We start from the raw sequence: 136,244 nt of genomic DNA on the forward strand, positions 1-136,244 counted from the left end.
GTGTTAGGGAGGAAAAAGCAAAGCACAGAAGGTTGTGTACATTTATGCTAACATTTGTGCAAAGTAGGACACATATCTGCATATGCATGGAGGGATTTCCTGGTACATGCCATACGTTTCTGGAAGGAGATTGCGGGAAACTTGTAGAGAAACTTGTACCAGGGGTCGCCTCCAGGGAGGGGGGGGTGGGGGAGGGAGGGGGGTTGATTTTGCAATTTATCCCCTTTGGAATCTTTTACATTTTGTTCCATGGGTTTGGGTTACCTGCTTAAATACTAAGAGTCAGTGATAGAATAAGGTAGAGAGACAGAGACAGAGACAGAGACAAAGGTACAGGGAGGAGAGGGAGTGCGGAAGAAAGGGAGAGATTCAAACTTTGCTGAACCCGGGGGCCCCAAACTTCTGTGATGCGTCTGACGTTCTAGGGACAGGCCGCGAGCTGTCCCCACCTCCCCAAACCACAGACCTGGACCCTGTTTGCTGTCCAGAGTCACTCCCAGCCCCAACACCTCTCGGCCCTAAGGCTTCTTGAGCAACCATCTCTCCCCTGAGCCTTTTTGGGGCCTGGCCCTAGTCCAGTTGACTGGCCACCCCCAGCCCCCCCGGGAGACAGACGGTGACAATCTCCAACTGGGTCCTGTGGCCCCTCAGGCGCAGTAGTGAAGGGAGCCCTGCCCAGTCCAGGAGGCTGTGACAGGGCAGTGATGTGCAGAGAATCCCAGACCGCGTGCTTAGGTTCGAATCCCGCCTCTCGCACCTTCTGGCTGTGTGACCTCAGGTTGGTGACTTCCTGGGAGGCTGGTATTAGCTTCCAGAGTGCCGTAAGGGAATTGCCGCAGACTTGGTGGCTTAAACCAGCAGAAAGGTGCTGTCTCACAGCCCTGGAGGCCGAAGTCCAAAATCAAGGCGTCAGCAGGGTCTTGCCCCCTCTGAGGCTCTCAGGGGAGAATCTTCTTGGCAGCTGGGAGCCGCCAGTGCTGTTCACACTGCAGGCCTCCCGTGTCCGCCTCGTCTTCACGTGCCTTCTCTCGGCATCGCAAACCTCCCTCCGCTTCCCCTTCTAAGGACAGGACGTTGTCACTGAATGCAGGGCCCAGCCCGATGAACCAGGGTGATCTCATCTCAAAACCCTTAATCGCATCCGCAAGGGCCCTTTTTCCACAGAAGGGATTTGGAGGCTCCGCGTGGACGAATCTCCGGGAGGCCGCAAGGGGCGCCTTTCAACACCCTGTAGGGTTAAACTAGATAAACTCGGAGCTCAGCAAAGCCCTGGACACGGACTATTTTGACGAATGTTAGTTATGACCTTGATTTTGCTTGGGCCACACGATACTGTTCAACGTGCCAGATCGGTTGCCTACCTTGAAGACTGAAGAGCTCTCACGTGAAAATGGGGATTTCTCAAGGAAAAGCCTCCCCGGGGCTCGGAGGCTGAGCCTCTTGGACCATGTCTGTCGTGCTCAATGCTGCAGCCCCACCGTCTGGGCCACCCAGGGCCTGGCACAGAAACCAACGAGGGACCTGAGACTTTAGGCCTGGCCCTCCTAGGCCACGGGACCCGGGGCAGGGCCTTACCCTCTGTGGACATGATTCCACATCTGTGAAATGGGGGAAGGCATGAGATGCTTCCCTGGGCTTTTTTTTTTTTTTTTTTTTTCCTGGGCCCCTCTTCATAAGCTGTGGGGTGTTGGCAGGAGGCAGGCACGAGGTTTGAGCCCAGCAGTGACACTGTGGTGGACAAAGTGCTGGGCGGCCCCCACACCATGTTCCTGTTCTCAATCCTGGCTGCGCATTAGAATCACCTGCACAGGGGTGCCTGGGTGGCTTAGTCGATTGAGCGTCCAACTTTGGCTCAGGTCATCTCACAGTTCATGGGTTCGAGCCCTGCCTCAAGCTCTGTGCTGTCAGTGTGGAGCCTGCTTCAGATCCTCTGTCCCCCCTCCCCCACTTTCTGTGTGTGTGTGTGTGTGTGTGTGTGTGTGTGTATAATCACCTGGATAATTTTCATTTAAATACCCGTGACTAGGTCCCAAGCCATACCAAAGAGGGTTGCCCTTTGTTCATAGGACAGACCATCAGCATAACCTTGAAGGTCTTTATTCCTCCCCAAACCCCTCACTTGTTCATTTATTCTTCCTCTTTGTTCCCTCTCCCTCCCCCTTCCTCCCCACTGGGAGCCATACCATTATGTAAATGAGTCTTTCTTGTTTTTAATCCTGAAAAATGAATATTATTGTTTTATGCCCATAATTTGTAATCGACACACGTAGCCTGGTACTATAGATCTTGATTTTACTTTTTTCTGTTGCTGGGTTGGCTCCCCCTACCCATGGGCGCACTTGGTCCCTGGGTCCTAAGCACGGCACGAGCTGGTGTGCAGCCCGTGTTTACCACGCACTGCCCTAGGATGGACACCCAGGCCGCCTCCTGCTCCTGCCCCATAAACACTGCTGCAGCGAACATCCTCGTGCTCGCTCCCTCCCGGTCCCATGGTTTCTTTGGGAAGTCACCCAGAGGCAGAATTATTGGGAGATACATATGTGCAATACTTACTTCATCAGACTAAACCACACTCTAATTTTAGCAGACTTGTGACAACTTGTTGAAAGTTGTCTTCCTCTAATTACCATTGAGTTTGTGCTCTTGTACACACCCTGATTGGTCTTTTGTGTTTTTTTAATTTTTTTTCTTCTATAAGTTGCCTGTTTATACCACTTGCCCATTTTCCTATTTGGGTCACTCTTTTTCTCATTAAAAAAAATCTTCTCAGGGCACCTGGGTGGCTCAGTCAGTTGAGTGTCTCTTGATTTCAGCTCAGGTCATGATCCCAGGGTTTTGGGTGGAGACGCAAGTTGGGCTCCACACTCAGCATGGAGCCTGCTTGGGATTCTCGCTCTCTCCCTCTGCCCTGCTCGCTCACATGCTCTTCTCTCTCTCTCTCTCTCTCACACACACACACACACACACACACACACACACAAATCTCCATGTTAGACTTTGCAAATATTCCTTCCCATTCTGAAACCTGTTACATTTGCCCATGATGTCCTTCCTTGAACAAAAGCTTTAAATTTTAACATAGTCAAATTAAATTTTTTTTTTTTTTTTTACTTTACAATTTGTTCCAGTGGAGTTTTAAGTTCTTCTCTGCTCCTGGTCACCAAGTATTTTCCTCTGTCACCTTTATAGTTTTTCAGAGGATGCTGAATCCATCAGAGAAACCTTGTCCAATAGAACTCAGATAATGGAAAGCTTTCATATCTATACCATCAAATTAGTAGCACTGGTTAAAAGTGGCAATTGAGGATGTCAAATGTGGCTACCGCAGCCACAGCACGGAATGCTTCATTTTGCTTCATTAATTAAAAGAATTAAATAGCCATATGTGGTTAGCGGCTACTGCCCCGGACAGCACAGATCTAGAGTTTTGTTGTGGTGTTAGGTACGGAGTTCAGTTTTCTTTTATCTCCAGAAAATGAACCAATTTCCCCAACACTATTATTAAACTATTTTTCCCTCGTTGCTTTGTGGGGCCATCCTTATTGTATATTAAGCTCCTGAATACACGTGGGTCGGCCTCTGGGTTCTCCGGAGAAGCCCAGTGAGTCTAGTGAACAGCAGAGGTGGAGAATCACAATTCTACACTAATAGACTTTTTAGCCAGACACACAGCTGCCCAGAATAAAGACTACATTTCCCAGCCTCCCTTGCCACTGGAGGAAACCATGTGACTAAACTCTGGCCAATGAGGCAATGGTGCAACCTCTGGTCATGTCCTTAAAGGGGAGTGCCCACCTCTTCCAGTCCTCTGGACCACTGATTCAGCCAGGGCGGGGAGGGGGCTGGGAATTTGCATTCCCAGCAAGTTCCCAGGGATGCTGCTGGTCTGGGAACCACACTTGGGACAACCATTGGTCTGACTTGTTTCACTCACTCATCTTGGGTTTTTGTTAAACATGCCTTTGACCTACAGGCTAATACATCCTGACTTCCCCCTCCCAGGCCTTTGCAGTTTACAGCACAGCACCCCCTGCTGGAGCTGAGCGAGGTAACCCTCGCTGCTTGCGTGGCACCAGGTCGACTCAGAGGCTGGCTGCGACTGTGCCACACTTGCCCTTGAGTGCTCCCCTGTCCTGCCGAGGCTGGAAGCCTGAAGAACTAACTTGCACGGACCCCCTTGCGAGCTGGGGTCAGTAGGGTTCTGCCTGCAGGAGGCACAGGTGCTGGGGGCGGGAAGCTGGAAGAACCCCTGTTCCCCCAGCAGCAGAGGCACGAGGGGACTTCCGGGATTCTGGTGGTGCCACTGAGCCCTTCTGTTCCTCCAGCCCCACGCATGGCCGGGTTACTGGCCCTGTCGGCTCCCACAGACTTCCCAATACTTTTGTAACTAACCCCCTGTATTAAATCTCTTGTTTGAGACAACTAGAGGCCTTTGATGTCACAGGAGCCCCTTCTGCGGAGGCAGGACAGCAGGACGGGGGCACAGGGCCTGCAGAGACATCCTCAAGGCCACCCAAAACCATTCTTTAAACTGCAGTGATGGTGACTGAAGGGGACAATCACAGCTGGGTCGCCTCCACCATGTAATGGCCCTACAAGGGACTTCCCGTCCTTCACCTGCAGTGGCCTGTCCTGGAGAGGCCCCGGAGGCCCCAGGGAAACAAGGCACTCAGGCTGTGAGCACGGCGGCTCTGTTCTTCACCGTCCTTCGCTGGTTTTAGAATCACAGGCTTACCAGCCTCCTAAAATGAGTGGGGGTTTCTATCTTTTTTCTGTTTCCTGGAACAAACTGTACCAGGTAGGAATTACTGGGATCCAAGTCTGGTAGAACTCATTTGTAAAAGCATTTAAGCTCCAAGCTTTTTCGTTAGTGTGTGTTTGGCGGGGGACGGGGGTGTGTGTTACTTTGGACTTTTCCTGTTTTCCATTCCTCCTTATACCAATTTTGGCTCTTCCCAGGGACCTAACAGCTCCACCCAGACTCCAACACATTCACACATTCGGCAACAGCTGTCGCCCTTGGCAGGTTTCGACCCGATTCCCCATCTAGCTTTAGTGCGTGTTCCTGGCCGGCCCGGATCACAGACACGGTGCCCCATCCTTGGGGAGCTCAGGGCCTGAGGAGAGGGATGCTGGGGGCGGAGGAGGGGGTGTCATGTGACCGTGGGGAACAGGAGGTGTGGCCCGAGCTGGAATCTCTACATACTTCATGCCTACAAACCAGGCTGAGGTCCCGGGTGCCAATGGTGATGCGACTGGCTCCCCCCGCTGCTGCCGCCCCCACCACTTCCTGGGTTCCTGGGAAGATGCGCGCAGGCAAGCCCAGGACCAGCCCGGGGCGGTCAGTGACCAGGATTCAGAGGCAGCGTGGTTATCGTGACGTCAGCCAATTGCTTTCGCCCCTTGTGGAGACCCAGGCTCAGCCCCCACCGGGACCCTGATGTGGAGGGAAGTCTTTGGCCAATGGAGTATCTTCCAGCTGGCCACTCTGGATCCATCTGCCTCCGCCGATTCCTCAAAAGCCCACCTGCCCGCTGACCGATTTTCTGAATGGCCAATTTACTCGAACGTCAACTCATCAAGGATCATTTCCATCCACTGGACATGCTCAAGACAACCTTTGAAACAAGTTTCCAGCAAATCTCAGATTTGGCAAACTGGTGGTCGTGGCACATGGGCTCTGGGAACCTGGCTGTTGGCAGGCCGGCGGGGGAGCGAATCCGGGCCCCTGGTCAGGGGGGTGCTACTGGCTTCTTTGACCCGAACTCCCGCAGAGGCTGCCCTCTCTCCACCCCAACCCCTCCCAATTCCACACCAAGCCGGCCCGGATGGGGGTGGGGGTGGGGCTCCACACACACACACACACACACACACACACACACACACACACACAAAACAAGAAAACATTTTAATTGTAAAACTAACTCGAGGGAGGGGAGGGTGGGGCGGCTCCAAGGGGACAGGAACCTGATTCTTCAAGTGGTGGTTCTGTCCCTGATGCTGCCCCGCAAGACAGGGGCCATCCGTCCCCAAGTCGGGACAGGGGCTAGAGTGTTATAAAATGACAATATAAATAGACTTCTAGAAAAGAGGAGGCTGTCCAGGCGCAGTAGTCGTCTTCTGCAGAGGCTGGGGACGGGCAGGAAGCCCTGGCCCCCGTCTCCCCATCCAGCCACAGAAAGGGGGTGCAGGACTTGGGGAAAAGGCCACTCTTCAGACATTCATGACCGCCCCCACAATGGCTCAGGCAGGGACAGGGGGCTGCGCTGTATGCTAGGTAAGGTCTCAGCGATACCCACTCGCAGGCTGGAGGACAGAGCGGATGGACCTTCCGCACATGCACACGCGCGCACACATGCACACCCGTGAGCACACGCACGCAGACAGACACACACCTTTCGTAGTGTTCTCTCCACCCACAGCAGCCCCCACTGCAGATGACTTCCAGTGATGGGGGGCTGCCCATCCTTCCTGGAGACAGGAAGACACAGGGAGGGCCTGTCCCCCAGGGTGGGGGTCCTGGGATCCTCACGTGCTCCCACGAGTCCCTGTGTTTTTTCAAAAGTCACAAAATCAAAACTGGAGTTCAGTAGCAGGGTCCTGCACACCCCCCCCCCCCCAGCAAGAAGGGCGGTGCCACATGGAGTGTCTCCCAGGCTGAGGAGTGGGGGCCGGCCCCCTACTGGCCTGCGGCAGGGCAGGGGTGACCCCAGGGGCTCTTTGGTTCAGGGACAGGGCACTGGGCCTCATCTGGTGCGGTTCTGGCGCATGAGGGGCACGATGCTGGAGGGCGGGCCCGCTTTGGCCAGGAACGGGTGCTTCAGCAGTTCAGCCGCCGTGGCCCGCTGTGCCGGGTCACGCACCAGCAGGCGGTCCAGGAAGCCCTTCAGGGACGGGGACACCTGTGGGGAAGAGAGGGAGACAGTCGGGGGATCTGAGTGCCAGCTCCACCGCTCACTTGCCATTGGGCCTCCGTGCTCCTCTGTCAAATGGGATGACAATACCCACTGCCCAGGGAGGGGGCCAGGAGGTCCCATGTGTACTAGGGTCGGGCCCCGGGGGGAGCAACAAATCCAACCAGGGGCTCATTTCTTCTGCATTTTCAAGGTTTGTAAGGAGGTGACCGCAGCTGAGCCCTGGGGGCACCTCTCCCTTACCAGAAGGCTCCTCTCCTGCACCTGGCTATACTGTGTGTGTTCAGCCAGGCCAGCCTAAGCACAACCACTGTGGGACGGTCGGTGAGGGCTCAGGGGACCCGCGGGGGTAGGGGGTGGGGAGCTCAGCACAGAGCGTCCTCTCCCCTACACTACCTGCCTGCCGGGCGGGGCCCACCTTGTGCAGGTTTTTCAGTCGAGGAGGCAGGTTGTCCCGAATCATCTTCATGGCTTTGAGGGGTGGCTCGTTGAAGTAGGGGGGCTCCCCATCCACCATCTCGATCACCATCACCCCCAGAGACCAGATGTCCACCTGTAGTGGGGAAGGACAGTAGGGCTGAGCTGTGCAGGGACCGGCTGGTGCTGGGGGAAGCCGCCGAGGTGGGGAGGGGCCCTGCTTCTGCCTCTTTGTGACTGGGGTCCTTGGGCCCTGAACACCCGCTCTGGCACCCACCTTGCCAGACCCACACACTCTTCCCGCAGGGAGCCCTCGAAGGGTTCTGCGCACGCAGCACCCCTCACTTTTCTGCTAACCACGCCCAGGTCTCCTCGGGGGAGCAACCCACCCTCCCTCCCTCTGCAGAGCATCCTGGGGTCCCGGACCAGGGGGCCCAATTGGCACAGGTGGGACATAGTAATTGGTTCAGGAATAGGCACGTGACCCAAGCAGAGCCAATCAGAGTCAATCCTAAGATTAATATCCGGGAAAACAGTGACGCTCGTGGGGTGGGGACGTGGCCATGTACCGAGGGGCTGGGCCAGCTCTGCTCCAACAGGGGCGGTGCCCGCCTGACTGAGGACCACGCTGAAGCAGTCGGGGCTGGGGACGGACAGAGCTCATGGATGGCCGGGCCCGAAGCCGGTCACCATGCCCAACTTCACAGTTCTTGGGACCCAGACCCAGCTAACCATCTGAGCTGGTTTTGTCACTCACAGCCCTGGGCGTGGCTCCGAACTAACACCCAATCAGGGACGAATGCGCGGAGCACATGCGTGCCTACGTCCTCTCCCACAAGCCCATCCCTGGTGACCCACTTCCCAGACTGAGCCCCACCCCGGCCCCAGCACTCCAGCTGTTTCGGACCGTCACGCTGTACGCCAGGGCCGACAGCCGGACAACCGGGCCACCTCCGGGTTACCTCTGGCCCATAGGGGAGGCGAGAGATGAGCTCTGGGGCCATCCAGTAGGGCGTGCCGACCAGTGACTTCCTCCGCGGTACCTCCTTGCTCACCTGGGCACAGAACCCAAAGTCCGACAGCTTCACCTGCAACAGGGCACAGGCAGCGGGGGTCAGAGGTGCTGGAGGTGGGAGTGAGCGGTGTCCACCTGCAGCCTGGAGGTTAGAGCCAGACCACTGAGTGGCTCCACCATCTGCCAGCAGGGGGCCCTCAGGTGTGTCACTTCCCCAGGATCACACCTTCTGCCTCCCTGACAGGGTCTGCCCTGGGACTCCTGCAGGAAGTGGCCCAAGCCTTACAGGTTACAGATGCTTCATGGGGGCGGAGATCACGGCTGGCTCCAGAGGCCCATGCCCTGGGCCCCGGGTGTCCCTGGAGGGAGCACATCTTTAGGTGAGAGGGGCACAGCCCTGCCCACGAGGGCAGGAGGGGTGTGGCCCACGCGGCAACAGCCACGTTCCCAGAACCACGGATTTTCACCTGTTTTGGAGCCACGAGCCCCCTTCAGATTCTTGAGGGTATGTGTGGATCTTCTCACCCCCAGGAAATACACGCACACGGCGTGCACACAATTTCAGGCTCCCAGATGTCCCCCAAACACGTCTGCAGACGGCTTTAGGGGTTGGTGGATTTCAATTGAGACTCCCAGTGAAACAGGGCCCGCTCCCACCCCTACCTCTACTGGAATGGCTTAACCTTCCTGGGGGAGGACAGGAGAATCACCAACAAGATTTTGGTGAAAGTCAAGGACCCCCTCCCGCTGAAAATCACATCTACTCTTAAAAATATAAATGCAGGTTCTGGGCCCCGGGAGGCTCATCCGTGGACCTCAAATTTGGAGCGTCGGTCCAGAAGATGGGAGGCGGGATGGCGGTCGACGGCCCACCTCTGGGTGCTCAGCTAGGAACAGTTTCTTGGTGGAGGAGGAAGCGTATGGCCGAGAGCACTGGCCGGCCACTCAGACGCCCTCTCCCCTCTTTGGGCCCAATGCGAGACCACAGTTCCAGCATCCTGTGCTGAAGACAGACTCCGCCAGCCCAGGCCCCCCATGGATGCGTGAGCGGAGCCCCCCACCGCCCCGGACCCGACTCCGGACTGTTGCACGAGGCGCAAACTTACTGCTCCTTGAGCCACTGAACCCGGGATCAGAGATACCCTCGGAGCAGAGGAGAGCTGGGGAGAGGTGGGGGGAACTGGGGAGAGGCGGGGGAAGCCCGAGCCACCCTGCTCCTCACCCTGCCGTCGTGGGTCAGCAGGATTGAGTCACTCTTGATGTCGCGGTGGATGACGCCCTGCGCGTGGAGCACAGACAAGGCCTGCAGCACGGCCAGGCACACGGCGGCAATCTGCTCCTCATTCATCCTGCGCGGGATGGGGGTCAGCGACTGGGGCAGACAGGGCCCCGGCCGGGGGTCCGAGGGGGACGCGGCCCTCCCGGCCCCGAGACGCGGCCCCGCCCCAAGGGGTCCGAGGGGACTTCATCCTGTCGTGGGACAGGTCTGAGGGGACGCAGCTCCCGCTGGAGAGCCTGGGGAGGCAGCAGGCTGGGTGCCCGCCGGGGTCCAGCTGCCTGGCGGTACCTGGTGTGAGTGACGATGTCGGTGAGGGCGCCGCCCTCCAGGAACTCCATCACCACCCAGAGCTCATCCCCGACCAGGTAGCTGTTGTACATCTCCACCACGTTCTCGTGCTGGTAGTCCCGCATGATCACCACCTGGGCACCGGGCTGGGTCAGCGGGGTGGGGAGGGCCACCCTCCCGCCTCCTCTCCCGCCCCGGGCTTGGGCCCCGCCATGCCGCAGGCCCAGTCCCACCTGTCACTCCCGCTCACCAGGGTCATCCTGGACCGCCTGCCCCAGTGCCAAAGCCAACAGACCCCAACGGCAGCTTGAGGCCTGATGCCTGCGTGGTGGGAGGGCGCCCCCCCACACCCCAGTTTCGGATCCTGCTCTCTGACCAGTCCTGAGCTGGTCTCTGAGTGGCCCTGATGACCAGGCTGGTGTTGGGAGAGGGACTCGGGAAGAGAACATCTACGCACCGGGATGAGACCTCAGCACAAGCAGGTTATCAGCCAAGGTCAGAATAAAAGGCTGGGGGGGATGGACTTCAGGGGCAGAGGGCCTAACCAGGCAAAGCCGGGGGTTGGGGGTGGGAACACGCCGCTTGCAGGGGTCCCGCTGAATAGCTCCCAGTGCAGCTGGAGCCCTGTAATGTTGGAGGGCCAGGGGAAGGGTTATGGGGACAGCTGAGGAGTACTGAGATGGGGAGGCAAAAGCCACAGTTTAGACCACCTCCAGGCCTGCCGTCCTGGGACTCCTGCATCAGAGTCCGGGGCCTGCTTCCTCTGGGGAAGGAGCCGGGAGTCTGCCTTTGTCACAAGCTCCCTGGCAGACGCCACAAGAGCCAAAGCCAGAGGCTGGACAGAACCAAGGGCCTAGGTGGGGGCTGGACCTCAAATGCTCGGCCAAGAGGCCAGGCCTTCATCCTGAGGACACTGAGGGGTGGGGCGCGGGCATGGGATAGTCTCACATGTCACATGTCAAAAAGAGCCCTTTAGCGGCTGTGTGGGGAATGCCCAGGGGGCGCCCAAGAGGGGAAGGCCGGGCAGAGCCAAGCAGGAGAGGCTGGGGCTACGCAGGGGCTGATGGGCTGGGAGACGAGGAGGGGCCAGAGCTCTGAGCTGGGGTCAGGGAGGGTAGGACCTCTCTGAGACAGGGGACCTGGGAAGGGGCAGGGCTGGGACTCTGGGGCCAGTCTGGGAGGGTGTGAGGGGCCTGGGGCTCAGAGAAGGCCCGTAACGGGACAGAGATGCAGCGGGGGGTGCGGGGGCGCAGAGGGGACAGCCCGGGGAGGTGTGAGGAGTAAGGAGAGGGGATAGGCCCAGAACCCAGCCCCAGGGAACCCCAGCCCTGAACGGCCTTCTCCCATCCCCACCCTTACAGGGGCTGGCCCAGAACGGGCCTCGAAACCCACTGGTGGAGGACTCCAAGAGGAGGGTGACGGCGGGGACAGGAGGGGACAGGAGGGGGCCCGAGGCCCACCTCATTGAAGAGCAGCTCGCGCCTCTGCTGCTTGCGCAGATCCATCTTCTTGACGGCCACCAGCCTGCCCGAGCTGCGCACGGTGGCGATGCACACGATGCCCGTGGAGCCCTCGCCGATCTTGATGAAGTTGTCCAGGTAGGAGCGAGGGTCGCCGGGGTCCACCACCAGCTGCAGGGCGGCCCGGAACTGCTCGTGGGATACTCGCTGGGGTTCCCGCTGTGGCGAGCGGGGCCCGGGGGGCCCAGGGGCGGGGGGGACGGCGGGGGTGGTGACGGGGCGGGCCGGGGGGGCCAGCTGAGGCTCGGAGGCATGGGGGCCCAGCACTCCTGGGCTGGGGGGTCCACGGGCTCGGGTGGGAGGCCGGGAGGAGGAGGACTGGGGGACGGCCCGGCCCCCTGCCGACGGCCCGTTGGGGGCCAGGTTGTGAGGCTCCCCCTGCAACAGAAAAGAGAGGCAGCTGTCAGTGGAGGGGACAGGGGCCAGCTCTGCTCCCTGAGCAGGACAGGGGCCCTGGCTGCGGGACAGACACATGGCGGTCAGGATGGAGATGGACAGTGGGCTGGGCACAGGTTGGGGTTGGTGGGTGGGGAACAGGGGAAGCTTTGGAAAAAGGGACGGCGGGAGGTCCTGGGGCAGGGGGATTGGTTACCTGGGCACCCCGGGACGGGTGGTCCGTATCGGCCCTCGGGTACGTGTTAAAGGGCCGACCAGCTGCCACTTTTGCCCCACTGGCCAGACCAGCAGGTTGGGGGGTGCCGACGTCAGGCCCAGAGAGGGGGCGTTTATCCCGGGAGGACTCCTGGGGTCCCCCCGAGCCCTCCCTGGAAGACTTGGGCCTCTTCTCTGGCCCCGCCCGCCGCCTGTCACCACTGCCGCCACCCGCCTCGCCGCGACCGGCGACCCGGCCTTGGCCGCCCGCTTTCTCTGGGGCCCCTCTGGCCGTGCTGGCCGGCTCTGCGGGCATCCCGTTTTCCTGGCGGGCTCGGGCAGGTGGCGGCGGGCTGTCTCTCCGGAGGGAGTTGGAGCGTGTCACCGACATGTTCTCAAACTCGTCGAGCAGCAGCGTGAGGGCCCCATCCTTGGCGCCTTTGCTGCCCCGCACGATGGTCTGGGGTCCGGGGCAATGGCGGGATGGGGGCCGGGCAAGGAAGAGGAGGACACAGGACGTGGATCCGACACACAAGGACAGCACGACACAACACACACAAAGACAAGACAGAGACGGAATGAAGAAATGCCATGGGGTGATGATGGGGCCGGGCAGTTGGGGGAGGCACCGGCGGGGGAGGGGGGGGAGGCTGCAGCCCCTCCCATACCACTGAGTTGTCTGTCTGTCTGTCTATCTGTCTGTCTACCGCTGGAGGAGAGCTGGAGGATTAACCTCCCACAGGGCAGGTTGTGGCCCTTGGGCTGGCTGGGCCCCCTGAGAAGCACTCCCTGTCTTCTCTCCAGGCCGGGAGCAGGCCTCTGCCCTGTGAGCCGGAGGGGAAGGAGTGCAGAGCCCACACCACCCCATAATCAGCCCCGGAGAGCCGAAAATTACAGGATGCTAGCTAGGGCCAGGGCACGGCTCAGACCTCCTCCTCCCCTGCAGCCCGCGAGGGCCGTCAGCCCCAAAACCACACTCTTGGGTTCCCTGGAAGCCGAGGGTGGAGGACAGGGAGAGTCGGGAAGGACCGGGCCCGAAGCGCAGGGCAAGAGTGCCCCAGGAGCAGCGGGGGCAAATGCAAATTCCCACGAGGGCCCGGTGGACCCAGAGTGTGTCCTGAATCCACCCAAGCCTCACCTGCCAAGTCCACCCCAATCCGGGCCATGGCCACCTCTTCCCTCGAGTGCTGAGTCAAGGCCTCCAGGATTCCCCCAGCCCCCACTCAGCTCCAGACACACAGGCCTCCTCAAACATACCAGGCACGCTCCCACCTCAGGACCTTTGCACTGACTGTCCGCTCTTCCTAGAACATCTTTCCCCTCAAGTATGCCCACAGCTCCTTCCCTTCCCTCTTTCAGGCTTGCTCGGCGTCTCAGAGGGAAGCTTTTGCTGACCACCCGCAGTCTAAAATGCCTGCCCCTAACCCTCCCTGTTCCCCGTTCCCTGCCTTCTTTTTTCTCTGGAGTACTCAAAACCAGCAGACACGAAGCACTCATAAGCTGACCATCGCCTGCACTCCCAGTGCAACGTTCATGAAGGCAGCTCCTGTCTTTTCCTGTTTTTGTGCTCTTGCACATCTCAGCGCCTAGAACAGTGTCTGGGATGTATGCAGACAGTGCTCGGTAAACACTGGCTGAACCGGTGAGTGAGTGAGGGGGGCTGGGAGGAGGCCGCGGGGAGCAGAGAAGCACCCCCATCCCTCTGCTATCAGTCAGTCACTGCTATGCGGGGACGTGGGCCCAGGGCGGCCAGGCAGCCTCAGGCCGGAGCTGCCTCTACTGTGCAGAAAACACCGATGACACAAAAGCCACCTACAGGCCGCAGCGCCCCTGCCCCTGCCTCTCCTGGGCCTGGCTACCAGCGCAGAAGCCCGGCCCTGCCCAGGAGCCCAGTGAAGAAGGTAGATACCCGCTCAGACTCTGGCACTGGGATAAGAGGCTAAGTCCCTGGGGGTTGGGGGAGGGCCCGGGAGGACTGGAGAGATTCCCAGCCGAGGGCAGCGAACACCAGCATGAATTACGACCAGGCACCTCATCCTCCTGGCAGGGCTCACGGCCGACAGGCTAAGCAGGGGCTAGACTGTAGGGCCTCCCCCGGGGAGGCCACAGCCAGTGCTCCAGGGGCCACGGGACCAGCCAGGGGTAGAACTGAGGGGAGCTGCGTGGGGCCCAGGAGAGCCAGAAATAAAGATCCGGAGGTGAAGCCTCGGCTGCTTTAAGCGGTGGCAAAGACTTCAAAGTATTCAAAAGGCCTGCGTGGGATGCCCTCACACCTCGGTGGGCCACCGGATGGAGATTCCTGTCATCCTGGTGAGCGTCCGCCCTTGTGTCCCCACCCGCCATGCCACGCGGATCACTAAGGGCGCCCTCCCGCCAGGCAGGGGCCGGGCACCGGGAGAGGATGAGTCAGCTGCAGGCCTGTCCCCAGGCGCTGGGCCCGCGGACGGGCACACCCATCTCCGCCCCTAGAACAACCCTGGCTGCATGCCCCTGGCCCCCGGCCCTTCCTGGTTTCCACTGCCCTTGGGGTGAAGTCCACGCTCCGAAGCCAGCTTCCCGGGCCGGGCAGGCTCACGCCCTGCCACCACCGGGCCAGCCTCACCGCAGGCCACGCCTGGGCGCCTGGACCACGCAGACAGGAAAGGGCTTAAGAGCACAGGCCTTGGAAAAAGACCTCCGTTCAAATCCCAACTCCACCCTTTTGCCCAAGGTGGCAGGAAACCAAAGCCCCAAACTGAAAGACCCCCAAGGCTTCACTTGGACCGTTTCCTCCACTAAAAGCCGAGCCTCCTCTCCACTTGGCACAATGACTCCTTCGCGTCCCTCAGGGCTCAGCTCAAGTGTCCTCCAGAAGCTGGCCGGGACTGTGGGGCTGGGTCAGCAGCTCCTCGGAGCCTAGCCCTGACCATGGGGGATGGGGGGGGGGGGAGTCTTGTCCCTCGCCCCAGGACAAGTTTCTGGTACTGGGGACAGGGGCATGGAGCCCAGGGAGAGGAGCAGGACTCGGAGGCTGGTGTGGGGGGCTGCTGCAGGGGTCAAGGTAGCGGTCAGTGTTGAGAGGCAAGGGGAGGGATCAGCGGGCGGAGGAGTGGAAGGTCGGCACGGGGCGGCGGGGGAGGGACGAGGATTGGGGCGGACGGTTGGGGTGTGTCGATCAAGCATGGGGTTGAGGGCCGGGGGCGCTGTGGGGGGACGGTGTGGGGCAGGAGGGGTGGAGGTGGGCGCCGGCCTACCTTGGGAGCCCCGGGCTGGATGGAGGTGATGCAGGCGGGGTCCACCAGGGGCTTGGGCCGGCGGGCCGACTCCTCGATCAGGCTCTGCCACTGGCGGGGCAGCCCCGTGAACTTCTGCTCATGCTGGTCAAAGCCCGTGTGCACGCGGTGCTCGAAGTTGGATGGCGCGGAGATCTCTACCCGCTTCTTCTTCTTCCCAAACATGGCGCTGAGGCTCTCGGCACCACGAGGGCGCAGACTGGGGCTCCTATTAGCAGGCCTGCGGGAGGGGGCCACTCACCAGAACCCGCCCAGTCCTCTCTGCTCCTCCGGTCCTGCCCTGGTCCTGTCCGTCCTCGTCTCCTCCCTGGTCTCCCGTCTCCCACATGCAGCCCGAGGGACCCTGTGGACACCTGCCCCCGCTCAGAGCCCTCAGCCGAGTCCTCCCGGTGGCCCACCCCACACAACCTGCCCTTGTCACCTCCCCTTTGTTTACGCTCACACTGGTTTTCAACCCTCAGCGCCTTTGCACTGGCTGTTCCCTCCCCCTGGGACACTATTCCCCAGTATCCACACATGGCTCCCTCCTTCCCCTCCTTCAAGTCTCGGAGTTGTTGGTGAATCTTCAAGTAAAAGACCACCTCGCTCGCCTTCCATGGTATCACTTCATAACACGTCTAACGTCTGGAAATTCCACTGTTCTTGCGTTTACTAGCTCCGTGTCTATACCCGTCAGCACCGGAATATCAGCACCACAGGCCAGGTCTCACCTGCCCAGTGTCTCTGTGTCCCACCCCATTCCCAGAACCATGCCAGGCACACACAGTGTGCTCAGTGACCGATTCCTAAAGGCCTGGCCTCAGCCACCTCTGCTTTCCCAGCCCGGAATCTGGGCTAACCCCACACATTTTTGGCTACCTACCCAATCACAGTCCCTGTCCTATGCGCGACCCCTAGGAGTCTCACCGCAACACTCCCACTTTCTAGATGAAGGGACCGAGACTCACAGAAGTGAGTTCACACAATGGGGAAAGTTCTGTGCAGCAGATACGAGCAGACAAAACCACGCCCGCCTTTAGGGGCCGTGGTCTCCAGGTGAATACTTAACACAGTACCAGGCAAGGCATAAATGCTCAATGAAAGCCAGTTTGACAACCAAAGGGGCTGTAGGGGAGATGCGCAGATCACAGTGTCCCACAGGGAGACCAGGACGATGAGGGCAAGGGGAGTCAAATGGCCAGAGCACAAATCTCTCTCTGCCACTTACTATGTGTGACCTTGGGCAAGTGACTTGACCTCTCTGTGCCTCGGATCAACCCGCACAGGGCTGCTGTGAGGATTAACTGAGTTAACAGGAGCGGAGCCAGGCATGGAACGAGGGCCTTGTCCACGTGTGTGACTCTCGTGAGTAGGAGTATTCCTTGCAGTGTCTGAGGGAGGAAGGGCCCCGGGTCCTGCTCCCCTGTCCCACACATGGGCCCCAGAGTCCCACAGACCTGGTTTGATGCTGGCTGTGCTAGAAGTGCCCTCGGGCAGGTGACGTCTCCTCTTGGGGCCTCGAGTTACTCATCTGTAAAATGGGAAGAAAACATTCATTCATTCATTCATTCATTCATTCATTCACCAATAACCCACTCCTCTGTGCCCAGTCACGTACTGGTTGATGCGGGGACACAGTGGTGACCAAGACAGCCCTCTGACAGCCCAGAGCGGTCAGGGCTGGGGTCAGGGAGTACCAGACTGGCGTGAAGGATGGTAGGGTGGGGGTCAGGGGAGGCTTCCCAGAAGACAGCCCATGTGAACGAAGGCCCAGAGGATGAGGGGAAATGCACTGGGCGGGGATCTCCGTCTGGTTCATGCTGGCCCGCCAGAGCCTGGCACAGTGCCTGACACAGGGTCGGCCCCAAGCTTAGTAAGTCTTGTGACCTAATGAGGACACTCTCAAGCGTGCCTGGGATGCGGCCCTTCAGCCCCCGGTCCTCCTCCCTCCCTGTTCTTCTCCTGTGGGAGCAGCTCTGTGAGGTTAGAACAGGCTGCCACCCCTAGCCCAGAGGTAGGACCATCAGTGGGTAGCCATCTGGGAGAACCGGTCTGGTAGCAGGAGCCCAGTGGGAGGGGGTGGGGACCCAGCAGACAACCTGTCTCAACTGGTCGGGGCCTCCTGGGCAGCAGGTGGCCACAGCCAGATCTGGCCAGGGCTCCCCGAGCAGGTCCAATTTCCCAGCTTGCTCTGGGGCCCCTGGCTGCCAGGAAGTGGGCTGTGAAAGCCCTGGCCAGGGCGAGTGCCCCTTTGCCTCTGCCTCTTTCCCTTCTCTGACCCCAACCAAGCCAGGAGCCCCTTCGATGTCTCTCCCCCGTTCCAGCGCACTGACCCCTGCCCATCCTTCCCGGGAGACTTCCATCCCTGTCCGGGCTATCCAGCCTCTCTGCCCTCGGCTGTCCCCCCCTTCCTAGTACCCGACCTCTCCTTGTCCCCACGGCCGGACCTTCCCCCATCCTCCCTGCTGTCACCCCGGAGCCTCGCCTCCACCTCCTCACTGTGTTCCCAGAGGTGCCCCAACCCGGCCCCAGGCCCAGCCTCAACCTCACCTTGGCCTCTCTCACGCAGCCCTACCCATCCTCCACCCAGCAGCCCACAGCCCGAGGCACCAAGTCACTCCAGGGGCATAAGATTAGCCACGTGACCCCTCACTAAATCCGGGAGAGGGAGGGGCGGACCCTGAGGTGGGAGGAGCTCAGCACAGAGACAGGGCACGCGGGAGGCAGCCTGCAAGGTGGGACAGCCAACTCAGAACCCTCCCCAGAAGCCCCAAGCCACCCTTGCACATTGCAGCCCGCCTGTTTATCCTGCCCTCCGCTCGCGTGACCCCTGCAGGGGAAGGGGATGGAAGGACACACCTCCGGATATTTGCCAGGGGGCCACCCCTTCCCTCTGGGCACCTCATGGAGGGCGGGACAAACAGAGGAACTGGCCGTGTTTATAATGATCAGGCCCCGGCTCCACCCTGGGACAGCTCCCAGCTCTGGCGGCTCCCTTGCCCGGCTCCCCGCCCCCACCGAGTCCCCAGGCCCCTGAGCAGCCCGGCTGCTGTGCCCTGTGCCGCCTTGGCTCCTGCCCCTGCCAACCAACCCACCTCGGGGGCTCACTGTGTGGCTGGGGGCCGGCCGCTCGGCCACTCTGTGCCTCGGTCTCCCCCTCTGTTAAAGACAATAATGCCAGTGCCTGCTTCCTGGAGTTCCTACAGGAGTCACAAGTGAGAACATGAGGCCCTGACCGCCTGGCCCGAAAGCAGCTGTGGGCAGCACTGACCTGAGCACCCACTGTGTGCCGGCCCCTCCTCTAAGCACCCTGCCCGGAGTCCCTCATGTAATCTGCACACGTGACCCACGAGGAAGCAGCCACTACGCGTTACAGACAAGGTAAAACGAGGCACGGGGAGGGCACGGTCCACTTGCCCAGGTCACACAGCTTGGCAGCAGAGTGGGGGACGCGAGGCTCCAGGCCTGTTAACCTGAAACCCGTGCCCGGCCAGTTCTCGGAAATAAAGGCGGCTGCCCCCTCGGAGGTCCGTGTGTGCCAGGCTCTGCTCGGCGTCCTCTGCCCCCAGTCCCATTCCGCCCTCACAACCGACTGGCCCCAATTCACACATGGGGAGCCTGAGGCCCGGAGAGAGGAAGTCCCTTGTCCAGGGCATCCGGGATTTGAACTCGGGCAGGCGGGCACCAAAGTCTGGGCTCTTCCCTGCCTGGCCTGCCCGGAGGGCCACAGGGACGCCATTGTTTCCGTCATCATCGTCATCACCAGGGAGCCTTTCTCCCTCCCACTCAAGCCTCCAGTCCACACCCACACCACACCCTGCCCTTCAGGTCCTGCCCTGACCCTTCCTGGGGCTGAGGGTCCCTACTCCCTGTCTGACCCGTCCCAGGCCCCCAAGGGTAGAGTGGGGTTCCTGCCCCTGCCTCCCATCCTTATCTGCCTTTACCGCAGCCTTCGGCAGGACAATCTGAAGCAGGAAAGATGTCCACAAACCAGTCCCTGCCACCAAATGTGCCACACGGAGGCTCAGCTCTGGGACTTCCATCACTACCACCACCACGAGGGCCCCCGTGACCCTGTGCAGATGCGGACGCGGAGCTCCGGACCCCCTATGACCTAGGTGGGGCAGCTATTCTCATTCCCACTTCGCAGATGTGGAAACTGAGGATCACAAAGGTGAAATCTCTTGCTCAGGTTACCAAGCAGAGCTGGGCCTAGAAGACAGGGGGATCTACTACGGGGTCGACCTCCTTAAGCCTTCTGCTGGCCCCCAAGGCTCCTCTGTGTGGCCCCATGGCCTGATCGGCCTGTCACCTCTGCCCCCTCATTCACTCTGCCCCAGCCACATGGGCCTCCTTGCTGTTCTTCAAACCCTACATGTGTCCCCACCTCAGGGCCTTTGCACTGGCTGTCACCCCACCTGCTGGAACTTCATTCTCCCTGATCTGCACATGGCTCCCTCCCTCCTCCCCGCTACCCGAGTCTGTGCTCAAATATCCCTGCTCCTGTCCCGGCTCCCTCTATGCCTTTTTCTTTGCACCTGTCTTCTGTCTTGCTCCCCAGTGTACCCGGTCTACAACATGGCCCCAGCCCACACTAGGCGCTCAAGGAACCTGTGGTGAATGAACTGATTCATCTGTACCCACTACGCTACAGCCCTGCTTGGACACCTCTGACTCTGCCCGGGCCGTCCCTGGGGAACTGTGGCGGAGATGTGCCTGGGACCCAGGGGCGGCGGGTGAAGCAGCAACGTCAGACAGAGGGAATAGAGGAGGACAGCGTGCAGATGCCTCTGAAGTCTAGGGTCTGATCCCAAGAACGCAGGCCCGTTTTGCATTCTACTCTCGTACGGTCATTGCAATTAAAAAAAGTCTTTTGAATTATTCAGCATGTGGGACAGGCAGTTTCCAACCTGTGCCAGCAAAAGCTTCAGATTTTCTAGTCACCCCTGCGTTCACTGGTTCTATACTCTGAGCTTTCAGGAGAAAATGATACCCGTCCTCCCACCCACCCAAACTCTCCCCACCAAGGAAATTGGCCCCAGGGGGAGAGCAAGATCCACTTGTGGGATGAAGCTGTGTCTGGGGAGTGTGTGTGTGTGTGTGTGTGTGCGCGCGCGCGCGTGTAAAACTCCTTGCCTCCTGTCCCCTTCCCTCCCCCAGGCTCTGAATAAAGCTGCAGTTCTGGGAGCTGACCTAGCTGGACCCCAGGGGCCCAGGAAAAGAACAGGGGATGTGACAGGATCACAGTCTCGCTTTCACATCCACCCAAACGAACCCCTCGATCAGGAAGAGGACCACGGAGGAGGGCTCACTGGCCCCGGCCTGCACTCAGGGCTTTCACCCGTGGCTCCCACTCACCCTTCTGTCAAGACCTTCACCCACTAGCTTTGGGAAGTCCCTCCTCACCTCAGTTTACCCCATCTCCCCTGGCTGTGTTCTGACAATGGAAGGAGAGTCCAGCCTCCTTTCCCGGCCTCCAGCAGAATCCTCACTGCCTCCCTTAATCCCCCACCCTTCCCACCTCCATACCTGTGCTCAGCTCTTGGGTGCCCACCTGTACAGCGCCCTGCCCTCCCCAGTCCAAATCTCTCTCCCAGTCTCCCGCCCCGAGCTGAGTTCCTCCAAGGAATCCTCAGGGACCTTGACCCCAGACACTGCCACGAGCTCTGGGCCTGACAATACCTACTCTACCCACAAAGGACCCCATCACGCTCCTGCACCCACCCACCGTCGATAGCTACTGAGGGCTGATCTCTGCCAGGCTAGGGCCGGGGCTCCTAGCGGTGGTCAGGACGGCCAGAAGCCTCCCTGCCCGTGCAGAGCTCACGGTCTAGGGGAAAGGAGACTGTCGATAAATGAGCTGAATCAGAAAAACGTCTAGTAAGTGAGATGGTAAGCGCTGAGGACGTACACAAAGGAAGGGTCAGGACAGTGTTGAGGGTCAGGAGAGGTTGGAATTTTCAATGAAGTGATTGGGGGGGGCGTGGCTGGGAAGGGGACACTTGAGCAGCGACCTGACAGGGGAGCGGAGAGGGAATCATTGGGATACCCGGAGGAAGAGCACTGGGCAGGGCAGCACAGAGGGAAGAGTCAGGACAAATGTCCCCAGGTGTGGTCAGAGCAGAGGAGGCCGAGTGGTGGGGCAGGTGGTGGGGGCAGATCATGTAGGGACTTGTGGGCCATGGGGATCACTCTGTCCTTTCCCTGGAGTGAGGCAGAGCCACACAAGGGCTCTGAGCAGGGAAGGGACGTTGTCTGACTCACGTCCACAGGCTCCCCATGGCCACGTGTGGGGCACAGACTGGGAGTGGGGAGCCCGGGGAGGTGCAGGATGTGACGGTCCAGCGCAAGACAGGGGTGGGCAGGCCCACGTGGGGGCTCAGGAGGGAGAAGCGGGCAGGCTCCAGGCGTGTGGTAATGGTCGCGATGACGGGACTTGCTGAGGACCGACACCACTTTCCGTACTGGCTGCGGCAAGCGCGCCACGGGGGCGGGGGCTTGGTCCAGTCTTGCCCATCGCCGCACCCCTGGTGCCTGGCACATTCTGCCTACCCTCTCCCGGCCCTTCACATCACCCAGCAGGTTACACAGTCATGAGTGTGCCTATTGTCTCCCACTAAGTCAGTGGCTCGGCACAGGCGGGACCCACGTTTCAGTTGATTACGGCTCGGTCCCAGCACCTAGCGCGGGCTGTTCCTTCTTGGTGGCCGAGTGGATGGAGGGGACGGGCGCATGCTTTGGTGCCGACTCTGGCCCAGGCCCGCACCAGGCGTGCGGCACCAGGCGTGCAGACAGGCCACAGCGAGCCCTCCGCACAGTTCCTCTTCCTTTCTCCTTCCCAAACCAAAACGCTGAGGTCCAGAGAGGGGAAGTCACTGCCCAGGGCTGCCCAGCACCAGGTCACAAAAGTGCCCACTCTGACCCACAGAGAAGGTCACCACCCCCTCTGCCTCCTGCTTCCCTGCGTCCCAGGCTCCAGCCAAGGCCTTTGCTCCAGACAAAGGACCCCAGAGGTTTATGGGACAAGAACGACAGCAGAGACAACTCTATGCTGATAACCAGAACCAAGATCAGAAAGGCTGCCTTGGTTAGGAGGGAACCAGAAGCAACGGTAAACCAATGGCTCTCCCCAGGCCTCCCCCTTGGATAAAACTCCCTGCTGGGACTTACCAAGCCCCAGACCAGTTGGGCTCTTTCAACCTCAGGACCTCATCCCTCCCACTCTCTTCACTACAACTGCGCTCGCCTCCTGCATTTTTGTCTCAGACACCTCAAGCTTGTTCCAGCCTCAGGGCCTTGGAACCTATGCTTCCCTCTGCCCGGAGCTGCGTGGCTCACCCTTTCCTGACATTTGGGTCTCCGTGCAAATAAAACCTCATTAGAAAGGTCTTTCTTGACCCCTGACAAAGTTTGCACCCCTGCTTTATCCTCCTCTGTGGCATTTATTAGTACCTGACCTCGTGTACATGCGGACTGTTGGTCCCCTCCTCCTCCTCTCCCCCCAGCAGAGGCTCCCTCTCCCTGAGAGCAGGGGTCTCTGTCTCATTCTTGCTGTAGGCTTGGCATCCGGAGCAGTAGGCACTCAACAAGTATTTGTGGAGCAAAGGAGGGATGCCATTGCCCAAGTGATGCGTCCAGACCCTGAGGGGGGACAGGCGAGGCTGGTGGAGCGGAGAGTGGACATCAGTCCCCGATCCCTGCCTCACACCACCTGCAAGTCCGACCTTGAGGCTCCAGCAGGAGTTGGTCCGGGCTTTGGAGATCAAATCCGGCTCTTTGTGAAGAAGCTGGTGCGTGTTCCAAACACCACAAGGGGCGCCCACCGCCCTCCTATCCCGGGGCCCTGCCCACCCCAGGGAGGCCCACCCCAGCCACGCTGTGCTGCCGAGGCTCCAAACGTGAAGAAGTGACAGCCTGTTTTGGCAACAGGCAAGAGGCAGGTCATACAGTGACAGATGCCGCAGGAAACCCATTGGTCCCCATAACGGGTGAAATCCCATGAGATGACACAGATCCAGGGGTCCCCCTGGCCTGGGAAAGTCTGGGGAGCGAGGAGCAGCCCTGCCCCCCCCCAACCCGGCCTTTGTGCAGACAGTGCCAGGCAAGGACTCGGGAGGCGGTGGGTGGTTAGGAGTGGGCCACCCAAGCTCTGTCACCGGCTCCACCACTCCCAAGCTGTGTGCCCCTGCACAAGTGATTCAACCTCTCTGGGTCTCATCCGCAAACCAGGGATGACGACAGTCCCTGTCTCCTGGGACTGTTTGGATGACGGAATAAGGCGACGCGTGAAAAGCATTTAGAACAGGACCCGCCACCAAGCGGGTCCTCGCTACGGGTGAACCTGCTGCTGGCAACAAATAAATGAAAGAGGAGGCCGGGCACAGCCGTCTCCTGGCCAGCACAGGGGTGCCAGCCTGTCTCTGTTGCCTGGCTTTCTCCAGGGCCCGGATGGGGAGCAGAACGGGCTGCACTGTCCGACGACGGGTCTGCCTCTCCCGCTGCACCAGGAGCCCTCCGAGAGGGCAGGGCCTGGGGCCATCTCAGCCCCTCTGGGTCCCCAGCCCTGCCCAACACAGGGTGGGGCACAGCTCAGAGCGGGGCTGAATGAAGAGACAGTATTTCCTGTGCCCAACTGGGCCGGGCAGATGCCCAGAGCCCCAAGGAGGCCAGGCGGCTCCTCCGGCAGCCCCAGGCCAGGTGCCCCGCACCCCCCACCAGGCACAACAGGACACAGACACAAAGGGCACCCCCAGAGGTGCCCAGGGTGGGGATAGAGGCCACAACAAGCCTGAAAGTGTGGATGAGCCCCCAGGGACCAGGAAAATCCGATTCGACTTCATTCATTCTTCCCCTGAGGGAGGGCAGGAAGGAGGGAGGGGGTCACAGGCAGGAAAGAGCCTCTGGAGCCCCCCCCCCCCCCCCGCCAAACAACTCCCCCCTACACACACACACACACACACACACACACACACACACAGGAGCCCTAGACACTGAAGTACATGAAGCCGCCCCACCGCATCTTGGTGACAGCAGCCGTATAGGAGCCTCGGAGCAGGAAAGGACGTTCCACCCTGAGCCTTAGTTCCCGCCTCCGGAATATAGGCCCCAGCAGCGAGTGGCCGAGCTCCGAGTGGGAGAAGCGGCCGTGAAGAAGGGCCTGGCCCGGAGAAACCAGAATGGAAGGGCCAGGATAATCGGCAGCCCCGCAGCTGCCTCTCCACACAGAGTACAGAGACCACCCCCCACTCCCCGCCGAGATGCACAGACTCCCGAAAGAGACCCACAACACATGCCAACGAGATACACCATACAGACCAGCCACCCGCCTTAAAACACAGGCACCCGCGCGCATATACACAATCCCAGACGGTCCACAACTGCTGGATTTACCTAGAAAGGACCCAGACACATACTCAGGAACACTCCCCGAGACAGAGTTAGACCCCGAGACCCACACAACCCTAGCTCCACACACAGAAGGTAATGAGACCCCACACCAGACCCAGGCACGCCCATGGCCAACCCCAGGGTCATCCGGGGTGACCCAGCGGGGCACAGCCCCTCAGGACCACCCCCACGAAAGCAGGCCCCAGGGATGTGCCCCCACAGAGGTGCTCAGGGGTCTGCGCCGAGGCACGCAGGAAGCCCCGGGAGACAGACACCTGCCTCTGAGCACGTGGAAACACGGCCACCTCGCCCCTGGCCCCGGATCGGTGTGAGCCCTTGAGCACGTGTTACCCTGGCCTGGGTGGCTCTGGCGGCCAGGCGGTAGGACTGCCCTCCCACGCCCCATGTGGTCCTCCCCTTTCCTCCCCTGCTGCCCGAGGCCAGGGTCGGCTCACCTCCACCATCCCCTTCCCTTGTCCCGGCCACCCTCGCTGGGGCAGGCCAGCAGACAGGCTTCCAGCCGGCAGAGCAGTGAACGGGGATCAAGGGCTTCCCTGGCCCACGACGCAGGTGCCCACCAAAGAGAGCTGGCTGGCTCTGCACCCCAGCCTCTCTGGCAGCGGGAGGCCCGCCCTGGCAGGAGTCGAGCTTGGCAGTGGCTCCGGTCCACGGAGGGGGGAGGGAGGAGGGAGGAGGGAGGAACAGAGGGAAGGAGGGGCCGAGCCTGGAAAGCCGGGGCCACGTGGCCACGACTGCCCCGGCAGAGGGAGGACCTGGGCAGGACACAGCAACGGGGGACCCAAGCCCCAGCCCTCTGCTTCAACGGGGTAGTTCCCCGCTGGCACCCCACACCCCCGTGCCAGGCTTGGTGCCAGGGGCCAGGGAAGCAGTGGCCACACAGCATGGGGCTGAGTACCTGAGAGTGGCTGGCCAGGCAGCCAGGTTTGAGATGACAGCCCGGGCTGGGGGAGGGGGGGCGCTGGTCAGGGTGGGGGGCCCCTCTGATGCGGAGGGGCGGCTGGAGATCCAGAGCTTGCTGTCTCTGCCCCCACCAGCCACCTCGTGATTCCGGCAAGAGCTCCGAGAGGGGCCGCGAAGGGGGCCTCTCCTGCTGTACCCCACTCTCTCATTAGATGCAGGGAAGGTCACGGCGGACCCCTGACATGGCCATCTCTAGGCGCAAAAGTGGGACTGGTGGGCCTCAATGGTGGACATGCAGAGGGAGAAAGGCAGGGAGGGCTGGGGCCTCCTCACGCCCCGCTGGCTCCCGTCTTCCAGGATGCAACTCACCTTCTGAAAGTGAGGGGCCCGACTCTCCAAGAACTGACTCTGGGCTGGGCCCGCTCTCGGCACCTAAAACACACTCACCACTGCCCTAAAAGGGAGAGGTACTTTACCAGGGTCCTTTTACAATGGAGGAAACTGAGGCCCAGAGAGGTTGAAACACTTGCCCCAGGCACCCAGCAGGGAGATCGGGCACCAGGCTTCCTGGACAGGCCTCTGTGCCCTTCACCAGCTGTCCTGAGCATGAGGCTGGCTTGCCCTGAACCCCCATTCCACACAGGAGAAAGATGTTTAGAGAGGGGAAACCTAGAAGGTGTGTGCACACCCCGCCCCACCTCTGCCTCCCTCTTCCCTCCCCTTCCAGATCTTACTTCCTCTACAAAGCCTTCGCCGGCCCAGGTCAGAGCGCACTGCGTAAAATGTGTTTTTTGTGTCTGTCTGTCTTCTCCCTGACAGGGGACTTGGGGGGCAAGATGGTGGGGCTGCCTGCTGTGTCCCCATCCACATTTCCGGCCCTGCCTCAGACACCTTCTTCTCCAGGAAGCCCTCCTTGACACTGGGCTGGGTCTGGTACCTCCTCCAGACTCCATCCTGGTGCTGACTCCTCCAGGCCACGCTGTCTCTGCCATGTCGGTCTCCCGCATTCGTTCACACATTTCTGGAGCTCCCGGCACCTGCCAGGCCGGCCTGTTGGAGGCCCTGGCAATTCAGCAGTGAACAAACTAGACAAAACTCCCTGCTCCAGGGACTGACGTCGAGTGGGACTGCTTCCCCACGGGGGCGGGGTCCCGTGAGCAGCGGAGACCAGGTTCTCAGGTTCTCACAGGTGGCCTAGGACGGGTGCCCAGTCGATGGTAAGCCCGTGAGAACAGCGAGCAAGTGGCCCAGGCGGGCAGGTGGACAGAGAAGCCTGTGTCCTTCCCACTCTCCTGCTCTGGCGCCTCTACAGAGACGACTCACAGCAGCCAACTCCCCGAGGACTTTATCACTGGGACCAGGAGGACCGCACCGGCTCCGAGGTCCTGGAAACCCCACCTTCCCTCCTCCTGTCTACCACCCACCCACCAAGCCAGGGGCTCCCAGTCAGGCCCAGGTTGGGTCCGGCATGGGGTGGGGGGCCACCGCAGGGCAGGTCTAGGAGACCCCAGAAGTCCTAGATCCCAGGCCACGCCCTCCTATATGGGGTGGGGCACCTGTCAGGCAGCCGCCCAGAGAGGAGCCAAGTGGGTGGGCCCCCAGACCTTCCCAGACCGGACAGGCAGGTTTGGGCTGGCTGGCTGGCTGGCTGGATTGGGCAGTTCTGGCCAGCCAAGGGAAACTAGGTCCCAAGGGAAGGGATGGGGGGAGAGGGAGGGAGCACTCTTTCCCCAGAAGCCACACTGGAAACAAGGGGTCCTCCTGGGAACAGGCTTCAGGGGCAAGGAGAGGTGGCTCCAGGATCATCTCACACTGGAACAGATTGTTATACGGCTCTGTGTACATAACCCCCAAGTACAGACTAAACCAATAAACCCATGCAAAATTCATCACCTTCCGTCACATCTGGGCTTCACCCATCCCCTTTCTTCCCTTTCCTTCTCTCTGGCTCTATAGGACACAGGCCCAGGGTTCAAAAGCCAGTGGCACCAAAGGGTAAACAGTGACAGGACGGCGCCCTCCCGGGCGGCCCCAGCTCAGCCCCAGAGGCAACCTCTACGCAGTTTCTTTTCTTTTTCCTGAGAGAGCCTACACAAGCGCGCGCGTGTGCACGCGTGTGCACACACGTGCTCGCACACCGTTTGAAAAACAAAAACAAAACAGAAATGGCAGCCCACCACGCCTACTCTCCCGACCTTGCTTTTCTCAAAAACGTGCCTTGGGTCCTCCGCACTCCCGGCGGCACGGGGGAGGAGCTCAGCAGCACCCAGCGGAGGTGAAGACACACCCTGGGGACCTAGCACGTGCTCTCCCGGGCACATTCCCTCGACACCTAGAAAGCGCTCTCCCGGGCACGTACGGAGCTCTCCCGGCCAGCGGACTGCTGGCCTCAGGGACGCGCACGGGTAAGTTCCCGCAGCACAGTCGGAATCAGCTAGAGAGACTGGGAGCGACGCACACGCTCGTCCCCCAGAGACGGATGACGATCTGGGATGTGCTGGCTCCACGGGGTGGTACGCAGCAGTGAGAAGAAATGAGCCACAGCTACCTGTGAATGGACAGTCGAAAGCGAAGGAGCAAACCGCAAAACAATGCGTCCCGTGACTTGGTTTAGAAAGAGCTCAAAACCAGACACAATGAAATACGCTGTTTAAGGATGACGACAGAGGCGGCGAAACCCAAGGAGAAGCACCGGGCGGTGACTGTCTCCAAAGTCAGGGGAGGGGCTGCCTCTGGGGCAGGGAGGGCCTGAGAGGGGGTCCTGGGGGGCTGGCGCCAGCTGCTGCTTCTCCTGGGGCGGGGGCGCTAGGTGGGTTTCCCCTTCACAGTAACTGGTTACGCTACACATTCGTGCCTGATACCCTCCTCGGCTTGCAGGCGAACGATTTCAAATTATGTTACGGGGGCGCCTGGGCGGCTCAGTCAGTTAAAGGTCTGACTTTGGCTCAGGTCAGGATCTGCTGTTCCCAAGTCGAGCCCCACGTAGGCTGTGCTGACAGCTCAGAGCCTGGAGCCTGTTTCTGATTCTGTCTCCCTCTCTCTGCCCCTCCCCCACTTGTGCTGTCTCTCTCTCTCTCTCTCTCTCTCTCTCAAAATAAACATTAAAAAAATTTTTTTAAATAAATAAAATTACGATGTTAGACACAAGTACATACGTGTATATATGTATCTGTGTGTGGGTTTATGTATGTATAATATACATACATTATATACATAGTCTTTACGTGTCTTAGGTGATTTTCCAGGCCTCGATCGTTGCAAAGCACTGCGTGCACTTGAGCTGTTGCGCGGAAGGACCGGGATGCCCGAGCCAGTCCCCACGGGGCCAGGTAGGTGGTTTCCAGCCTTCTGCTCTTACAAATGTGTGGCAAAACGACGCCCGTGTGCAGATGTCACTTCATGGGTGTGCCAGCATGTCTGTGGGCCACGTGCTGACAAGTGGGCTCGCTGGACAAGGACCATCACCGCCAAGCCGCCCACGTGAGCGCTCCCCACCCCCCACAGCCCCTTGGCCTCCCAGCCCAGGGTGTTGTCTCGCTCTCTTCGCTCCTTGCCTGTCAGATAGGGGAGGTCTGGCCCCTCTCGGCCTACTTTTCATTTGCATTTTCTACTTAGGATGCACACCCCATTGTAGTCTGAAAGCCATCAGACTCCTTTCCCGCCGAGTGTCTCCACCAAGCCTTTGCCTATTTTCCACGGGCCCAGGGAGACCTCTGTAAATCCAATCTATGTCCCTTTCCTGCCGAAACGCTAGCGGGCACGCACGGCTAAAGCCACCCCCTCTCCAGGGTTCCCCAGGCTCTCCCAGCCTCTCTGGGCTCATATCCTCACCTTCCCTTTCCCCCCAATCGCGGGTGCAAACTCCTGCCCACGTTCAGGGTTTCTGTCAAGAGAAATCCAATCCACGTCTGCCCTGTGTCACCAGGGCTGGGGCGGGGGTGCAGTCTGGTCCCTGCCCGCTGGGGCCCCTGATCAAGGATCAGACAAATGAAATGTGAAATTCCAGCTGAGCCAGGCTGGTTGGAGGGACGAGAATGCGGCGGAGCAAGGCCAGAGAGGGGCAGCAGCCAGGCCACAGGCAAGCCAGGGGGAGCCGGGTGGGTGCTGGCGAGGGGCCCGTCCTTGCCAGAGAGAACTCTGGCTGTCCTGTCTGCGGAGGACGAGATCGAGGTGGCTTGAGTGGGTGTGGGGGACAAGTGACAAGACACAGCATCGGTCCAGGCAACTGATGAAGGCAGCCGGGACAGCGGGACGCAGAGAGAGGGGGACAGGCCAGGGCGATACTTGAGGAGTCAGATACAGGGGCTGAGGACGAGGCAGGCGTCAAGGGGGTCTCGGAAGTTGGGTAAACCACAGTGTCACCTTCCACACAAGGGGGCCTGAGAGGAACTCCAAAAGCGACAGGCCCCAGGCCCAAGAATTCTGGAACAGAGGAAAGTGGAGGCCTCACTCCCCCTGATGTGAAGGCCCACTCACAAAGCCGCAGTAATCAGTGCGGATAAACACACACGGGTCAGCGAGCCGGAGCGAGGACCCGCAAACAGACCCGCACAAATATACACACTGGTGTTTAAAAAGCTCATTTTGGGGGCGCCTGGGTGGCGCAGTCGGTTAAGCGTCCGACTTCAGCCAGGTCACGATCTCGCGGTCCGTGAGTTTGAGCCCCGCGTCGGGCTCTGGGCTGATGGCTCGGAGCCTGGAGCCTGTTTCCGATTCTGTGTCTCCCTCTCTCTGCACCTCCCCTGTTCATGCTCTGTCTCTCTCTGTCCCAAAAATAAATAAAAAAATAAAAATAAAAAAAAAAAAAGCTCATTTTGCAGGGCGCCTGAGTGGCTCCGTCGCTTAAGCGTCCGACTCCCGATGTCAGCTCAAGTCACGATCTCACGGTTGGTAAGGGCGAACCCCACGTCGGGCTCTGTGCTGACAGTGAGGAGCCTACTTGGGATTCTCTCTCCGCCCCTTCCTGCGGGCACACGCATGTTCTCTCTCAAAATCAATAAATATACTTAAATAAACACTGGCTTTTCCTTCTTTGTGGTAAAATATACACAATATTTACCATTTCAACCATTCGTGAAGCATTAAGTATCTCCGCAGTGTTGTGAAACCATCACCACCGTCTACACCCAAAATGTTTTCGTCATCCCCAGCAAAAACCCTGCAGCCATGAGACAGCAGCCCCCATTCCCTCCTGCCTCCCAGGCCCTGGGAGGCTCTGTTCTACTCTCTCCGGGAACTTGCCTATTCTGGGCGTCTCCTTTAAGTGGGATCTAACAACACTTCTCCTATGTCTGGCTTCTTACGCTACACATAATGTTTTCGAGGTCCATCTACGTGGGAGCATTTTTCAAAATGTCACTCATTTTTGTGGCTGAAAAATAACTCACTGTGTTGTATATATACACATCATATTTTGTGTATCCATTCATCCGTTGATAGCCACTTGGGTTCCCTCTACCTTCTAGCTATCGTGAACAATCCAACTACGCACACTGATGTACAAATATCTATTCAAGCCTCTGCTTTCAACTCTTCTGGGTATATACGTAAGGAGTAGAACTGCCAGGTTATGTGATGGTTCTATGTTTAACCGTTTGAAAAACTACCAGACTGTTTTCCACGGCGGCTGCTCCGTGTTACATTCCCATCGGTGATGCGTGAGGGCTCCCAGCTTCTCCACATCCTTGCCAATACTTATTTTCCCTTTATTGGTAACATTTATCCTGGGAGGTGCGAAGTAGGATCTCGCCGTGGTGACTTACTTCTGGCCCCCCAAAAAGCACAAGCAACTCAATGGAGAAAAGGGCATTTCCCGTAAACGGTGCTGGAATCATGAACCCTGATCTTCAACCCCGCCCTTTGCACCCACGTTAACTTATAATGGATCACAAACTCAAATATAAAACCACAAAACTTTCAGAAACCAACTGACCAAACCAACCTTCAGGATCTAAGGCTAGGCACAAATGTTAGACTGGATATGAAAAGACCCGTAAAAGGAAAAATTAATAAAGCAGACCTCATCAAAATTATAAACTTTTGCTCTGCAGAAGTCCACAAGAGGGGGGGAAAATCTACCGATTGGGAGACAAGATTTACAAGCCACCCATCTGACCAAGGACTAGTCTCTAGAAGAACTCCCCAAATTCAACAGTAAAAAAACCAAGCAACCCCCGGAGAAAATGGGCAGAAGACACGAAGAGACATTTTACCAAAGACGGTGTAGAGACAGCAGTCAGCACATGAAAGGATGTGTGGTGACAGACGCAAATTAAAACCACAACGAGTTACCGTTCACATGCCTAACAGAGCGGCGAAAATCGAAAACAGCGGCAACACCAAATGCGGGTGCAGATGCAGAGAAACGATCATTCGCACACTGCTGGGGGGAACGTAAAATGGTACAGCCGCTTTGGAAAACGGTTTGGTGATTTCTTTCTTTTCTTTTTTTTTGGCAATTTCTTTAGACGTGCAACTGGCCATACTGCCCAGCAAGTGCACTTCTGGGTATTTACCCCAGAGAAACAAAAATTTACGTTCACACGAAAACCTGTATGCAACTGTTTATGGCGGCTTTATTTGTAATAGCCGCCAAAATGAAAACAACCCAGAGGTCCTTCCATGGGTGAAAGGATAACCTGTGGTACGTCCATACCATGGGACACTCGTCAGCAAGAAAAGGGAACCAACTATTTTTTTTAAAATACCTATTCTATTTTTTAATGTTTATTTATTTTGAGAGAGAGAAAGAGAGAGAACAAGTGTCCACAAGTGGGGGAAGGGCAGAGAGAAAGAAAGAGAATCCCAAGCAGGCTCCGCACTGTCAGCGAAGAGCCCAACGTGGGGCTCCGACTCACAAACCGTGGGTTCATTTCCTGAGCCCAAGTCAGACACTTAACCGACTGAACCACCCAGGCGCTCCAGGAACCAACTATCGATACACGCAACAATCTGGGGAACTCTCCAAAGAATTAGGCTGAGTTAAAAAAAAAAAGCCAACCAAAAGGTTACATACAGTAGGATTCCACTTACATAACATTCTTTTCTTTTTGAAACTGTAAGCTTTTTTGCTTTATTTTATATTTTAAATTCTCCTTATTGTTACAGTTCTTTACATCAGGGCTGTGAAAATTGTTTCACAGTACATCCCATTTTTGAAATGCAGGATTATAATAATGGGGAACGGACAGATGAGTGATTGTCAGCAGTTAGGGACGTGCCAGGGAGGGCATGTGGCTATAAAAAGGCATCAGGAAGGAACCTTGTGATGGAATGTTCTGTCTCTTGACTGTATCAATGTCATTATCCTGGTTGTGGTCTTGTACTAACTACAGTGTTTGCAAGATGTTACCTCTGGGGAAACAGGGGCCTTCTCTGTGTTATTTCTTGCATCTGCCAGTGAATCCACGGTTATCTCGAGATAAAAGCTTAGTCAAAAATATTAATACTTGAGGGGAACCTGGGTGGCTCAGTCATTACAGAGACTGCTTGGGATTCTCTCTCCCTCTCTCTCTGCCCCTCCCCTGCTTGCTCTCTACCTCTTCCTCAAAAATAAATAAATAAACATTTGAAATATATATATATATATATATATATATATATATATAAATAATTTAAAATATATATTTTTTAATATATTTTATACATATTTATATTATATAATTAATATATTAATATATTATGTTATATATATATTATATATTTTTATATTTTTATATATTATTTTAAAAATATATACATATATTAATAATTTATTTAAAATGCCAGAGACCCTTGCCCACCTTTTAGCCTTTGAACATGCGATTCACTCTCCTTGGAACACTATTCCGCATACTAACTCTTGTGCCTCTTTTAGCCTTCAACTCAGAATTCTCCTCTTCCAAGAAGGCTTCCCTGATTTCCTAAGCCCAGTTCTCTGGGCTTCCTCCTCCACAGCCAAGGCAGTGATCTGTGCTCCACGGTCATTCTGGCTGTCACCGACTGGTGCTGTCCGTCTCCACCACTAGAGCACAAGTTCCATGAGGAAAGACCATGGGCTGACCGGCCACCAGCCTTTCCCCGGCGTCAGCCAGAACAGAGCAGGAGGCACAGCGGCACTCAGGGAATATCTACAAAATCAATGAGTGAGTGGCAGTGAGGACAATAACACAGCTCGCACTCAGTACAAGGATTCTCCACGCCAGTCTCTTTTGAGTGCTTTCCGTGGATGAAATAATCTTTATACAGTCCCATTTTATAAATGGGGAAACTGAGGCCAACAGAGGGAAGTCGCCGCATGCCAAAGGTCACCCAGCCAATAGGCGGCAGAGCCGGGGACCGCATTCAGAGCCTTTGATAGTCATCTCCACCCCCGAGGGCCTCTCCGGAAAGGCTGGATGAGCCTGGCTACCAGGGGAAGCAGAGGGGCACAGGGGGCAGGCAAGAGAAGAGACCGTCTGGCCCTCAACCTGCAATCGGTTCCTCTGTACTGGGACAAACAGACCCCGGATGATACCAGAGTTCCTTTATCTCTTACAGGTGCTCAGTGAAGACCCCTTACATGTCAAGGGCCTGTGACTGAGTCCCATGTGGTGACCTGGGAAGCCAGCAGTGCCCTCCATGGACAGAAAATGCCGATGTCACTTGAGGTTTCAAACCACCGCCCCCCCCCCCCATGCCCTCCCGAGGCTCCCTCCCCCAGGGCTGGGCTGCTTTCATCTGGCAACTGTGGGGGCGGGGGAGGCAGCTCCGACCCACACTGGGGAACATTCCTATTGGCACAGGACTTCATTTGTCCACCTAGAGAAACCTCGAGAGCAAAATACTGAGAGCAAATTACAGCCGAGAGCTGGCGGTCTGGTGTCATTACACTCGGCTTTAAAAGCTGCGGAGCAACATGGGAGACTGTGTAGAGAGGCACCAAGGGACCATGGTGAGGCCTGAATACCTGCAGGTGGGCACAGAGGGCTTTCCCCAGGGCCAGGGTGTCTCTCCTCTCAGCTGGGCAAGAGGGCCTAAGGGGGGCCGTCAGGTGATTCCCTGTCCTCTTGGGGCATCTGATAGCTCTCAAAATTCACAAAAATAGAAGCAACAATTAAAAGGAAGAAAAGGGGCACCCGGGTGGCTCTGTTGGTGAAGCGTCCGACTTCGGCTCAGGTCATGATCTCACAGTCCGTGAGCTCGAGCCCCGCATGGGGCTCTGTGCTGACAGCTCAGAGCCTGGAGCCCGCTTGGGATTCCGTGTCTCCCTCTCTCTCTGCGCCACCCCACTCACACTCTGTCTCTGTCTCTCTCTCTCAAAAATAAATAAACATTAAAAAACATTTTTTTTAAAGTAAAAGGAAAAAAAGACAGTTGGATTTCTTTGACAAAGCTGGTGACACCTACCTTCCAGATCTGGGTGGTCGTTAGATGGGGGTACACCTTAGAATCATTCATGAAACTGAACAGGGAGTGATGTACTTTTTCTCTACACATGTCCTATTTTACACTCCCGTGTGGCAAACACCAGGGACGGCAATTCTGACAGCTGGAAGCTTCCTCTATATGCACCTGTACCTTCAGACAACCTCCCTCTCTTGAGCTCTCTCTATCCCTCAACACACACACACACACACACACACACACACACACACACACACACCCAAGCTGTAAACTGCTATCATAATCACAACAGTCCTCCTTGGCCCCTTGCAGCTCTTGGCCTGTTTCCTTCAAGGAAGGCACGGGCCTGCAAGCAGCCAGCCCTGGAGCCCTTGGATGCTGCCACGGCCGGGGTCCCCGTACCCTGGACGCTCCCGTGTCCCATGTGCATCACTCTTCAGTGAGTGAGCCCTTCTGGCCAAGGGAATGTGTCCCTGCCCTGCCCTACCCTGGGGCACCAACAGCCAGTCATCCAGAGTAGAAGGACAGAGTTAAGATTTAGTGAAGTGTCCCCCTGGAGGACACTTTACGGGCTCATCGGTGCCCTATGCTGGAGACACAAGACGGCAGCGAGGCCAGCTGCGAAGCATTCCGTTCGGGCGCCCTGCTGGCCCAAAACGAGGCAGTGGGCAGGGTGCTGTTAACACCCCACACTGCAGAGGAGGAAAGTGAGGCTCAGAGAGGGGAGGTGCCAGCCCAAGGTCACACAGCGTGTATCAGAGCCAGGAGTCCGCGGTAGGTCTGACGCAGGCCAAAGTCTGCTCGCGTCTCGTTTCATGCGCCCGGTAATTATTACGCACACAGTGAGCGCCAGACACGGTTTTAGGTACTGGGGACACAGCAGTAAAGAAGACAGTCCCTCCTTCCCAGAGCTGAAGTTCCAGTGGGGGAGATAAGACAATACACAAGTAAACGAAAAAGGACGTAACAAGGGGGCGACGACAGGGAGCGCAGTCAGGGAGGTCTCCAAGGTGGGTGGCACTGGAGCTGGACCAGAGGGCAGGGAGGAAGCCACGAGGCAACCCACGTGAGAGGGGATGGCCACCACAAAGGCCCCCGGACCGAAGCCCGCCTGATACACGCCAGGATGTGCGAGGAGGCCAGCGTGGCCGGGAGCGGTGGGGGCAGTGGTACAGTTGAGGTCAAGGAAGCCCGCGCGGACTGTGGAAGAAAAGTAGCTCTCATCACACTCTTTTCTGCACGGTCTCCACCTGGCTGAGTCCCGACCACAGCCCTCCTAGGGAGGCGTGGTCCCCATCGTGTCCCCAAGGAAGCGGGTGGAGGATGGGACAGCTTCCCAGGCTGGCCCCGCTGGCCAAGGGCAGAGCCAGGCCAGGAGAGCAGCTCTGTGCCTAAATGACCACCAGGCCAGCTAGTGGCCAGCTCGGGGGTGACTCAAGGATGGGGCTGGGGGACGGGGATGGCTCTCAGCTGGGGGCCTAGGGGTCCTGGCAAAGCAGGAACCCGAAGCCATGCGCTCTTGACGACAGACAGTTCGTGGAGGCTGGTGGCTGACACACAGCCCTTTGCCCAGGCCCCAGCAGTTCCCGAGCCTCTGTCCTCAGGTACCCCCCGCCCCACCCCACTCTGCTGTATCCGGATACCAGTCTGACTGGGAGCAATGGAAGAATTTTTCTTTCGATCCACTCAATTTTTAAAATTTAATGAAACTTACTTTATCCTATTTAATTGTTTTAAGTTTTTTTTTTTTTTTAACATGTATTCATTTCGAGAGAGACAGAGTGTGAGTGGGGTAGGGGAAGAAAGAAAGGGAGACACAGAATCCAGAGCAGGCTCCAGGCTCTGAGCTGTCAGCACAGAGTCTGACGCGGGGCTCGAACCCAAGAACCGTGAGATCATGACCTGAGCCGAAGTCGGATGCCTAACCAACTGAGCCAGCCAGGCGCCCCCTAGGTTTATTTTAAAAGTGCCCCAGGCACTAATGTTGACCTGATGTTCATACATATAGTACCACCTGGGAAAGAAACAGAACCTGAATATAAACAAGCCTCTAGACCTAAGTCCCAATTTACAGGAGGCACAAGGGACAGAGGAACACGTTAAGAGACACAAGGATTCATCGGCTGGGTCCAGACTGTGGAAAACTCGAGGGGACAAAGCACTAGGGTCTTTGATAGATACACAATGCAAACAGCAAGCACACAAAAGCGCTGACACGAGAGGTCCCACAGACGACAGACGCCTTAAGGGGCCTGTCAACCAAATGCAAAGCACAGACCTTGTCTGGATTCCAAATCAAACGAACAAATTGAAAAAAAGGAGGATAAGACAACTGGAGAAATGTGAGGATGTTAACGAACTACCAGCTCTTTTTTTCCTGTGACAACAGTATTGTGGGTTTGTTCTTTTAGACTCTTTAATCTCCTTCAGGAGGAAAATTGGGAAAACTTACGGCTAAAGTATATGACGTTTGGGAATTGCTTTGAAACAATCAGGGAGGTGGGGACTGCGTTACGAGATGAAAAAGCCTGGTGACATCATTGGTTAACTGTGGATGCCGGTGACAGGGACAGTGACGGGGACCTGGGGAAGGCATGAGACCACCCCTCTGAGCATGAATGAACACTTCTACACAAAGGTTTTACATGTTTTGCAAAAGGAAATGTGACCTACTGATAACAGCAAAGATTTACGGCTTGCCCACCCAGTGAATCTTTCATTACTAAATCCAAACATGTGTCCTGCCTCTAATAACTGTAACAGCGATCGCGGCCAAAGCCACCATGACGACATATGGATGGCAGCGCTGTGCTGAGCGTCACACACGCCACTGACTCCCTCACTCCTCCCAGCTACTCCCAGGAGGCAACGGGAACCCATCTCCTGCTCCAGATGTGGGAACCGACGCCGCTGCGGCATCCGGGGCTCCGGGGCCCGGCCAGGGCCCCAGGGGAAGCTCTGCCAGAACCGGAGAGGCCCAGTGGGGAGCCCTTGCCCTGAGTGGGCGTGGGAGAGGAGGCCAGTGAGCCCTGGCGAGCACTGGACCCATTTCCCCTCATTCTCCTCAAATAGTAAAGGCCCCCGCGATGCAACCTCCACATCTGAGCATAAGCTTTTGCTGAAACCAAACCCTGGGTTGCCCCGCAGGAGCTTGAAATGGTAACTGGCCACAGAGGGCACCACCAGACTTTTGGGCCCGCGGAGGGATCTTGGGTCACAGGATTGGTCACGTCAGGGTCTGCCGCCTGCCCGGACAGTCCTCCCACGAGGCAGCAAAGCCGGCCCCAGTACCCCCAAATATCAGTGGGACGCTTGCCCCCACCCCCACTCCAGGTGCCAGGAGAGGTGATGGGGGCTGGGAGGGTGACGCCAGCATCCTTCCCATCCCTGTCTTGGGCTGGTGGACACCATCTCCCTCTGTGGCTTCAGCAGGATCCTGGCTAAATGGGAAGCCGGACAAGCTTCGACTCTCGGAGGAGGGAGTGAGAAATCGAGGCCGGGGAAAGGGGGAGAAAGGCGAAAGGCAGAGAGACATGGGGAGAAAGAGAGGAGGAGGGCAGGGAGACAGAGAAGGCCACCTCCAGGAGCCTGGAGGACCCAGGGATGGGAAGACGGGACAGCGGCAGAGGCTGTACCGCCAGCACGGAAGCCCTCCCTGGGCCCAGCGGCCTCATCTGTAACGTGGGAACAACAGTCCTATCTTCTGACAGTGCGCCTGTGGGGGTGACGTGGCTCAATCACGCCATGTCAGGAGCCTGGAAAGTGCCCCCAACGTTGCAGAAGCGAACACATTTGCTATCATTTCTGTAGGCCGGTGGCTCTCATCTTAGCTAGTCACCCAGGGAACTTAAAACAAAACAAAACAAAAACTAATCAATGCTTGGGCCCCACAGCCAGAGATTGGGATTCAAACAAACAATCTGGGCTCGACTCCCCCAGGTGATTTAAAGTGCAGTGGGGCGGGGGGGGGGGGGGGGGGGGGGGTAAGTGGGCTGTCAGGGGCTGGGCAGGACACACAGCTCCAGGCCTGAGGCCTGGGGGGGTGGGAGGGGAGAGGTGGGACTTGTAAAGTGAGACAGACTGATGACAGAGGGGGAGGGAAGTAGAAAGGAGGGCCGGGGAGGGGCAGGGGCATTGCCTGGGAGGCCCCTCTGCCTGCTCCTCCTCCCCCACCTCGGGCCACCAGGAATCTGGGGCCTGCAGAGGAATGCAGGCGGGCCTGGCACGGCCATCTCCGGGTCCCCTCCCCCTGCACAAACTCCCAGGAGCCCACCTCCGCCTGGCCCAGCCAGAAGCCTCCCCTGGGAAGGCATCAGCTAGCCCTCAGTCCTCCAGCCCTCCCAGGCTTCTCGGAAGGCCCGTCCTGAACCCCTTCTCCTTTTGGGTTCTCTGCAGCTCACATGCTGGACCAAGGCGCCAGGCCCAGCACTTAGCAGGGGTGGAGTGAGTGGCCCTGATCACCCTTATCACCTGCTCTGGTGGGCGGGGCAGGGGGAGGGGCGACCTGAGAAGGCCTCCCAGAGGGGGTGACCTCTAGTTCAAGACTTGGTGAGGAATACTTGAGATGAGGGCACTTAACAAAGGTGGGCAAGGCTAAGTGCAGCAGGCAAGCAGATTGGGGCAGGGCCCAGTCCACCAGAGGGGGCTCCAGGTTTGGGTCCTCGCCCCCAGGCAGTGGGAGACATGGAAGGATGTCAGGCGGAGAAGGAACCCACGCTGACCTCAGCCACACCAGCTGCCCTCCACCTCTCTTCTTTCACGGGGATGGGAAACACCAGCTGGCCCACTGGAGGGTGCCAGGGTATCCCCAGGTCCTGCCACCCCAGAGGGGTACAGCTGGGCCCTGGTTCCTTCCTGCCACGCTGTGAGGAGACTCCTCCAGAGCTGCTTCCCGCATCCCTGAGCCTGTTCCCCGATAATTAAACTGTAAGCTGATTAGTCAAGGAAAACCTTTAATTAGCCCTTGAAATCATTCAGGAAAATTACAACCTCCTCTCCGGGCACCCTGCCCGCCTTCTCCCAGGGCCTAGGAGTGATGCCAGGGAGGAAGCAGGGTCTGGGGAGGGGGACTCCTGCCCCTAATGTGAGCCTCACCTGGCAAAGGCCAAACCTAGGGTGCAAGGCACCTTGTGGGAGAGGAAGGCACGGACTCCCCTGGCCACATCATGAAGTACCTCGGAATAAATCCAACAAGAGGTGGGCAAGGACTGGAAAAGTCCAAGTGCTGGAAAAGCAGGGCACGTTCCTGAGAGACGTCAGAGAAGACAAATAAATGGGGAAATATACCATGTTCATGGACTGGGGAGACACAATGTTGTGTCTGTGTGTGTGACAAGATGCTTGTCTAATATTTAAATAGAACTCAAGAAGCCAGGAATGGCCCAGACACTCTTGAAGAACAAGTAAGAGTGTTTGCTCTCCCCATGATCAAAACTTCTTATCAACTACAGAAATTAGGGCAGCATGGTAGTGATGCAGGAATAGGCCAAAAGAGCGAGAAAAGGACAGAGCACTCAGAGAGAGACCCAGTTATACAGACACGTGATCTATGATAAGCCTGACTGTGGAGAAAAGTCAGCCTGTTTTTAATAAATGGTATTTGGAGGATTGGGGATCCAGATGAAGAATACGAACCTGGATGCCTACCTCACACACACCACACACACACACACACACACACACACACACACACACCCAGGACAAAGAAAGACTAAAGGTGAGAAGCAGGACTATAAAACTGTAAAGGAAATGAGTGATACATTTGACCACATTAAAATTAAGAGCTTCTGTTCATCAAAAGACACAATAAAGAAGGCGAAAAGACAGGCAGCAGGCCAGGAGAAGATACGTATAGCATCTCGGAAACAAAGGCTCTCATCCAGAACCTAGGATTTAACTCAAAGAACTGACAAATAAAAATGCAGACAGCCTGATGGAAAATGGGCAAGTGACTTGAACAGGCTCTTCACAAGAGAGGAGCTTCCAGATGTCCCAGGAACAGGTGAAAGGCTGCTCCACCTGACCGGCCACCAGGGAAAGGCAAATCGCCAGGCTGAGGAGATACCACCAGACCTGCTTAGCACCAGCTTTCAGGACAGGCTAGCACTCACCACTGGTACCACCCTTACCCTCTATGAAAGGGGTCAAATAGTCATGGCCACCTTCTGGGATCCTGGGATGCACTGAGCAGACGCACAGGAGTGCTACGTGGGGCGCCGGGCCTGGTACGTGCAAACCTTCAATTAGTTTTCCCTATTAATCAGTCTAGGGAATAAGCACGCCCCAGACCCGAGGTCATTTCAGGCCCTCCCCTACCTCTGAGCAGGGATGCCCCAGAAGGCTGAAAGTCCAAGAGGCAGACGCCAAGTGGGTAGCAATGGGATCTGTTTATCCACCAACCACTGTGTCCCTGGAGGCCACAAAGGGCCAGAGTATTTGTGGAAGGGAAACGAAAACAATCACGTTCATATTTATACACCAGGCATCAGCTAAGTATGTTAGGAGAACTTCATAGATGCCCTAGAACACCCAGAGTGGCCTCGATTCTAGAGAAGAACCGGGACATGGAGAGGCCCGTGTGGCCGTCTGCATTCAAAATCCAGACTGACCACAGAACTGACACTGCTACCCTTCAATTCCCCGAAGGCCCCTGCACTCTCCCAGCCTCAAATGCCCATCCCCAGCCAACCTCTATCCACCCTTCAAGTGGTGTTCCCTCCTTACCTGGGGCAGATCTCCCGTCATTGGTCACTGCACTCAGGTGACAACAGCACTCACAGCTTAGCACAGCTCATTCATTCCTGCTTTCACATTTAGTCCACCAGCGTTGACTGAGCAATCACGACACATACACATCAAGCTGAGGTTCTAGCAAGGGACACGGTAAGGGTCTCCCACGCTTACCCCCCGGCCCATGAAGCCAAGTTATGAGGGGCAGGGAGGACAATAAGCCAAGTGACCCACAAATCCTAATGTAATGTAATGTAATGTAGGATGAGTGCTACAAAGAAAATCAAGCAGGGGAAGGCGGGAAGAGACGGTGACAGGTCGCAGAGGAAGCAGCATGAACCAAAAGCCCTGAGGCAGGACCCAGCCTAGAATGTTCCAGGAACAGCATGGCAGGAGAGAAGGGGAAGCTGGCAAGGAAGCTGGGCCAGGATCTCATGCCCTCCACCCCGCCCCTGCCCCAAAGAGATGAAGCCACAGGAGGGTCCCCAGCAGGCAGAGACACGATGTGACCCCAGCCCCCTCTGTCCTCATGGGAGGATGGACTGTGGGGGCAGCGGGGGTGCGGGGAGTGAGGAGGTGGGGTAAGAGAGTGCATTAAGTAGGGGCTGACACAGGCAGAGTGAGAGGTTCTGTTCTGAAGGTACAGCAAGTGGCTTTCCTACCATGGTGGATGCGAAGGAAGAGGACAAGAGGAGTCAGGATGATACCAGACTCCTGGCCGGATCTACAGGATGGATGGGGTGCCCGTTGATGAGACAGGGTCACTGGGGGACGACGGGGGCTTGGGAGTCTGGCTTCCTTTACCTGTGTGTCGACCTTTGACCAAGGTCTGTGCACTAAGACAGGGTACACTAAGGGCCACCTACTGTGGTCACCTCTGGTTCCCGTGGTGACAGCACCTACTCAGGAATAAGCACTTGACTCCTACTGGAAGGACGGGTAAGAGCTGGCAGGGACAGGAACATGGGAAGGACAGAATAACGAGAGGACTCCAATCAATGATAAGCAAGCACATGTTACTTCTGCAGAACAGAATATAAAATGTTCCAAGCTCAATTAAAAACTTTGACCGACCGGGGGTGCTGGTTAAGTGTCCTGTCCGCCTCTTGGTGTCGGGTCAAGTCATGATCTCTCAGTCGTGGGTTCGAGAGAGATGTTTGCGATGTTGTTGCAGAGCCTAGCTGGGATCCTCTCTCTCTCTCCAGTCTCTCTCTCTCCCTGCCCCTCCTCGCCTCTCTCTCAAATAAACTTAAAAAAATTAAAAAAGAAAGTTTGACCAAACGTTGGTGAGGATGCGTAGTGCACATTGGTACCATACCCTACCTCTGACCCAAGCAAGGCACCTTGGGTAGATTCCCTGGAAAAAGCACGCACACGTGCCCCAGCAGACGAGTTCAAGGACATTTATACCCTGCACAGCAGGAGACACAGAGATCCGTTCTGGTTTATTACAACGACAGAATACTACACAGCAGTGACGGCAGACGAGGGGCCTGCCACACTAGAGGCAACGGCTGGACCTCCCAGATTGCGGACCAAAGACGGCGGGCACAAACGAGGACGCGCCGGAGGACTCCATTTATGTGAAGTTCAAAAGCAGGCAAAGGTGGGGGATGCATGCCTGGTAAGAACTCTCCAGAAAAGCAGGGACGCAGGGACCCCCAAGGTCAGGGGAGTGATCACTCCTGGGGTCGTGATCGAGAGAGTGGGGGTGGAGGCTTCCAGGGTGAGGTGTCCTGTCTCGCCCCGGGTGTGGTGAGGTGTCGGTTCCTCCTATAATTATGTGAAATCGAGGCTTACGCGCATTTCCGGAGGCATATTACGCTTCACGATTGGTACACGTACAAAAGTAGTGGAATCATAAACGCACATAAACATACATAGACACACACGCGGCATCTCGGAGTCAAATCATCTGGGGTCAGGCTGCTGTGGAAGATCTGGGGGCGCCCGCGGGCAGCAGAGCAGGGGTCCCTAGGGAGAGAGGAGGCGGACCGGCCTGGGGGTCCTCACCTGAGGGGCAGGTGCTGAAGAGCCCTGCCCTCCGGCCATGTCCTACTTTCTCCCTATTCCCAGCACTGACTGCTGAGGGGAAGGGAGGGGAGGGGAGGGGAGGGGAGGAAGGGGCAGGAGGAGGGCGGGAGGAGGCCCAGGATAGCAGCCCGCTTCCCTTCCCGTTGTGTGGGAGCGGCTGAAACCAGACTGGGGAAGTGAGCCGGGCCGAAACCCGCAGCACAATGCCACTTTATCAGGAGTTTCCAGAGCCAGGCCCCAGGCACCTGGGGGTGGAGGCAGGGAGGGCCTGGAACCCCGGGAAGACACAAAGCGGGGGGAGGGGGGCGGGGGGCGCAGGAGAGCCTTCTAAGCCCTCAGGCTTAGTTCTGAGGGTGGCACAGGTCGTGTGCCAAGGTGGTCAGGAGGCAGACTCGGCAGTGACCCCAGGCAAGTCTCCCGGGCTCTCGATCTCCTCCCCTGTGGAAGGGGAGTAACAGTAACGCCCCGATCTGGAGGGTGCTGGCGGGGGCCAATAAGTCAGTCCGCAGGAGCACGCAGAGGGAGGCCCGTGAACAGTCCTGGTATCGGGTGAGACTATGCGTATTATCACTAGCAGCTAAGTCTCTGAGCGCCTTCGATGCACTTTGCCTGAAGATTATGCATTTATATTCTCACAACAGCCCTTCGGCGAGGTACCATCGTCGTCCCCGTTTTACGGATAAGGACACCACGGCACAGAGCGGTTAAGGGACCACTCAGCTACTAGGGGCAAAGCTGGCACCAGAGTCCATGCCCTCAGCCTCCACCGTGTCACTCAAGTTTAGAACTCCAGACTGGAGCCAGGAGAGCCTGGGGTTCGGGTCCTGGATCTGCCACTTATTTGCGCCGGGGTTGCCAGCCTGTGCCTCAGTTTCCCCTTCTCAGGGAAAGTAAAAATCCCACAAACAGCTCCCGGGAAAGGAAGCCTGGATGGCTTTCAACATACACAGAAATGCTCCACTTCACTCACATGAAAATCAGGACCTTACATGACGGGCAAAGATCAAAGTATCAGGTAACACCCAACAACGCGCCCGCGAGGAAACCTCGGAGCCACCAGACCCCGGGGCTGGGGGGCTGGGGGGCTGGGGTGTCAACGGGCAGGCCGGAGCCCTACGGGCCGAGCTACCAGGGTGCGCACCTCAGACCCCCGAGCCCGCCTCCAGAGCCGCACCCAGAGCCACGCTCACGCGCGTGAAGCCCTGTCCAGAAGAGGGACAGGCTGGAAGGGCGGGAACGGCCACTGATGCGAACACAGGCGCACCAGGGGACATCACACGGCCGCAGAGAGCGCTCCACAGAACTGAAGGGGGAAAACCGCAAGGGCTGGGACAGAATACCAACACGGGAAGTCGGGTCCACCTGGGGAGAAACAAAAGGGGGCAGATCGTGTGCAGGAACAGACGTCGCAAGAAAGACGCCGGGAACAATGGCTGTCTCTGGGAAGGGGACGGACAGCCAGGCCTGGAGAGGGGTTTCCTCGTCACCCTGTAGCCTGCTGTGCCGTGCGGAGGTTTGCAACTCTTATGTAGGGGACAACGTGCACACGGAGCAAAAACGTGCCTCTTTAAAACGAAGAAGACGCTGGCAGAGAGAAATGAGGTTACTAAGCCCTCCCCCTCCGGGCCCCTGGGCAGAGCCACCGCGAGGATGCTCAAAAAGCACAGCCAGCGCCTGGCCTGGCCGCCCCGGAGGCTGGGAGCCCGCGAGGAGGACGCCGCAGCCCAGGAGGACGGGGCGCACGGAAACGGAGACTGTTAAAATCGTTGAACTATTAAACTGTTACCGCAAGCTCACCGTGGGCCGGGCAACGTGCTAAGCGCTTTCCAGCATGATCTACAACCCTCCCAACGGCCCATCTCACAGGTGAGGAACGTGAGGCCGGGAGGCTCCGGCTCTTTCCCAGGGGCCCCAGCTAGGGGGAGCAGGGATGCCGTGGACGGCGTGGCCCCCGGCACGGAAGTGGTCACTGCCCCTGAGGACGGCAGCAGCACCTGGGGAAAGGCAGGGCAGGACCAGAGGGCCCCAGGGGACAGGCTGCAGTGAGGGGTGGCTTCTGTCTCGTCCGCCACAGCCAGCTCCCCTGGGACCTGGCAGAGCTCCCCTCTGCCCCCCTCTGCTCCCCCCACACCTTCCTGTGGGCCAAGGCGGCCGGCGGACAACAAGCCCCAGCCCCGGAAGGGTGGTTGGGGCGGGAAGGGTCCCATTTCCCTGGCCGTGACTTGGAAGGAGACCGCTTCCTGCTGGCAGCATCTGTGGCCGCCTGGCTCGGGTGATGGGATAAACAGCTGCTGGGGACACCCCGACCGGCGTCTGGCCAGGAAGTCTGGTCTACTGTGAGCCAGCAGGACAAGGAGGGGTGAGGCAGTGGATAAGAGAGCGAAGGGGTTGTGGGGGGCCCCGAGAGAGGTAGGGACCCGGGGCCCAGGAACAGCCCAGGTTGAACAGACCTCCGAGGAGCTTCCATCTAATAAAGAGGAGCCTGGGTCAGGCCCCACTGGACAGGAAGAGACCTTGTCTCATCAAAACCACTTCCAAACCACTGAGGACAGCCACAGCAGGCAGTGACTCCAGAGTCTGAAGGCCTGGAGTTCACGTCCTACCTCTGCCGCTTGCCTGCTGTGTAATCTTAGACTTGTCACCTACCTCTCTGGGTCTCAGTTTTCTCATCTCTAAAGTGGGGACGATAACAGTACCTACCTCGTAGGCTGTCTGTGGAGAGCCAGTGGGTTAACGTGTGGAAAGTACCCACGATTTCGACAGCACACAGATCCCTCCTCCCTCATCTGCTGGGACTAGTACAGCAGCCTCCTACGGTCTCCCTGCCACCGCCCCCCAGGATCTGGGCCCCACACGGCAAAAGGAGCAACCCTTATAAAAGAGAAACGGGATGGGGGCGCCCGGGTGGCTTAGTCTGTTAAGTATACTCTTGATCTCGGCTCAGGTCACGATCTCAGGGTTCATGAGTTGGAGCCCTGAGTTGGGCTCTTCTCTCACAGCGCAGAGCCTGCTTGGAATTCTCTCTCCCTCTCTCTCTCTGCCCCTACCCACCTTGTGCTCTCTCACTCTCTTTCAAGATAAATAAACTTTAGGGGCGCCTGGGTGGCGCAGTCGGTTGAGCATCCGACTTCAGCCAGGTCACGATCTCGCAGTCCGTGAGTTCGAGCCCCGCGTCGGGCTCTGGGCTGATGGCTCGGAGCCTGGAGCCTGTTTCCGATTCTGTGTCTCCCTCTCTCTCTCTGCCCCTCCCCCGTTCATGCTCTGTCTCTCTCTGTCTCAAAAATAAAAATAAACGTTAAAAAAAAAAAAAAAAAAAAGATAAATAAACTTTAAAAAGAAGTTGTTGTTTTTTTTTTTAAAGAAAGACACCAAATGTTGCTTGAAACCTTCCAATGATCCTCATTAGACACAGAACAAAACCCACACTCCTCGCCTCAGCCTGTCGGCCCCCCGTGTATCTGCCACATCTTCCCCGCCTCCCTGAGCTCAGTGCCTGCTTGGTCACACTGGCCTCCGTGCTGGTACCTGACCATCTCAGGGCCTTTGCACTTCCCATACCCACTACCAGCTCTGTTCTTTCCACCTCCTTTCTAGGCCTGGCTCACTCTTTCTCATCGGTCAGATGTCTCCTTCTCTAGAAGGCCCTCACCGACTCCCCAGGCTGGGCCAGGTGCTTCCCGGATCCTAACCTTGACGCTTCTGCTTGTGCTTCCCCATCCCAGCCCTGACGCTCTGGGCCGTCATTGTCTGGGGATGGGGCCTGTGTCCTTGGTATGCCAAAACCCATGCAGGCAGGGCCAGGGCCGTGTTGGTTGCCAGTGGGACCCGTGGTCAGACACACAAGGAGTGTAACAGGCTCTGCCTGTCGCTTTCCACACTTCACCTGCTTCCTCCCTGCCCCGTTCCTGAGGAGGTTCAAGTCAGTACGGTTTCCTTCCCCACCGTCAGCCTGAGAGATGCCTCCCCAGGAGAGCTGCGTCAAAGCTGTGGTCACTGCCCCGGATGCCCTACAGGGCAAAAGCCTGGGTGTGGGGGCTCGGTGGGTGTCAGGCCCCAGCTAAGCCCATCGCGTGAACCACCTCCTCAACTGCTCCCAGCCAGCCCGGGGGCGGGGGGTGGGCATAAAGCCACCATCTCATGGCTGAGTAAAGCCATTTCAGCAGGGGCCATGAACTCGCCCAAAGCAGGACGTGGGGTGAAGGGAGCCCTCAAGCCTGGTTGGAAAGCAGACTGGTACAACTGCTTAGGACAACAATTTGGAAGGTCCATCAGTTCCACTGCGAGTCCCATGCCCGCGAGAGACTCTGGCCACGGTATCCAAGGAAACACGTTCTAGAATGTTCGACCCAGCACCGTCACTGTCCCATGGGAAACCACCCAAATGTCCACCAAGAGGTGAACAGGTAACTCCTGTGTGGCATAATCACAAAAAGAAACACTCACGGCCGAGACCGTGAGTCCTAGCGCGACACACATCCTCGAGGAGCAACAGGCGGACTCTAACGTTGAGCAGGAAAAGCAGGCTGCTTACCGGGATACCACTTAGATGATCCGTGAAACCGGAAAACAGCGGCGGTCAACCCCGGCTGGCCACCAGAGCCACATACTGATGCCAGCCCCACCCCAGACCCAAGCGGATCCAAGTCGGAATCTCTACGGCTGGCCTGGGCAACGGCATTTTTGAAAGCTCTCCAGGGGACTGCAGTGTGCAGCCAGGGTTGAGGGCTGTTGCTCTGTCATTCGGGAACACTCTCAAAGGCAGTAAAAGTAGGAAGACCCGCAGAGGAGCGCTGAACACCAAATCCAATGCAGGGCAGCGCCGGCAGGGAGGCTGGGGAGGGGGCGGGGCGGGGCATTGAACTCGACGCTGCAAGCTCTGAGCTCTGAGCTCGTCACAGGCCCCAGCTGGAGGGGGGAGTGCTCTGTTATACTGAATGCTTCACTTTCTTCCCTAGTCTAAAATGTATCGTCAGGAATAAGACTGGCAAGTAAGAAATGACTTGCCTAAGGTCCCTCGGCCGGTGACAGGGCAGGGACCCAAACTTGGGTCCCCAGTGCCAAAGCCCCGTCCCTCCTTTTCTGTGCCAAGCCCGGGATGCTGAGCAAGCTGGAACCACGAGGGCACGAGGCTGGGCTGACCTCATGGGGCTGCCTGGCAGTGTGCCCACCCAGTGGCCCTGCCCAGAAGGGGGCGGGGCGGCTGGCTGAGAAAGCCAGGAGGCGGATGGAAAGTGAGGTCCTCCCAAGGAAGACAAACGCTAACACAGCGCCCACCGTGTGCCAGGTCCTGGGTCAAGCGCTTTACACCTTGCACCCTCACGGCAATCCCACGAGGTGGCCACTATCGCTATTTCCATTTTGCAGACGAAGAAAGCGGAGGCCCAGAAAGTTAAGCGACTTGCCCACAGTCACGGCCCGTGAGCGCTGGAGCTGCGTGTGAATCCCGGCTCCAGCGCCCGCGCTCCGAACCAGTCCCCAGTACTGCTCCACAGACCCAGGGCAGGTACCCATCCCCTCCCTGCTCCACCGCCCCTCCCAGGCCAGGCACCCCAGGGGTACGGATGAAGCCACGTGTCACTGGCTGGGGGTCTGCTTCCAGTCTGCTCCCACGAAGGGATGCCGAGAGCCCTTGGAGGCCAGGGATTCCGTGTCTCTTCCACTGCTATGGTCCCGGCGCCCAGCAGCATCCATCGTTTGACCACCAACAGCCGAGCATCCTCTACCGCCGGGCAGGGCTTCAAGTGGGTGTTCAGGGAAGGAACAACATGGGAGAAACTCCCGCCGTGGGGGGCCCACATTCTGGGGAGGAGGCAGGGGACAAACAGTGCCCTGAAAAACCAAGTAAGAACAGAGCAAAGGGCTGGGGAGAAAACAAGATAGTGAGATAAAGAGTGTGAGGGACTGTGAGAACTGGGTGGAGTGACTGGGAGTGAGGGGGCAGGGTGGGGAAAGGATTCCAGGCAGAGGGAACAGGAAGGTCAAAGCCCTGGAGGGTGGCATATGCCTACAGAGAGTAAGAACAGCAAACAGGCCAGGGGGGTTGGACCTCGAGGAGGGATGGGGAGGAAATGAGGTGGGGGCGACTGAGGACCAAGGTGAGAGCTTGGGGCTTTCAGTACAGAGAATACTCAACTTTGTACAGGGTCCCACTCAAGGACACCCTCTCCAGGCAGAAGCCCATCAGACTCATTGAACTCTGGGCCACCCACAAACACCCCACTCCCATAGGTCCGAGGGAACTTCTCTTCCCAGATCACGCCCTTCCAAGAAGCCCAGAGACAATCCATTCCAGTCCAGGGAGTGGCTCAGCTTTGCCCGGCCCCCTGCTTCCAGGAACAGACCTTCAACAATCTACAGTATGAGGACTGGGGGCAGGAGCTCTGGAATCAGTCAGACCCAGCTTGGAATCGGCCTCTGTTACTCAGCAGAAGCTATCTGAGCCTCAGTTTTCCCGTCTGCAAAGTGGGTCTATCCGGTACCCACTTCGCAAGATTGTGGTAGAATGAAACAGCACTGAGAACAGCGTTAGCCGTCATTAAATGATAGACAAGATTATGTTTGAGAGCATCGTACCATTCTGCGCCCAGAACTCCAGAATTTGAATCCCAACCCCACAACTTATTCGTTAGATGATCCTGGGCTAATCACTTGGGCTCTTAATAACAGTGCCAACCCTGTAAGGTTGTAGTGAGGATTAAACATATGTAAAGCATCTAAATGAACTGGCACATAGTGATTTGTAAGTGTTTGCTATTATTTCCATTATTTGTGGGAGGGGGCTTTTACTCCACCAGGACATCCCTGACCTCTCTCTGGGACATTCCTCCCGTCCTCCCCAGCAATGCATCCCTCTAGGGTTTTAACTTTGGACCCTCAGGTACATCATCTGTCAGATTCTGACCTTTGCCCTCCTTTGGCCACGCCCCACATTTGATCCCTTAAAAAGAGGTCCCCCAACCTAAATCTCATGCATCTGCTCTGCTGGTTGCTGCCTTAAACCTGCGAACCACCGACCCCCTTAGCTGTGATCTCTGACCCTGGTAGGCGCACCCGGCCTTCAAGTGATGAGTTCTGACCCCCATTTTTGACACTCGCCCCGAGCCCCCTCGAACGCGCCCCATTCTAAATTTCGAAATTTGCGCTCTCCTTCGCCACGCCCCCTTCGCTAGTTTGACCTCTGACCTCCCCTACCCCACCCTCCCCAGCAATATTGACCCCCGACCCCTCGGACGCGACCCTTCCCTCCTGAGTGAACTTTGACCCCAGCGGCCCCGCCCCCTACTTGTGTAAACGATCTCCCACCGCCATCGCCCGGCCCACCCCAATCCCCTGGCCAGACCGTTTATCCTACCGGATCGGCGCTGCAGTCGCTCGCGGCCTAGCTGCTCGACTCGGAATTCCGAACCCTCACACGGCCCTCAACTCTCTTGCGCCGCCGCCACCGCGGCCACTGCCGCCGCCATGTTAAATCCCCAACGAACATCCGGGGCTTTCCCCCCCTCACCGCCCACCAGTCCCCATAGCAACGGGGCTGACCGGGCAGTGGGCAGGGCCCACTCGGGGGCGGAGCTGGGCCGCTGGCAGAACCCGCTCCAGCCTCTGATTGGTGCATATTGTCCAATCGGAGGCCTTCGGGATGAAAATGCCAAGCGGGGATTGGAAAATTTGGAAAGGGTGCCGGGAAGCTGGCTCCCCGCCGGATCGAGTTCTTAAAGGGGAAATGACTATTCTCTTGTAACAGACCCACCTTACACTAAAAAGAGTTGGTGGGTAGAAAGCGGTAATGCGCAATAGTGGCCAGAAACCGTTATGACGAACTTATTATGTGCCAGACACCCGACCGAATGCTTTACTTGCATCGTTCCGCTAAACACTCGCTAAATCCCTATTTTATTGTTAATACCCAATTTACGGATAAAGAAACTGAGGCTCAAAGTGGTGACCTAGCTGCCTCAGGATTACAGGACATAGATAATGAGTTTTGAACGACAGTCTGTCTGAGTTCAGGAACTTGACCTGAAATCAAGACACTATTTGATCTTACTCTTTTTAATAAGTTTTTAAAAAGTGAATAATGTGTCAAAAAAAAAAAAAAAAAAAAAAAAAGGAAACTACCAGAAAACAACAAAATCCTTAAGCTAAACCCAGACAAGCTGTCCTGTGATTTCATTCACTGGGCCCCAGCCACCTTGCCCTTCCAGAAAAATATCAGGTGCTCTCCCACCTCAAAGTCTTTGCATTGTCTGTTCCTTCCGTCCAGAGTAGCCTTCCCCTAGGTACCCCAGGGCTCCCTCTCTTGACTCCTTCAGTGTTTTACTCCTGTATCACCTTATCAGTGATCTTATACCTTTGCACCTTATCTAAAGCAGCAAACAACCTTCTCTCAAGCTACTAAACCCTTCACTTTGTCTGCTTTTTTTTTTTTTTAAATTTTCCTGCTGTAATCACCTTCTAACAAACGAGATGATTAGCTAATTGTAGTTATTGTTTTTTGGTAGTTCCCTCTACTGAAATGTCAGCTCGAGGAGGGCATGGGTTTTGTCTGTTTTCTTCACTGTGCATGCCCCAGTACCCTTGCACTGTTGGTATGTAGATGATCAATAAACATTTACTGAATGGGGTGGTTGGATGATTCCTAAATCCACCCCCACAGAGATACTCTTAAACTCTGAGTGCATTCTGCCTCCCCCCCCCACCAGAACAGTGTCTAGCACATAGTAGGCATTTAATTAATGCCTGTGAAGGCAATGAATGGATGATTGCATGAGTCATTTTTTTTTTTGTACGTTTACCTACCCCTTTTGTCTTTAACAGAATCAGAGGCATATGTTTATAAAGAATTTTATATGTTTTTAAAAACTAGATGGGAAATATCACCAGTATCTTCCCATGTCATTTTCTTCGAGAGCATTAGTTTTAATGGCTTCAGATGCCATCCTGTCAATGAACTCTGATTTGTTTAACCACTCATTCTTGTTGAACATCGAAGCTGTGATAAATATTTTGCTATTATAAATAATACCCCCCCATTCAAGCAGTTAAATATTTGTGCACATCTCTAATTATTTCTTTTGAATAAATTCCCACAAATGGAACTGCTGGGTCAAAGGAAATGTACAACTTTAAGATTTAATAATAGTAACAGTTGCCATGCCTGGAGCTAAGCTGTGTAATTTTAACAACAGGGGCTATGATTATTCGTGCCTGCGCTTTGCAGAGGAAATCCAAGCTTAGAGAAGTAACTTTATTTGCTCAAGTCACACAAGCTAATGGGGCAGAGCCAGGGCTCCTCCCCACCTTTGATTCCCAGCCAAGGCTCTCGCTACCTGCCCTCTGCTGCCTCCCGGCGGCCCGGAACACAGGCTGCCAAATTGTGCTCCAAGGATCCAATTCACGTTCCCACCAGCGTTCAGAGGAACGTGCACTTTTAGGTATCCTCGCCAGCATTAAACATTCTTGCTTTTGTGCTCTTTTGAAATCTGTATGTCTTACAGAGTCTCCGCTTTTTAAAAGTCCAGTCCAGTAGCGAAGATGACGGCACGCGATCCAGGTCGGAGTGATGGGAGGAGGGCCGGGGATAGCCTTTGCCTCTTTGAGGCCCTCTTGAAGGCAGGGCATTAGGCTCTTGGAACTTAGTTGGGGATCTCGGTCAGAGATCAGACCCCCGGAACAAGCCCAGTGGTAGACCTACTCCCAGGGCTTCCTCAGGATGGGCAATTAGACCCTCTTTCTTCAGGGCTCTGAGAGAAAAAATCAGCCTCCTCCAGAAAGGCTTCCTGGAGGAGGTAGCGAGGAGGTGACCGCCCAATAGGTGGAAACAGGTGAGGAGGACTTGGCCTCATAAAAATGGTAAATTTCAGGGGGCGCCTGGGTGGCGCAGTCGGTTAAGCGTCCGACTTCAGCCAGGTCACGATCTCGCGGTCTGTGAGTTCGAGCCCTGCGTCAGGCTCTGGGCTGATGGCTCGGAGCCTGGAGCCTGTTTCTGATTCTGTGTCTCCCTCTCTCTCTGCCCCTCCCCAAAAATAAAATTAAAAAAAAAAAAAAACGTTGAAAAAAAAAATGGTAAATTTCAGTACATCAAGGGAAAAGATGAGTGGCGATACATAGATGGCAGACAAAGCTTTCTGTCCTTCATATGTAAAGAGCATTTTCAAATCAGTAAGAAAGATGAACATACAACATAAAAACAGGCAAAACACATGAACACGAATTTAAAATACAACAAATACCAAAAAAAATGGAATTGGCAAATCAAATGAATGAAATGGATATTAAACTCTTAAACAGATCCCTTTTTTGATCTCTCAGAAAAATTTTTATGTCATAATTAGTGCTGACGAGAATACCAGATAACAGCCACTCTCATACCCCACTTATAGGACTATGATCTTGGGGCAGGCTTTTGGTAATATCCATGAAGAGACTTAATAATGCTGTCAACCCTTTGATGCAATTCTTCTTCTTGGAATTGTTCTTAAAGGGAGAAAAAAAGACATAGACAAAGGAATATATGCGAATGTATAGGTGACGCTTGAATAACACAGATTTGAACTGCATCGGTCCGCTAATAAGCATATTTTCAAAAAAATTTCTTAAGTTTATTTATTTTGAGAGAGTGCATGCACACAAGCAGGGGAGGGGCAGAGAGAAGGAGAGACAGAATCCCAAGCAGGCTCTGCACCATCAACGCAGAGCCAGATTCGGGGCTGCAACTCACAAACTGCGAGATCACGACCTGAGCCGAGATCAAGAGTCAGATGCTTAGACAACTGCACCACCCAGGCACCCCACTAATAAGCAGATTTTTTAAAAATGTTTATTTATTTTTGAGAGACAGTGAGAGGGGTGGGGGAAGGGGCAGAGACAGAGGGAGTCACAGAATCCAAAGCAGGCTCCGGGCTCCGAGCTGCCAGCACAGAGCCCGACGCGGGGCTTGAACCCACAAACCGTGAGATCATGACCCGAGTTGGAATCAAGAGTCAGACACTCAAGTGACCGGCCCTGTGCTAAGTACTTTACACGCACCACCTCATTTAATCCCTACAACCATCCCACGCACTTTTGTTACTCCCATTCTCCAAATGGGCAAACAGGAACAGAGAGGTTAAGTAACTTCTCCAAAGCCACACAGGCAGCCTGGCTTCAGGGTCTAGGCTTCCAACCAGTTCTCTTCTTTTTCAGAGAATAAATGCTTGAGAGATAAATAATAAACACATGAACCAATGGATAATATAAAACAAGGTGACAAGCGGAGCTCGAAACGTGTCACGGAATACAAGATTGCCGCCATAAAAAGAGCGCAGAAGACACAGGACCCAGCGATCCCACGCGTGGGTATTTACTCCAGAGAAATGAATCCATATATTCCCGCGATGACCCGTACAGGAAGGTTCATGGTGCTTGTTTTGGGGGTTTCGGGGTTTTTTGTTTTATTTTTTTCCACAGCGCTTGTTTTCACATCGCCGGAAACTGGAAACAACCCAAAACGTCCATCAACTAGCGAACAGATAAACGGGTTGCCATATATCCATTCCAGGACGCTACTCGGCATAAAAAGGAAGGAATTGTTGATAAGCAGGGCCTCGTGGATGAATTGCGAATGTGTTAGGCTGAGTGAAAGAAGCCAGTCTCTTACAGTTCTATTCCTAGCTTTCTGGAAAAGGTAAATCGAATCTTTAGTGACAGAGGGCAGATCGGCTGTTGCCTGAAGCTGGGGGACAACAGGACGGATTCACGGCAAAGGGACAGGAGGGAAACTTGGGGGTGGTGGAAATGTTCCGGGTCTTGATTATAGTGGCGATTTCATGGGAATACACATGGCCCAAAACTCCTCAAATTGGACACTTTATTTTTCAAATGTATGTATTTATTTATGTATGTTTAAAGTTTATTTTTGAGAGAGAGAGAGAGAGAGAAGGGAGGGGCAGAGAGAGAGAGAGAGAGAGAGAGAGAGAGAGACACACACAGAATCCAAAGGAGGCTCCAGGCTCTGAGCCATCAGCACAGAGCCCTACGCGGGGCTCGAACCCACGAACCACGAGATCATGACCTGAGCCGAAATCGGAGCTCAACCGACTGAGTCTATCCCAATGCTTTAATTCCAGGGTATTTTCTCCGCAGTGCTGATCGCCATCCGGAATGCTCGCATGATAGTATTTTTGTTCATGGTTTCTTCTCTATCTCTCCCAGTAGAATTTAAGCCTCACAAGGGCCAAAACCGCCGCCCCTCCTGGGGACACTCACCCCAGCTTGCTGGACACAGATCTGTGGATCTCCAAAAGCCTCGCTCCGCTTCGCCCTCCCAGAAGCTGTAGGGGCTTCCGTCCTGCAACCCGCCACTTGCTGGGCATGTCACACACGACAGGTGTTGCAATCGGCCAGACGTGCCTGTCTCCTGCGCACCCGGCAGTGGGAACCCCGAGGGCCAGGCCTTCATCTGATTCACCTAAATTACCATCGTTCCTCCTATTTATTACCTGCTCCTTCAGCGCCAGGTGCCGCATTAAGCATTTTGTCTGCCCGTCTCCTGCCTTCCCTCATTCACTCAAGCAGTGTTTATTGAGGAACTGCTTTGTTTCGGGTACTGGCACTCCGGGGGTAAACAGAACTGGCAGAAACCCCCGTGCCCCAGGAGCCCAGTTTCCGATGGAGGAGATAAAGAATAAATCATGAAAGATGTATCTCCATAGCGGGTCCCAAAGCAAACGTGATCTGAAGGCAAATAAAGCAGGGAAAGGTGATGGGAGGTAGGGGGTGGGATGCCGTGTGGGTTTTTTTTTTTTTTAAGTTTTTAATTTATTTACTTATTTTGAGAGAGAGAACAAGCAGAAAAGGGGCGGAGAGAAGGAGAGACAACATCCCACGCAGGCTCCGCACCGTCAGCGCTGGGCCGGATGCGGGGCTCGAACTCACAAACCGCGAGATCATGACCGGAGCCGAAGTGGGACGCTCAACCGACTGAGCCACCCAGGAGCCACGCTAGCTAATTAAATGCGGGACATGACAGAGGCGCCTGGGTGGCTCAGTCTATTAAACATCTGACTCTTGGTCTCAGCTCAGGTCATGAGCTCACAGTTCGTGAGTTCGAGCCCTGCATCGGGCTCGGTGCTGATGGTGCAGAGCCTGCTTGAGACTCTCTCCTTCTCTCTGCCCTTCCCCCACTTGTGCTCTCTCTCTCTCTCTCTCTCTCTCTCTCTTTCTTAAAATAAATAAATAAGCTTAAACAAAAAGTGAAAACCATGAAAAAAAGAAGAACACAACACAACACCAAGGCTTTCAGACTCATTTAATCCCAAGGCAACCCCATAATGTGTGAGCCTCCTTTTGTGACAGATGAGAAAACAGAGGTTCAGAGTGGGCTGGTGACCTCACACCCCACAGGAAGGGGCAGAGCTGAGATTCAAACCCAGTGCCGGGCCTTTGCTCTCTGTGGACCCCACCGCCCAGGCACGTTCACAGCCTCCCCCAGGCCTGGGATGGAACAGGCCAGGCCCACACGGGCACCAGCTCAGGGCAACGACTGCCCAGCGGGTGACTTCACGGGCTGGGTGCACCCCTCTGTGGCATTCCCTCATTGTTTGTCACCCGCGTTGGGTAACTGTGTTTCTCTGCTCACCCATGAACTCCTACGGGGCCTGGCGGGGGCAGATTCATTGCTGTCCCCGGCGTGTCCCTGGCATCGCCCCGCCGGAGCCTGGCATATGGTGGCCATCAGTAAGGCAATAAATATTTATTAAGCACCTACCTTGTGCTGGGCTATGCCGGGGAGAGCCCTGGGCACCGCCCTCCGGGGATGGACAGTCCAGTGGGGGAGACAGACCCACCCTCCCAGAAAGTGTCAGCCCGGGGATGGACTGGTTTGAGAAAGCTGAGCCCGTGCAGCTCATAGAGTGATTAAGACGAGGTGAGCCTGCAGAGCTGGGGACCCACGGGCTGCCTCAGGGAAGCCCTGAGCCCTGGGGCTGGAGCCCAGCTCGGCCTTGGATTCCCGGAGTCGGAGGTCTGTCACCAGCTTAGAGCCCTCCTGTGGCTCCACTGCACATAGGATAGAGGACAAAGTCCTCTGATCTTTCCCTGTCACCCCTCTCTGCCCCTCTCTCCCCCTCACTCACTCTGCCCCAGCCGCCCCGGCCTCCACTTCCACTTCGACACCCCGGCAGGGCCAGCCACGTTTCTGCCTCAGGGCCTTTGCACTGGCCGTTCCTCTGCCCAGAACACTCTGCTCCTGTGGCTACTCCCTCTGACTCCTTCAGATCAAATGTCACCCTCTCAGCGAGGTCTCCCTGACTGTCCTGGTGAAAATTACAAGTGGCCCCCCTCATGGCCCTTCCCTGCTTTGGGGGAGCACTTATCAATAGTTACCCTGCTTCCGATTTTTCTTATTGTGTTTGCTCTCTGACCCCCTGGTTAGGGCATGAGTTCCGTGAAGGCAGAGATCTCGGACTTGTTCACAGCGGTCCCCCAGGGCTGAGAACAGGGCCTGGTACACGGTAGACGCCCAGTAAATAATGGTCGAGGAGAAAGACAGAGGGGGCTGAGAAGAGGAAGGGGAAAGGGGAAGAAAACAGGCAGGTCCGTGTAAGCACCACTAGCTTGGAGGCAGGAGTGTTAACACTTCTCCCCTCCAGGATAAATCAGTGCTGGGCTGGGAAACTGAGGCACAAAGCAACACCGGTTGGCACGCCTTGGGCTGGAAGGCCCGCCCAGGAGAGAGTCACCAGCGCCACCTGCCGGAGAGTGGTGTCATGACGGCCGTGCCCACCCTGCTGACTCGGGGCTGGTGATGCGCGGGAGGGAGAGGAGACGGGCCAGGGGGCACCCCCAGCGGAAGTGCAGAGTCGCAGCGATGAGCCTCTTTATTCCAGAGGCCCCGTGGGCGCCCCGCCCCTTCAGTGCTATGCAGGAGCGGCCCGCCTCACTCGGTTCCTGTACACCTGCCCTCTCGTTACAGCCAGAGGGCACCCCCACCTCTCCAGGAGGGGAGAGGGGCCCCAGCTCCCCGAGGGCTCTGTCCACCCCACATGGGGCCTCAGAAGGGCTGGGAGACAAGGCCCGCCCTGACTCTCCACCCGGGCCTGGGCAGCGTCCGGTCACACTAGCCAAGGCACCAAGGCCCAGGGCTCCTGACCAGGGCTGCCCCTGGGCCTAGAGGTACATCATCCGGCCAAGCAGGGGTCTCACCACCCAGACGTCGTCCACAATCTTCCCGTCCTGCAAGGGACAAAAACAAAGGAGGTAATGACAGCTGGACGTTCAGACTCCAGGACCAGGGACTTGGATTCAAATTCCAGCTCTACCTTTAATGGGCTGTGTGAGACTGGACAAATTGCTAGACCTCTCTGAACCTCAGTTTTCCTCATCTGAAAAGTGGGCATGATAGTAATAGCACGTACATCATGGATCTTGTAGGAATGAAATGAGATTATTTGTAGAGGGCTTTTTAAATTTATGTTTTATTTATGTTTTATTTTTATTTTTATTATTTTTTACTTTTATTATTTTTTATTTTTATTTATTTCTTACTTATTTTTATTATTTATTATTTTTATTTATTTTTATTTACTTTTATTATTTTTAATTTTTATTTTATTTTTACTTAATTTTATTTTTTATTTTTATTTCTTACTTATTTTTATTATTTTTATTTTTATTTTTTATTTTTATTTACCTTTATTATTTTTTATTTTTATTTACTTCTTACTTATTTTTATTATTTTTTATTTTTATTTTTATTTACTTTTATTTTTTTATTTTTATTTTATTTTTACTTACTTGTATTGTTTTTATTTTTATTTATTTTATATTTTACTTATTTTTATTATTTATTATTTTTATTTATTTTATTTTTTACTTACTTTTATCATTTTTTATTTTTATTTATTTTATTTTTTACTTATTTTTATTATTTTTTACTTTTATTTATTTTTATTTTTATTTATTTTTTTGGCGCCAATTTTTATTTTTTATATTTTTAAAAGTTTATGTATTTTGAGGGAGAGTGCGTGTGTGCACATGTAGGGGAGGGGTGGGGAGGGGGGAGAGAGAGAATCCTAAGCAGGATCCACTCTGCCGGTGCAGAGCCGGACCTGAGACTCAGACCCATGAACTGTGAGATCATGACCCGAGCTGAAACCCAGAGGCCCATGCCCAAACTACTGAGCCACCCAGGCACCCCGAAGGATGTTTCTGAAGGGGCCCCAGAGCATGGCAAGGATTGTATAAGTGTAGGGTATTATTATAAGCACAAACCCCAGAGTCAGACAAACCTCACTTACATCCCAGTGCAACGGCTTTCTCTCCATGACTGTAAGCACATTATCCAACTCTGAGCCTTAACTTCCATATTCTACACACTGGGAGAACCGAATGGGATAACACATAAGCCTACCCCCGGAGCGTGTGGGGCTCGATAAATGGAAGTTATTTATAATAAAAAGAACATAGTTGAGGAGGGAGGAGGGGGGGGGAGAAGAAGAAGAAGAAGAAGAAGAAGAAGAAGAAGAAGAAGAAGAAAAGAATATGGTCTTCAGGGTCATATCCCAGCTCTGTCACCCTCCAGCTGTGTGACCCTTGGAAAATTATTTCCTGTCTCTAAGCCTCAGTTATCTCATCTGTAAAATGGAAAGAAAACCCACCCCATGTGATGGCTCTCGTGATTCAAATACTACGAGATGGAAAGCATCTAGCACAGCATCGGATATACAACAGGTGCTCAATAAATCATCATCATAATTATTATTTTAAAATTACAGTGGCAAAAATAATGGTGAACCGTGATTATTTGGGTGCATCTAACCTTAAGCCGTCTCAGCCACCCACATGTCATATTGGTTTCCCACCTCTTTCAGTCCCTGCTTCATGTTGATAAACACCTATGGAATTTACCACGTTTGGGAAACCGTTCTCCGCACTTCTCTATAAGTCATTCAACTATTATCATCCCCTTTAACAGATGGGAAAATTGTGGCTCAAATAGTTGAAATAAGTTGCTCGAGGTCATCCAGCTGGTAAGTAGCAGAGGCAGGATTTGAGCCCAGGATTTCCAGCTCTGGAGTCCGTGTGTTTTTGTTTTTGGTTTTGTTTTGGTTTTGGTTTTTTTAATTTTTTAATGTTCTTTTTTTTTTGAGAGAGAGAGAGAGAAACAGAGGGTGAGCAAGGCAGGAGCAGAGAGAGGGGAGACACAGAACTCGAAGCAGGCTCCAGGCTCTGAGCTGTCAGCACAGAGACCGACGTGGGCTCGAACTCACAAAGCGGGAGATTATGACCTGAGAGTAAGTGGGCCGCTTAACCGACTGAGCCACCCAGGCGCCCCTGAAGTCCCTGTTTTTAACCACTCGACTCCAGAACACGCCAGGCTCGGTTACTCAGGGTGGTGATTGGACCACTGCTCACTGACCTGGTCGTCGGACACCTGCTGGATGTGGATGTGGCTTCCATTGAGGATGTGCAGCCGCGTGTACCCGTACTCTTTCACGCGCAAGGCGCTCCAGGGCCGCGGGAAGAGGGAGAAGGGGGTCAGCCGCTCCTCACAGCCCTGCCAGACAGAATCATTCAGACCCAGGGCTGGGGAGGGTGGAGGACCCGCAAGGAGCAGAAACAACCTCCCGGGCCAGGACCCTCCTGCCCCCAAGGAGGGCAAAATCCGTTAAGACTTGACCTCACTGATGCTCAGCATTGAGGGTTTTGACCCAGCCAGGCTTCCTGTGCCCTGGGTCTCTGACTTCTAGAAAAGTGCATGGCTGGAAAAGACTGCCCACTGCAGCATTTTCTGTAAAAGCCCTGAGCTGGAAGTCACCCAAATGCCCATCAGTGGGGGTCCGTTAAATAAATTATAGCATAGCCATCACAAAGCAGGGCTCTACAGAAAGGTGGCCAAGATGTATAATAAAAGGGAAAACGCAAAATAGATAAAAACCAGTGGGTCTCAACACTGGCTGCACAGCAGACTCCCCAAGAAAGCTTTTTAAATCACCAGTGCCTGGGGGAGAGGGTGTGTTCATCCTCTACAAACAACAAACACCAGGCCACATGAGCAGAGACCATGAGGGACTGCCATCATTGTAATAACTAATGGAAGCAGCCATCACTATAATAACTAATGGAAGCAGCCATCACTATAATAACAAATGGAAGCAGCCATCACTATAATAACGGATGGAAGCAGCCATCACTGTAATAACAGATGGAAGCAAGAATCATCAGTAGATCGTGAAACTAATGGTGAAAGTTTGAGGAATAGCCAGATATTGGCAAGGTCCCAAATGATCTCTCCAGGAGTAATAATATATATTAGTAATAATTATATATAATAAGATAAAATTATAAAACATTAATAATAGAATAATAACTACAGCAAATAAAATAACATAGAGATTACAACAAAGGCAGCTAAATGTTCACACTTGGGAAATGTTGGTAAAGGGGATATGGAAAGTCTTTGTATTTTTGCAACTGTTCTGGAAGTCTGAAGGAATGTCAAAATTTAAAATCAAAGAAAAAAAAACAATCTCTGCTGATTAAAGTTCAGAACAGCGATCACGTAGGGGTATGAGGAGTCTTCTGGTGCTGACCACAGTCTATTTCCTGCTCCAGGTGGTGGCCAACACGGGGCCAATGTCAGGGCCCCTTTCTCGAAGATTCTCGTGTTTGTTGTGGAGTGGGGCCCAGACGTGGGAGTTTTAAAACTTCCCCACGGTATGCGCACCAAAGCTGAGAACCCCTAGGGTATGAAGCATGATCCAAGTTGTTTTTTAAAAGTGGGCAATACAGTAACACATCTCTATCAAGACAATGACTCCGTTGTACATGCAGAGAACATTCTAAAATGCCATCCAAGAGCCAGAACAACAGAGTAGGACTACGAAGGGGTGTGGAGGGCTGGTGTTCACCTCCTGCCCCCTGCACTGTTTGAACTTTTGTCACAAGTGGTTCTTACTTTGATCGTCCTGATTTGTTAAGAACTGGCTTGGGGCGCCTGGGTGGCGCGGTCGGTTAAGCGTCCGACTTCAGCCAGGTCACGATCTCGCGGTCCGTGAGTTCGAGCCCCGCGTCAGGCTCGGGGCCGATGGCTCGGAGCCTGGAGCCTGTTTCCGATTCTGTGTCTCCCTCTCTCTCTGCCCCTCCCCCGTTCATGCTCTGTCTCTCTCTGTCCCAAAAATAAATAAAAAATGTTGAAAAAAAAAAAATTAAAAAAAATAAAAAAAAAAAGAACTGGCTTAAAAAACAAGCCCTCTCTCCTCGCAGAAATGAGTGATTGCAAGGCAGAGGGCGGGGGGCAGGAAAACACAAGATGATCCTGGAGCACCTTGGAGCGCCAAAAAATAAGGAAGTGCTCACCGAATGACAGGGGCACGTGGGAGAAAAAACACAGGACCTGACCGGAAGCCTTCCCAGTGACCAAAACAGGAGCAGTAAGGTAATAGCGGTCGTATCAGATTATCGCCCACAGGATAGAATCATTACCCGTGAGTCCAGACTGGTATAAATCAATAACTACATAAATGGAACAGAAGGGACAACTTTTCCTCATGGGAGGCTTCTAATTAATAAATCTAGGAGGAACGCGGGAAATAGAAGCTCCCCATCAGAACACCACAGCAATAATTCTTGCAGGCAAGACCCGCCAAGGGATTCAAAACTCAGTGGGTGAAAACTTGAGGACAGACGGGATATTTGCATGGCGGCAAAGTGTCTCCCTGAAGACACTTATTAACTAGAAAGAGAGCCATAATACACTCACGGTGGAGGAACCCAGCAGACACCTCCTTCACCAGGTGACGCAGGGAAACACCTCCAGGAATGAGACACACAGACGGCACGTCACCCCCGGTCACACCATCACTTCTGGGTGACGTCCGGGCACTGTCTTGCCCCGAATGCATAACCCGAGGCTCAGCGTCAGACATGCCCAGACCCAAGGGCCATTCTGCCAGACAACTGGCCGGGAGTCTTCCGAAATGTGAAGGATGAACGACAACGCAAGACGGAGGAACCGTCACCGATGGGACAAGACTCGGGAGACACAAGATACTGGGCACAGTGTGGGATCCCGGAACAGGGGGCGGTCGTTAGTGAGAAGCTCGGGGGAATGGGACTAGTCTGGAGTTCAGGTGCGATGAGGATAATGATAAGCCTGGTGCCTCTGGATCATCCGGTGACCGGGGCAACCCCTGCCACTTACTGAACCCACTACTGAACGAGCATCTGACTGCCTGTGCCTCTGTTTCCACATCTGTACAATGGGCATGCTACTAGGGGCACCTAACGCTCTCGGGTTGAGAGTTGGTGACGGTGACAATACAAAGCACCTAGCACCGAGGTCAGTACAAGAGGCGATGAAAGTCAAGAGGCAAGAAGCCGAAGGCGCCCCCTTCCCGCCCTGCTCACAGCAGATCCAGTGATGATGTGGACGGGGCCTCGGGGGTTGGTATACGGCATCTCTCGGCTGCCATTAAACACCTGGAGAAGGGAGCGAGGAGGAGGGGCATGTCACAACAGGCTACACCCCGGGGCGTCCAGGGGTCCACTGACACCAGCCACACGGGCCCTTGGCCCTCCCTGAGCCTCACCTGGTAGTCGTAAATGGGCCACAGCCGTTCGTATGAGTGCTCGTGAGCCCACAGCTGCAGGTCGACCCCTGAGACAGAAAAAGTGGGGGTCAAGCCCCTTGACCCTGGAGAGATCAGGGGGTGGGGAACTCCCCCGGGTCACTCACCGTGTTTGTAGAAAAGGTCCTCCAACCCATACAACTTGCCAAGGAGGCCTTTGCGAACCTGGGCAGGGCGACAGAGGAGGTGAGTGGTGAATTGGGCCGGCCCCCCACGTGGCGCTCGGCACCCCACCCCAGGGAGGGGGTCCCCACCTTGCTTTCATGCCATGTACAGTCGTCCAAGTCTGCGTTGGAACAGTACATGGGCCGGTGGCCCATGGTGATGATCCACGGCCGGGCCGCCCGGTTCTTATTGGCTTTCTGGAGAGAAGGGCCCAGAGTGAGAGGCAGGGAGAGGGGAGGGGAGGGCAGGCTGGTCAGGGGATGAGAGGGGACCTCCAGCCAGGTTACCTGGAGGTCGCTCTCCAGCCAGTGGAACTGTCTCTCTACGAGGTGGCGGCCATAATTGAGGAAGAAATACACTTCGGTGGAGAAGGAGATGATGTGCGCGGGGCCCAGATCCCAGCTGGAGGGGTCAAAGGGCATGGGTCGAAGGCGGGGTCTCCTCTGCAACTCCCACCCTTCGGGGGAGGGAAGCCAGTCCCCCAAGTCCCCCAGATTACCTGTACCACAGGCCTTGGTTGTTCCCCGGCATGCTGAAGCGAGCCTTGTAGTGAGAGAAGTTGCTGGATAAAAGGAAATAAAGGGGTGGGAAGAGACTCTGGGTTCTCCGGTCCCACCCCCACCTCCCCACTTCTGGGCTGGGTCTGGCTCCCAGCCTAGCCCTTATCTCCACTAATCAGCAGCTGCAGCACGAGGGACTAAGGTGAGACACTAAGAAGGACACATCTGTTTTCACCGCTCAGGCCCCCGCCCACCCTGAAGCCCTCGGCCCTCACTAGCGCTCTTCATGATTCCCAGGGCAGGTCATGTAGGGCAGACTGGCGGCCACAGGTTCGATGAGCCGCATGAACTTGTCGCCGACGCGAGCGTTGTCCTGATCCATGTTGTAGGCAAAGTCTCCTGAGGGGCGGGCGGGGAGAGAGTGAGGACCCAGGCCCGGCTCTCCTTCTGCCAGGACTGAGACAGCCGCTCAGTCGGCTGTAACTCTGGCTCGGAGCCATCCTGGTTCTCCGATCCCTACCTCACACCCACCCACATGTGCCCTTGGGACTGTTTCCCGAACCTCTGGTCTGAGCCCCCTTCCCCCCCCCCCCCCCCCGCAGGACCGTGCTGGTCTCCTGTGCTCTGATTACACTGGCCCACATCTTTGCCAGCCCTCTTGTCCCCTCCCAGGACAACGATGTTAAGACCGACACAGTCTGATACTGGTTTCGTACCAGGCACAGTTCCAAATGCTTTACATTCTTGATCACCTGAATCTTCAATACACCCTCTGAGGTGGATATTATTATGACCTCACTTCAAACGGGGAAACTGAGGCCCAGGGGGCCCGTGCAAGGTCACAAGGCTGGCTAGTAAAGACCCAGGAATCAAGCCCCGAGAGTCTGATTCCAGAGTCTGCGGCCTTGAACCTTATCAGCCCCAATCTCCATCTCCCATCTGTTTCCCTGTCCCTCGAAGCCACAGCAGCAATGATAATGACAATGAACATGTAGCACTTACAGCATGCTGGGGCAATGTCAACTATTTAGTCATGACGACAGTCCCGTGAATTCTGACCCAGTCTCAGCTGTCACAGGGGAATAACGCAGAGGACAAAAGCAACGCTCTACGTGTTGGAGCTGGGATTCTCACCCGCGCGTTCTGGTTAACCATAGACACCATCGCCAAGGTCAGGCGCATCCCCGGTCCCTTCAGAACCACACTGGCCCCGGCCAGGTCCCCTCAACAGTCCTCCCACCCACGCCCCACCCCACACCTCTGGGCACACCCTTGCCGATGCCTCACCCACATGGAGAACAGCATCATACATGCCCTGCTGGGTGTCCCTGCGCAGCCGGGGTAAGGCCTTCGGGTTGTCAGCCCCCAGGTCCCCAAACACAGCCAGGCGGGGACTCCAGTGGGGACCGTTCTTCAGGGCCCTGAAGCGGAACCGACGGCTCCAGCCCCGAGAACTGCCGCAGCGGTAAACTGAGGGAAAGGGAAAGGTCGTGGTCAGTGAGGGGCACCCCCGGCCGTCTCCTCCACCGCCATCCACCTTCAGCTGGTGGGGGGAGGCGGTGGGGAATCGAAGGGTTCTGACCCGTGCCCTCTGGTCCACCCGGCCCCGGACCCCAGCGCCTTCCATTTTCATCTTCAAGGTCTCCTACAATGGGGTCCGGGTAAACAGAGCAGTTACCAGCCCAGCCCGAGCCCCCTGCTGGTGGTAGTAGCTTCTAGTCTACACCGCACTCCTCTTCCTGCTCCCCTCAACACTTGGGTCCGGGGCCCCTCTCACCGTACTGGGCCCCCGGCAGCAGCCCCCGCAGCGTGACTCGGTGTATATAGAACTTCCGCTGGAGGATGCCCCCATCCACGAAGGGGCTGAAGGTGCCCTGGGCCCGGAGGGGCAGGGGCCCCGTCAACTGTAGGCCAAACTGCACTTCAGAGTGGGTGGGGACCCACGTGGTCCAGGTTACCGTCATGGAGCCTGGCTCACCTGGGGAGAAAGGAACAGAGTGGGGCTGGGCGGTGAGGCCTGGGGGGGGGGGGGGCTGAGGGGGGGGAAGGGAAGGATGCACAGAGAGTGAGGGCCAATAACTAAGAGCTCCGGAACACCGAGGAGTCAAGGGACACAGTTCCGGAGCTCCCCAAGTTCAATCCCGGCTCTGCCGTTTCTAAGCTGTGCTTCCCTGAGCAATTCGCTTCACCTCTCTGAGCCCCAGTTTCCTCATCTGTAAGGTAGAATAACAATAATATCTACTCTACAGGGTTTTGATGAGGCTTAGGTGAGTAAATACAAGTAAAGCGCCTGCAACAGTGCAGCTGGGATTACATTATTAATATCATTATTCACTCTGGGCAGACCTTGTGCCACTTTACATACATGATTTAAAAAAAATTTTTTTTTAATTTATTTATTTGAGAGAGAGAGTGAGAGAGCGCGAGCTGGGGAGGGGCAGAGAGAGAGAGAATCTCAGGTAGGCTCCCCAATGTCACCAGGCACCCCCATACCTGATATTATTTAGGGGTTATAAATTTAGATGTCTAGAAGCCTGCTGGGTAATATAGACGGAGACAAGGGCCAGCTGGAAGGAATAAGGCAGCAAGGAGTTATGGTGTGTGTGGCCAACTGTAGACCCTGCCCTATCTCAAAGGGGCGGCCATCGCTGGCTCTGGTGACAGCCACCATGTGGGCCCAGTGCCACGAAATCTGTCAACTTCTAGACTAAGTCTCTATGTGGTGGTTTTACATTACATAGATATAGATATAGACATAGATATAGATATAGACATAGATATAGATACATAGATGTACACACAAATACAAACTTTTTAAAACATTTTTTAAAATGTATTTATCTATTTTGAGACAGAAAGAGAGAGAGAGTGAGAATCCCAAGCAGGTTCCATGCTTTAGCGCGGAGCGGGATGCGGGGCTCAATCCCACGAACCGTGAGATCACGTCCTGCGCCGAAATCAAGAGCTGGCCCCTTAACGGGCTGAACCACCCAGGCACCCCAGAAATCCAAACTTTTAAGTGACAGTTCAAAATTCTTAAATGTCGGGGTACCTGGGTGGCTCAGTTAAGCATCCGCCTTCGGCTCAGGTCATGATCTCGCGGTTGGTGAGTTCAAGCCCCGCGCCCGGTTCTGTGCTGACAGCTCGGAGCCTGGAGCCTGCTTGGGATTCTGTGTCTCCCTCTCTCTCTCTGCCCCTCCCTTATTTGTGCCTATAGTCAGCTACTCTTCATGTAAGAGGATATACACAAGTTATCTACTCGTTTCTACCAAAGAAATACAGGAAGGATACAGCAGAAAGGAAATAGATGGGTTACTTACATGGGGTGGATGGGGTAGAAAAGGGGGGGACAGGAACGGAGCAGGAAAGACCAGGGGAGAAAACACTACCTTTTTGTGTAATTCTGACTCTTAGAATTATAGTCCCGCTTCAAATTTCCTTCACGCACGCCCCAAATAAACTAACAATTAAAGCCACCCAGGAGGTGGGGAGAAGCCAGTATGGAATATAAATACTGACCAATGGAGGTAACTATACTTAAAAAGTGAACAGGGGTGGGGCGCCTGGGTGGCTCAGTCGGTTAAGTGCCTGACTCTTGATTTCAGTTCAGGTCATGATCTCCCGGTTTGTGGGTTCGGGCGCCCCGTTGGGCTCTGTGCTGACAGCTCAGAGACTGGAACTGCTTCAGATTCTGGGTCTCCCTCTCTCTCTGCCCCTCTCTGACCCACGTTGTCTCTGTCTCTCTCAAAATAAATAAAATAAACCTTAAAAAAAAAAAAACCCAAAACCTCTCTCCTTTCAGAAAAATAAAAAATAAAAGGACTACAGAGGAAAAGGACCACACACACGTTGTCACCTACTAAAGGTTCTCCGGAACCGCTTTATGCCCATACTCGCATTGAGCAAATAAGCAAGCATGTTGTAGAAGTGGAAGGTAGGTTTCTCGATGCTGGCGAGAGAAATTACAAACAAGGAAAGAAAATGGCCAAAATAAATCCTCGATTTAGAATCAGAGGTATCAGCATGATCTCATGGTATGTAGTGTATACACACAGATAGACGCGAAAATACAGATGTGCACATGCGCGTGTAACACACACACATGCTGCCTAGCTCTGTGAAAGGGCCTGGAAGCAATGATACCTCGGTAGCCGCGAGCACACCGAGTGCTCAGATCTTAGTTTCTAAATACCCATTCTCCACTGAAAGAAACTGGGGCTCCTTGGATAAGCGGTTGATTCCAAAGATGGGGCAGGAAATATACAAGATAAGCCTGGAATAACCTATGGTCCCAGAAAAAGAGGAAGTGCTCCAAAAATGATGGGGGTTTGTTGAAAGAACACAGAAGCCAATCTGAAAGAAATCCAGAAGACCAAATCCGGGACAGTTTGAGCCACAAAGTAAATAACAATAGTACTGTATATTTAACCAATGGAACAGTGGGTATCTGTAAGTCTATACTGACATAAAAGAATGAATGGATGGATGGATGGATGGATGGATGGATGGATAGATGGATGAAGGGGGGAAGGAACAGCTTTCCCTACAGAAAAGTTTCCCTTAGATGGAGACAGGGAATTAGAAAGTTACAAAGCCACAATTAGGCAAACACCACCTAACAATTGTTGCAGGCAAGATCCACTGACAGCTGCCAAAATTGGCTGGAGGAAGTTTCAAGAGAAACATTCATTTGCATGGTCTCAAGGAATCTCCCCCAAGATACTCATTAACCACAAAAGGAAGAATAAAAATCCTGCCCTGGAGAAACCCAGCAACGCAACCCTGTAACCAGGCGGTGAAGGTTAACAGCCTCAGTAACAGCCATAAACTGTGTCAGCATCATGAACTCTCTGATAACAGGTACCGGGAAAGACACAACATCGCAGCGGTGATAGTCTTGCCAGAAAAACACATAACTTCATCCTAATCTTGAGAAAATACCTGACCAGCCCCAAATGAGGGCTACCCTACAAAATAACTGCTCAGTGCTAAGTAATGTCGAGAGCACGAAAGACAAGGAAAGACTTTGCAACTGGCAGATTGGAGATGACTAAAGAGAACAACTAAATGCTGAATGACAAAATAACCAAGCGGAAAAAGTGCTGACATAGGAACAGGGTCTCTAGTTCAGTTAATAGTATTGTACCGATGTTAACCTCCCGGCTTAATAATCAGACCGTAATTATGTGAGACGCTAACATAACACTAAGAGAAACCGGGGGAGAAGGAAACTCTAATTTTCTGTTAAATCTAAAATTAGTAGAAGTGGGGTGGGGGGGGCGGCGCCTGGGTGGCTTAGTCGGTTAAGCATCTGACTTCAACTCAGGTCATGAACTCACGGTTTGTGAGTTCGAGCCCCGCGTTGGGCTCGGTGCTGACAGCTCGGATCCTGGAGCCTGCTTTGGATTCTGTGTCTCCTTTTCTCTCTGCCCCTCCCCCGCTTGCGCTCTGTCCCTCGAAAATAAATAAATATATTAAAAAAAATTTTTTTTAATGAGTACAAGTTTAAGTTTTAAAACAAATATCTTAGGCTCTTGAGCCAGCCTGCCTGCGTTCAAATTCCAGACTGCGTGACCCAGGGTCAGACTCCTCACTGCCACGAGCCTCAGTTTATGCTCCTGTAAAATGGGAGTACCAATAGTACCTACAGCATAAGATCCAATTTGAGGTGAAGTGAGTTATCTATCTGAGGGACTTAGTAAGAGTCTATTTGCTCTTGTTACTGTGCAGGCCAAACAAGGGACAGCTGTCATCCCACTGGATTTCCACAGCAGCACCATGAGATGGGTTTTATCGTTGTTCCATTTTACAGAGGCTTCCAGGCAAAGTGCCTTGTCCTGGGTCAGTTGGTCAACAAACGCCAAAGCAGTGTGTTTGTGAGTTTCAGGTTCTACATTGCAACTAACCTTTAGGCCACGCTCTTCCTCAAGTGTCAAGGACATTAAAAAAACAAACAAACATGGGGCGCCTGGGTGGCGCAGTCGGTTAAGCGTCCGACTTCAGCCAGGTCACGATCTCGCGGTCTGTGAGTTCGAGCCCCGCGTCACGCTCTGGGCTGATGGCTCGGAGCCTGGAGCCTGTTTCCGATTCTGTGTCTCCCTCTCTCTCTGCCCCTCCCCCGTTCATGCTCTGTCTCTCTCTGTCCAAAAATAAATAAAAAAAATAAAATAAAAAAAAAATAAAAAAAAAACAAACAAACAAACAAACAGGGGTGCCTGGGTGGCTCAGTCGGTTAAGCGTCCGACTTCAGCTCAGGTCATGATCTCACGGTCCGTGAGTTTGAGCCCCGCGTCGGGCTCTGGGCTGACGGCTCAGAGTCTGGAGCCTGCTTCCGATTCTGTGTCTCCCTCTCTCTCTCTGACCCTCCCCCGTTCATGCTCTGTCTCTCTCTGTCTCAAAAATAAATAAACGTTAAAAAAAATTTTTTTAAAAACAAACAAACAAACAAACAAACAAAAAACCAACAAGGAAAGACTCAGGAGCTGTTACAGAGAGGAGGAGATTAGAGACAGAGTCAGAAGCAGTGTGGAGTCGTGGGTTGAATCCTGGATTAGAATGAAGACATTAGTGGAAAGATGGGTGAAGTCCATAGTTCAGTTAGTGATATGATGCCAATGTTAATTTCTTAGCCTTGACAACAGTACCATGGGTACGTAAGACATTGACATTTCGGGAAGCTGGGTGAAGGGGGTACAGGAACTCTGCACTCTCTCTGCAACTCTTCCATAAGTCTAAAATTATTGTAAAATAAAAAGCTAAAATTATTTTAAAGACAGACAGGGCTGTGTGCTGAGATTTGGTGCAGTATCGAAAAGCTATAGGCACAACAATTTGAAACTCCTTTTAAAAGCCTGCTCCCCGGGGGCGCCTCGGTGGCTCAGCCGGTTGCATCGGTCATGATCTCACCTCTCATGAGTTCAAGCCCCACAGAGGGCTCTGTGCTGCCAGCTCAGAGCCTGGAGCCTGCTTCAGATTCTCTGTCTCCCATTCTCTCTGCCCCTCCCCTGCTCATGCTCTCTCTCTCTCTCTCTCTCTCTTCTCTCTCTCTCTCTCTCAAAAATAAAATAAAACATTAAAAAAATAATAATGAGGGGCGCCTGGGTGGCTCAGTCGGTTAAGCGGCCGACTTCAGCTCAGGTCATGATCTCGCGGTCCGTGAGTTTGAGCTCCGCGTCGGGCTCTGTGCTGACAGCTCAGAGCCTGGAGCCTGTTTCAGATTCTGTGTCTCCCTCTCTCTGACCCTCCCCTGTTCATGCTCTGTCTCACCCTGTCTCAAAAATAAATAAAACGTTGAAAAAATTTAAAAAAATAATAATAATGAAAAAAGCCTCCTCCCTGTTTCAACCAAGTGCCCGTGAGAAACCAAATTTTCTTCCTATGTATCATCCAAAGCAACCTATTGAAACAGCAGCAGAAGCAGATGTGGGGAGAATCTGGCTGTCTCCTATGAAGCCAGACATTAAAGAGGCTTAGAAAGATGTAAACCAGTGCTGCTCTTCTCATGAAATTTCTTTTCTTTTGCATAGTAATATCTCATTAAAAAATGCCATTTACCTAATGCAGAGCAGATTTATTAGTGTTCACATTAAAATGACTTAAAATTTGTAAATGCCTCAGTTTCAGTTTCTAAGATGCAAATATTTGGCTATAGCTCACATAAACCAAAGGTCTTTGAGGTTCTCAATAATTTTTAGCTGTGCCAAGGGGCCCTGAGACAAAAATGTGGGAGAAGCATGGATGCACACAGGCCAAGCTCCGCTTTGCCCCTTCACAGGTAATATCTCATTTACTCCCCGCCATGAGGTCACACTAACATTTTCCCATTCTCCAGATGAGGACCCTGAGACCAGAGAGGTTAAGTCACTGGCCCATGGTCACACAGCAGGTAAGTACGATTAAACTACTTACACTAGGATTAAAACCCGGGAAGTTTGGGTACAGAGGCTCCAGGGTCCAAGGCCTTACCGCCACAGGGCACCACGGCCTCTAGATCAAGGATCAGGAGGGGACATTTGTGGGGACACAATGGGCAGGGACAATAGCAGCCCCCTTTGGGGAATGCTTACTACCGGGTGGACAAGGTAATCATTTCCCACACAGCCAGAGGCACCACTGCTCCGAACCCCCATTTAACAGAGGCAGACAACCGAGGCTCAGGAAGGGCAAGCCCAAGGTCCCACAACAATTGGCATGGGATTCCGGAGCCCCCAACCCACTGGGCCTCCCGGGGAAATGCCCAGGAAGTGCTCACAAAAACTTACCCGGGTAGGACAGGTGGACTTGCTCAGGGGGGGCCCTGGGAGCCTCTGGGGCCCCTCGGACTCCGAGGGAGAAAAACAGGAGCACACAGCTGCAGGACGAGCAGAGACAAAGGAGGCGCATGGTAAGGGGACGGTGAGGGACAGATGGGGGAGGGGAGGGGTCCACAGTAGCTCAGATTCCGGAACAGCGCGAAGATCACGAACACGCGAAGAGCCTGGGAGGCAGAGTGGAGGGAGCGCAGGCGATGCTGGGGGGAGGGAGGCAGGACGGTTATCCGGATGCTGCAGGGAAAACAAGCGTGTTGATCATTACCAAGCGCCCGATGTCCCGATGTCCCGAGACTCGCTGTGTGCTAGGCACTTTGCATAGATTAAGTCACGGCCGCCTCACAACATTCCTATGTGTGGTGGCTACTGTGATCATCCCCGTGTCACCGGGTGTCCCCTGTGTCACCCAGGAGGGAAATGAGCAACAGGGATTCAGGGCACAGCTGGGGATGTGATGGAGCCGGGACTGGAACCCAGGGGTCCCGGCCCCAGAGCTCCTGCCGTTAAGCGCAGCTCACTCTCGGTGACAGGTTTGGGAGTGGGGTGGGGGCTCGGGGGAGCAAGTTGCCCTTGGCAACCCCGTAACCAGCACTCCGCCTGCTCTCAGCAACCGCAGCTTTTTCACCTTTTTACCTCCACCCCTAGCATTGCACTCGGCTCTCAGACCTCGTCGTCGCCCCCCCACTCCAACCCCAGATCCCCCCCGGAATTCCACCCTCCGGAGGCGGCCCCAGCCTCTCTGCCCTCTCCCCAGCGTCCCATCCTGCCTCGGCGACCCCAATCCAGCCCCCGGCGCTGCACCTGCATACCCACCCCCTTCTCCCCAGCCCCTTCTGGCCGGCTCCCGTTCGCTCTCCAGCTCCCCCAGGACCTGCCGGGGCACAGCCGGGCCAGGACCGTCAGCCCGGACGCCGGGAGCTGGGGCGGGGGACGCCCTCCCGGTCCCCGGCTCACCCTCGGGGGCGCCAGCTGCCCGCACGCGCGTCTCTGGCCACCCGTGCGGCGGCGGTATTTATGAGTGTGCAGGCATCGTGGCATCCTGCCGCCCACAGCTGTCCCAGCCCCGGAAGAGCCTGCCTTCTCGAGGTGACAGGCTCCCCAGGCAACCCGGGCCCCGGGCCACACAGGTCCGGCCGGTCCTGGGCGCCCCACCGCCCACCCAGGGTGGGGCGTGGGATGGGGGGCCCAGAAAGGTTTGGTGCCGCAGCCACCACCTCCAGGTTGACCACCAGATGAGCGCCGAGACAGGTAAGGCTGAGCTGGTCTCCCAGGCGCCCCACCCCGCGCCTGCGGAGCCCCCAGGGCACGGACGCTGGCTCCCACCCCTGGAGCTGCCAGATCCCGCGGTACCCACGTGTGCCAGCAGCGGGGGTCTGCGACCCAGGCGATTCGATTCCCCCATCCCTTCCAGCCGGCTCGTCTTCCTCTAAACCCCTTCCACCTTCCTCCTTCTCCAACCTTAGCTCACGGATTCCCCCCCCCCCCCCGCAACCCCCACTCAACCCCGGGGCACACTGAAAACACAAAATCCAAATCCAAGAAAGACAGTGCCGCTTCTGGGCTGTGCGCCCTCGGCGGGTTGCTTAACCTCGCTGAGCCATGGCATCTTCTCGCGTAAAACGAAGGTATTAATAGTGCATATCCTATGGGCGGGTGTGAGGCTTAAAGCAGGTGAGGCAATGTCAGGCTGAGAACCGGCCTGGCCCAGAATAAAGGCTGGATAAGAATCAGCTGCTTTATTATTTATTATTATTATTATTATTATTATTATTGCATGAACTCCAGAAATGGGTCTGAGGTCTAGGTGGGAGCAAGTGAGAATTTTCCAGTAAACCTTCGGGTGCTGTTCGGAGGTTGAGTGTGGCTTGCCACAAAATATGTTTGGGGGTTCCTCCAGCAGCAGAAAAAGTATGGAGGGTCCAGGTTTTCGATTGTTCTCTCTTCCCAGCAGCAGATAAAATGACCCCACCTGCTTGGTTTTTGTAATTCAAGGTACAGCAATGTCCCCAGGTTGGGTACAACAGATTTCGGAGTGACACTGAAGGGGGGCGGGGTTCCAGATGGGCCTTTTGTACTGTTCGGATTTTTTTTTTCACCTTCCAGAGTCCCCGTTACAGCTTAAAATGTAACAATACTCAATTCTTTCATCCTCAAACACCCTCAATTCCCACTCCCGCCCCCAATTGTAAGTTGCCCTTGCTTTTTGTTTTTCTTGCAGAAGCTGAGGCTTCTAAACTTTTTTTGTGGGGCGCCTGGGTGGCTCAGTTGGTTGAGCGGCCGAGCGGCCGACTTCGGCTCAGGTCACGATCTCACGGTGCGTGAGTTTGAGCCCCGCGTCGGGCTCTGTGCTGACCGCTCAGAGCCTGGAACCTGTTTCGGATTCTGTGTCTCCCTCTCTCTCTGACCCTCCCCCGTTCATGCTCGGTCTCTGTCTCAAAAATAAATAAACGTTAAACTTTTTTTGTGCTAAAGAGCTTCCGGCGGGCTGGTGAAGCCCTTCCCTGAATCATGTTTTTACAGGCATGAAATAAACACACAGGATTACGAAGGAAACCGATGCTACTGAATTATAGATCTTGAAATATTTTTAAATTTTTTTAAGTTTATTTATTTATTTTGAGAGAGAGAGAGAAAGTGCGAGTGGAGGAGGAACAGAGGGAGAGGGAGTGGGAGAAAGAGAGAGAATCCCAAGGAAGCTCTGCACTGTCAGCACAGAGCCCGACGTGGGGCTCGATCTCACGGACCCTGAGAGCGTGACCTGAACCGACATCAAGAATTGGACGCTTACCCGACTGAACCACCCAGGCGCCCCAATATTGAAATATTTTTAAAACAAATACATGATACGGTGAGATGTGCGCTTCTTTCTTAATGCATTAAACTTCAAGATCTAGTGCAGGTTCAGAAAATTATGGCAAACTCCAAAGTTTTAATGGAGGTACAGAAGACCGTTGTTGAGTGGCTTGCAATGACTCAGTGGGATTTGAAAACGTCTTTGATTTCTTCTCATGGCAGAGCTGAAAGTCTGAAAGTAGGACAGAAGGACATGGTAAATTTCAATCGCAGCAGCCCTTCTGTAGCCTCTTAAAAATTATTGAGGACCCCAAAGACGTTTTGTGTATACACACACACACACACACACACACACACACAGGTTACATCCATTGCTACTTGTCATGCAAGAAAAATAAAAGGAGAGGTTTTAAAAATTTTTTTCTTAATGTTTGTTTATTTATTTTTTGAGAGAGACAGAGACAGAGGCAGAGTGCGAGCAGGGGAGGGGCAGAGAGGGAAGGAGACAGAATCCGCAGCAGGCTCCAGCTGTCAGCACAGAGCCCGATGCTGGGGGGTCAAACTCATGAACCGCGAGATCATGACCTGAGCTGAAGTCAGATGCCCAACCGACTGAGCCACATAGGTGCCCCGAGAAGTTTTTATTTAGTTTGTTTATTTATTTTGAGGCGCTGGGCAGAGAGAGAGAGAGAGAGAGAGAGAGAGAGAGAGAAGCCCAAGCAGGCTCTGCACTGTGAGCATGGATCCCAGCGCCAGGCTCCATCTCATGATCTCTGAGATCATGACTTGAGTCGAAATCAAGAGTCCCACACTCAACCCCCTGAGCCACCCAGGTGCCCCTAAAATGAGCAGTTTTTCAAACGCAAGAATACACATGCGTACATTTCGTTAGCCGTCCTTTCAATGATGTCACCACAGGTCGAGCAGCCTTCGGAGAGTGAAAAGGACGAACACATCTCAGTATTATGATGAAAATAGTTTTGGGGTACCTGGGTGGCTCAGTGGGTTAAGCGTCGGACTTTTGATTTCAGCCCAGATCATTCTCCGGGTTTGTGAATTCAAGCCCCACCTGCAGCTCTGGGCTGGTGGTGCAGAGCCTGCTTGGGATTTCCTCTCTCCCTCTCTGTCTGCCCCTCCCCCAGTCATGTGCATGCGTCCATGAACGCACTCTCTCTTTCTCTCAAAAATAAATAAACTTGAGAAAAAGAAAAGAAAAGAGTTTTGATCTCATTGACGCCCTGAAAAAGGTCTTGGGGTTTCACGGGGGTTCCCCAACCACTCTTTGAGGACTGCTGAGTTAAAGGGCAGTGAAAGCAAAGAGGTCATTGGCTTTCCTATCCAAAATCACATAGCCGCTGAATTCCATCCAGCAGCTCTGGTTAAAAGCCCCAGTAGAAAAATAAATAAGTAAAAAAAAAATAAAAAAAATAATAATAATAACAATAAATAAGCCCCACTAGAATTGTTTGTACCTGCTGGTCTCTGATGTGGTGGGTGAGGGGCTCACAGCTCCCTGTGCCCTGCCCCCCAGCCCTGCTCCCATCACTGCCTTCCCCTGTTGTCCGGACAGCTGGCCATAGAACGATTTCCAGATCCTCTCATCAGACAGCTTTGTGTTTTGAGAAATAGCCTTCTACTTCCCTATTTCTGCTTCTCCTTAGAGAGGAGAGAGTCTCGTGGTGGTGAACAGAGCACAGACTCTGGGGCCCGATGGCCTGGGATTAGATCGAGCTCTAGCGCTGACTGACGTAGGCGAGTTACTGAACTTCACCGGACCTCAGTTTCCCCATCTGTTAAATGGGAATAATGGTAGTAACTGTCTCAGAGGGTTGTAATAAAGATGAAATAAGGTAACAGATAATAAACAACAGCACAAAGCAAGGGCCACGCACGTCCCTTCCAATGATTATTATATCATAGACATCCGGTCTGCTCAGTTTGTAACCTGAGGCTGTGATGAGCTTCCTTTTCTAAATCATTAAAAAAATTTTTTTTAAATGTTTATTTATTTTTGAGAGAGAGAAACAGAGTGCAAGCAGGGGAGGGGCAGAGAGGGGGAGAGACACAGAATCCCAAGCAGGCTCCAGGTTCCGAACTGTCAGCACAGAGCCCGACGCGGGGCTCGAACCCGTGAACTGTGAGATCATGACCTGAGCTGAAGTCGGCCACTCAACCGACTGAGCCACCCCGGCGCCCCTCTAAATCGTGTTGAAATTATTTGAACCTTCTATTGCGCCTCTTTTCTTTTTTTTTTTAAATTTTTTTCAACGTTTTTTATTTATTTTTGGGACAGAAAGAGACAGAGCATGAATGGGGGAGGGGCAGAGAGAGAGGGAGACACAGAATCGGAAACAGGCTCCAGGCTCCGAGCCATCAGCCCAGAGCCTGACGCGGGGCTCGAACTCACGGACTGCGAGATCGTGACCTGGCTGAAGTCGGACGCTTAACCGACTGCGCCACCCAGGCGCCCCTCATTGCGCCTCTTTTCTACACCATGTAAACGATATTCTACAGTATGAACTCCTGTGTCGGCTTCTTTCCCTCAACGCTACGATTGTGAAATTCATCCAGGTTGGGTGCGTGACGCAATCCATTCGTCCTCCTTGCCGAGTAGTATTCCATTGTGCGAATACACCACAATGTGTTTCTATGTTTACACACCAGCTGTGGCTGGAAATTTAAGTTGTTTCCACTTTTTGCTCTCGCAAATGATATATAATGAGCATTTTGTTCTGGTACGTTCACAGCACAGAGTGGTCAACCTATACAGCTGACCCTTGAACAATACAGCTTTAAGCCGCGTGGGTCCAGGGTCGCCTCGGTGGTTCAGCGGGTTAAGCGTCTGACTGCATCCCAGGTCGTGATCTCACAGTTCGTGGGTTCAAGCCCCACCTCGGGCTCCATGCTCGGCCTCTGTGCTGACAGCTCAGAGTCCGGACCCTCATTCAGATTCTGTGTTTCCCTCTCTCTCTCTCTCTCTCTCTGCCCTACCCCTGCTTATGTTCTCTCTCTCAAAGATAAACATTTAAAAAATAAATAAATTGTATGGGTCCACATGTCCGTAGACTTTGTAAGTACAGTATTATCACTATATTTTCTCTTCCTTATGATTTTTTTTATTATTTATTTATTTACTTATTATTTTTTTTAAATTCTTTTTAACACTTATTTATTTTTGAGACAGAGAGAGACAGAGCATGAACAGGGGAGGGGGAGAGAGAGAGGGAGACACAGAATCCGAAACAGGCTCCAGGCTCTGAGCTGTCAGCAGAGAGCCCGACGCGGGGCTCGAACTCACGGACCATGAGATCATGACCTGAGCCGAAGTCGGACGCTTAACCGACCAAGCCACCCAGGCGCCCCTATTTATTTATTTTTTAGTGTTTATTTCTTTTTGAGAGACAGAGAGAGACAGAGCACAAGTGGGGAAGGGGCAGAGAGAGGAGACACAGGATCTGAAGCAGGCTTCAGGCTCTGAGCTGTAAGCACAGAGCCCGACACGGGGCTGGAACTCATGAACTGTGAGATCATGACCTGAAGTTGGACACTTAACTGACTGAGCCACCCAGGCGCCCCTATGATTTTTAAAATTTATTTGAGTCCCCCCCCCTTATTTTTTAAAAGATTTTATTTTATATGTTTTTTATTATTATTATTATTATTATTATTATTATTATTATTTAGAGAGAGAAAGAGAGGGAGAGCATGAGAAGAGGAGGGGGGCAGAAGGAGAGAGAGAGAGAGAGAGAGAGAGAGAGAGAGAGAGAGAGAATCTTAAGCAGGTTCTGCATTGAGCGTGGAACTCAGTCCCACAACCCTGGGGTCATGACCTGAGCTGATGAAATCAAGAGTTGGATGCCCAACCCATTGAGCCACCCAGAGGCCCCTGAAGATTCTATTTTTAAGTCATTTCTACATCCAGTGTGAGGCTCAAAGTTACAACCCCAAGATCAAGAGTCACATGCTCTACCGACTGAGCCAGCCAGGTGCCCCTTCCTTATGATTTTTGAAATAACATTTTCTTTTCTCTAGCTTACTTTACTGTAAGAATACAGACTATGGTACCTATTACATACAAAATATGTGTTAATTGACTGTTCATGTTATTGGTAAGGCTTTCCGTCAAGAGGAAGTTCTCAGTAGTTAAGTTTGGGGAGAGTCAAAAGTTATACTCAGATTTTTGACTGCATGGGAAGGTCACTGCCCCTAACTCCTGAGTTATTAAAAGGGGCAACCTATTACACATTGCTCTTGGGTATGAACCCAGGGGTAGAATGGCTGGATCATAGGACATGTATGTTTATCTTTAGTTGATATTACCAAAGAGTTTTCCAAAGTGGTTGTAATAATATCTTCTCCCTCTGGCCATCTTGGAGTATTTCCATTGCTTACCAACACTTGGCATTGTCAGCCATTTCGTTTCTAGCCATTCTGGTGGATGTGCATTGATAGCTCATCGTAATTTTAATTTGCATTTCCTGATGAGTAATAAAATTCTCATTTGCATATTGGCCTTTTGAATATCCTTTTTTGTAATGTGCTTGTTCAGGTGTTTTGCCCAATTTTCTATTGGGGTGTCCATTTTTCAAATGGATGTGTTTTTCATATACTCAGGACACAAGCCATTTGTTAGTTGTTTGTACTATGAACACCTCCTATTCTACAGATTGTCTTTTCATTTTCTTAATGACATTAAAACAATTTTTAATGTTTATTTATTTTTGAAAGAGAGAGAAAGCAGCATGAGTGGGGGAGGGACAGAGACAGAGAGGGACAGAGGATCTGCACTGACAGCAGCGATCCTGATGGGCTCGAACTCACAAACCACGATCACAAGATCATGATCTGAGCTGAAGTCAGATGCTCAACCAACTGAGCCACCAGTCACCCCTCTAATGGCATTTTCTTACATTTTTTTTTTTACATTTATTTATTTTTGAGACAGAGAGAGACAGAGCATGAACGGGGGAGGATCAGAGAAAGGGAGACGCAGAATCTGAAACAGGCTCCAGGCTCTGAGCGGTCAGCACAGAGCCCGACGCGGGGCTCGAACTCACGGACCGCGAGATCATGACCTGAGCCGAAGTCGGTCGCTTAACCGACTGAGCCACCCAGGCGCCCCTCTAATGGCATTTCTAATGAACAGAAGGTCTTACCTTTAGTGCAGTCCAATTCCTCAGTCTTTTCCTATGAATAATTATTTTTATGTCTTGTTTAAGAAATATTTCCATGCCTCCAAAACATGTTGATGTTCTCTTATGTTGTTTTCCAAAATCTTTATCATCTTGCATTACATTTAAGTTGGTTGTCTATCTGGAACTGATTTTTATTGTATTTTTTTAATGTTTATTTTGTTTTTGAGAGAGTGAGTGGAGGAGGGGCAGAGAGAGAAGGAGACACAGGATCCGAAGCAGGCTTTAGGCTCTGAGCTGTCAGCGCAGAGCCCAATGTGGGACTTGAACTCATGAACTGCAAGATCATGACCTGAGTCGAAGTCGGCGTTCAATCTACTGAGCCACCCAGGTGCCCCTGGAACTGATTTCTGTCTATGGTGTGAGGTGCGATTTCTTTTTTTTTTTTTTAATTTTTTTTTTCAACGTTTTTTATTTATTTTTGGGACAGAGAGAGACAGAGCATGAACGGGGGAGGGGCAGAGAGAGAGGGAGACACAGAATCGGAAACAGGCTCCAGGCTCTGAGCCATCAGCCCAGAGCCCGACGCGGGGCTCGAACTCACGGACCGCGAGATCGTGACCTGGCTGAAGTCGGACGCTTAACCGACTGCGCCACCCAGGCGCCCCCTAATTGTATTAAAATAATACACATGGCTAATACAATAACGATAAATGAGTCTACTTTCTTAAGGAGATGTCTTCTTAAAAGAGCAGTTTCCATTATGGAATTAAATCATCTTATTACTGAAAAATAAGACGTTGGAAAGAGCCGGAAAGGCTTCTCAGCACAGGGAACTGACAGACCTGGATTCGAATCCTGGTTCTTCCACTTATGGGCTGAGTTACCTTGGGCAAGTCCTGCCCTTCAGAGTCTCAGTGTCCTCATCTCTAAAGTGGATATGGCAGTGTCTACCTTACAAGTGCTTGAAAAGATAGAACATGTAAAGCCTGTGATAGAGGGTGGGGCACAAAGAAAGAGCTCAACTAATAGTAGCTGCAATGAGTCACAAACGATTTTATTTAATCAGTCAGTGTCCATTTACCCCTGAGCTACCACTGGTGACACTGGGTGCCCCTCCTCGGAGCATATTTTTTTCTTAGACACCGGATCTGAGCTGAATCATGATCATGTCGTAGTCCTGTATTATTTTTACTGGATTCTTCTCGACATTCTTTGATACTGGCTGCATGACACTCCAGTGGGTGGCATGCTTCTCCCATACTAAGGAGAAGCAATATGGCATTAATGGTTAAAAGCTAGGGCTTTGTAGCCTGATGGTCTGGGTTCAAACCCAGCTCCAACATTTAGCAGCTATTAGTCTTTGGCCTCTCTGTGCCTCAAATTCCTTACCTGTAAAATGGGAATAACGCACTCTACTGCATACTTGACATATTTTAGAGGGTTGATGTGAGAACTGGGTGGGCAAGTGGAGGTAATGAACTAAGAACAGTGATAAAAACAATGTTTGGTGCAAACTGAGTCCTCGAAAATCTTAATAGAAATATTTCAGGATTTTGAGGAGCACCTGGGTGACTCAATCAGTTGAGCACCTGACTCCTGATTTCTGCTCAGGTCATGATCGCAGGGTTGTGGAATTGAGCCCCATGTTGGGCTCTGAGGAGCGTGGAGCCTGCTTAAGAGTCTCTCTCTCTCTCTCTCTCTCTCTCTCTCTCTCTCTCCCTCCCTCCCTCCCTCCCTCCCTCCCTCTCGCTACCCCTCTCTCCTGCTCAACACTCTCTCTCCCTCTCTTTCTCTAAACTTAAAAAATATATGTGTTAAAAAAAAGGAAATATTTCGGGGCGCCTGGGTGGCTCAGTTGGTTAGGCGTCTGACTTCAGCTCAGGGCACGGTCTCACGGCTTGTGAGTTCAAGCCCCGTGTCGGGCTCTGTGCTGACAGCTCAGAGCCTGGAGCCTCTTTGGATTCTGTGTCTTTCTCTCTCTCTCTGCCCCTTCCCAGCTCACACTCTGTCCCTGTCTCTCAAATATAAACATTAAAGGGGCGCCTGGGTGGCTCAGTCGGTTAAGCGTCCGACTTCGGCTCAGGTCATGATCTCGCGGTCCGTGAGTTCGAGCCCCGCATCGGGCTCTGTGCTGACGGCTCAGAGCCTGGAGCCTGTTTCGGATTCTGTGTCTCCCTCTCTCTCTGACCCTCCCCCTTTCATGCTCTGTCTCCCTCTGTCTCAAAAATAAACATTAAAAAAAAATTAAAAATAAATAAAAATTAAAAAAATACACATTAAAAAACATTAAGAAAAAAAGAGAAATATTTCATGACTTTGAAATTTGTCGTAAGAACATAAGATGGACTGACGGCTGGACAGCGGAATCCACAGATGCGTGATGAAGCAAGAATAATAAAATGTTAATGGTAGAATCCAGGTGGTGGATACATGTGTGTTTCTTGTAAAATTCTCTCAATTCTCCTGTGTGTTTGAGAATTTTCTTAATACAGTGTTGGGGAAAATACTTGAGGAGACCCACGTGGCTGTTGATGCTGATGGCCATGGGAAAAACAGAGCGGCAATGGATTTCTGAGCACTTGATGTGTATATGGAATAGTTAGTTTCATGGCCCTGACTGTCCGTAACGCAGGCGTTAGGAGGCCCATTTTACAGCTAAGGAAACTGAGGCTCAGCAAGGTTTAGCACTTCGCTGTGTGGTCTTCGGGTCACTGACTTGGTGGGGTGAGGGTCGAGGAGGAGGGTGGGATCCAGCGGAGGTGGGCGGTAAATGGACAGATTCCTTCCAGGAAGGTGGTCTATGACTCAGGGACGGTGACCCGGGCCCACAGATCTTGGGGTCCCTCGTGGGGAACGATCCTCATTACGGCAGCTGCCTCGCATGGGAGCCCGCTCCGTGTGCCAGGCATCATGATGGACGCTTTGCATGAATGAGCTCGTTGATACCGCACCCCGGTTATTAGCCCCATTAACGGGTGGGGAAACTGAGGCTGAGAGAGATTGAGCGACTTACCTAAGACCACATAGGTGGTACGTAGTCGAGCTGCGACTAAAACCCTGACGGGAGTGATTTGAAAGCCTAGGACGGGAGCACTTTTAGAAAAGACTTTTCCGCGGTTGGGATATTATCTCTTGAGAAATATTGTCAGCTCCACCCTCAGATTTATCCAGAATCTGCCCGCCTCTCTCCCTTCCCCAGCATCTACTCATCGTCTCCTTCCAGGACTATCTCAGCAGCTCCCTCCTTCGGTCTCCCTGCCCCCAGCCTGACCCGGCAGCCTTCCCCACGTGTAACCAGACTGTTACTGTCCCCTCCCCTGCCCAGAGCCCTCCTGTGGCTCCGTCTCATTCAGGATAGAAGCCGGAGTCCGCCCTGTGGCCCAGCCCACACAACCTTCCCCATCACCATTCTGTCCTCTCTCACCACGCCCCCTCGTGCTCTCTCTGCTTCAGACACGGGGGCTCCCACATTGTGCCTTGAACACAGCAGACACATTACCTCGGGGCCTTTGCACTGGCTGTTCCCGCTCCCTGAAACATTCTTCCCCAATGCTGGCATAGCAGCCCTCCCTCTTTCCTTCAGGCTTTACCCCCATGTCACTTTGTCAGCGAGGCTCTCCTTGACTTTCTAATATAAAATCGCAGTCCACCTTCACATACCATTTGCAATCCCCTAAGCCAGGGATCTGGGAACTTCTTCTGTAAAGAGCAAGGTATTAACTAGTTTAGGCTTTGCAGACCATGTGGTCTCTGGCACAGCTACTCCACTCCAGGGTTATAACAAAAACAGCCACGGGCACTATGTAACCCAACGAGCGTGGCTGTGTTCCAATAACACTTTATGTACGGACCCTGACATGTGAATTTCATGCAAATTTTAGGGGTCCCAAAGTCTTCTGTTGATTTCCTTTTCCCGACCACTAAAAGGAGTAAAAACCGTTCTTGGCTTGGGAACCGTACAAAAACGAATGATGGGCTAGATTTTATCTGGAGGCTGCAGTCTGTTGACCCTGCCCTGAGTTCCCCCTGCCCAGTATTTTCACGTGGAACTCCTCACTTTCTAACAGAGTAGAATATTTCCCCCGGCGTTACGTCTGTCTGACTTCCCCACTAGATTGTCAGCTTCAGGAAGGCGAGGATTTTGTCTGCCTGGTACACGGTAGGTGTACAAGAAAGGTTTGTTAAATGATTGCATACGTGAATGAATCCTCACTATTGAGAACATGAGCCCACCTTTACTTCCACACCACCTTCTTTACTGGGGGTAACCAAGGCCGTTGCCTACTCCCTAGGGCCCCGCTGCTTCAAGAGGAACCCGAAAGTGCTAGGTTCAAGAGTTTGAGATTGGGGGCGCCTGAGTGGCTCAGTCGGTTAAGCGCCTGACTTCGAGTCAAGTCACGATCTTGCGGTTCGCGAGTTCAAGCCTCGCGTCGGGCTCTGTGCTGACAGCTCAGAGCCTGGAGCCTGTTTCGGATTCTGTGTCTCCCTCTCTCTCTGCTCCTCCCCCGTTCACGCTCTGTCTCTCTGCTTCTCTCTCAAAAAATAAGTAAACATTGAAAAATTAAAAAAACAAAAAAGAATTTGAGATTGAGAGGAAGAGACAGAGAACAACTTCCTTTCATCCAAACCTTTGGCTCCATTATTTCATCCTGACTATGATGTCATGTGTCAGGGGATCTGTGAGCCACTGGAGGTGAGGGGTGTGACCAGGACACCGCTCACCTCCTGGGAGATGCCACTCTGCCTCAAATTATGGTAGGAAGGAAGGGTGACTCACCCTATTGGATATGGAAGCTTCCTGTGACAGACCCAGGGGAGCCCCCCCGAACACTCAGTCTCCCGCCTACCTGAGGCTTCATCCGTATAGTCATGACCTGAGCCAGTGGGTGCTCACTATGTGTCAGGTGCCATGAGTGGGATTGTGTAGATTCCACACTCCTCCTCATACCCTCGTGTTCTAGAACGGGAAACTGAGGCTCAGAGAAGTGAACTCACTAACTTGAGATATATGCCTTAGTAAGAAGAGTTGAGAATCATTTCCAGCACCCTCCGCCCATAGACATGAGCCATCACATCCTGGATTTCACGCCTCAAGTTCAGGGGCATCTCCCAACACTGTCCAATCGTGGGGTAGGAGTGATGTTTCCATAAGATCCAGAAATTGAGGCCTGGGACAGAGTAAACCCTTAACACATGTGAGCTCTCATCAGTATGTACCCACCTATCTATTGTTCCATTATTTGGCTGCATTGGAGTCACATTGAGAAGGGTAGGGAAGGATTGACTTTAAAGCCAAAGTATATAAGAGTTAAAAACAGATGTTATTTAAAATTACCTTTGGGCACCTGGGTGACAAGTCTGTTAAGTGTCCAACTTCGGCTCAGGTCTCACGGCACGTGAGTTCGAGCCCCTGCATCAGGCTCTGTGCTGATGGCTCAGAGCCTGAAGCCTGCTTCAGATTCTGTGTCTCCCTCTCTCTCTGCCCCTCCCCCACTCGAGCTCTGTCTGTGTGTCTCTCTCAAAAATAAACATTAAAAAAATTTTTTTTAATTGCGTTTAAAAACTCTTTGTCTTTTTTTTAAAAAAGAACATTTCCAGGGTACTCAGTGGGTGCCACGGTGTTATTCTAAGTGCTTTACACATCCATGGGGCACCTGGGTGACTCAGTTAGTTAAGCATCTGACTTCAGCTCAGGTCGTGATCTTGAGGTTCATGAAACCGAACCGCGTGGGGCTCTGTACTGACAGCTCGGAGCCCGGAGCCTGCTTTGGATTCCGTGTCTCCCTCTGTCTCTGCTCCTCCTCCACTTGAGCCCTCTCTCTCTCTCTCAAAAATAAATAAATGTTGAAAACACAAACAAAAAAACCCACCACATTTAAGTGCTTTACACATCCTAACAAGGATGTGAGGTAGGGATTTCATTATACCCATTTCACAGATGAGGAAAGCCAAGCATAAAGTGCCTACCTCTGGGTCAGCCACCGCAGATGGCTTAAGCCGCTTACCTCTGGGCAAGACGTCCTGTTTTTCCTCACACATTAGAGCTGATCACTGAACGGTGATTTAGATAAAGCTTGAGTTGAGGTTGAAATCTGAGAACAATAACAGAATACTACTGAACGCGGACCCATGATATCTTAGAAATGGGTATTATTATATACTAGGAGCACAGCTACCACGAGAAAGGTGTTTGTGCTAGGAGAAGGAGCAACAAAATGGTGAAACGCATGTTTATTGAGTAGAATACCCTTTAGGGAGTTGGTTTTGTTTTAGAGGGGAGGCTTTTCCCTGAGAACACGGAACCGAATGCCTGTGATATGTGTGTTCACTCTGGCTGGGGTGTCGTTGGTGGTAGGTCACTACCAGGCTGTGTGTAAGACACTACCCAAATATTGTATTCGGTTTCATAGAACACAGTACAGAGTTGTAAGACCCCTGTGTACAGCTTAAAGAATAACAATTTAGAAGCCCGTAAACTCGTCACCTGGGTAAGGAACGAGCTCATCCTCAGTGTCTGAGCACCACCTGTGTGCCCCACCCAAGTCCCGTGTCGCCATTATCATGGCCTCTTGTGTTACTCTTTCTTTTCTTTTCTTTTCTTTTCTTTTCTTTTCTTTTCTTTTCTTTTCTTTATAGTTTATCACCTACGTGCAATTCCTCCGTCCTCCGACACCATAATGGTTGACATTTCTTTTTATTTTTTTAATTTTCTTCACCCACTTATTTATTTATTTTTTTTTTTTTTTTTTAAGTAAGCGCTAGGCCCAACATGGGGCTTGAACTCACGACCCCAAGAGCAAGAGTCACATGCTCTGGGGCGCCTGGGTGGCCCAGTCAGTTGAGTGCCCGGCTTCGGCTCAGGTCATGCTCTCACGGTTGGCGAGTTCCGTTGGTGAGTTTGAGCACCACATCGGGCTCACTGCTGTCCGTGTGGAGCCTGTGCTTTGGATCCTCTGTTCCCCTCTCTCTCTGCTTCTGCCCTGCTTGTGCTCTCCCTCAGAGATAAAATTTTAAAAATCTATGCCTTATAAGAGGCTGCTATATTAAAAAAAAAGAGTCCCATGCTCTACTGATTGAGCCAACCAGATGGCCCTATGACATTTCTTTTCAATGTTTTAATTTTGTTTTTTGGTTTTAAGTTTTATTTATTTTTGAGAGAGAGAGAGAGAGAGAGAGAGAGAGAGAGAGAGCATGCACGCACACGCGAGTAATCGGGAGAGGGGCAGAGAGAGAGGGAGAGAGAGAATCCCAAGCAAACTCCATGCTGTCAGCAAGGAGCCAGACGTGGGGCTTGAACTCACGAACCGTGTGAGATCCTGACCTGAGCCGAAATCAAGAGTTGGATGCTTAACCGACTGAGCCACCCAGGCACCCCGATGTTTTAATTTTAGTATATGTGCTGCCGAAGCGAGCACTGGATGTTTTAATTTTAGAATAATTTGGGGCGCCTGGGTGGCGCCGTCGGTTAAGCGTCCGACTTCAGCCAGGTCACGATCTCGCGGTCCGTGAGTTCGAGCCCCGCGTCGGGCTCTGGGCTGACGGCTCGGAGCCTGGAGCCTGTTTCGGATTCTGTGCCTCCTTCTCTCTCTGACCCTCCCCTGTTCATGCTCTGTCTCTGTGTCAAAAATAAATAAACATTAAAAAAGAAAACAAAAAAAACCACAGTACGTTTGTCAAAACTGAGAAATTTATGTCGGTACGGCGTTATCAGTTAGACCACACACTCTGGGTTCACCTTTCTCGTGGTAACTGTGATCCTAGTATATAATAATATCTATTTATCCACTGTTATGATTGAGTTTTTATTTTTTTTTAATTTTTTTTTAACGTTTATTTATTTTTGAGACAGAGAGAGACAGAGCATGAACGGGGGAGGAGCAGAGAGAGAAGGAGACACAGAATCCGAAACAGGCTCCAGGCTCCGAGCTGTCAGCACAGAGCCCGATGCGGGGCTCGAACTCACGGACCGTGAGATCATGACCTGAGCCGAAGTCGGACGATTAACCGACCAAGCCACCCAGGCGCCCCTATGGTTGAGTTTTTAAAAAGTGATAAGGGAACACAACCATTACTAGGAAACACTGGAGCCCAGCGGCCTTTGACGGGTCCATCTGGCATCCCCCTGGGGTCAGGGCTCGTGCCTGAACCTCTCCCTGCAGCCACTGGGCAGCTTTGTAACCACTCTGGAGCTCTCTCCCAAGCTATGGCCCCAAGGGAAACAAGAAAGCTTTTTGCAAGAGAAGGAAAGGTTAAAGAACAAGAGAAGAGCCATCTATCTGTGTAAGGAAAGGGCACAGCAGCCACTTTTCAACGGAAGTCCTTGGGAGAGGAAGAGCTGGACCATATCCAGGTCATAATCTGGTGGCAGCTTCCTTGAGAGTTACACAAACCCCTTCTGGAGAATTCAGTGGGTGAGGGCCCGAACGAATCCTAGAAAGCATACGGCTAACCATACGTAAATGAGTGTTACTGTCAGGGCGGACATGTGGGCCACGTCCCGCACAGCCGGCCTGAATGTGGTCAGCCCTGTGTCTTCCACTTTTGAGAACACCCCCCGGCCTTCCACAGCTCTCATGAGTGGGAGCCAAGCAGCACATTTGTTGGGGGAGAAATGAGCCCCCTGGGTGGGGATCCAGCAGCCAGTCGTGGAGGGAGAACAGGGTCTCCATCACGGCCGCGACAAGTCAACCACAGACAAGAATGTGGTTCGTGTCCATCCAGCCGTTCTCTCCTCAGGTTAAAAATCAAAAGAAAACAAAACAGTTCAATGGCAGTTGGCATCTGGGGATGACAGCCCTCAACGTGAGTGTCCCTGCAGTCACATGGTCCTACTAGGACTGGTTGACCTGTAATCTTGAGACTAGCTGACGTGCTGGGATTTCCATCATCCTTGGGGTTCCCCTCACTTCTCTCCTGTGAAGGGCCCCCTGCGTGGCTGGGGTCCCAGTTCCTTCTCTTCCTTAATGATGCTTTCATTTTATAGAGCACATCCTCCAGCTTCTTGAAAAAGGGGTCTCAGGAGGTACATTTTTTAAAGCTTGTGCTTCAGAAAATGTCTTCAACTCCCCCTCTCGCTCAAGTGATAGTTTGGCTGGCTATAGAATTCGGGGACAGAAAGTAGTTGCCTTCAGAATTTTGAAGGCATTGCTCCCTTGTCCTCACGTTGGTAACATAGATGGTCCCGATGTACAGTAATGATTCTCGGCTTATGATCTTTTGACTGTTACGATGGCGCAAAAGCAATACACATTCAGTAGAAACTAGATTTCACATTTGGATTTGGATCTTTTCCGGGGCTAGTGATATGCAGGGATGTGCATATCACGAGGCTGGGAAGTGGCAGGGAACCGCGGCTCCCGTCAGCCCCGCGATCATGAGGGTCAACAACCAATACATACAACCATCTGTTTTTCACTTTCAGTACAACATTCAATATTGACATAAGATATTTAACACTTGAGTGTAAAATAAGCTTTGTGTGAGATGATTGTGCCCAACTGTAGGCTAATATGTAAGTGTTCCGAGCATGTTTTAGGTCGGCTAGGCTAAGCTACGATGTTCAGCAGGCTGGGTGTATTAAATGTGTCTTTGAGGGGCGCCTGGGTGGCTCAGTCGGTTAAGCGTCCGACTTCGGCTCAGGTCATGATCTCGCGGTCCGTGAGTTCGAGCCCCGCGTCGGGCTCTGGGCTGACAGCTCAGAGCCTGGAGCCTGTTTCAGATTCTGTGTGTGTCTCTCTCTCTGTCCCTCCCCTGTTCATGCTCTGTCTCTCTCTGTCTCAAAAATAAATAAACGTTAAAAAAATTTCTTTAATTAAAAAAATAAATGTGTCTTTGACTTCTAATAATTTCAAGTTAAAAAAAATTTTTTTATGTTTATTTAATTTTGAAGGAGAGACAGAGAATGAACAGGGCAGGGGCAGAGAAAGAGGGAGACACAGAATCCAAAGCAGGCTCCAGGCTCCAAGCTGTCAGCACAGAGCCTGATGTGGGGCTCGAACTCACGAGCTATGAGATCATGACCTGAGCCGAAGTCGGAAGCCCAACCAACTGAATTACCCAGGAGCCCCTAGTACTTTCAACTTATGATGGGTTCATCAGGACATGATCCCATCGGAAGTCAAGGAAAATCTGTATTGTTCTTAAGAAGTCTCAAACCACTCTGTTTCTCCACCTTTTGGTGTTATTGATGGTGATGGTGACGACGAGCTTCCCGTTCCAAAGCTTAGCAATCTGTATGCATGTTAGGAAAATTAGCCCTTTGTGTGTGATATGACTTGTATTTTTCCCATTTTGTGAGTGTTAATGGCTGGATTGATCGAATTTAGACATTATGTATTAAGTTTTCATTATGAAAGATTAAGATTCTGATTCTTTACCCCATCACCTTCTTTCTCCCTTCCCTGTATCTCATCTTCTTGCAAGCTTCAGACACAAGCTCCTGACTGATGAGCTACTCAGGTAAAGCCAGAATGATTTAATCTAATCACATCTGATAAGGTTGCTGTAAAAGAATCTATTAAGAAAATGATGTGGGGGGCGGGGTGGCCCCTGAATAGCTCAGTCGGTTGAGCATCCGACTTCAGCTCAGGTCATGATCTCACGGTTCATGGGTTTGAGCCCCACGTTGGGCTCTGTGCTGACAGCTCAGAGCCTGGAGCCCCCTTTGGATTCTGTCTCCCTCTCTCTCTGCCCACCCTCCCCCCCCCCGCTCAGTCCCACTCTGTCTCTCTCAAAAACAAATAAACTTTAAAAACTTTAAAAAAAGATAACGATGTGAGGGGACAGATTGACGTCCACCACCATGAGCGAAGCCATTGCCCTGAATCCGCTTTGTGCTGAAATAGGAGGGATCGCTTTGGAAGTCTGGCGATTTCTATTTTAGAGTGTGGTCTTCAAAGTTTCTTGGTTTTTGTTTTATTTTTAGAGAGAGAGTGTGAGCAGGGGAGGGAGACAGAGGAGAGAGAGAGGGGGGGAGACAGAGAGAGAGAAATTCCCAAGCAGGCTCAACACTCAGCATAGAGCCCTACATGGGGCTCGATCCCATGACACTGGGATCATGACCTGAGTCAAAAGCAAGAGTCAGCCGCTCGACCAACTGAGCCACCCAGGCACCCCTCGAAGTTTTTGGACTGCAACTCAGAATAAGAAATGTATTCATGGGGCGCCTGGGTGGCGCAGTCGGTTAAGCGTCCGACTTCAGCCAGGTCACGATCTCGCGGTCCGTGAGTTCGAGCCCCGCGTCAGGCTCTGGGCTGATGGCTCGGAGCCTGGAGCCTGTTTCCGATTCTGTGTCCCCCTCTCTCTCTGCCCCTCCCCCGTTCATGCTCTGTCTCTCTCTGTCCCAAAAATAAATAAAAAACGTTGAAAAAAAAAAGAAATGTATTCACATCACAACCCAACCTGCACCCACATCTGCACATTTATTATTTAGTTGAAAGTTTTGCATAACTTGTGTGAAAAGCAGCACTGGATGAAATGATCTCTTCTGCTATTGTTTCATCTTTGTTTTCGGATTCCCGCACAAATCCACCTAATCAATTTCAAAGCCTCAGCAGATCCATTACCTCCTTTCTGTAACAAAATATGTACTTAGAATTTTTTCTGCACAAATATTTTTAAATTGATGTTTTATTCAGCCCGAGTGATGTTAGAATTTGCATTACAATTGCAGTGCAACGAGCCCACTTTAAGTATGCAGTTTAATGACTTTTGACAGTTGTATACCACCCCAGTCAAGGTAAAGAACATTTTTATTGCTCCAGAAAGTTCTTTTGTGCCTCTTTGCAGTCAAACCTCTCACCACCCACCACCCACCCTCCGGGGTAACTGCTGTTCTGATTTTTATCACCGTAGATTAGTATTATAATAAATATTTTTTAATGCTCCTTTCAGCACCCCGAAATAAAATTTGTGGATAATATAACCTACCCACATACCAAAAGTTTTTTTTTTTTAATCAAGATAATGCCCTTATTTTGATATAAGGAAAGAATAAGAGGAAAGTAATTTGTAATACACTAATGAAAGACTCAGGCCCGATAAAGCTTCAAGACATAATGATGGGGCTGGGAGTGTGTACTCGGGGCAGAATCTTCCTGAATGCTCTCTGACTGCCACAAACAAAACAGACACAGTATACTGTATTTGTGATTCGAAGAACCCAGTGGCGAACAATGAACGAACCTCCCTTGGTGCGAGAGGTGTGTGCATTTCTGGAAAATGTGTAACTTTGTTTATAAGTAAACGGAGCTCAGTGCTGGACTTGGGTAATTATAAATAGGTTCTTAACTTCCACGAATGTCTCATGGATTGTAGTGTGGGACTCTCTGTCGGGGCCACTGTGGGAAGCCTCATGGGACATTTGGCATCTTGGTGCCCTGGTCCCCTGTCCAGGAAGTGATGGTCGCTCCCCCTAATCCTTGTAATAAAAACCTTCCTCCAGTTTCCCCAATGCCCCCAGGGGAGAGGTGGCCACTCCAGGAATGATCCTCAGTCACAATTCCAGGAGCCCCTGGCTGGCTCAGTCTGTAGAGCACGTGGCTCTTGGGCTCAGGGTTGTGAGTTCAAGCCCCACGCTGGGCGTGGAGCTTACTTAAAAAATATATAATGAAATAACCACGATCCCAAAAGTATTGCTTTATAGAATAGTTCCTCCCAGGGCGGGGTTTCAATGTGGGGCCGCCTGGGAGGAGGGAGTAAGCAGCCAGCTGACACAGCTGGATTCCAGCTCCCCTTTCCATTTGCCCCCTGACGCCACCTGGACCCTCCCCTCTAAGCCCTTCCTGCAAGTTCTGAGCCCCTCTTCCTGTCCCAGAGCCCACTGCTCCCCCAACGAGTGGAGCTCCATCTTTGGGAAGTGTGTTGACATATCTGTCCCTTTGTGTGGCCTTCCTCTGACATCCTTTCCTCTACCTTTGGGGATTTCTCCCCCCTCGTACTCCCTTATAAGGATTTCAGTGGAATCTCGATATCCCAGGGATGAGGGCTGCAGGCCCTGGGGCCAAATCCAGCCCCACGTCCGTGTTTTCTTTGGTCTGGAGAGGCGGTCCCACTGATGTGGCCAACTGGAAGCGGTCATGCCAGAGACTAAAGAGCGTCAGCATTTGTTAGGGTGGCTTTGGGCACGTTCCGTTTCTTAACCCCTCTGGACCTCCATGTACTCGAAGCAAAGAATGAAAGTGATGATTATATTTATGTAGGAAAAAAAGTTCATTCAGCAGGCCCGATACGCAGTCCCAAGAGGCGCCTGTTTTCGTGACTGGCCCTTAGCCAGCATCCGGCAATGGAGCTCTCTGAATGTTCTGACAAGATTGTTTTTGCACACTTGGGGGCTCGAACCACCCTGGCGCTTGTTTGTCTAGATAGTTGGTGCAGAAAATATAATTTGCAGCTGAGGGGCGCCTGGGTGGCTCAGTTGGCTGAGCCTCTGACTTCGGCTCAGGTCATGATCTCGCAGTCCGTGAGTTCGAGCCCCGCGTCGGGCTCTGTGCTGACAGCTCGGAGCCTGGAGCCTGTTTTGGATTCTGTGTCTCCCTCTCTCTCTGCTGCTGCCCCATTTGTGCTCTGTCTCTCTGTCTCTCAAAAGTAAATAAACATTAAAAAAAAATTTTTAAAGAAAAGAAAATATAATGTGCAGTTGAACGTCTCCTTTCCTCCTGGAGCTCTGGAGTCAGGCTTCAAACACTGCGTGCCTCCATGGCCAACCTCCAGTAAAAACCCTAGACTCCTAAAAAAACAAAAACAAAAACAAAAAATCCCTAGACTCCTAGGTTCAAGTGAGCATCCCAGGTGGACAATATTTGCATGAGCTGTCACCCATCATTGCTGAAGGACCTAGGCTGCATCCTGGTCCCTCCGCTGGGGGCGGGGGGCGGGGGGCGGGGGGTGGGGGAGGGACTCTTGGAAGCTTGCGCCCGGTTTCCTCTGGATTTCTCGCCATGCACCTTTTCCCTTTCTCCGTAGTAAACTCTAACTGTGAGCATTACACCCTCTGCGTCCTGTGACTGCTTCTGGTGAATCACCAAACCCAAGGGTGGCTTTGGAGACCCCCACCGCAATTCCCAAGATGCTTTGGGAAACAGTAAAGGAAACCCAATTCCAAGAGCCTTTGAAGATGGAAGGCATTTTTTCCCTCTTCCTAACCAGGAGGTATGTGACACCTGGGTTGGTGCAGTGGCTCAGTGATGACAGCGGGGGACACCTCTGTCCATTTTTCTCCTCCATCATCCTCAGCATGCTGTCATCCATCTTGGGACTTGCCACCCAATTGTCCCAAGATGGCCGCCAGCGCCTCCTGCACGACTGTGTCTTCACTCAACGTTTGCCACAAGAAGGAAAGAAAACATTTCTATTTCTTTATTTTATTATTATTAATATTTTCTTTAGGGAGAGAGAGCACGTGCGCTTGCACAAGAGCACGTGAGTGGGGGAGGGGCAGCAGAAGAGAGAGAATCTTTTTTAAAAAAAAAATTTTTTTTAAACATTTTATTTATTTTTGAGACAGAGAGAGACAGAGCATGAACGGAGGAGGGGCAGAGAGAGAGGGAGACACAGAATCGGAAACAGGCTCCAGGCTCTGAGCTGTCAGCCCAGAGCCCGACATGGGGCTGGAACCCACGGACCGTGAGATCGTGACCTGAGCGGAAGTCGGACGCTTAACCGACTGAGCCACCCAGGCGCCCCGAGAGAGAGAATCTTAAGCAGGCTCCACACTCAGTGTGGAGCCCAACTCAGGGCTCGATCCCACGACCCTGGGATCGCGATCTGAGCTGAAATCAAGAGTTAGATGCTCAACCGACTGAGCCACCCACGCGCCCTAGGAAAGAAAACATTTTATACACACACACACACACACACACTGTATGTGTAACAACACTATAACATACACACCAAAAAGTCCATAAACATACAGCATAAATGGATTATCATAGTGCAAACACTCACATAACCAACAACCAGGCCAGAAAATGGGACACTGCTTCACGTTGACGTCTTCCTCGTCCCGCCCCCTCCAATCACAGACACCTCCCCCCTATTCTAGGAGGCATGTGTGTCTCCTAGTTTTTATCAAGCAGGATAAAGTCACCCAGATTGCCCCCATCATTCTTCCCACAAACCTGGCCATTTCTACCTCAAATGAAACGAATTCCCTGAGAATATTACTGTCTGGTCCTGAATAAAACTGAGGTTCTCTACGCCAGGAAGAAGGGGCTAGATTGCGACGTGGACAACATGTCCATAGCTTGGGGGGCACAGATCCCCTGGCTAGCTCAGTCCGTACAGCATGAGGCTCTTGATCTCAGGCTTGAGTTTGAGCCCCACATTAGGTGTCGAGATTATTTAAAAAGAAAATCTTGGCGGGGGGGGGGGGGGCGCACACGGGTGGCTCAGTCGGTTGAGTGTCTGACTTCGGCTCAGGTCATGATCTCACTGTTCGCGAGTTTGAGCCTTGAGTCGGGCTCTGTGCTGACAGCTCAGAGCCTGGAGCCCGGTTCGGATTCTGTGTCTCTTTCTCACGGTCTCTGCCCCTCCCCCTCTCGTGTTCTGTCTCTCTCTCAAAAATACATAACAGTAAGAAAAAAATGTTTTTTTAAATAGTAATAATACCGACTAACACTTCCCTGGCGTGCTTTCTGTGCTACAGACACCGTTCTTTGCCTTTCCATGCGCTCCGTCTCATCAGCTCTAAGATGCCCTGTTTGTAAGAAGCATCTTAGAAAAAACAGAGCTGGGGCGCCTGGGTGGCTCAGTAGGTTAAGTGTCTGACTCCCCCTCAGGTCATGACCTTAAGGTTGTGAGTTTGAGCCCCGCATCAGGCTCTCACCGTCACCCCGGGGCCTGCTTTGGGTCGTCTGTCCCTCGCTTCCCCCTCAAAATGAATAAACATTAAAAAAAAAAAGTCCACCTAAAACCTTTTTATTTGGCCTACGTCTGTTTAATTTACTTGTTAACAATTCTTGTGGAGTCCGCTTTTATTTATCTTTTTTAAAGTTTATTTATTTTGAGAGAGACAGAGACAGCGAGAGTGGGGGAGGGGTAGAGAGAGAATCCCATGCTGCCATTGCAAAGCCAGATGTGGGGCTCGAACTCACGAAACCACGAGATCATGACCTGAGCCGAAACCAAGAGTTGGATGCTTAACAGACTGAGCCACCCAGGCACCCCCTAGAAGCTGCTTTCAGACAACAGGTTCCAGCAATGGAAACTTGATCAAGGCCAAAGGGCCCACAGCGACCACTTGGCTGAATACAGAAGGGCCCATCGGGAGACCCACCTCAAAATACCCGTAGGCCCTACCTGACCAATGGGCTCCTGACAACCAGGCACAGTTACTAAGAAAGAGAAAATTCCACGTGTCCCCATACCTCCTCACCTTCTCACTTTAAATACGCCCCCCACCCACTGCCTCCTTGCAGACCGCCTCTCCTCTGTTGTCCTGACCCCTGCTCCCTTGGGGCCTATTCAATAAACTTCTGTCGCCTTTGTTCTGCCTCAGGTGAATTTTTTCATCGCCCTGCCCCCACTCGATAGGGTCGACCACATTTGGGGGCCCACCATTCGACGGGAGAGACTCCACAACTATGTTTACACCACCCGCAACAACTTTATGAGAGGGGCGCCTGGCTGACTCAGTCGAAGGAGCATGCCACGCTTGATCTCCGGGTCATGAGTTCGAGCCCCAGGTGGGGTGTAGAGATTATTTAAATAAACTTTAAAAAAAAAAAACACAGCAGGGCGCCTGGGTGGCTTAGTCGGTTAAGCATCTGACTCTTCAGTCTCAGCTCAGGTCTTGATCTCAGGTCATGAGTTCACGTCCCACGTTGGGCTCCAACATTGTGTATAGGGTTTCGGAGTGATGGTGGGGCCATAGCCCATGGCCAAGAGAGAATTCTTGAAGACGTCTATGGTGCAAAAAGGTGATTTTATTAAAGCATGAAGACAAGACCCATGGGCAGAAAGAGCTGCGTTGTGTGAGGGGTGACCATTTATACACCATGGAGTTGGGGGAGATAAAGTCAAGAGGAAGTTTCTTAAAGGGAACTCCATATACTAAAGAAGACTCACAGGTTCCTGGAGGCCTAGATAGCGTGGAGCTGAGATTGCTTTTTCCCTCTAGCAAAGCATTGACGTTAGGACGGTGGGGGTTCCCAGAGAAATGGTCCACTCTGTATTTGCCTCAAGTATTTGTCAATGGGCTGCAGGTTATAAGGAAATTTAATTTTGCCCTCCATTTCCTTCTTGCCTTTGTCCCCAACACCACTATGGAGGGGAGGGCCACAGGCTTCTGGAGATCAGGCTATTGATGAGATTGCCTTTTTCTTGTAATTTACTAAGATGTTTGTGAACTGATGGAGACTCAGGTCCTGCGCTCTCGGGTCAGCCATTTGTTTTGTGTCCTTTCCAGTGTCCTTGGGCAGCCAGGAGTCCTGAGGACTATCACACACATCCCAGGTGGGGTGGAGGGAGGATTAGCTTAGCTTGTGCTTGGCCCTCAGCTTGCCTTATGCTCCGTCATCAGTTGGGTGTAAAGTCTACTTAAAAAAACAAAAAGCTTGGGGTGCTTGGGTGGCTCAGTCAGTTAAGTATCCGACTTCAGCTCAGGTCATGATCTCATGGTTCATGAGTCCAATGCATTGGGCTTTGTGCTGACGATGCAGAGCCTGCTTGGGGTTCTCTCTCCCTCTCTTTCTCTGCACCTCCCCCACTTGTGCTCTCTCTCTCGTAAAATAAATAAACTTTAAACAAGTGTTTTAGGGGCGCCTGGGTGGCTCAGTGGGTTGAGAGGCCGACTTCGGCTCAGGTCATGATCTCGCGGTCCGTGAGTTCGAGCCCCGCGTCGGGCTCTGTGCTGACAGCTCAGAGCCTGGAGCTTGTTTCAGATTCTGTGTCTCCCTCTCTCTCTGACCCTCCCTGTTCATGCTCTGTCTCTCTCTGTCTCAAAAATAAATAAACGTTAAACAAAATTAAAAAATAAATAAAAATAAAAAAGTTTTAAAAAGCATATATCTTAAAAAAAAAAGCTTTATGAGACACTAGACACTAGACATTATTCTCAAAAATAAATAAATGTTAAAAAAAAATTAAAATAAATGAATAAATAAATAAATAAATAAATAAAACACAAAAAAATTAAAATGTGTATTTTAAATTTTTTTTTTCAACGTTTTTTTAATTTATTTTTGGGACAGAGAGAGACAGAGCATGAACAGGGGAGGTGCAGAGAGAGGGAGACACAGAATCGGAAACAGGCTCCAGGCTCCGAGCCATCAGCCCAGAGCCTGACGCGGGGCTCAAACTCACGGACCGCGAGATCGTGACCTGGCTGAAGTCGGACGCTTAACCGACTGCGCCACCCAGGCGCCCCAAAATGTGTATTTTAATTAAAGCAAACTTCAGGTAGATTCTAACAGAGATTATCCCACACTACATGGACCTGATCAGTAGTTGGCTTAGTTTCTATGATATTTTCAAGAACTTTTATGAATACTTATTCCTTTGTGCTTGATTTTCTTTAAGCCAATTAAATAGAGGTCTTTTACAAATTAATTTTGGTAATACTCCCCCCCAAAGTAGAAAATCCCACACATCTACAACACAAGGCAAGCACACAGACACAAATTAACCTACAAACACAAACGGACCCCTTCTAGCTTCCACACGTTAGTGCAGGTTTCCAAATGACCTTCCCACTTTTTGTTTTCCTTTTTTGGAATTGGGGAGGGGGGCGGGGAAGGAATAAGTGAACTTTGAACTGCCTCCAGAGCTGAATTTCTAGTTGTGCAAAGATTTGTAAGATACGGACAGTTGCTCTCAAGTCCTCAAAGCGTTGGATTTGTAGCTTAAATGACACCGTGGGTTGTCCTTATACAAGAGCTTCAGGATTTTCTTTCCCTCTGGATGCATAGTTTTATGACAGCTTAGGGGAGAAGGCCTTAAAATGTGTTTCTATCAGGCTCTGCCATCTGGCCAATTTCTGACCACAGAGTTTCTTTGTAGTTTTTAGCCAGGTCAAGCAGTAAATATTCCTGGCAGCATGTTAACAACTCCTTGGACTCCAGAGGCGTTCCAAAAGAGAGTGCAAAAGAGATTTTATTTCCCTCTTTCTGCTGCCCACTACAGACAGAGATCCAGGAGAGATGACTCTGGGTCAGATTCTCCCCCTTAGCTGGCTTCTGCTCCCATCTGGAGCTCTGATATTTACCAGAATCGGGGAAGGTTTTTCATTGTTAATTTCAGTTTTTTCCTTTGGCTGTTTTTTTTTTTTAAGTTTATTTATTTTTGAGAGAGAGAGAGACAGAGAGAGAGAGAGACAGAGAGAGAGAGAGAGAGACAGAGCTCTAGCAGGGAAGGGGCAGAGAGAGAGGGAGACACAGAATCCAAAGGAGGCTCCCGGCTCTGAGCTGTGAGCACAGAGCCCAACATGGGGCTCGAACTTACAAACCATGAGATCGTGACCTGCGCTGAAGTCGGACACTTAAGCGACTGAGCCATCCAAGCACCCCTAGAAAGCACAGCTTTTGTTTGTTATTTGTGAAAATGAATCATCTCCCTTACTTCTCACATAAAGGCTATCTGCCAGTTTCAACCTCATTAACCCTAGGGGACACAGTTTCACTCAGAACCAAGAGGAATTTACCCACAGAATGATGATTCAGGAGAACTCAAAGGGTTCACAGGGTATCATGCCTACATTCCTTGTCCCCAGATGCCGTCAGAAGTTCCCTTCAGGGGCGCCTGGGTGGCTCAGTCAGTTAAGCATCCGACTTTGGCTCAGGTCATGATCTCACAGTTCACGAGTTTGAGCCCCACATCAGGCTCCATGCTGATAGTGTGGAGCCTGCTTGAGATTCTGTCTCTCTCTCTCTCTCTCTCTCTCTCTGCCCTTTCTGCACTCTCTCTCTCTCACACAATAAATAAAATAAAATAAAATAAAATAAAATAAAATAAAATTCGCTTCAGATCCCACCACTGCCACCAAATATGTTAAAAAACAAAATTCAGCAGAGTCCATTCCAAGATCTAATTGGCTTTTTTCAACAGTTCATAAGTCAGGCAACACTCCATCTAGCAAGTAAAAGGAGTTCCACAGGGCTGCAGAAAAGGAGAGGTTTTTAAAGGCAGGTGGGGAGTGGGACAAAGAAGTCATAAACTTTCAAAATAGGTTTGTTTGGGGCAAGTCGCCTTTCTTTGGGGGATGAAACAGGCTATCAGGTGGATTCCCTCTCTAGTGCCCACCAGGAAATCCCAGACTGACTGGTTAAGATTACATTCCTGGGGAAGTCTGAAAGTGCAGTTAGGTTAGGTATGAAGTCTTGGTCTCGAGATATGGGCTTAGCACAGGTGACTCCATTTGGAGACTGTTGCTTCTTTTTTAACACCGTCTTAGGTTATCCATCCGGGCCCTGTGAATTCAACAGACCAGAGGCAGATAAACAAGAGAAAAATGAACAGAAATTTACCAACATGTGCAAAGCACATTATGTGTGGGACCATCCAGTGGTGGATAAGCCAAAGGGGTGCTTAGAACTTGGGTTTATAGATCATCTGAGGCTAAAATAAAGGAAAAGGGCACGGAGGTTGTTGGGAGGGGGAGGCAAGTTAAGAGAAGGTGACCAGGGAAAGTATCATAAAGAGGGTTCTTTAGTAAGATTCGTTACACAGAGTGAATCCTGATGACCGTTGTAAACAGTCGCCCTATTCCCGGTAAGGAGGGGGAGACCTCTCTGTAGATGGAAATTTCCTTTATAAATATACAAATATACAAATCCCTTTGTAAAATGAAAGCTTGTTGGGGCGCCTGGGTGGCTCAATCGGTTAAGCGTCTGACTTCAGCTCAGGTTCGTGGGTTCGACCCCCACATCAGGCTCTGTGCTGACAGCTCGGAGCCTGGAGCCTCCTTCCGATTCTGTGTCTCCCTCTCCCTCTGCCCCTCCCCTGCTTGCATTCTGTCTGTCTCTCTTCCAAAAATAAACCAACATTAAAAAAAATGTTTTTTTTAATGTGTCATGAGTACCTTTGTTAATGGCTTTGCAAAATGGTGTCTTATCTATGGCTTGATTGCCAAGTCAATAGTCCACACTGTTTCCCAACGATGTGAGATTTCACCACAAGCAGGTTGCCTCATAACTTATGGTCCTAAAGGAAATCCTTGATCTTTTACTTCCTCCTTTTCCAGCTGCCGAGCCATACCTCTCAAGCTATGGGAGTGTGGTAGTCATCCAACTTGTAGGCGGCTTCCCTCATTCTTTCTTCCGGGTCATCTAGCAAACTACAAAATCTTCTTAGATCTGTGATCCTTTTTTCTACATTTTCCTGGACCCCCCCCCCCCCCCCGGCAAACATCCCTTTGCATCCCATTGGCACTGGGTCAGGTGCCCATTCCTGAACCAATTATTGCCCAGGGCAATGGGGGGGTCACTGATTAGACTCATCAGGAACAGCCCCTCGGACTGAGTCAGGCTCCCGCCAGCTGTGGGGGTTCCCCAGCAGACAAGGGACTGGACGGGGGGCGAGGAGGCCTCCACAGTGCCCACCGCACGTAGACCCGGAACATCTGACCGGCACAGCCGGCCTCCCCGTGGTGGTTACACCGGCCCCGGCTGAGGTGGACATGTGGTGGGCTTACGCCACCTGGCCCATGAGAGACCCAGAATATTAGTTACGTACTCACGGCCGGGCCCCCTTGCACTTAAGGGGAGTTCCGGGGAGACGACGGGAATGAGAACAAGGAAGCAGGCAGCCCCCCATAGATGATGGCGCCATCCTTGGTCAACAAGAAAACTGGCCATGAAGTCGAAGAGGCTGGAGTTGGTGCAGGGGTCCAAGCGAGGACCAGAGGGCAAGGGTGGACGGGATGGGGTTTGCTGGGAGGTTGGATGTGGCGTGAGAGAATGAGGAGGGGCGCGCTTGGCCCGGGCCCCTGGCAGGCCTAGGACACGGTTCACATTGGGGGGGCGCCCGTGTCGCCACCACGGGAACCACGCTTCTGGGCACGCCTGGGTCCTGGGGATGTGGACGGTCACACAGCTGCCATTTCACAGTGTCCCAGGCAGCGTGATGCTTCCTTTTAAGGGCCTTTCTCATGGGCCTTTGCATGGGGTCCTTGCAGGGCTGGCCACCTGGTTCTGAACAACGCAAATAAGATAGCAGGAGTGAGGCCCCTGGATTCCCTGAGGGAGGAGGGCAGGGGAGGGGAGGGAGGGAGCCTCAGGAAAACCTGGCCGGGATTAGAAGGGGAGAAACAGATCTGGGAGCACACGCTCAAGGTCTGGACTGATCTCTGCCATCTCTGGGGTCTGAAGCCTGGCCCGAGACCTTTCTGAGCCTCCTTTTTTTTTTTTAATGTTTTTATTTATTTAAAAAAAAAAATTTTTTTTTAACATTTATTTACTTTTGAGACAGAGAGAGACAGAGCATGAACGGGGGAGGGTCAGAGAGAGAGAGGGAGACACAGAATCTGAAACAGGCTCCAGGCTCTGAGCTGTCAGCACAGAACCCGATGCGGGGCTCGAACTCACGAGCCATGAGATCATGACCTGAGCCGAAGCCGGACGCTTAACCGACTGAGCCACCCAGGCGCCCCTGTTTTTATTTATTTTTGAGACAGAGAGAGACAGAGTATGAGCAGGGGAGGGGCAGAGACAGAGGGAGACACAGAATCGGAAGCGGGCTCCAGGCTCTGAGCTGTCAGCACAGAGTCCAACATGGGGCTCGAACTCACGGAGTGTGAGATCATGACCTGAGCTGAAGTCGGACATTTAACCGACTGAGCCACCCAGGTGCCCCAAGACCTTTCTGAGCCTCTTACTGTTTCCCCTCAAAGGGGGTCAGAACGCCATCATGGAATGACCAACACTGTTGACGAAGCATGTGTGCACCGGGCCGTGGTGTCCGATGTGATTTAAAATGCTCCCTCATGTTGGGTGGGCCAGGCGGTGTCACCTGGGGGTGACGAGACGAAAGGGTTCTCATCCTTACTCTGAGCCCTTGGGCTTAACTTTTCTGAGCCTCCTTTTCCCCAAAATTGAGTCCTGATTCCCTACCTGCTCCACACTAGCTTCTTCCCCCTCCTTCAGCTCTCCGTAAATGGCAGCCAATCTCTTTCCTTTTTTTAAAAAAATGTTTTTAATGTTTATTTATTTTTGAAAGAGAGAGAGACAGCGTACAAGCAAAAGAGGGGCAGAGAGAGAGGGAGACACAGAAATCTGAAGCAGGCTCCAGGCTCCAAGCTGTCAGCACAGAGCCCGACACAGGGCTCGAACCCACGAACCGCAAGATCGTGACCTGAGCCGAAGTTGGACGTTCAACCGACTGAGCCACCCAAGTGTCCTCCCCCCTTTTTAAAAAACGTTTATTTATTTTTGAGAGAGAGACAGACAGAGCATGAGGAGGGGAGGGGCAGAGAAAGGGGAGACACAGAATCCGAAGCTGGCTCCGACGTGAGGCTCGAACCCACCAACCGTGAAATCTTGACCTGGGCCGAAATCCGACGCTGAACCAACTGGGCCACCCAGGCGCCCCTCTTCCTTTCTTTAAGCGGACCCCTCTGCAGCCCCCTGGACTTTTCTGCTCCTCTCACACCCCATCAGGAGTGTCCTTCCACCAGGTGTGTGGGGGAGGGGTGCCCTGCACTCTGTAGAGCCTTCCCAGAAATTCTCTAAGCCAAGGACTGCAGTGCTGTCTGGGTAGGTACCCCGACTTCAGGCAGGGACCCATGTGGGTCCCATCCTGTCTCTCCCCCGCTAGGGGGCTCTCCAAGGCCCTATCTCTACCCACGCCACCACCCCTGTGCGCATGGGGTCAGCTGGAAGCCCGGAGGAACTCTCGGACTCTTGCCCTGATGGAGTTGGCTGGACCCCAGTTCCGGGAGAGCAGTGGGGTCTAGCAAGCCGGGGCCCCCCCCTGGCTGGGGGGCCCCACTGGCCGGGGGGCCCCACTGGCCGGCTTCCACAATAGTGCTGCCCTATTGATATGGGGCGCCTCTCATTCACTGACTCGGACAGAGGACAAGCTCAGGGCTCTGAGTGATCATCTGACTCTGGAGCTGAGTCCCGGGTCCACACCACAGTCCTCAGGGCCCTGAGGCCCCAGCCCCCGTCCCCAAGGATGCCCCCAAGCACAAGGGTCGCCAGCCCAGCGGCCAGCAGCGGGCCCAGTCTTGCCACACACACCCCCAGTTCTAGGCTGAGGGCTAGGTAGGGTTCACCTGTCCTCTGAGGGCTTCTGTTAAAACCACCTAAAGGAGGGAGGGGCACCTGGGTGGCTCAGTCGGTTAAGTGTCCGACTTGGGCTCAGGTCTCCTCACAGTTCCTGAGTTCGAGCCCCACATCGGGCTCTGTGAGTCTGCTTTGGATCCTCTGTCCCGCGCTCTGTCTGCCCCTCCCCTGCTTGTGCACCTGCACTCTCTCAAAATAAATAAACATTTAAAAATAAATAAATAAAATGAAGTCAACGACAGTAGCGATGAAAAACAAAAACAAAACATAATGTATAGTCTGTGAGACAGTAGGAAATATCTATATTGGGCTCTGCCTTCGCCTCCCGGCTCAGAACGTCTGAAACCTTTGTCATTTCCTAGGTGATAAGAGCACTAGAAATATCTTTTTTTTTTTAATTTTTTAATATGTATTTATTTTTGAGAGAGACAGAGACAGAGTGTGAGCTGGGGAGGGGCAGAGAGAGGGAGACCCAGAATCCGAAGCAGGCTCCAGGCTTACCTGGTAAGTGTGAGTGTTTCCCTGAGCTCTGTCACCTGCTCTAGCAAATTAATAGAACCCGAGAAGGGGGTCTTTGGGACCTCCAGTCTGTGACCTCTGCAGGTGGTTGGTGATAACCTGGGCTTGAGAGTGGCATCTGGAGTGAGGGGGGGCCGGGGGTGGGGAGAAGTCTTGTGGGACTGAGCCCCTAACCATTAGGATCCGACGTCATCTGTGGGTGGAGACTGTCGGAACTGTGGTAAGTGATACTTACTTGGAACTTGCTGGAAAAACCTCCACCATGCTTGGTGACCAGAAGTATCAGAAGGGGAGTGTTCTGTGTGAGTAGTAAAGGAAGCCCTCAGGGGAGAAACACAGCAGAGAAGAAGGAAAAATCCGAGGTTTCTTCCTCTACAAGGCTAAATAAAGATTCAACCCCTCCGTATGTTTCCTGATCAGAATACAGATGATTTAAACAGCCGGGTTGTATTCTGATTCTTCTGATCTAAACAGTGGTGGAGTTCAGGATGGATGCCCCGGAATGTGCCCCCTTTGGCACGTGGACTATTTCAAGCTGAAGGCCCTTGAGACCCTACAAGCTCAAGAGAAACTCTTTTTTTTTTTTTTTTAAGTTTCTTTAGTGATTTTGAGAAAGAGTACCAGCAGGGGAGAGGCAGAGAGAGAGGGCAAAGAAGATCTGAAGCTGGCTCTGTGCTGACAGCAGAGACCCCGATGCGGGGCTCGAACTCAGGAACCGTGAGATCATGACCTGAGCCGAAGTCCGACGCTTATTAAGCGACTGAGCCACCCAGGCAGGGGTCCCTCGAGAGAAATCTTTGCCCCTCTGAACCACACAGAAGCATCTGAATTGAAGGCCTTTCCCAGAATAACGGTTATTAACATAGATAACTTTTATCTGGCTGACCCATCCGTAAGTAGGGCAAACATCTAATTAACAAACCCGTCAAGTATATTCCTTCCCTCTGAAGTTCTAGACCCCGACCCCCTTCTCCAGAATGACACACAGGCCTCATTTTGCCTGACCGCCTTTGGAATTTCCATGTCTATGTGGATTCCCCATATGTATGCCCATAAAATTTGATTTTCTCTCACTCACCTATCTCATGTCAAATTTTTTTTATTTTGTTTTAATATTTTTATTTTTGAGAGACAGAGGGAGACAGAGCATGAGCAGGGGAGGGGCAGAGAGAGAAGGAGACAGAATCTGAAGCAGGCTCTGGGTTCTGAGCTGTCAGCACAGAGCCCCACATGGGGCTTGAACCCACGAACTGCGAGATCATGACCTGAGCCGAAGTCGGATGCTCAACCGACTGAGCCACCCAGGCGCCCCACATATCAGTTTGCTTATTAGTCCTGCTGGAAAACCTTTGAGGGGCCAGAAATTCTTGCTCCTCGACAGTAGCCTATTATCTGAGAATTGTATTTAATAAAGATTTGGTAAATTGGATTTTGTGGAAGGAGTTATTTAGTAAATTTGGGTTGATAATAAGGCTACATCCCTTCAGAGAGGAATTACCTATTTCTTTCTCTGCTATCTGTGAAGATCTTTTTATTTCCGCCACAGAAACAGACCATTATTCATGGCCTGTCACTCCTGCGGCCAGAACGAGACCCCAGGCTCTCCAAGGACTGGCTGGTGTCTTCTCCACGGTCAGAAATTGGTAAGACCTTTTTCCTCCCAGGGCTATCCGGACCATGAGTCCTTCCAGGAGATGGGCAAGGAAGTCTGGCCTGAAGAGTGTAAGGAAAGACCCGGCGGTGGGGCGCCTGGGTGGCTCAGTCGGTTGAGGGCTGAGCGTCTTGATTTCAGCTCAGGTCATGATCCCAGGGTCGTGGGATCGAGCCGCGAGTCGGGCTCCTGGCTGACGGGCTCCTCACTGAACGTGGAGCCTGCCTGAGATTCTCTCTCTCCTCTGCCCCTCCCCCCTGCTCTCTCTCTCTCAATTAAAAAAAATTAAATTTAATTAAATTTAAAAAAGAAAGAAAGACCTGCTGGGAAGACGTGTCCTGCATTTATGCTACGAAATTCCAAATACGACCTTTCAACATGACCAGAAAAATTCTCACTCGCATTTCCCTGCTGCATTCCCTGGTGAAGAATTGCATGTGTGGTCATCAGCAAAGCCCAGGAAAGCCTTTGAGAGAGTCACCGGAAAGCCCGTGTTCCCGATGTCACAAGGGATGAGGCAGCGTCATGAGTGATGGCGTAACCAGAGCCAAATAAATGGCATTAGAGATTAGCAGAGACAGGAACGGTGAGTAATAGCAGATTGCCGCCTCTCTTGCGTGATGGGGGCTGTTAGCTTATCCAGAAGTGACACATCTGGTGATAAAGAACATGAAGGGGCAGTACTCGGACACTCCGAAGAACACGGGTTGGACAAGGAAATATGTAAGTACTTCTTCTGGGCCCATTTTTCTAGATCGTGAATGGGAACTCACTAGACCTCACTTGGGTCCATGAATTTTGTAACACATTTCCAATCGAGTCATTTCTATAGCCAGGGACTCCACAAAAACATACTTGCCCCGGGGACCCACACACACATCCTCGGTGCGGCTCTCGCACCCACACCCATCCTCCAGCAAACCCTGCCGGTTCCACTTAGGAATCTATCCAGAAGCATCCACTTCCTGCTCCCATGCCCGTGCCCAGGTCCAGTCTACCCTCCTCTTCAGACACCTTTTTATCACGGCAGCATCCTGCTTCCTATGCTATCTCCTCTTGTTCCCACGTGCAGCAGAGGGCGCCTGTGAACACCTAGGTCAGGTCACAGGTCACCCCCCACCCGGCCCAGAGCCCTCCGTGGTTCCATCTCAGGGGAAAAGACGAAGCCCCCACAGCCTGCCCCCATCACCTCTCTGAGGGCATTTTCAACCACTCTCCCCTATACTCCAGCCACATAAGAAGGAGGAATAAGCCTCCTTCTTATTCCTTGCTCCTGCCACAGGGCCTTTGCACTTGCTATTTTCCCTTCCAGGAGTACTCCTTCCCCAGATATTGATATGATTTCATCCCTGATCCCTTTTCTATCGCGGTTCAAATGTCAGCTTCTCAGTGGGGGCCCTGACTGCCCTGTCTGAAACTGCAACCTCGCCCCCTGTACCTTCCGGACCCTTCCCCTGCTTTATTTTCTTTTCCCATAGTACTTACCATCCCCCTCCATTGTTCACTTATTTACATCCTCACCTATGTATTTGTTTTCTGCTCCAAGAGGATAAACACTCTGCTTGTTGCATAGCTCCTGTGTCCCCAGTGCCTAGCCTGGCAAACAGTCAGGGCTCCATAAACGCTTGTGGAATTTGTGAATTAAGCGTGGCGTTTCCTCGGAGGCTCACAGTTCATTTGAACGAATTCTGCGTGGGGTTGCTGCATGATTACTGGTATGGGCCATATCAGGAAATCATTGCCCGACTCAGGGAGTAAAGGTGACAGTCCACATTTAATTCGGGAAGAAACTGAATTTCCAACAGAAGACAAATGATTTGCTTAGCTCAGGAGGGCCGGGGCTGGGTACACCTGCCTCCAGATCTGGTGGAGGGAATCGGCATTAGTGGGGATGTCGTTGCCCTGGGGAGGTAGGTTCCTGATGGGGATTCTGTCTCTGGCATATGAATGGGGACGCCCGGGGCTGCCTGGATTACCCTTGGATGATGGTTGAGGTTTACTGAGCCAACATCCTACCTGCTGTGCGGGGCATCTGGTCAGGGCAGGGACGGAGGAAGGAGTCAGTCTCAGCTAGGGGTTGGCGCTCTGGGCTCAGGTGGAGGCAGGTGCCATGAACCCATGAACTTGGTGTTGAGCCCAGAGGGATCCTGAAGCCAAGACTGCCAGATTTCAAATCCTAGTTCTGACAACCCAGATGCCCCGCTGCGTATCTTCTTCCTCCAATCCCACCCCCTCCTCCCAGCCCTGGCTGCTTCTACACGTTTGTCCCACAATTATTATTTTTAAATGTTTATTTATTTTGAGAGAGAGAGAGAGAGCGAATATCCCAAGCAGGCTCCGCTGTTAGCGCTGAGCCCGACTCGGGGCTTGATCCCATGAACCGAGAGTCATGACCTGAGCCAAAATCAAGAGTCAGGCGCTTAACCACCTGAGCTACCCAGGCGCCCGTGTCCCACAATTATTACATGGCGTCGTTTCATGCATTTTTGAGTTCTGTGTGAATGTCGTATTCTGCCGACCAGCCTGCAATTTCATGTTTGCCCCGAGGACGTGCTTTTGCATTTGTCCCTGTGACTCTGTGTAGATCTTCTTTTGTGTGTCAATAGTTAACTCTTACTTACTGCCCTTTAATAAAGTCTTATAAACTTTTTCATAAACGATTGCATATCTTTTGTTGGATTTATTCGGAACCACCTCAAGGTTTTCGTTGCTTCTGTCAGTGGAATTTTAATATATTTTTAAAATTTTTTAACATTTGTTTTTGAGAGACACAGGGAGACAGAGCGCAAGTGTGGGGGGGGTGGGCAGAGAGAGAGGGAGACACAGAATCCGAAGCAGGCTCCAGGCTCCGAGCTGTCAGCACAGAGCCCGACGCGGGGCTCGAACCCATGAACCGTGAGATCATGACCTGAGCTGAAGCCAAATGCTTAATCAAATGAACCACCCAGACGTCCCTTAATATTTTTAAATGTAAAAAACTCTTAATTCCAGTAAAATGTCAAATTTACCATCTTTTGTTTTTTAATTTTTTTTAAGAGGTACTTAGATATTTATTTATTGTCCAGTCAGTGCACATAAATATCCTTCATGGTGTCTAAGTCCCTTATTTTTCTGTTCAGGTCCAGGAAACATCTTGTTCTTCATTATCAAATCTTCCATTCCTCACTCATTTCATATCTTCCCACTTGTACCATTTCTTTTTCAGACAGGGTATCAGTCATTTCTCCAGGAAGTCCTTGTTCCTGGGTGGCTCAGTCTGTTGAGTTTCTGATTTCGGCTCAGGAAATTTTTTTTTTTTAATGTTTATTTATTTTTGAGAGAGAGAGAGGGATCAAGTGAGAGCGGGGGAGGGGCAGAGAGCGAGGGAGACACAGGATCTGAAGCAGGCTCCAGGTTCTGAGCTGTCAGCATAGAGCCCGATGCGGGGCTCGAACGCACGAACTGCGTGATCATGACCTGAGCTGGAATCGGATGCTCAACCGACTGAGCCACTCAGGTGCCCCAAAGAAATATATATATTTTTAATGTTTATTTCTTTTTGCAAGAGAGAGAGAGGGAGACACAGAATCCAAACCAGGCTCCAGGCTCTGAGCTGTCAGTACAGAGCCCCATGTGGGGCTCGAACCCACAAACTGAGATCATGACCTGAGCCACCCCAGTGCTCCTCCCACTGGATTATTTTTGAAAAATCCCAGACATCATAACATTTCCTCCAAAATCCCTCAGTATTTATCTTTAAAAGATAAGGCCTCTCTCTCTCTTTTTTTTTTTTTTTAATTTTTTTAACATTTATTTATTCTTGAGAGAGAGAGAGAGAGAGAAAGAGTGCAAGCAGGGGAGGGGCAGAAAGAGAGGGAGACACAGAATCCAAAGAAGGCTCCAGGCTCTGAGCTGTCTGCACAGAGCCCAACGCAGGCTCGGAACTCAGGGAACTCATGAACTTCGAGATCGTGACCTGAGCTTAAGATGGACGCTCAGCAGGCGCCCCATTCTCTCTCCCTTTGAAAACAAAACCACAATACATACCATTGTCACACTTGAATGCTCACTTGATCTGTTATTTTGGATATTCCAGCTAGACAGTCCAAGGCAGCCCCTCCCAGCCTCTCCTGCTCCTCACCGCCCCTACTCCCTGCAGACACTCTGAACCCACTGCCCTCCCCCCAACACACACACACACACACCCCTCACCTGGCCCCATTTGTTTTCAAAGGCTGCTAGGTGTGGTCCCCCTCCAGGTAGGCTGCTGTTTTGATCCTTCAGAGCTGCTTATTTTGTTGGTGTGTTTAACCTTGAAAACTGGGTCTGGTCCAACTTTCCTTAAGGTCTTGATTACATCGAAGTGTGGCTTCAGTTGGAGGTATTACTGCTTGAGGGCAAAGAAGGTCTGTGGGTTCTGTGGCTCTTTAGTTTATTACTGGGGATGCGTGGTGACCCCCGAGAGGTTGGATTGCGTGGAGAGCCTAGAGGGCTTTACGCTGAGGTCCTAGCTTCTCCCCTGCCCTAGGGAAAGGTGGGCGGTCCACGGAGGGCTGAATCGCCTTAAGAAAGGAGCTAGATTATCCCCAATTGAGGGCTGTCGGGACAAATCCTACCTTGGGGAGTTGGCCTCGGTAGTTTTCTATTTCTGCAAACTGGCTTGGCAGGTTTCCCCCCAACAACCTCCCAAACACACCTCCTGGGGAGAGATGCCCCGTATCCCCCCCCCCCCAGGAGGCCCTTCCCACCCCATCCCCATCAGAGCCAACGCCCTGATGTATAGTAGATCATTTCCCAAGCTGCCTTTACTATTTTGAAAGGAAATACTTGGATAATGAAACCTGCCTCCACAGATAATTCTTAAAATGTTAATAAAATAACCCTAAGTATCATGTAAAAGGTGAGACAAAAGGAGAGACACAATTTTCCAAACCCCCTGGGAACTTGTCACCCAGGCAGACCTGATGATTCAGAAACTGCATTTTCAAAGTCCCTCCCCCCACCCCCCACCCCCGGGATTCGATATAGCCCCAGGATACTCCTCCCCCTCTGTGGGGATCCCTGAAGCTCCATAAAACTAGATTCAGAGATTTTCTGGTTTTGTGAATTGAAGAATAACGGCTCAAGTCCCCACCCAGCCAAGTGGCCTTCCAATTGACCCAGGAGTTGAATTCTGGGACAACTGTGTTAACACACTTCATATTCACACGCAAAATGGAATTGGTTTCTGGGTTCAGGTTAACAGGCTTTCCTCCTCCTATGTGAGAATGCACAGGACCTCGATGAGGAGGAGGAATCCAGGACAGTTCTCTGCTGAGTGACATTGTCCTGTGTGCGACTTCCCAGCGACACCCTCCCCCATTCCTGTGGCACCAAAATGCCCCCACAGCTTTCCCAAATGGCCCCTGGGCTTCTTTGCACACCACCACCCTCCTGGGAGCCATTATTCTGTAATCACTATTACCTTACCTTCTGGATGGTAGGGACTTCTTTATATTTGTTTTTATTTTGTTTTGTTTTTAAGATTTTATTTTTAGATAATCTCTACATCCAACGTGAGGCTCAAACTCACAACCCTGAGATCAAGAGTCGCACGCCTTACCAACTGAGCCGGCCAGGTGCCCCACCTTGTTTTTCTTTTCTTTTTTTATTTGAGAGAGAGAGAGAGAAGAGAATATTAAGTAGGCTCCACGCTCAGCACGGAGCCCAATGTGGGGCTCGATCCCATGACCCTGGGATCACGACGGGAGCGGAAATCAAGAGTCAGACCCCCCCAACCCACTGAGCCACGCAGGCGCCCCTGTTTTTCTTTTTTAATCAGAGTACAACTTGGGATGTAACTCCAGGAGTTCACAGAGACTGCCTCGGAGAAGAACTGGGGAAGGGAAGGAATCTGACTTGTCAGTGTTGTCCTTTTATCCTACTTTGTTTTTAAAGTTCAAAAAAAAAAATCTTAAAAAAAAAAAAAGGAAACTTTTTGAGCTCACATATGGGTCATAACCAATTTTCATAAGTTCATCATCAAAGAGATTTCCGCAGTTTACTTCTTCCGTGAAAACAACAATTTCAGTTATGGACAGAAGGGTGTAATGGCTGGGATTTGCTTCAAATTGGGGGGGGGGGGGGAAGCAATCGGGTAGGAGTGGAACTGAAACCAGACAGGCCAGGATTAACTGTGGAGCTGGAGCTGGGTGCTCCTTACTCTGTCCCACTTTTGGACGGGTTTGAAAACATCAAAAGTTTATTGAAAATGTATGCATTGGAAAGAAACAGGCCAGTGTAATAGTCAATTTACGTCTCAGAATTAAGGGTCTCCCACCCGGGCTGCTGGCGCCTATTGCCCTCCCTAGTCTATTCTTCCACAGCATTAATTACCTTCTAACACACTATGTAATTTGCATGTCAGATCTATTGTTCATCATGGCCCCACTGCACTGTAGTCTGGCTTAAAGCTTAATGATAAAACTGCTTCACTCTTTTCTGTTTATGGAGAGGCTTTTCGGGATTGGCAGGAGATTGTATTTTCAATTATTTCCCCAACACTCTACAATTTGCTGATTATGTCTTCTGTTCATCATATAAGCTCCACGTGGACACGGATCCAGGTCTGGTTTTATTTCTTGATATTTATAATTACATGTGTGGCTTACATTTCGCTCTTACTGGGACAGACTTAGTATAGAGGTTAAAAGGGATTCTGGAGCCAGTCTGGCCGGGTTCAAATCCCAGCTCTGTCACCCGCTAGCTGGGTGACCACAAAGCAAGTCTGCCCGCCTGTTTTCTCGCCTGTGAAGGGGCACACGGCAGTACCTACCTCTGGGGGTTGCTACCCTGACTGGTAGTAAAACGCTCCGTAAAGCTTGGCTGGAGTTACTTCTGGTGAGAACACCCATTTTTGGAGCCAGATAGCTACGCGTTCGGCTCCTACCCCACCTGTTTTCGCCTGTGAAATGGGGCTAACCTCGCCCCGCCATAAAGGTGATGGGGATTTTTAAAGGAGTGAACGGGCGTGAGGCCTCCCGCCCGGATGCCTGAACCAAAATAACCGCAGTCGAAGCGATAGGGGGCCTCCCGCCCGGATGCCTGAACCAAAATAACGGCAGTTGTTCCTCGCCAGGCGTCTTCCGGCCGGGTTAAGGGACACTCCAAGAGGCGGGAGGGTGCGGACGGACCCAGGATCCCGGCGGCCCCCACCCGTCCCCCGTCTGCGGCGTCAGGTCGGGATCCGTGGTTCTCCCACCGTGGGAAGACCCCCCCCCCCGAAGGAGGGGATCTGGCAAGTATCGGGATGGGGAGGGAGGGGCTGGCTGGGGGCGGGGGAGCGCTGGGAGGCCGGAGGGAGGGGAGCGCGGGGACCAACCAGCCAGAGGGAGGATGGGGCGGGGAGTGGGAAAGCTGGCGAAGAAGGGAGGGGCCGGCGAGTAAAAGGGTGGAGGCGGGGAGGGGGGGTGCGAGGGGACAGGTGAGGGCTAGCGGGCGAGGGGCCCCGGCGCCGACCCAAGGTGGGACTCGGGGGCTGGCCGGCCCTGGCAGGGGGGCGCGGGGCGGGGTGGAGAGGCTGCGGGGAAGGACGGGTCGGGAGCCCGGGGGTCGGCACCTGGGGACTGAGACGGGGCGTGGCGGGGCCGAGGAGGCGGCCGGCGGCCCGGGGGTGCGGCGGGCGGGGGCGGGGCCGGCGGAGGCTGCGCGCGCGCGCCGCCGCCGTGGCTGCGGGCCCCTGACTCCTCGACCTTTCCCTCCCGCAGTCAACGCCGCGCCTGGCGCGGAGTGGGGAACATGGGCGCCTCGGCCTCCAGGGGTCGGCCCTCCCGGGTCCCCGCGCCGGAGCCCGAACCCGAGGAGGCGCTGGACCTGAGCCAACTGCCGCCCGAGCTGCTCCTGGTGGTGCTGAGCCACGTGCCCCCACGCACGCTGCTGGGGTGCTGCCGCCGGGTGTGTCGGGGCTGGCGCGCCCTGGTGGACGGCCAGGCCCTGTGGCTGCTCATCCTGGCCCGGGACCACGGCGCCCTGCTGCCGCTCGCCCGCAGCTGCCTGCCCCCCGCCCGCGACGGCCGGCCCTGCCTCCTGGGCCGCTTCTGCGAGCGCCGACCGATCGGACGCAACCTCATCCGCAATCCCTGCGGCCAGGGTGGGGAACGCAGGCTGGGCGGGGGGTGGGGGCGGTCTACCTCCGGGGAGCCGGTGGGAGGGGCCGGGGGCGGAGCCTCGTCGGAGCCGGTGGGAGGCGGCGGCCGGCTGGTGGGCGGGCGAGGAACTTGGGCGCAAGCCTTTTTTATTTAACAGAAGGCCTCCGGAAATGGATGGTGCAGCACGGTGGGGACGGCTGGGTGGTGGAGGTAAACAGGTCAACGGTGCCTGGGGCCCCCTCGCAGACCTGCTTCGTGTCTTCCTTCAGGTGAATGCCCCTACCCCGCAAGGGCCAGGGCCGTTGTGAGCAAGACCTGCCTCTTCTAGTGACCTTTCTTCCTCTTTACTAGCTGGTGTCGCAAGAAGCAGGTCTTGGACCTGGAGGAGGAGGGCTTATGGCCAGAGCTGCTAGATAGTGGCAAGATTGAGATTTGTGTCTCCGACTGGTGAGTATGATGATAAAAACAGCCCTTTGCTCAGCTCTGACCACCTGCACCGCGCCGTGACCATTGCATGGGTGACTTCATTTAGGCCTCCTCTGGCAAACCCTGACAGATAAAGTGAAGATCAGGGAGGCCAATGACTTAACCCCTCCCCTCCTCCACCCCTCTCCCGGGGAACTGGATTGCAAGATGCCAGATTGGAATCCAAGTACAGAGGACTTGGCCCAGACCAGTCTGGTCTGTGAATGAGATGCTCCTTGCAATGGGAGGAGGCACTGGAGGATAGTTAGCTAAGTTTACATTCTGGAGCCAGACTTTCCAAGTCCAGATCGTGGCTCTGCAACTTTCTGGCTTTGGGTGAGTCACAGTGTGCCTCAGTTTCCCCATCTTTACAAGGTAGGGTTACATGTCAGGTACATAGCCAGCGCTTTATAAGTGTGAACTGTTTTAGTGTTTTGTTTTTTGAGCCTTGAGCCTGTGAGAATGTGTATTTCAAGACCTCAGATCTTTTAAGAGAGTTTCAGGAGCATTTGAGAGGTTCCGAAAGAGGAGGCGATTCGCCCTGGTGGCACAGCTAGGGCTCGGTGAGACCTGGCATGAGGCTCAGACCCCTCCGACTCCAGAGCTCATCGTGCTCTGTAGTGATGGTCTTGAAACTGGAGTACCTGAAGACTTTTCAAGGGATACATGACCCAGATAATTTTTAAGGGAGGCAGTTCCAGATCTGCTACAGCTGTGTTCCCTGTTCTAAAATTATCAGCTACACATCACATCTTGGAGGGGAGCATCATATGGTTGTCCTTTCCTGGCCCTTTCTCACAGTCCACCAGTTTTACAGAAAAACCAAGCCCCTCACTAGGGTGCGTGGTCCCCCCGGATGTAAAGACTTCTGGAGAGTCAGGCAGAGTGACTGCTTGAAATTTCAGCCTTACCTAATTCACTTTTAATTAAAGGCACCGTAACTCCCCCCGCCCTGCAAATCCATCTCATTGGTGGGGGGGTGGGGGGGGTGGAATTTACAATAAAATTGGTTTTTAATGTAATCGGTAGTTCTCAAACTTTTGTAGCCTGTGTGCTGTTCTGGTCAACCGTGTACCATTTGATTGTAATGATCAGCGGGTCCCAAATTTTGCTCTGCGTTACGCAGGAGCATTGAAAACTCCTAGCGCCCAGGTCACCCTCCATACCAATGAAATCCGAGTGTCTAGGGGTGAGAGCCAGGTGTCAGGATCTGTGAGAAGTTTCGAGCTGACTGTAAAATTAGAGGGTTGCAACCCCCAGGACCATCCTTACTTCTGACGCCCGCTGCAGGTCTGGGGGGTTCCCAAAACCACCCTCAGATTCAGTAATTCACAGGAAAGACTCCTAGAACTCACCAAACTATTATGTAATTACAGTTTATTACAAGGAAAACCTAACCGGCATCATCCACGGGAAGTACCAAACCCAGACCTTCTATTGTTCCCTGGTCACGGAGTCAGGATGCATTACTGTCCTGTACATCCATGTGACTGTATACATGGAAACTTGCCGACCTGGGAAGTGCGCCTAAGCACTAGAATTTCTGTCGGTGCTTCATCATGTGGTTCGTCTCAGCCTCCTGGTCAACTGATGTTGCCTGACGTGTCCTAAGCCACGTTGTTGGGTCTTTCTGGAGTGGCTAGCTGCCACGGTGGGACTGTTGTGGATGCGGCCAGCCGGCGCTGGAATCATGTTGGTAGGGTATCCAGTATGACCCAAGGTCCCCAGGCAGACAAAGGTAACTCCCCGCAGCCATGATATTCCAAAGGCCCAGAGATGACCTCCCAGAAGCTGAGAGCAGAGGCCATCCGTACCTTGGGACAAGGCTAAATTTTTTTCTGTGCAATAGCTTTTCGACAATTCCAGATGATTCCAATCCACAGCAAAGGCCGGGAACCACTACTGGGTAATAATTCAGTCCCAAAGGAAAAATGTTAACGCTTACAGCTTTATGGTCACAGGAAAAAAATTTTTTAATTTCTTTTTCTTCTTTCTTTTTTTTCTTTTTTTTTGTTTTTTGTTTTTTGTTTGTTTTGTTTTGAGAGAAAAAGAGCACGTGCAAGTAGGAGAGAGGCAGAGGGAGACACAGAGTCTTAAGCAGGCTTCACACCCGGCACGAAGCTGGGCACGGGGCTCGATCTCACAACCGTGAGATCCTGACCTGAGCCAAAATCAAGAGTCAGATGCCTAAAAAAGAGTCGGATGCTTAACCGACTGAGCCACCCAGGTGCCCCCATCAATTTCTATTCACATACACATTCTGGTATGCGGTTGGCATAGAGCAGTGTGAAAGGGCAACCAAAAAGTCAGGAGAAAATAAAAACGTCACTATCACATGAGGACAAAATTGTGTGGCAGATGGAGAGCGGACGTCCGATTCTAAGAACAACGTGAAGTCTCTGAAGGAAGAAACTTACGTGTATTTTTTTCAGTTTTTTGAATGTTTATTTTTGAGAGAAAGAGCATGAGTGGGGGGGGCGCGGGCAGAGAGAGGGAGACACAGAATCCGACTCAGGCTCCAGGCTCTGAGCTGTCAGCACAGAGCCCGACGCGGGATCGGAGCCCACGAGCTGCCAGATCACGCCCAGCCGACTGAGCCACCCAGGCGCTCCTTATTTGTGTATTTTTGTAGTCCGTTACCCTTAAGTTGTAAACTTTGACTTCTAGCATCAAAAGGGTACATATTTTATTTTTTTAAGCGTCCATATTGTAGGTGTGCAGCTCAGTGAGTTATCACAAAGTGAACATATCCGTGTTACGAGCCCCTTTCCCATCACTACACACCCGAGAGTAGTTGCCGTCCTGAATTCTGTTAGAATAGGTAAGTTTTGTCCATTTTTGTACTCGGGACAGAGAGAGCCCTATGGCATATAATTTGTATCTGGCTTCTTCTTTGTTTGTCTGTTTGTTTGTTTATTTTTGAGAGAGAGCACAAGTGGGGTAAGGGCAGAGAGAGGGGGAGACACAGGATCCAAAGCAGGCTCTGCGCTAAACACAGAGAGCCCTATGCGGGGCTCAAACTCATGAACTGTGAGATCATGACCTGAGCCGAAGTCAGACACTTAACTGGCTGAACCACCCAGGCACCCCTCCCCTGGTCGTTTTAAATAACTGACATGAAAATTATCTTTTAAAATATCAACATGCAGGGGCGCCTGGATGGCTCAGTGGATTAAGCTGACTTCGGCTCAGGTCATGATCTCACGGTTCATGAGTTCGAGCCCCGCATCTGGCTCTGTGGTGACGGCTCAGAGCCTGGAGCCTGCTTCAGATTCCGTGTCCCCCTCTCTCTCCGCCTCTTCCCTGCTCATGCTCCATCCTTCTCTTTCAAAATCAGATAAACATTAAAAACTTTTTTTTATTTTTTTTTCAAGTTTTTATTTATTTTTGGGACAGAGAGAGACAGAGCATGAATGGGGGAGGGGCAGAGAGAGAGGGAGACACAGAATCGGAAACAGGCTCCAGGCTCTGAGCCATCAGCCCAGAGCCTGACGCGGGGCTCGAACTCACGGACCGCGAGATCGTGACCTGGCTGAAGTCGGACGCCCAACCGACTGCGCCACCCAGGCGCCCCTAAAAACTTTTTTTTAATAAAAACGAAATGGAAAAATAAAATGTCGGTGCATACATTGGACACTGGTACATCTTTTGCCACCATTTAAACGTAGAAAGAGCACTTTCCACTGTCACCTTGATAACACCGGAGGAGGTGCCTTGAAGACCAGTGCTCCAGGTCACTGTTCAGAAAACGGATGTGCTTGCAGACCAGCCGGGGCACTCAGTTTAATGCAGATTCTGCTTCATGGGGTCTTCGGTGGGGCCAAGCTCCCAGGGGACGCTGGGCGTGCTACAAAATTTGTGTATGCAAATTTTGGATTTGGATACATGGGGAGACCATTTCGGGGGCGGGGGAGGCAGGCAGACACCCAAAGAGACAAGTGGGCTAGTCCAGCCTTCAAGGCCTCCCTCCCTCCACAGGTGGGGAGCCCGACACGACAGTGGCTGTATGTACCGACTCCTTGTCCAACTTCTAGATGCCAACCAGACGGTCCTGGATAAATTCTCTGCTATGCCTGTTCCCATCCAGCAGTGGAACAACAATGTCTGCTTTCAGGTGAGTCTCTGACAGGGACACGGGAAGAGGGTGGTGGGGCCTGGGACGGTTATCTGTTGCGTAACAAATGACCCCAAAACTTAGTGGCTTTACGTCAACAGCAGTCATTTTGGTACTTCTTGTGGTTTCCTTTCTTTTATTTAACGTTTATTTTTGAGAGAGAAAGAGCGCATGCGCAAGGGAGCGAGGAAGGGGCTGGAGGGGGGTGGTGGACAGAGGATCCACGGCCTCCGCGCCCACCGCGGTGAGCTGGACGCAGGGCTCGAACTCACGAACCGTGAGATCACGACCTGAGCTGAAATCAGACGCTCAACTGACTGAACCTCCCAGGCGCCCCATCTTCTCGTGGTTTCTATAAGGAGGGCTCTGTTGGGTGCTTCTGGTTCCCGTGTGTGTGAACAGTGGCTGGTGGCTTTGTCGAGTCCCAGAGAGCTTTGGTGTGCGTTGTCTCTGCCAGGGCTGGTTTGGATTTCCTCGTGGCATGGCCACCTCAGGGCAGCCAGACTGCTCACTGGTGGCTCAGGATCCCTCGAGGAGGGCTCTAGAGAATCCAAGAGAAGCTGCCTTGCCTTTTCTGACCCAGCTTTGACATTCACTCGGCGACGCTCACTTAGCATCACTTCCACCACCCTCCGGGTTACAGACAGACCCACCCAGGCTCAAGGGGACAGGAATTAGAATGAGGAACCGTGTGATTCCATCTGCCAGAGAGCCCCACTCCTAGCTTTCGAGAAGAAGGCCGCGGCACAACGGGCTGATCTCTCCTTTACCCGCAGGTCACCCACGTGTTCTCTGACATCAAGATAGGCGTCCGCTTTGTGTCCTTCGAACATTGGGGCCAGGACACGCAGTTCTGGGCGGGTCACTATGGAGCTCGTGTGACCAACTCCAGTGTGGTCGTGCGGGCCCGTCTGTCTTAGTCGAGCGCTATCCTTGCAAAACAACCTGACCTATGCCTTCCAGAACCTGGGACCGTTGGCCAGGCCTTCTCATGAACCAAGGACATGTACCTCCTGGCATCCTGGATACTCCAGAATCCATTCGAGGGTTCTGCTGGGCCCCCTCTTCAGGTTCTGGAAACTACTAGAAAGAAGAAAGTTCCTCCATCACATCTACCTACTGCTGTTGTAGGGCTGGGGGGGACGACACAGGTGAGCACCCAGGAGTGCAGGTCCTGGAGAGGGCTCTTCACCCTCACCCCGGAAGTCCTCTGATTCAACCCCAGCCCCCCTCTACCCTTGTCTCCTCTTGTTTCTGCTTCAGGGGTTTTATTGGTCCCTTTTGGGCACGCCCCTCATCTCTGAAGTAGAATCTTGTCCTTGTGGCTGGGAAGATTCCAGCTTGGGTGGCAAACTTCACCTCCTGAAGCTTCGGGGCTGGGACCAGATCTCGCAGTTGAAAGTCAACTAGCTCAAAAAACGTTTGGAGACCCTCAAGGACCCCTGGGATTGTGTGGTGTATAAAATTATTTTTTACTTTGAAATGTTTCGCGAACGTTGGGAGAATAATATATCCGCAACGGCTACCTTGCCGGTCATATGTATTAAATTTATTATTTTGCCAAAAGTACCTGGGATCTTTTCGATACGAGTCTAATGTTACTGTCTTGGTTACTACTTGGTCCGAAAAAACAAACTGTCCCGGTGGAGGAGGGAAAACTACAGAAGAAAACCCCAATAGAAGGTGTTTTAGTAGGAAAGAACAGAAGAGTTAGAACAGTATTATTTCCCAAGCCCCAAGGAAACCATCGATTCAGACAAAGATTTTCAACCAGGGTCAAAAGTATTAGGCAGACAGTGGACGTAGGTACAGTAATCACACCGGCAACACAGTTGTGACTTTTTATTTTTTATTTTTTATTTATTTATTATTATTTTTTTTTATTATTTTATTATTTTTTTTTAATTTTTTTTTTTCAACGTTTTTTATTTATTTTTGGGACAGAGAGAGACAGAGCATGAACGGGGGAGGGGCAGAGAGAGAGGGAGACACAGAATCGGAAACAGGCTCCAGGCTCCGAGCCATCAGCCCAGAGCCTGACGCGGGGCTCGAACTCACGGACCGCGAGATCGTGACCTGGCTGATGTCGGACGCTTAACCGACTGCGCCACCCAGGCGCCCCCAGTTGTGACTTTTTAATGTTTATTTTTGAGAGGGAGACAGACAGAGCATGAGCGGGGGAGGGGCAGAGGGAGAGGGAGACCCAGAATCCGAAGCAGGCTCCAGGCTCTTGAGTGGTCAGCGCAGAGCCCGACATGGGGCTCGGACTCGTGAACCGTGAGATCATGACCTGAGCTGAAGTCGGATGCTTAACCGACTGAGCCACCCAGGTGCCCCTGGGACTTTCTAGATGGAGCCAGGATTAGGCTGTCCTCACACCAGTCCAGGGTCACGGCTCACTCACTGCTGGTGGGTCAGTGATATATTCTAGGTCTCTCTCTCTCTCTCTCTTTTTTTTTTTTTTTTTTAATTTTTTTTTTTTCAACATTTTTTATTTATTTTTGGGACAGAGAGAGACAGAGCATGAACGGGGGAGGGGCAGAGAGAGAGGGAGACACAGAATCGGAAACAGGCTCCAGGCTCCGAGCCATCAGCCCAGAGCCTGACGCGGGGCTCGAACTCACGGACCGCGAGATCGTGACCTGGCTGAAGTCGGACGCTTAACCGACTGCGCCACCCAGGCGCCCCTCTCTCTCTTTTTTTAAAAGATTTTATTTTTATTTTATTTTATTTTTAAATGTTCATTTTTGAGAGAGAGAGAGAGTGCGAGCGCAGTCGGGGGAATGGGCAGAGAGAGAGGGACAGGATTCAAAGCAGGTTCTGCACTGACAGCAGAGAGCCCGATGTGGGGCTCGATCATGACCTGAGCCAAAGTCGGACGCTCAACCGACTGAGCCACCCAGGCACCCCAAGATTTTATTTTTAAGTAATCTCTACACCCAGCGTGGGGCTTGAACTCATAACCCTCAGACCAAGAGTTGCGTGCTCTACTGAGTGAGCCAGCCAGGCGCCCCTAGGTGTTCTGGGTGTTCTGATGTGATCCACATGAAGTGGGTCTCACCGTATCCCACCCGGAACTGCTCACTTGGAGGGTCAGGCCGTCAGCCCCGTCTTGCCATAGAAGGGAAACACCGGCAAAGAGGCAACCAGACGAGCCCAGAAGTGGCTTTTTTTTTTTTTTTTTTGCCAGTTTCTTAAAAAAGGAGTTGTGACAGGTTGAAACAGACCTAAGAGTCGTGACCAGATGGAGTGTGTGGGCCTGGAGTAAAGACTGGTTTGGACAATTCAGCTCTAGAGAGTATTTTTGGGTCAACTGGGGGAATTTGGATATGAGGAATATGAAAAACATTTACAGGAAGGAAAAGGTAGAGGCCATTGCTTTAAAAAAAAAAAAGGCAGCAATATAATTTTTTTTTAATTTAATTTATTTTTTTTATTTTATTTTTTTTTCTCAACGTTTTTTGTTTTTTGGTTTTTGGGTTTTTTTTTGGGACAGAGAGAGACAGAGCATGAACGGGGGAGGGGCAGAGAGAGAGGGAGACACAGAATCGGAAACAGGCTCCAGGCTCTGAGCCATCAGCCCAGAGCCCGACGCGGGGCTCGAACTCACGGACCGCGAGATCGTGACCTGGCTGAAGTCGGACGCTTAACCGACTGCGCCACCCAGGCGCCCCAAATTTAATTTATTTTTGAGAGAGAGAGATACGGACAGAGCGAGAGTGGGGGAGGGACAGAGAGAGAGAGAGACACAGAACCCGAAGCAGGCTCCAGGCCCCAAGCTGTCAGCTCAGAGCCTGACCGTCCGACGCAGGGCTTGAACCCACAAACTGTGAGATCGTGACTTGCGCCGAAGGTGGATGCTTAACCGACTGAGCCACCCAGGCGCCCCAAGCAGCCATATAATTTAATTTAACTTTGGCACATATATTGTATGTATACACCTACGTGTGTGTGTGTGTGTGTGTGTGTGTGTGTGTGTGTGTGTGCGCCCCCAAGTTAAATGATACTACTTTATGCACACACACGTGCATGCACGTATTTCTATCCTGGAGTACGTTCTGAATGTGCATGTGTATATAGATAGGTAGGTGTATATATGCGGAAGAATAAGAATATTAACTATGGAGGCACCTGGCTGGCTCATTCAGTAGAGCGTGTGACTCTTGATCTAGGGTTGTGAGTTCAAGCCGTGACTCTTGATCTAGGATTGTGAGTTCAAGCCGTACGTTGGGCACAGAGCTTTCTTAAAATTAAAAAAAAACAACAAAAAGCCAGTGAACTACAGGGTTACGGGGTTACTGCCGTGATGATCTCTGGTAGTGGTGACTTTGTATTTATTTTGCTTATCTGTAGTTCTCTTTTTCTGAGTGTATGTGTATTACAAGAAGACATGTAAAGTGCCCTCCAATGCCGTTTCCCCCCCCCAGAACTAATCTTTTTTATTTATTTTTATTTATGTTTGTAAATTTTTTTAAAGATTATTTAATTTTGAGAGAGAGAGAGAAAGTGAGAGTGGGGGAGGGGCAGAGAGAAAGGGGGAGAGAGAGATTCCAAGCAGGCCCTGCACTGTCAGCACAGAGCTTGGATCCACGACCCGTGAGATCATGACCTGAGCCGAAGTCGGATGCTTAACCGACTGAGCCACCCAGGCGCCCCTATTTCGTTACTTATTTATTTAACGGATCTTTACACCCAAGGTGGGGCTTGAACTCACAACCCGGAGATCAAGAATCACATGCCCTATGCCAGCCTGGCGCCCCCAGAAATAACCATGTTTAAGGGCATCTTTGCCGACAGAGTGTTCGCTTATTTTATTTTATCACGGAGAATTTGAAACATAAACAAAAGCAAAGAGAAGAGTATTGTAAACTCCGTGTATCTATCTCCCAGCAACAGTTTCACCAGCTTATGGCCAGTCCTTCCTCCATCCACACATCCCCATGGATTCTCCCCTCTTCCATATTATTTTTTTAATATGTTTTTATTTTGCAGCAACTTCAAACTTAACAGAGAAGTTGTAGGTGTGGCACAAAGATTTTTTGCCCCTGAAACACCTAATACATTTTCTTTTTTTTCTTTCTTTTTTTTTTTTTTCAACGTTTTTTATTTATTTTTGGGACAGAGAGAGACAGAGCATGAACGGGGGAGGGGCAGAGAGAGAGGGAGACACAGAATCGGAAACAGGCTCCAGGCTCCGAGCCATCAGCCCAGAGCCTGGCGCGGGGCTCGAACTCATGGACCGCGAGATCGTGACCTGGCTGAAGTCGGACGCTTAACCGACTGCGCCACCCAGGCACCCCAACACCTAATACATTTTCATCATCACAGCAAAATTCTTGAGTGTGTTTTCTCTATGTATGAGGTCATTCTCCTGTAAGACTACAATATAGCAATGCAAACCATGACTGTCATGTCAATTCAGTGACTGCCCCCAAAGAGCTAACCTAGCTGGCCTCCCCGTAAAAAGGACTGATTGCAGTGTGCCTGGGTGGCTCCGTTGGTTAAGTGTCTGACTTTGGCTCAGGTCATGATCTCACAGGTCGTGGGTTCGAGCCCCGCGTCGGGCTCTGTGCTGACAGCTCGGAGCCTGGAGCCTGCTTCGGATTCTGTGTCTCCCTCTCTCTCTACCCCTCCCCTGCTTGCACTCTGTCTTTCTCTGTCTCTCAAAAATGAATAAACGTTAAAAAAAATTAATTAATTAAGAGAGAGAGAAGCCTGATTGCAACATTGGCTCATGGCTGACATCTGGGAAAGTGAATTTTGGAAGTTTTCCCTGCCATTACCTAACCGGTTAGGGTGGCTCATTGCACAAATATTTCGTATGGTTTATGGTAAACGCTTGCTTTCATCCTGGGAGTTTGGAATTTGGGTACGAGCCAGGACCGCCCCCCCCCAACCCTGGGAAACCCTAGGGTCCTGAATCTCTGATGAGCTTCCCTGGATATCACACACCTGCTAGGTCAGGAGTACACTCTGTGTGACCCCTCAGGGAAGGGAGAGGACACGAGGAACCGGCACATGGATTCTTCCAGGCTGTCTGTCTTTCCCCCTTATTATCTAGCTGTGCGTGTAATTACACCACTGCGGTCAGTCTCAGGAGTGAGTATAACTATATACTGAGTTTCAGGAGCGTTTCTGGCAAATATCTGAGCATGAGGGTCATCTTGGGATTATATACACATACACACACACACACACACACATGCACGGTGGTGACAGCGGTGGGGCTGAAGATCCTGACTAAAATATCTGGGGAAAAGGGAGAGGAGTGAGGGATGAAGACACCTAGGTGATGTCTGTTGTAAGAGATAAGCCACCTATGGAATTAAAACAATAGGTCCCACCCTTGGGGAGTTGGCTCACAGGATCCCCTCACTGACTTGGGCAGGTGCCAGCCACGGTGAAGAAAATGACTCAGCCTGGTGATGCCTTGGGTGTTTCCCACTTTCTCCCAGACAGGAGGAGAAAAGGCCCAAACATTCCCCCAGATGAGTTTGGGGTCAAAGCCAATAAACGTGGGGCACCTCGGTGGCTCAGTCCATTGAGTGTCCAACTTCGGCTCAGGTCATGATCTCACGGTTGGTGAGTTTGAGCCCCGCGTTGGGCTCTCTGCTGTCAGTGCAGGGCCGGCTTCAGATCCTCTGTCCCCCTCACTCTCTACCCCTCCCCTGCACGTGCTCTCTTTCTCTTTCTTAAATAAAACGTTAAAAAAAAAAAAAGACAGTAAATGTTAGTTTGTAGTTGCTGTCTACTCTAGGTAGGAGGAGAAAGGGGCCAAATTCCCCAAAGACAGACTTTAGTTGAACTAAAAGGTTTGAAAGTTTGCCTTGTGTTCTCCTCTAAGTGGGAAGACAACTGGTTACATCTATTCCCCGGGTGGATCAAAGTTTTAGGTAAGCCCAAGGGAGCACGATGGAAAAGAAACTTGCCAGCCCTTCAGCCTGGAGGCCACGGCAGCCCCTCCTACCCCACCGGGATCTCTGAGCAGCCGTGATGTTAACCTGGTAAATGCTGAATTAAATGCTAGATTATTTCTTTTTCTTTCTTTGCTTGCTTGCTTTCTTTTCTTTATTTGCTTTCTTCTTTCACTTTCTTTCTTTCCTTTCCTTTTTTCCTTCCTTTTTTCTCTTTCTTTTACTTCTTTCTTCCTTTCTTTCTTTCCTTCTTCCTCATCTTTCTTTCTTCCTCTCCTTTCTTTCTCCACTTCTTTTTCTTTCTCTCCTTTCTTTCCTTCTTTCTTTCTTTCAAGCAGGCTCCAAGCCCAATATGGGGCTTGAACTCATGACCCTGAGATCAACAGTCGCATGCTCTACCGACCGAGCCGGGCGCCCCAGTGCTGAATTTACTTTTAGGGATTTGAGTAAACTTGTAATGAGGTGGGGGAAAGGGGGGAAAATTTATAATCCAATGCTATCCATCAATTATATCTCAAAGAAAAAGGGAAATTTGAAAAATGGCTTTGTATTTTAACGGCCATTTCATCTGGCTGTATGATTAAAATAATCAATGATCAATGTCTACGTATATGTATATATACCCGTGTGTGTGTGTGTGTGTGTGTGTGTGTGTGTGTGTGTGTGTTTTCTGTTTATTATGACAGCTTGACGGCTTAAAAGACCTTCTTGACTGGGGAGACAGTGTGCCTCCTGGCCGATTCTTAGAGACCACAAAGAACCCTACAGGAGCCTGCCTGTGGTAGGAAAACAAACCAATCCAGAGCCAGACCTCCTCCGTGTGGCTCCAGCACCCCCGGGGGCAATATTCCTCTGCTTCACCACCCCAGGGCTGGGTGCCAGGCAACTAGGAACCGCCCCTGTAGTCTGAGTCGTGAAATCATGCACGCTGACCAGTCCCAAATGGTTCACCCTGCCCTGTCTTTCCCCAGGACACCCCAACAAAAGTGGCTTAAACCTTCCCCCACCTAGGTCTCGCCTCTCGCCTCCTGGCCACACTGTGTCTTTCCCATGCGGCCCTGTGCGGCACACCTCCTGTCTCTGGGACCTGTGAGTGTAATAAACTGATTTCCTGAGCCTCTCCTCTGTCTCCCCTTGTGCCTGCACCCCCACACCCTACAGACCATCTCGTGAGAGAATACGAAACAATATAATGTCATATGCTTGTGATGTACACTGGAGAGATTATCCGGGTCAGGGAAAGCTACAAAAAACAAGGGGTGTGTGTGTGTGTGTGTGTGTGTGTGTGTGTGTGTGTGTGTGACACTGTCTTGTTTTTGCCGCCAATGGGGGTATTGGAAACAGAACGAGTACAAGGCTCCGTAAATGATATTTGCTATAATTTTGGCCTATGAGAGCCTTTGGAGAAAAGGAGACAATATGAAAATAGAGGCCATCTTCAGTCTACAAGCAGATAACATGTGGAACAGTTTTAGCTTGCTGATGAGGCCTTGTGGAAATCACATGCCCGACCCTCCGTGGCTGTTGATTTTCCAGCCTGGTGCGCGCACACACACACACACACACACAAACACACACACACACACACGTATATATCGTATACCTGAAAAAGTCTTTATTCTGCGTTTGTTTGATTGTTAGTTCTTTTTTTTTAAACAGAATTTTTCTTTTTTTTTAAAAATGTTTAAAGTTCATTTTATTTATTTATTTAGAAAGAGAGAGAGAGCCCGTGAGGGAGGGGCAGAGAGAGAGAGAGAGCGGGAGAGACAGAAACCCAAGCAGGCTCCACGCTGTCCGCACAGAACTCACGAACCACGAGATCACAACCTGAGCCGAAATCAAGAGTCGGAGGCTTAACAACTGAGCCATCCAGACGCCCCCAAACAGAATTTTTCTTTGAGAGCAGTTTCAGGTTCTTAGCGAAACTGAGCAGGAAGCGCCGATCCCGATCCCCTATATCCTCTCCCCGCACACAGGCCAGCCCCCACCCCCCCCCACCCCCGCTACCAACAACTCCCACCAGAGAGGGACTCTTGTGACAATCCACGAGTGTACATCCACACTTTACTGATGACCCAGTGGCCACTGTTCAGCCTGGATGTCCTGCGTTGAGTGGGTTGAATGGGTTTGGACGAACGTACACTGATACGCGCAGAAGTGGACGTGTATCCACATTATAGTATCGTGCAGAATAGTTTCACTGCTCTGCCTCACCCCTGGCAACCGCTGATCATTTACTGGCTCCTTTGTTTTGCCTTCCAGGATGTCATGGCTGAAATCATACAGTTAGCTTGGCTTCTTTTGCTTAGTGATAATGCATTTAAGGTTCTACATGTCTTGGTAGCTCTTTTTTTTTTTTTTTTTTAACGTTTATTGATTTTTGAGAGAGAGAAAGACAGAGCGTGGGTGGGGGAGGGGCAGAGAGGGAGGGAGACACCGAATCCCAAGCAGGCTCCAGGCTCCGAGCTGTCAGCACAGAGCCCCGCGCGGGGCTCGAACCCACGAACCGGGAGGTCGTGACCTGAGCCGAAGTCAGACGCATCAACCGACTGAGCCACCCAGGCGCTCCCTGTCTTCTCACTGCCTTGGAGTGTATCCTTTCGAGTAGATCAATTTGAGCTCTAACACTGATAAGGTACCAAGGGCTTAGGGAAGCTTTTCTCATCATTTGGACTTGGAACAAGATCTTCGGGTTCCTTCACAGAGCTCTGCCTCTGCCAAAGAAAAGCCTCTGGCTTTTTTGGATTCCTGAATTCACAGATCCTAATTGCCTGGACCTGACTCTAAGCCAAAACCTGACATTGTCTGCTGTGGACTGTCTCCTTCTCAGCTTGACCTGTGCTCCGTGGAAAGCAGGCATGCCCTCAAGGAACGGGGCTTAACTCTGGGAGGCTGGCAGATTTAAGACGCCCCTCCGTGGGACCCTAAGCTGGGCAAACATCCTGGATGCTGGCTGGACCATCTGGGTCACCTAAGAATGCCCACAGGAAAAGGCTTCTTTTTTAGCGGAACTGTCTAAAATCAAGCTACTGCTCAGCCCTCTCTTTCTGGTGCGGATACGAACTTTTAACGCAGTACTAGCTTGTGATCCCTGCCAAAGGCTGCAAGCTGGGGAAGGTCATATCCCAGGACTGTGACCCCTGTGGGCACTCCTAACAGATTGGACTCTGGACCCCTGTAGGGCGGGGAATGTCGCCCAGCTGTCGACTTGTGTCCTGCTTTCTCAGCTGCGGTTTGCAACAATGAACTCACAGTGAATCCACTTCCCTCCTCTTTCTCCTGATGCATGAACTTCTGGAAGGCAGCTTGTTTACTAAATGCAGCTGTCCTCAGAATGAGAGGGGTCTTTTCCAGACCGCTCACTGGATAAAGGGTCAGGACGAAGATACCCCCATGTTTATGGACTGGAAGACTTAGTATTGGTAAGACGGCCGGCCATACTCTCCAAACTGATCTACAGATTCAATATAATCCTTATCAAAATTCCAATTACCTTTTTTGCAGAAATGGACCGGCTTATCCTAAAATTCATATGGAATTTCAAGGAGCCCCAGAATGCTAAAATAATTTTAAAAAGAAAAAAAGTGGAGGATTCACACTTTCAGGTTTCAAGACTTACTATAAAGCTCCAGTAATCAAACCAGTGTGGTACTGGCATAAGGACAGACATATAGATCAGTGGAATAAAACTGAGAGTCCAGAAATAAACTCATATCTACAGTCAATTGATTTTCAACAAGTATATCATTACCATCCAATGGGAAGAGAATTGGTTTTTCAACAAATGGTGTGGGACAACTGGATGACCATATGTAAAAGAATGAAGTCGGATCCTTACCTCACGCCATCTAGAAAAAATCATCTCACAGTGGATCAAAGACTTAAATCTAAGACACAAAGCTATAAAGTTCTTAGAAGAAAATAACGAGGTAAATCTTCATGACCTTGGATGTGACAATTGATTCTTAGATATGGCACCAAAAGCACAAGCCACAGAAGCAAAAACATAGATAAATTGGACTCCCTCAAAGTTAAAAACTGTGTGCATCAAAGGACACTATCAAGATAGTGAATGGGGCGCCTGGGTGGCTCAGTCGGTTGAGCGTCCGATTTCAGCTCGGGTCGTGATCACACAGTTCGTGGGTTCGAGCCCTGCATCTGGCTCTGTGCTGGCAGCTCGGAGCCTGGAGCCTGCTTCGGATTCTGTGTCTCCCTCTCTGTCTATGCCCCACCCTGACTTGTACTCTCTCTCTCTCTCTCTCTCTCTCTCTCAAAAATAAACACATTTAAGGGGCGCCTGGGTGACTCACTTGGTTAAGCATCTGACTTCGGTTCAGGTCATGATCTCACAGTTTGTGAGTTCAAGCCTCGCGTCGGGCTCTGTGCTGACAGCTCGGAGCCTGGAGTCTGCTTTGGATTCTGTGTCTCCTCCTCTCTCTCTCTCTCTGCCTCTCCCATGCCCATGCTCTGTCTCTCTCTGTCTCTCAATGATAAATAAACGTTAAAAAAAATGTTTTAAATAAATGAATAAATCAACTTGAAAAAATGTTTTTAAAAAGTTTGGGGAAACAATGTCAAGTGATGATTACTGAGCCAGCCACACTGATTTTGTAACAAAAAAAAGGAAAAACACAGTCTGGGTACCTGGGAGGGACCGGTGTTGAGGGAGAGACATCAGTGATCTGTGTCTTTGAGATCTTCTCCCGGAAGCGCTGCTCCCCTCCCCCACGGGAAAAGCCAGGGAATGCCAGCTCTTGCCTTTCTAAGCTGCCAGACCGCTTTGAATTCAGACTCGGATCCCCGCCCCCGCCGTGTCTGTCCCTCCAACTGGTCACCCCTGACAGAGCCCGCTGGGCGACAACAGCAGGTGCCCACGCTCACAAACCGGGCCTCGCAGAAAAGCAGTGCCTGGAACTGCCTGCTTCAGGCGGTCCCTCTGAAAGCAAGGCCTGAGCTGAACCGTCGGGACTCGTCTGGCAACCCTGGGGGGACGGGGGTGGGGTGGGGGGGGGGTGGGGGGGGGGTGCGGAGAAGGCCCAGGGCGGAGGCCACGCAGGAGGCCCCGTTAACCTGTCCTGCCTGACCGGTGCGTGTCCCGCTTGGCGTGTCCTAACAAGGCTAGGGTCTTTGCTTCCAGGGGTCCCCCGTGTACCCTCTGGGGTTGTTCCTTGTGTGTCCTGTCCAGTCCGCTTCAGATTGGTGACCGGCATCTGGTGGCCTAAGGTGATGCCTCGGGCCAGGCACAGAGGTTCCTACGGAAACTTGCGGAAGCCACTTGGCTTTCTAGAACAGACCATTACGGCTAATGGGATCTACTGGAACTGGCTAAATCCAGGACGCTGGGGGCCTAGCTGAGGCCGGTGTTGCGAGTGGCCTCGCCGCCTTGTGGGGCGATGATGATATTGATGATAATTTTGCTGTAAAGGTGCCTTGGCCTCAGGTCGATGGAGCGGGTGCAGAGAAGCTTAGCGGGCCTGCGAGAGCGATCCTGGGAAAGACCTGCTCACAAGGTCGGCCAGTGGCTGGCATCTGGGAGCGTGGCATCCGGGCCGTTCCCCTCACTTCCGGCTTGACAAGGGTTGTTCACTGAGCTGGGACTGTGCCAACGTGGTTGGTGCCGAGCACGTGTCTTCCTTCTTGGATCCAAAACTTTTGGTCCATGCTCGCAGAGGCTGCCCGCGTGGCCCCCCCGTCAAAACCTTGGATGCTGAAATCCTAACGGGATTCCTTGGGCAGATACCACAGGTATGTTGCTACATTTTTGTTGTGCTCAGTGACCCTTCAGGGGGAGGAGGGAGCGTAAGGTAACCCAGCTGCGCCCTTTCCCTGGATAACTTGGCCGCGTATCCTTAGTACGTTGCCATAATAAATCTGAGCTGACTGCAACTGTACGCTGAGTCCCATGAGTCCTTCTAGAAGATCTGGGGTGCCAGAGTGGCTCAGTCGGCTAAGCATCCAACTTTGGCTTAGGTCATGATCTCACAGTTCATGAGTTCGAGCCCCGTGTCAGGCTCTGTGCTGTCAACACAGAGTCCGGAGCCCGCTTCGGATTCTGTGTCCCGCTCCACCCACCTGCTCCTCCCCCGCTCATACCGTCTGTCTGTCTCTCTCTCTTTCTCTCAAAAATAAGTAAACATTGGGGCACCTGGGTGGCTCAGTCGGTTGGGCATCCGACTTCGGCTCAGGTCCTGATCTCGCGGTCCGTGAGTTCGAGCCCGCGTCGGGCTCGAGCCTGGAGTCCGCTTCAGATTCTGTGTCTCTCTCTCTCTCTCTGACCCTCCCCCGCTCATGCTCTCTCTCTCTCTCTCTCTCAAAAATAAACGTTTAAGGGCACCTGGGTGGCTCAGTCAGTTGGGCGTCCGACTTCAGCTCAGGTCACGATCTCGCGGTCCGTGAGTTCGAGCCCCGCGACGGGCTCTGGGCTGATGGCTCAGAGCCTGGAGCCTGCTTCTGATGCTGTGTCTCCCTGTCTCTCCGCCCCTCCCCCATTCATGCTCTGTCTCTCTCTGTCTCAAAAATAAACGTTAAAAAAAAATTAAAAAAAAAAGTTTAAAATAAATAAACAAATAAACCAAAAGAAAGAAAGAAAGAAAGAAAGAAAGAAAGAAAGAAAGAAAGAAAGAAAGAAAGAAAGAAAGAAAGAAAGAAAGAAAGAAAGAAAAGGAAAGCTCCAAGTGGGGGTGGTCTTGGGGATGCCCAACACCTTTCCTGTAATCTTCAGATTCCATTCAAGTTTGCCAAATGTCCGATGTTCTTTGTAGCACAACAATCCAGGCCAAACTCAGGCTCAGTGGCTTCTAGCTGTCGTGTCTCTGTAGCCTCCTCCCACCTGGCACCGTCCCTCTGGCTCTTTTGTGCTTCCGTGAGCTTTACAGGCTTGAACCCGGTTTTGCTTGATAGAATGTCCATCAGTTTGGTTTTATCTGATGTTTCCTCCTCGGTTCAGATGAAGCGTCTTTGGCAAGAAAATCGCAGAAGTGACTTTTGGTCCTCGTCGTATCCCATCAGGTGGTGCATAGCTTCAATTTGTCTTATTATTGATTTTTTTTTTTTTTTAATAATTTTTTTTTCAACGTTTTTTATTTATTTTGGGACAGAGAGAGACAGAGCATGAACGGGGGAGGGGCAGAGAGAGAGGGAGACACAGAATCGGAAACAGGCTCCAGGCTCCGAGCCATCGGCCCAGAGCCTGACGCGGGGCTCGAACTCACGGACCGCGAGATCGTGACCTGGCTGAAGTCGGACGCTTAACCGACTGCGCCACCCAGGCGCCCCTTGATTTTTTTTTTTTTAATTTGAGAGAGAGAGTGTGCATGAGCAGGGGGAAGGGCAGAGGGAGGGGGGAGAGAGAGAGAGAGAGAGAGAGAGAGAGAGAGAAGCCCAAGCAGGCTCCACACTCAGCCCCCAGCACAACAAAGGACTCAATCCCATGACCTTAGGATTGTGATCTGAGCCAAAATCAAGCTTTGGATGCTCAACTGACTGAGCCACTCAGGCGCCTCTCTTTTCTCTTTCTCCATAGTGTTTTGTGGGTAGCTTTTTTTTTTTTTTTTTTTTAACATTTATTTATTTTTGAGACAGAGAGAGGCAGAGCATGAACGGGGGAGGGTCAGAGAGAGGGAGACACAGAATCTGAAACAGGCTCCAGGCTCTGGGCCATCATCAGCCCAGAGCCCGACGCGGGGCTCGAACTCACGGACCGTGAGATCGTGACCTGAGCTGAAGTCAGACGCTTAACCGACTGAGCCACCCAGGCGCCCCTGTGGGTAGCTTTAAAAATGCCCAAGGGTTGGGGCGCCTGGGTGGCGCAGTCGGTTAAGCGTCCGACTTCAGCCAGGTCACGATCTCGCGGTCCGTGAGTTCGAGCCCCGCGTCAGGCTCTGGGCTGATGGCTCGGAGCCTGGAGCCTGTTTCCGATTCTGTGTCTCCCTCTCTCTCTGCCCCTCCCCCGTTCATGCTCTGTCTCTCTCTGTCCCAAAAATAAATAAAAAACGTTGAAAAAAAAAATTTTTTTTTAAAAATAAATAAATAAAAAAAAAAAATGCCCAAGGGTGGGGCACCTGGGTGGCTCAGTCGGTTAAGTGCCGACTCTTGACTTGCGCTAAGGTCACCATCTCTCAATTTGTGAGATCGAGCCCCACCTCGGGCTCTGCGCTGACAGTTCAGGGCCTCCGTAGGATTCTCTCTCTCCCTCTCTCTCTGGCTGTCCCCAGCTCACGCACACTCACGCGCGAGCACACACACTCTCTCTCTCTCAAAATAGATAAAAAACATTTCAAAAAAGATGGAAGGGAAATTTTTTTTTAATACACAGGGGGAGCCTCGGTGGCTCAGTCGGTTAAGTGTTGGGTCAGACTCTTACAGTTAGTGAGTTCCAGTCCTACTTGTCCTTGCTGACAGTGCAGAGCCTGCTTGGGCTTCTCTCTCTCTCTCTCTCTCTCTGCCCCTCCCCTGCTCGTTTTCTATCTCTCTCTCTCAACAAACAAACAAAAACAAACAGAAAATTAAAAGGCCCATGTGCAACCTTGGCCCTTGGCTGGCATCTGGAATCTTGGAATCTGAATTCACGGGGCCTGAATTGTGTGAACGATATGGTTCATGCTAGTTTCCTTCTGGAATTTTGCTACATGCTAGGAATCAGGTACACGCTATGTTCACTATAAGCCAATTGTTTGCACAGATAGTCTAGCCACAGTAAACCACCCTTAAAGGTTAGGGCATGGTTAGGGCAAAAGCCAAATTTCCAGATGCCAGTCAGGGACCAACCTTGAGAGCAGGCCCTTCTAAAGACAGAAGACGCCGGGTGTCTGGATGGCTCAGTCGGTTAAACGTCCGACTTCAGCTCAGGCCATGATCTCGCTGTCTGTGGGTTCGAGCCCCGCGTCGGGCTCTGTGCTGACAGCTCGGAGCCTGGAGCCTGCTTCGGATTCTGTGTCTCCCTCTCTCTCTCTGCACCTCCCCCGCTCATACTCTGTCTCTCTTTCTCTTTCTCTCTCAAAAATAAACATTAAAAAAAATTTTTTTAAATAAATAAATAAAAACCA

General features: G+C 52.5%; 3 protein-coding genes and 1 long non-coding RNA gene across 11 annotated transcripts; 2 read left to right on the forward strand and 2 right to left on the reverse strand.

Moving 5' to 3' along the window:
• Nucleotides 1-5,893: 5,893 nt before the first annotated feature.
• PAK4 (p21 (RAC1) activated kinase 4) lies at nt 5,894-51,216 on the reverse strand. 5 transcript variants are annotated; one of them, XM_058709773.1, is made up of 11 exons: nt 51,061-51,216; nt 37,399-37,529; nt 16,733-16,806; nt 15,258-15,516; nt 12,026-12,484; nt 11,374-11,811; nt 9,914-10,047; nt 9,569-9,695; nt 8,294-8,419; nt 7,333-7,467; nt 5,894-6,902 (listed from the first exon to the last, which is right to left on the reverse strand). In XM_058709773.1, the coding sequence occupies exons 4-11, from the start codon at nt 15,459-15,461 to the stop codon at nt 6,747-6,749; spliced, it is 1,779 nt and encodes a 592-aa protein (XP_058565756.1). In that variant the 5' UTR covers nt 15,462-15,516; nt 16,733-16,806; nt 37,399-37,529; nt 51,061-51,216; the 3' UTR covers nt 5,894-6,746. The 5 variants fall into 5 exon arrangements, with proteins under 5 accessions (XP_058565756.1, XP_058565755.1, XP_058565758.1 ...); XM_058709772.1 differs by lacking the exon at nt 37,399-37,529; XM_058709775.1 differs by lacking the exons at nt 37,399-37,529; nt 51,061-51,216 and adding an exon at nt 48,984-49,099.
• On the forward strand, nt 49,302-50,427 carry LOC131500484 (uncharacterized). The gene is made up of 2 exons (XR_009256311.1): nt 49,302-49,450; nt 49,852-50,427. It is a non-coding gene; the product is annotated as an uncharacterized LOC131500484 (long non-coding RNA).
• Nucleotides 51,217-58,622: 7,406 nt separating the features above from the next.
• Nucleotides 58,623-74,480, reverse strand: ACP7 (acid phosphatase 7, tartrate resistant (putative)). The gene is made up of 13 exons (XM_058707427.1): nt 74,244-74,480; nt 73,242-73,523; nt 66,758-66,958; nt 66,268-66,450; nt 65,256-65,379; nt 64,980-65,042; nt 64,768-64,882; nt 64,570-64,677; nt 64,423-64,480; nt 64,277-64,344; nt 64,095-64,166; nt 61,105-61,242; nt 58,623-58,919 (listed from the first exon to the last, which is right to left on the reverse strand). The coding sequence occupies exons 2-13, from the start codon at nt 73,360-73,362 to the stop codon at nt 58,854-58,856; spliced, it is 1,317 nt and encodes a 438-aa protein (XP_058563410.1). The 5' UTR covers nt 73,363-73,523; nt 74,244-74,480; the 3' UTR covers nt 58,623-58,853.
• Nucleotides 74,481-115,032: 40,552 nt separating this feature from the next.
• On the forward strand, nt 115,033-121,855 carry FBXO27 (F-box protein 27). 4 transcript variants are annotated; one of them, XM_058707116.1, is made up of 6 exons: nt 115,033-115,083; nt 115,327-115,709; nt 115,865-115,976; nt 116,059-116,154; nt 120,151-120,286; nt 121,250-121,855. In XM_058707116.1, exons 2-6 carry the CDS (start codon nt 115,358-115,360, stop codon nt 121,415-121,417), a joined length of 864 nt encoding a protein of 287 aa, XP_058563099.1. In that variant the 5' UTR covers nt 115,033-115,083; nt 115,327-115,357; the 3' UTR covers nt 121,418-121,855. The 4 variants fall into 4 exon arrangements, with proteins under 4 accessions (XP_058563099.1, XP_058563101.1, XP_058563098.1 ...); XM_058707115.1 differs by lacking the exon at nt 115,033-115,083 and having other exon boundaries at nt 115,263-115,709; XM_058707117.1 differs by lacking the exon at nt 115,033-115,083 and having other exon boundaries at nt 115,265-115,709; nt 121,063-121,389.
• The last annotated feature ends 14,389 nt before the right edge of the window (nt 121,856-136,244 follow it).

This window comes from Neofelis nebulosa, chromosome 17, assembly GCF_028018385.1.
Source record: "Neofelis nebulosa isolate mNeoNeb1 chromosome 17, mNeoNeb1.pri, whole genome shotgun sequence".
NCBI lineage: Eukaryota > Metazoa > Chordata > Mammalia > Carnivora > Felidae > Neofelis > Neofelis nebulosa.

What these genes read in the sequence shown, in the direction of transcription:
- PAK4 (XM_058709772.1), bottom strand. Translation starts at nt 15,461, where the DNA reads ATGTTTGGGAAGAAGAAGAAGCGGGTAGAGATCTCCGCGCCATCCAAC. An exon ending in ACCCGTCCCGGGGTGCCCAG is followed by an intron (nt 11,812 to 12,025) that starts GTAACCAATCCC and finishes TTTCTGTTGCAG; the next exon opens with GGGGAGCCTCACAACCTGGC. An exon ending in GCCTCCCCTATGGGCCAGAG is followed by an intron (nt 7,468 to 8,293) that starts GTAACCCGGAGG and finishes TCCCCACTACAG; the next exon opens with GTGGACATCTGGTCTCTGGG.
- ACP7 (XM_058707427.1), bottom strand. Translation starts at nt 73,362, where the DNA reads ATGCGCCTCCTTTGTCTCTGCTCGTCCTGCAGCTGTGTGCTCCTGTTT. An exon ending in GGCTGGAGAGCGACCTCCAG is followed by an intron (nt 64,678 to 64,767) that starts GTAACCTGGCTG and finishes CCTTCTCTCCAG; the next exon opens with AAAGCCAATAAGAACCGGGC. An exon ending in GGACCTTTTCTACAAACACG is followed by an intron (nt 64,345 to 64,422) that starts GTGAGTGACCCG and finishes TTTCTGTCTCAG; the next exon opens with GGGTCGACCTGCAGCTGTGG.
- FBXO27 (XM_058707116.1), top strand. Translation starts at nt 115,358, where the DNA reads ATGGGCGCCTCGGCCTCCAGGGGTCGGCCCTCCCGGGTCCCCGCGCCG. An exon ending in CCGCAATCCCTGCGGCCAGG is followed by an intron (nt 115,710 to 115,864) that starts GTGGGGAACGCA and finishes TTTATTTAACAG; the next exon opens with AAGGCCTCCGGAAATGGATG. An exon ending in TGCTTCGTGTCTTCCTTCAG is followed by an intron (nt 115,977 to 116,058) that starts GTGAATGCCCCT and finishes CCTCTTTACTAG; the next exon opens with CTGGTGTCGCAAGAAGCAGG.